The sequence below is a fragment of the Chiloscyllium punctatum genome, chromosome 13 (assembly GCF_047496795.1).
Source record: "Chiloscyllium punctatum isolate Juve2018m chromosome 13, sChiPun1.3, whole genome shotgun sequence".
NCBI classification, from domain to species: domain Eukaryota; kingdom Metazoa; phylum Chordata; class Chondrichthyes; order Orectolobiformes; family Hemiscylliidae; genus Chiloscyllium; species Chiloscyllium punctatum.
Window position 1 is genome coordinate 103,489,314 of NC_092751.1, and position 144,179 is coordinate 103,633,492.

Sequence of the window (144,179 nt, forward strand, 5' to 3'; positions counted from 1 at the left end):
ATACATGGAAACACCACCACCTGCAAGCCACTCCTCATTCTGACTTGGAAATATACCACTGTTCCTTAAGTGTCGCTGGATCAAAATCCTGGAAATACCTCCCTAATAACACAGTTGGTGCCCCTACAACCCATTGACTGTATACTCTCAGTTGAAATGGAAGGGTGGGAATTATGGTTCTGGTAATTTTACACTGTTTATACGGTGCTCTCCATGTGATAAAACATCTTATGGAACTTCACTGGAGTGTTATGAAGAAATATGATACCAAAGCACATAAGGCAATAAGGCATCTTGCTATTACCTTCTCAAGAGACACTTATGGCTGAGAAATAAATATAGAGACACCCACATTCTGTGAAGTAATAAATAAAAGTCCAGCACTCCCTCAGAACTGCACTGGAGCATTGCAAAGTAATGAAAGTGCACAAGAAAAGCTATGCAATACCATTGATATTTTGCTGTGTCAGTTTCAATCGTTGTCCCATCTCCTGAGAGCATTTATTTAAATTAGTCTATGTTGGACATACACCAGCTATGTCTCTTTAAAATGACCGTTCGCCCTGAGTGGGCATAGAGTCGGAAGGTTACTTGGCTGTGGAAGGGATTCCAGCCGAGTCCATCCTGTCTCAGATCCTAGTTTACAGACAGGCAATCATTGGAATAGCAGCCTCTGCTCGGAAACCGGAACCTATTCTGAATAATTCTCTTGTTGAAATGTATCTGCCTTATTTTACACTCTTCTGTTCTTGAAGCCTGACAGAAGCCCAACATACACTTGACAATCACCACATTGCCTGTGGTCATTCCTCAGCTAGCTATGTATAGCTGTTCATCTTCACTGTGAAAGGATTCAGAGAATAGCAACAAGGTGCTTCCATGATTCAGGGATTAGCTTAGAATGATAGACTAAGTAAAAACAAGGACTGCAGATGCTGGAAACCAGAGTCTAGATTAGAGTGGTGTTTGGAAAAGCACAACAGGTCAGGCAGCATCCGAGGAGCAGGAAAATCGACGTTTCAGGCAAAAACCCTTCCTCAGGAATAGAGGCAGGGTGCCTGCAGAGTGGAGAGATAAATGAGAGGGTTTGGGGGTGGGGAGAAAGTAGCATAGAGTACAATAGGTGAATTGGGGGTGGGGGGGGTGGGGGAAGGAGGTGATAGGTCAGAGAGGAGGGTGGGGGAAGGTAGCAAAGAGTACAATGGGTGAATGGGGGTGGGGATAAAGATGGTAGGTCAGAGAGGAGGGTGGAGTGGATAGGTGGGAAGGAAGATAGGCAGGTAGGACAGATCATGAGGGCGGTGCTGAGCTGGAAGGTTAGAGCTGGGGTGAGGTGGGGGAAATGAGGAAACTGGTGGTCTATATTGATGCCCTGGGGTTGAAGTGTTCCAAGGCGGAAGATGAAGCGTTCTTCCTCTAGGCGTCAGGTGGTGAGGGAGCAGTGGTAGAGGAGGCCCAGGACCTCCATATCCTCAGCAGAGTGGGAGGGGGAGTTGCATAGGGCGGTGGGGTTGATTGGTGCAGGTGTCCCAGAGAGATGTTCCTAAAGCGCTATGCTAGGAGCAACAGCCCTTAACTTTGATGAAAAGGAGTGAAATACAGACAAAATGATTGTTTAGTTTAAAAGTAAGGACAGAAGTGGATACAATCAAAATTGGGCAGAGTTAGAGATTAGGACTTCTTTTCCCAATGAAAGCTAAGGAATAGAGTCCTGGGGGAAGTAGCTAATTGCATGGGACTAAATTATTTGAACTGTTGAGAAAGTCAGATGAGGATTCTTGAGATATTAATCCGTCTGTTTTACTCTGATAGGGTCAGGAAAAGAATCTGCAGCTCTCAGTTGAGATGGAAGGGTGGGATTTATGATTCTGGTAATTTTACACTGTTTTATACGGTGCTCTCCATGTGATAAAACATCTTATGGAACTTCACTGGAGTGTTATGAAGAAATATGATACCAAAGCACATAAGGCAATATTAGGGCTGATGACTAAATGCTTGGAAAAAGAGGTAGCTTTTTAAGGAGTGTTTTGAAAGGAGGGTAGAGGGCAGAGGTGAAAGGGTTTAGGAAGAGTATTCCAGAGTAAAGGACCTAAACAGCTTTAGGCAAAGGTGCCAGTAGAGTGATTACATTCAGGGGTACTCAAGGTGAAAATGTCACTGGATTTAGTAATGCAGAACTCCCAGTCATGCTATGGAATTGGATTCAAATCCCATCCTGGTGGATGGTGAAATTTCAACTCAATAAGAAAGAAAATATGGAATTAAAAAGTTACCTGATGGGGACTAGGGAGGTCATGTTGTGGCTGTATAGGACATTGGTTAGGCCACTGTTGGAATATCGCGTGCAATTCTGGTCTCCTTCCTATCGGAAAGATGTTGTGAAACTTGAAAGGGTTCAGAAAAGATTTACAAGGATGTTGCCAGGGTTGGAGGATTTGAGCTACAGGGAGAGGCTAAACAGGCTGGGGCTGTTTTCCCTGGAGCGTCGGAGGCTGAGGGGTGACCTTATAGAGGTTTATAAAATTATGAGGGGCATGGATAGGATAACTAGACAAGGTCTTTTCCCTGGGGTTGGGGAGTCCAGAACTAGAGGGCATAGGTTTAGGGTGAGAGGGGAAAGATATAAAAGAGACCTAAGGGGCAACCTTTTCACACAGAGGGTGGTACGTGTATGGAATGAGCTGCCAGAGGAAGTGGTGGAGGCTGGTACAATTGCAACATTTAAGATGCATTTGGATGGATATATGAATAGTAAGGGTTTGGAGGGATATGGGCTGGGTGCTGGCAGGTGGGAGTAGATTGGGTTGGGATATCTGGTCGGCATGGACAGGTTGGACTGAAGGGTCTGTTTCCATGCTGTACATCTCTATGACTCTATGACTATATAACCACTGTCAATTATTGTTAAAAAAAATCTCATCAAATTCACTAGGAAAGGAAACTTGCCATCCTAACTGGTCTGGTGATGGGTCTGCCTTCCTTACCTGGTCTGATGATGGTGATGGGTCACCCTACATGTGACTCCAGACCCACAGCAATCTGGTTGACTCTTAACTGCCCTCTGGGCAATTAGGGACGGGCAATAAATGCTGGCCCAGCCAGTGACACCCACATCCCATGAACAAATATTTTAAAAATAACTAGCTGACTTCAGAGGGTCCTGGGGACTGGAGGTGACAGGGAAATACGAAATCAGGAAGGCACACAAGGATGTGTTGCTTGTTGAGAGCCAGTGTCAGTCAGTGATATACCATAAACACTGTACAGTTTGGCTTTGGACCAGTAAGGAATTGGCTAGAAAAATTCTTGCTCCAACAATGTCAGACCAAGTTGGTTGATATCTAAATATCTCAGATCATAATTGTTATAGAAAGTGGACATTAGTCATTCCTGACTAAACAGAGATTAGGATGTATATGTGTACGTGATTGTAATCACTAAAGAGAAGAAAAAAACCATGGAAGATGACTTGTATTTCTGTAGCGCTTTTAAGAATTCAGAACATCCCAGGGGGCTTTTTAAGTCAAGAAAATTGCAATGGTGGAAACATAGCAGTCAAATTTAGCACAGTAAGCTCCCATAAGCAGCACAGTGATAATGAGATTAGTGTTTTTGTGATGTTGGCTGAGGGATAACCTTTAGTCAGGACACCAGGGAGAAATGATAGAGTCACAGAGATGTACAGCACGGAATCAGACCGTTCAGTCCAACTCGTCCATGCTGACCAGGTATCCTAAATTAATCCAGTCCCATTTGCCAGCATTTGGCCCATATCCCTCTAAAGGAGAAAGTGAGGACTGCAGATGCTGGAGATCAGAGCTGAAAATGTGTTGCTGGAAAAGCGCAGCAGGTCAGGCAGCATCCAAGGAGCAGGTGAATCGACGTTTCGGGCATGAGCCCTTCTTCAGGAGTGAGGAAAGTGTGCCCAGCAGGCTAAGATAAAAGGTAGGGAGGAGGGACTTGAGGGAGGGGCGTTGGAAATGCGATAGGTGGAAGGAGGTTAAGGTGAGGGTGATAGGCCGGAGTGGGGGTGGGGGCGGAGAGGTCAGGAAGAAGATTGCAGGTTAGGAAGGCGGTGCTGAGTTCGAGGGATTTGACTGAGACAAGGTGGGGGGAGGGGAAATGAGGAAACTGAAGACATCTAAGTTCATCCCTTGTGGTTGGAGGGTTCCTAGGTGGAAGATGAGGCGTTCTTCCTCCAACCGTCATGTTGCTATGGTCTGGCGATGGAGGAATCCAAGGACTTGCATGTCCTTGGTGGAGTGGGAGGGGGAGTTGAAGTGTTGAGCCACAGGGTGGTTGGGTTGGTTGGTCCAGGTGTCCCAGAGGTGTTCTCTGAAACGGTCCGCAAGTAGGCAGCCTGTCTCCCCAATATAGAGGAGGCCACATCGGGTGCAGCGGATGCAATACATGATGTGTGTGGAGGTGCAGGTGAATTTGTGATGGATATGGAAGGATCCCTTGGGTCCTTGGAGGGAAGAAGGGGGGAGGTGTGGGCGCAAGTTTTGCATTTCTTGTGGTTGCAGGGTAAGGAGCCGGGAGTGGAGGTTGGTTTGGTGGGGGGTGTGGACCTGACGCGGGAGTCACGGAGGGAGTGGTCTTTTCGGAACGCTGATAGGGCAGGGGAGGGGAATATATCCCTGGTGGTGGGGTCCATTTGGAGGTGGCGGAAATGACGACGGATGATACGCTGTATATGGAGGTTGGTGGGGTGGTAGGTGAGGTCCAGTGGGGTTCTGAGCTGATGGTGGTTGGAGGGGCAGGGCTCAAGGGTGGAGGAGCGGGAAGTGGAGGAGATGCAGTGGAGGGCATCGTCGATCACGTCTGGGGAGATAATGTGTGCTAATTGGCAATCAATATTGCAAATAGGAAGGAGCAATTACTTATATTTTTGACATACTTGTACAATTTTACAGATTCCGTTTGACATCTTTGTATTATTTTCCTCTCTGGTCTGACCATACTGTTTCAGTCTGTAAATGTAATTCATGTGTATGTTTGTATATCTAGTGTGTTTGTGCGTCACACAGTGTGTACCTAGAGTTTGCGTATGCAGGCATGTGCCTGTGTATTGAGAGGGCTTGTGCACATAAATATGTGTGGCTATGTAGCTAGGGTGTCTGGGTGCATACATCTTTGTAGTTGTGTACCCACAGGGTTTTTATATATAGGTGCCCGTATCTACAGTGTTTGTGTGGGTGTGGGTGTGTGTATGGGTTTGTGGGTCTGTGTATCTGCGGTGTTTGTGTGTCTAAGTAACTGAGTATTTGTAAGGGTGGCTCTATCTGGAGTATTTGCATTTTCAGTGTGTGGCTGTTCACCTACAATGGTTGTTTGTAATTGTATATTTCTGTGTACCAACAGTATTTGTGTGTACAGTTACACCATTTGTGTGTGTGTACTTACAGTATTTGTGTGTACCTACAGCATTTGTGTATGTACCTACAGCATTTGTGTGTATACCTACAGTTTTTGTGTGTACCTACAGTTTTTGTGTGTCTTTATACCTACAGTATTGTTTGCATACCTACAGTATTGTGTGTGTACCTACAGTATTTGTGTGTCTCTGTACCTACAGTATTGTGTGTGTACCTACAGTATTTGTGTGTCTCTGTACCTACAGTATTGTGTGTGTACCTACAGTGTTTGTGTGTCTCTGTATCTACAGTTTTGTGTATGCACTTACAGTATGTACAGTGTTTGTGTGTGTACCTACAGTATTTGTTTGTCTCTGTACCTGCAGTATTGTGTGCGTGCCTACAGTGTTTGTGTGTCTCTGTATCTACAGTTTTGTGTATGCACTTACAGTATTTGTTTGTCTCTGTACCCACAATATTGTGTGTGTACCTACAGTATTTGTGTTTCTCTATTTCTACAGTATTGCGTGCGTAACTACAGTTTTTGTGTGTCTCTGTACCTACAGTATTGTGTGTGTACCTACAGTATTTGTGTGTGTACCTACAGTATTTGTGTGTCTGCACCTACAGTATTGTGTGTACCTACAATATTTGTGTGTTTCATGTATGTACAGTATTTGTGTATGAACCTACAGTATTGTGTGCGTACCTACAGTGTTTATGTGTCTCTACATCTACAATATTGTGTGTTTACCTACAGTATTTGTGTTTCTTTGTATCTACAGTGTTTGTGTGTATACCTACAGTGTTTGTGTTTCGCTGTACCTACAGTCTTGTGTGTACCTACAGTGTTTGTGTGTCTCTGTACCTACAGTCTTGTGTGTACCTACAGTGTTTGTGTGTCTCTGTACCTACAGTATTGTGTGTGTACCTACAGTATTTGTGTGAACCTACAGTATTGTGTGTACCTACAGCATTTATGTGTCTCTATATCTACAATATTGTGTGTGTACCTACGGTGTTTGTGTGTCTCTGTACCTACAGTATTGTGGGTACCTACAGTATTTCTGTGTTTCTGTACCTACAGTATTGTGTGTACCTGCAGTATTTGTGTGCCTCTGTACCTAGTCTTGTGTGTGTATCTACAGTGTTTATGTGTCTCTGTACCTATAGTATTGTGTGTGTACCTGCAGTATTTGTGTGTCTCTATTTCTACAGTGTTGTGTGTACATACACTATTTGTGTGTCTCTGTACCTATAGTATTGTGTGTGTACCTACAGTGTTTGTGTCTCTCTGTACCTATAGTGTTTGTGTCGCTGTACCTACAGTCTTGTGTGTGTGTGTACCTACAGTGTTTATGTGTGTACCTACAGTATTTGTGTGTCTCTGAACCTAGTCTTGTGTGTGTACCTACAGTCTTGTGTGTGTACCTACAGTGTTTGTATGTGTACTTGCAGTATTTGTGTGTCTCTGTACCTACAGTATTGTATGTGTACCTACAGTATTTGTGTGTCTCTGTACCTACAGTATTGTGTGTGTACCTAGTTTTTGTGTGTCTCTATACCTGCATTATTGTGTGTACCTACAGTGTTTGTGTGTGTACCTACAGTATTTGTGTGTCTCTGTACCTACAGTATTGTTTGTATACCTACAGTCTTGTGTGTGTATCTACAGTGTTTGTGTGTCTCTGTACCTACAGTATTGTATGTGTACCTACAGTATTTGTGTGTCTCTGTACCTACAGTATTGTGTGTGTACCTATGGTGTTTGTGTGTCTCTGTTCCTACAGTATTGTATGTGTACCTACAGTGTTTGTGTGTCTCTGTACCTACAGTGTTTGTGTGTATGTGTATTTGTGTTGGGGGGAAGGAATGGGTGTTGTATATACTGAGGCGCAGGCTCGCACAGTCTCAGATTAGAGAGAGAGAGAGAAGGGGAGGGGGGTTGGGGAGAGTCGCGGATTTAATCAGCTCGCATTTCACAGCGACCAACCTGCGGGAGCAGTCGCATCCCTGTGGCCTGGGAGAATGCTGAAGCCGCTGAACTTCCTGCTGATCCCCTTGCTGCTGGCCGGAGCAGCGGACAAGGACAATCCTGAGAAAGGGGGCAGCAAGGGGAATTACCTGGAGGATGAGCAATGGCCGTCCGGGGTCTCCCAGTACAGCCAGCAGATCAAAGACTGGAACCGCTTCAGAGACGTGAGTGTTTCATTCGGAATTTCAACCAACCCCATTGATAGGGACCCAGGAAGCTGACCCGCTGCTATTCCCATTTGAAATACCGAAGAGAAATTAAATTTATACATTAAAACAAATGCTCAGAAAATAATTGCAAATGACAATGATTTGAAGATCGGATGAATTTAGCTGGGGGGGGGGCGGGAATCTCATTAGGAAAAGGCTAAATGGTGGGATTGTAATTATTTCGGACTGGCAACAATATTCCTAGCGTGGTGTATGCATTCACCTGCCGTGGTAGGGGGCAAGATTGCATATTGCACCATTAAATACAGGGCATCTGGTTAGGGGAGGGGGGGAATTGGGGTAAATTATGAGGGGACCCACATCGAACTGGCTATGGATTTGTCAGCTGCCAATAACAGTGTTAAGGCTTGGGATGGAACCTCTCAGTCAGTTCATTGTATCTGTTCTGGCGAGTTCTGTTTTTTTTTTGCCTCTGGGTGAAATCTGCAATGATACCCCCCTCCCCCAAAGAAAACGCAGGGGGAAAGGGTTAATAAGCCCAGCCATACCAGCTAGCAGGTAACTTCAGTTCGTAAAGATGTTATCCCAGCCACACTGCGTCTCCCAAATGTGTTTAATAAACACCGTTATTTATGTATTTATTTATTCTTTGAAACATTAGGAAGGGTAAACCTTGAATGAGGGTGTCTGAGGAGATTGGAGTCTTTTAAATAGGCCATCAGTGGGCATTGTCTTGTTGGGAGTAGCAGTTCTGGATGATGAGGTAGATGGTTCAAGAATGGAGGTTGGTGACATATCTGACACGCACTACTGGTCTTTTCTTGCTCCGATTGTCAGCTCCCTCTTGTACCGTCTTGTGGAATATTTTAGTCAGCCTCGGTTCTAGTCTCGGCTGAGAAGCTGGTCTGAATATCCCTTTGGAGGGAAGACGGACTGTGTGTTTCACATCGCCTCTGCGGTGCAGATCTGAGCTGAGATGTTGCCCCTTTTCTGTAGCTATGGCGACTGAGCCTGTCTAAGGTGGTATAGTGCCGCTGAGCTAGAAGCCCCGGACTGATGGCTGGGGAAGAGCAACATAAGGAGCTAAACACACACCACAGTGGCAAGTGATGAGAGTCCGAGGGATTCCTGGTCAGGCGGGTGATGGTTTGAAACAGAAACAGGAACAGGAATAGTCCATTCAGCCCTTTGATCCTGTTCCACCATTCCATATGATCATGGGTTCATATATGATCCTCTATCTCAATTGCAACTCCTGCTTTCTCCCATTCCACCTTAATGCCTCCACCAGAGCAGAGATGTACAAGCTGAGGCTGTAAAGACTCAGACAGCATGTGGAACATTGCAGGTAGTTTTGACCCCGCGTCTAAGGAAGGATTTGCTGACATTGGAGGAGATCGAGAGAAACGTTACAAGGATGATCCCGGAGTGAATGACTTTTCATGGGAGGAGTGGTTGAGGACTCTGGGTCTGTAGCCAATGGAGTTTAGAAGGCTCAGAGGGATTCACTTGAAACTTACAGAATACCGAGGCCTGGATAGAGTGGACTTGGAGAAGATTGTTCCAAAAGGAGAGACTAGGACCCTAGGGCACAGCCTCAGAGTGAAGGGTCAACTGTTTTGAACTGAGGTAGGAGGAATTTCTTCATCCAGAGGGTGGTGGCTGTCCAGAACTCATTGGCACAGAGGGCTGTGGAGGCCAAGTCATTGAGTGTATAAGACAGAGATATATAAGTTCTTGATTAGTAAGGGGATCAAGGGTTACAGGAAGAAGGCAGGAGAATGGGGTTGAGAAACATATCAGCCATGGTATGTTTCTCAATGGTGGAGCAGACTCGAAGGGCCAAATGGCCTAATTCTGCTCCTATATCTTATGGTCTTAAAATCTAAAATAAAATCTAATATAATCAATGACTTGACCTCCACTGCCTTCTGTGGTAGAGAATGGAAGTTGGAGCCTGTACCATCACTATCCATAGTTCCAAAACGAGCATGTTGCCATAGCAACACTGACCCTGAATGAACTGTAATGCACTGTCTCATCTCATTAAACAGGTTGGATCCTCTCACCATCTGGAAAAGGTCAAGCGGGTGATTTTCCAAAAAAAAACTTCTGAATTTATATAGCACCTTTCAACGCTTCAGGTTGCCACTTTGCAGACAATGTAGTACTTTAGATTAGATTACTTACAGTGTGGAAACTGGCCCTTCGGCCCAACAAGTCCACACCGCCCCGCCGAAGCGCAACCCACCCAGACCCATTCCCCTACATTATTTTTTGAACTGTAGTCGCTGCTGTAGGGAAACAAATTAATGACTTATGCACAGCAAGCTTCCACAAACGACCATGTGATAACAACTAAACAGAGCACCTTTGTGATGTTCGGTTGCAAGTTTAATAACAGTGACAACATTGGCAAGATCTCCTCAGTGATCCTGTGCATTGAGTCTGCTCCACCATTCGATTGTGGTTGATATGTTTCTCAAGCATACAACCTTGTTACCCTTGATCCCCGAACCAATCGAGAACCTTTTTATCTCTGTCTTAAATGTACTCAAGGACTTGGCCTCCACAGACGTCTAGGTGAGGGAAGGGAGAGAGTACATGTGGAGGAAACAAACAGAAAAGGCTTATTAATTCTGAGTCATTTGGCACCTTGGTAAGGGAACTGGGTCAATAGTCCATTTAGAAAAGGGGTTTAATAGTTATGTAGATGTCAATCGATCTGTTTAAATCACTTGGTAATTAGGAAGACAGTTTTTCAGTCTGTTGGTTGGGGAAGGGATTGAGTCAGTTATGCACACAGTCTAAACGACGGTACTTCTCTGGAGTGAATGGCTTTTTCTCCAGTCAAATTTTATGTTCTCACTTAGATCCTCGGTTGCCAACTTGGAGGTGCAGCTCTGCTTTCCAGACCCATGCTGAAATTGTTTGCTGCATTCAGGGATCAAAGATTCACACCGTGCAGTGACAGATATTGCTGGGGTGCAGCTGAAAACATTCATCCTCTCTTTGCATGCAGACACCACTGCACAGCACCACAAATCCTCACCCCTAACGGTCACTAATGCCCAGCCAGAATGTTTTGGCACACTGTAAGACTGTGCAACATGTTCCTATCCGAGTGCATATAAACTACTTTGACGCACAATCACACTGAAAATATTGCAGAGACTGGGAAACGTCTGGCTTCTGAAAGGATATGAGTGAATAGTGATCATCTGCCCAATTATTGATCAGATACGTTGGTGTTGGACTGAGGTGGACAAAGTCAGAAGTCACATGACACCAGGTTATAGTCCCAACAGGTTTATTTGAAACCACAAGCTCCTGCACCTGATGAAGGGGCAGCACTCAGAAAGCTTGTGATTTCAAATAAACCCTGTTGACTGTAACCTGGTGTTGTGTGATCTCTGACCAATCATTGATGCTTTAACTTTCAGCCCAGTTCATCGACCCTTCCTCTTCTTAAAAAGGGTGACATTGCAAAATGGACTAGGGTGGGTAGCCTTTGAGCATTTGCCCAGAGCAGAATTCTTGTCTTAAGAAGTCACCACATCTGCAAAACATCCACTTCCGCCCGTGGTCTGAAACTTGCTCACACATCAAGTGTCATTGAGTTAGAATGATTGTTTTTTAGAAGTCAAATCACCATGGCTTACAAACCTATGACTGTGAAACTGTTACAGAAACATTAAATAAAGTAAGAAACAAATTAAGTTATTCTTAATTTAATCATTCATGATACTCATCACCTCAGGACCTGAAAACACTTTGCAGCCAATTAGGAATGTTTGAAATGTGGGCTCTGTAATAATGTTTGAGTGACTGCGATGGTGGAGTATTGCATGATGAGCACAAGGGGCAACTTTCTCCCTCCTGTAGCCAGTCCCCTCCCTGCAGGCCCCCTTTCCAGCTATGACCTTCACAAGCAGAGCTGCACCTTCTTGGCTGCAATTAGGTGCGCATCAGAAGTGATGCTGAATGAGCGTAGATTGGCTTCAAAGCACTTAACTTACAAATCCTTTTGACAGTGTTGTTCCCAGAGCTGCCAAGATCAGTGATAATGACATAAGCTTAGAAATTACAGGAGCAGATATTGGTGGAGGAACACTTAACTCATTTGTGTGAAATTTTCCCACTCACTATTTTAGCAGACATCACGTCTAATGCATTTGTGGTTCCATTAGCTATCGGCAAAGGCAAGAGCACTCTCACATCATGACAGAAGGTTTAAGTCCCATTCCACATACTTAAACCACAGAATCGAGGTTGACACTCCTAGTTAGTTTTGATGAAGGGCTTTTGCCTTAAACCTCGACACTCCTGCTCCTCAGATGCTGCCTGACCTGCTGTGCTTTTCCAGCACCACTCTGATCTTGATCTCCAGCATCTGCCGTCCTCACTTGGTCCTAGTTAGTACAGAGGGATTGCTGCGTTGTTGGAGGTACTGCCTTTCCAGTGATACATCAGACCAAAGCCTTCTTTGACCTCACAGACAGATGCAAAAGATTGCACAGCCTCTACTTGAGGAAGAATGGGGGGGGCTATCTTCCCAGTGTCCCTGCAACTAATTATTCTTCAACCAGTATTGACGAAGGTGAAACCTGAATATGCCACAGATCTGAAATAATAACAGAAATTGCTGGAGAAACTTGGCAAGTCTGTACAGGGAGAAACAGAGTTAACATTTCGAGTGCAGTATGACTCTTCACCAGAACCCAAGCAAATAATCTGATCATTATCCCATTGCTTTTTGAGAAATTGGTCTGTGTCTGTATTAGCTAATTGCATTTTCAATATTGCAAGAGGCTATATTTTAGGTATTATTGGCTATGCTTTGGGACATCCTGGGATCATGAAAGGAATTATATAAGTCTTCTTTGATTAAAGGAGTGAATGGAAAAATGTAACACTCCTGGTATATAAATATTACTGACTCATTTCAACTCTGAAGAAATGGTGTAGTTAAAAATGCTGAGATCGGCTTGGCTGGCTCTGAGGAAACTTTGCTTCTGTTAAGTATACTGAGCAACCTGGTTGCAACAAGGCCTTTCAAAGAATTGTTTGGGATCCCCGAAGGCCGGCAGACCATAAAGTGTAGGAACAGATATAGGCCATTCAGCCCATTGAATCTGCTCTGCCATTCTATGACATCTCAGCCAACATGATAATCCTCAATTCCACTTTCCTGCCTTTCCCTTGAATCCCTTGTTGATTAAAAATCTACCTCAGCTTTGGACATAATTATGACCCAACATTGCAGCCCTCCATGGTAAAGAATCCTACAGATTCCCTTTCATCTCAGAGAAGAAATTCCTTCTCATCTTCATCTTAAATGGGTATTGCCTTTATTCTGAGATGATGCCCTCTGGTCCTAGACTCTCTCACAAAGAAAAACAACCTCACTGCATCAACCCTGTCAAGACCTCTAACAATCTTTCATGTTTCAGTAAGATTGCTTCTCATTCTTCTGAAGTCCGATTAATATTGTTCCAACCTACTCAACCTCTCGCCACAAGACAATCCCTCCACACCTGCGATCAAAGTAGTGAACCTTAGACTCATAGAGTCATAGAGATGTACAGCATGGTAACAGATCCTTCGGTCCAACCTGTCCACGCCGACCAGATATCTCAACCCAATCTAGTCCCACCTACCAGCACCCGACCAATGCCAGTTTCTCAGATAAGAGACCAAAACTGTTCATTGTATTCTAGAATTCCTGTACAAGCTTTAATGCCTTCAGTAGGAAGGGAAAATGTTCAGCCGCACATTATACAGTTTTTGTTGGATGGACTTTAACCAGGCATATGTCATAATGGGCAGCTGAGATATAATGTCTGAAATACAATATTCTCCAAGGTGAAAATGGTAATCATTGTAGTTGTAATAAGAATGGAAAGTGCTAGAGAATCTCAGGAGGCCTGGCAGCATCTGTGGCGAGGGAAGGAGTTCACATATCGAGTTCAATATGACCTTTCTTTGGATTGGTTTTCATAATGTCAAAGTGATTGTGTTACACTGAGATAAAGCTGTATTTATATAGCAGCCTTTCCTGTCTTTAACATCCCATGGGATAGGTTACTTTGAAGTTCCTCATTCGTGATGAAGGGCTTATGCCCGAAACGTCAACTCTCCTGCTCTTCGGATGCTGCCTGACCTGCTGTGCTTTTCCAGCACCACACTCTCAACTCTAATCTCCAGCATCTGCAGCCCTCACTTTCTCCTCCTTTGAAGTTCAGTCATTGTTGTCCAGTAAGCAAATGAGGCTCTTGCTTCGCGCACAGCAAGATCCCACTAAGAGCCAGGAGGTGAATGACTGATTAATCAGTTTCGGGTGGTGTCAGTTGAGGATGGAACATCCGACTGAGAGAATTCCCAAACTTTGCTTTAATGCTGCTGTTCCACACCAACCAGAGTTTTGTTGAATATCTCACATCCTGACGCAATCTAATGGGTAAACGTTTATTCACTGAAAATGAGTGAAAGACCAGGAGGGGAGATAGAGTGAATTTCTTTCACATACACTGCCGTTATGATCTGGAATACAACATTTGAAATAATCATAAAGTTTTACAGCAAAGAGGCCCTTCAGCCCATTGTGTCTGCATCGGATATTCAGCACCTAGCTATTCTAGTCCCATTTCTCAGCACTTGGTCTATCATAGCCTTGCGTTCTGTATTGTCTCAAGGGTTCATCTAAAATATAGTGATGGTTACCACCTCCACCACTCTACAAGGTAATGCGTTCCAGACTCCTATCACTCTCTGGTGTAAAAAAAACCTTTCTTACATCTCCAGTAAACCTGCTGCCCAGCAAGAGAAATCTATATTCTCCAGGTTATCGACCCCACATCTAAGGGAAAGCCTTCTTCCCCCAGTGCCCCTCATAGTTTTGTTCATCTCAATCAGGTCCCCTATCAGCCATCTCTGCTCTAAGGAAAACAACCCCAGCCTAATGAGTCTCTCTTCAAAGGTGAATCACTCCAGCCCAGACAGCATCCTGGTGAACTTCCTCTGCACCCTCTCCAGTACAGTCCCATCCTTCCTACAGTATGGTGACCAGAGCTACACACAGTACTCCAGCTGTTGTCTGGGTAATGTAATATAATAAGAGCAAATATCCCATATGCCTTTTTAACCAATGTAGCCACTTATCCTGTTGCCTTCCAGAATCTGTGGACATTCACACCAAGGTCACCCTGTTCCTCTATACTTCCTACCATTCATTGTATGCTCTTGGGACTTGTCAGCCATCCCAGAATATATCATTTCATTTCATTCAGGATTAAATCCCATTTGCCATTGTTCTACCCATCTAACCAGCCCGGTTTGTATTTTCCTGCAGTCTAAGACCTTCCTCCTCACTATTTAACATGCCATTAATTTTCAAGTTGCCTGTGAACGTATTAATCATTCTTACTACATTTTTGTCAGGATCGTTTAGATTAGATTAGATTAGATTACTTACAGTGTGGAAACAGGCCCTTCGGCCCAACAAGTCCAACACCGCCCCGCCGAAGCGCAACCCACCCATACCCCTACATCTACATTCACCCCCTACCTAACACTACGGGCAATTTAGCATGGCCGATTCACCTGACCTGCACATCTTTGGACTGTGGGAGGAAACCGGAGCACCCGGAGGAAACCCACGCAGACACGGGGAGAACGTGCAAACTCCACACAGTCAGTCGCCTGAGGCGGGAATTGAACCCGGGTCTCAGGCGCTGTGAGGCAGCAGTGCTAACCACTGTGCCACCCACAGAAAACAGCAAGGGACCCCATCACTGAACCCTGCAGTACCCTGTTGGTCACAGACTTCCAGTCACAAAAGCAACCTTTGACCATCACTCTCTGCCTTCTGCCACTAAGTCAATTTTGGATGCAGTTTGCCAAATTGCCTTGGATGCCATGACCCCTTCTTGATCAGTCTCCCATGCAATATCCTATCTACAGCCTTATTGAAGTCCATGTAGAATGCATCCACTGCACTACCTCCTCAAAAAAACTCAATAAAACCTACCAGAGATGATCTACCCTTCACAAAGCCATGTTGATTATCCTTACCTCTCCAAGTGGTGACTGATTGTGTCCTCAGAATTGTTTCCAAAAGTTTTCCAACCGCTAATCTTAGGGTGGTAGTAGCAGAATCGTCTGTAACTTCCAAAAGCTAAGCACTTGAAAGGGAGACTCTGCGGGACAATGAGGAAAAAGCAGCGAGAGTGGAAGTAACCGGATATATTTATCCAGGAGCTGGAGTAGGCATGATGAATTGAATGGGTGAAAGTGAGGACTGCAGATTCGAGAGATTAGAGTCGAGAGGGTGGTGCTGGAATAGTTGACATTTTGGGCAAAAGCTCTTCATCACAATGAGTTGAATGGCCTCCTTACGTGCCCTCGGGTTCTCTGATCTCAGGATGGAAGAGGGTTAGGTACTTCTTTCTGTCCTAGGCTGTAAGGATTATTACCTTATTGAAAAAAAAATCCAAGAAATTATGTTGGTTAGTAAAATCTCAGTAACCCATTTCCCCCTCTCTGCTTGGCATTTCCTGACACATGACTGAGCAATTTTTAAAAATTTGGTTTCTTCATTGTATTCTTTCTGATTTCACCTCTGACCTTTACCCTTGCTTTTAGTTGCTGACCTTCTCTATTTTATTGATATTACTTTTATACATTGCTCTTGTGAAAATGCTACTCTCTTGATTTTTCCAAACTCCAAAAGGTGCTGTCCATCTGCCTCCTCCTTCTGATCTGTTTATCATAATCTCGTGGTGAAACACATTCACACAGGACTGCTTGTGTTGTTTGATTTTTAATATTTTGTCCTCCTTATATATAAATGCAGATAAACGTGTGAAAAGATTGGCTCCAGTTATTTTAATGTTAGTGGTAGTTGTCCACTCACTCATCAGGGCTAGTCAACTCCATGGGCTAGTTTATTTAAAACATTAAAACACAGCATAAGTTATGAATCAGACAGGACAGCAAACAAACAGAATTCGCTGTGTCCAGCTTGGAGACTCATAGCAGACCAACTGTCAGGCAGAGTCATAACATTGTACACATAGTCATTGAGTTCTTAAAGGTGACCTCTCTTAAAGGCAAAGTACACAAACAAGTTTTATCCTTTACCAGGATGCTATCTGCAATATAACAACAACGAGTTGACGTCTAAGATTTTTTTAAAATCCAAACTTGCAGCCAACTAATGACTAATCGTTTGATTTGTGGTTTATTAGGATTTGTGTTTGACTGAGGCTCTACCTGCCCTTTCATTACTGATGTAAATTATCCCACAGCCCCATTTCACAGAAGCACTGAGAAATATTTCCCTGGTCCAGGTGTACCCCTCAGTCAGCATTGTCAAAAGCAAGGTTCAGGTTAGAATGAAGCCATTATCGCTTTATCATATGTAGCAGCTTGCTGTATGCAGATTGGCTACCGCAGTCTCTACGTTGACAGCACTTCAGAAGTATGCCACTGTCTGTGAACTGGTTGGGACGTTCTGAAGTGGTGAAAGTCACTTTCTAAATGCAAAAGGTTTCCTAACTCAGAGCTAAATGGTTTTCATTCTGCTTTTCTCACAGGGAAATGCCCCAAAACCCTTTCTAGTAAGAGTTTATCAGTTTGAAGCAGCAACAGAGATCTTGTTTAGAATCATTTAATTTGAATTGATTTGATTTATCTTTGACACATGTACCTAAGCACTGTGAAAAGTTTTATTTTGTGTGCAGTACAGGCAGGTCATAACATTTAAGGACTTGCAGATCAAAGGATGCTGAGACAGAGCGAGTCATACGGGGTTACGCCTGTACAAAATCAAAATCAGCATTAGATTTGAAATGAGAGGATTCATAGAATCCCTGCAGTGTGGAAAGAGGCCATTCAGCCCATTATGCACTGGCCCTCTGAAGGGCATCGCACCCAAACCCAAGCCTGCATTTATCACAGCTAACCCACCTAACCTGTACACTAGCTCCCAGCCCTGCCGAGTTTTCACCATCCCCCCAGACCTCCCCCTCACTGAGGATGAACGATCAGTCCTCAGCAAAGGACTCACCTTCATCCCCCTCCGTCCACGCATCAATGAATTTAATACACGCCGTGACGTCGAACAATTCTTCCACCACCTCCACCTCCGAGCTTACTTTCACAATCAGGACTCCCGCCCACCTTCTGAGGACCCCTTCGCCCACCTCCAACACACTGCATCCACCTGGACACCTCGCGCTGGCCTATTACCTGCCCTCGACCTCTTCATTTCCAACTGCCGCCGGGACATTAACCGCCTCAACCTGTCGACTCCCCTCCCCCACTCCAACCTCTCACCCTCACAACGCACAGCCCTCCAATCCCTCTACTCCAATCCCAACCTCACCATCAAGGCAGCGGATAAAGGGGGCGCAGTGGTAGTCTGGCGCACTGACCTCTACACTGCTGAAGTCAAACGTCAACTCGAGGACACCTCTTCCTACTGCCCCCTCGACCATGACCCCACCCCCCATCACCAAATCATCATCTCACAGACCATACAGAACCTCATCACCTCAGGAGATCTCCCACCCACAGCTTCCAACCTCATAGTCCGGGATCCCCGCACTGCCCGGTTCTGCCTCCTTCCCAAGATCCACAAGCCTGACCACCCTGGCCGACCCATTGTCTCAGCATGCTCCTGCCCCACTGAACTCATCTCTACCTACCTCGACACTGTCCTATCCTCCCAGTCCAGAAACTCCCCACATACGTTCGAGACACGACCCACGCCCTCTACCTCCTCCAATACTTCCGTTTCCCCGGTCCCCAACGCCTCATCTTCACCATGGATATCCAATCCCTCTACACCTCCATTCGCCATGACCAGGGCCTCCAAGCCCTCCGTTTTTTCCTCTCCAGACGTCCCCAACAGTACCCTTCCACCGACACTCTCATTCGTTTGGCCGAACTGGTCCTCACCCTTAACAATTTCTCCTTTGAATCCTCCCACTTCCTCCAGACCAAAGGGGTAGCCATGGGCACACGTATGGGCTCCAGCTATGCCTGTCTCTTTGTTGGCTACGTAGAGCAGTTGATCTTCCGTAATTACACCGGCACCATTCCCCACCTCTTCCTCCGCTACATTGATGACTGCATTGGCGTCACCTCGTGCTCCCGCGAGGAGGTTGAGCAATTCATCAACTTCACCAACACATTCCACCCTGACCTTAAATTTACCTTGACCATCTCTGACACCTCCCTCCCCTTCCTGGACCTCTCCATCTCCATTAATGACGACCGACTTGACACTGACATTTTTACAAACCCACCGACTCCCATAGCTACCTGGATTACACCTCTTCCCACCCTACCTCTTGCAAAAATGCCATCCCGTATTCCCAATTCCTCCGCCTCTGCCGGATCTGCTCCCAGGAGGACCAGTTCCACCACAGAACACACCAGATGGCCTCCTTCTTTAGAGACCGCAACTTCCCTTCCCACGTGGTTAAAGATGCCCTCGAACACATTTTGTTTACATACCGCACCTCCGCCCTTAGACCCCACCCCTCCAACCGTAACAAGGACAGAACGCCCCTGGTGCACACCTTCCACCCTACCAACCTTCGCATAAACCAAATCATCCGCCGACATTTCTGCCACCTCCAAACAGACCCAACCACCAGGGATATATTTCCCTCCCCACCCTTTTCCGCCTTCCGCAAAGACCGTTCCCTCCATGACTACCTGGTCAGGTCCACGCCCCCCCCCCCTACAACCCACCCTCCCATCCTGGCACTTTCCCCTGCCACCGCAGGAACTGTAAAACCTGCGCCCACACCTCCTCCCTCACCTCTATCCAAGGCCCTAAAGGAGCCTTCCACATCCATCAAAGTTTTACCTACACATCCACTAATATCATTTATTGTATCCGTTGCTCCCGATGCGGTCTCCTCTACATTGGGGAGACTGGGCGCCTCCTCGCAGAGCGCTTTAGGGAACATCTCCGGGACACCTGCACCAATCAAGCACACCGCCCTGTGGCCCAACATTTCAACTCCCCCTCCCACTCTGCCGAGGACATGGAGGTCCTGGGCCTCCTTCACCGCCGCTCCCTCACCACCAGACGCCTGGAGGAAGAACGCCTCATCTTCCGCCTCGGAACATTTCAACCCCAGGGCATCAATGTGGACTTCAACAGTTTCCTCATTTCCCCTTCCCCCACCTCACCCTAGTTCTAAACTTCCAGCTCAGTAACTGTCTCCTTGACTTGTCCAGACTTGTCCTACCTGCCTATCTTCTTTTCCACCTATCCACTCCACCCTCTCCTCCCTGACCTATCACCTTCATCCCCTCCCCCACTCACCCATTGTACTCTATGGTACTTTCTCCCCACCCCCACCCTCCTCTAGCTTATCTCTCCACGCTTCAGGCTCACTGCCTTTATTCCTGATGAAGGGCTTTTGCCTGAAATGTCGATTTCGAAGCTCCTTGGATGCTACTTGAACTGCTGTGCTCTTCCAGCACCACTAATCCAGAATTTTTCAAGACCAGTCTACCTAACCTGCACATCTCTGGACTGTGGAAGGAAACTGGAGCACCCAGAGGGAACCCACGCAGACACAGGGAGAATGTGCAAACACTACACAGGCAGACACCCGAGGGTGGAATCGAACCCAGGTCCCTGGTGTTGTGAGGCAGCAGTGCTAACCACTGAGCCACCGTGCCACCTGTTTACCTTCCATTCCCTGTCCTCACCCCCACACCCCCCTACTTTATTGCATTATTCCCACCTTGGCTGAGATGAGTCAGCTGACTACTTAAGACTGAACTCAGCACCTTTCTGGTCCCAAAAGATATTTTCTGATCGACCTGGTCAGGGAAGTCATTACACAACTATGGAGTACGTGGGACCTGAACCCAGACTTTCTTGTCCGGAGGTAGACGCCTGCCACTGTGCCATGAGAGCCCCTTATAAACCAGGCGCAATCAACCAGGCCATCAATCCGAGTCCCCGGTAAACTAATGAGCATCGCCTTTGTGCCATTTCCCTGCACTGTGAGATGACAACATTGACAGCTCCTCCTCGGAGTGTTTGAGGTGTTGAATGGAGCCTCCCCCAACCTCTGCGTTGCTTTAGCCTGGAGGAGCGAACCCGTCAAGGTCACATTGTCAATGGGCAACACAGCAGTCCGTCTGGTGACTGAGTGCACTCAATCCTTTTGGAATTCTTAAAATAAAACCACGGAATACAGGGCGAGAGCTAGCTCTGACGTCTAGGAACTGAGCTGCAGGCAGCTCCGGCTATTGTTTCCGCCCCCTTGGGCTAACTCCATTTCCATGGTAGCAGGCTCTGTACAATAGTAACGAGAGCTGCTCCCTGCACCAGGCTGAACACAGAAACCGATGGTGCTTTTTGGACAGTAAGCTTCCTTGTGTACTGAGAATAAATCACCCAGAACATTACCTGGGGATGTGAAGGTGTTAAAAATAACAGACTGTAGCCCTGCATCATCGCACACACACACACACACACACACACACAGAGCACTCTTCAGATGTAGTGATTTGCTTTTGCAACCTATTGGTGCAACAGCTGCCAGGCGCACAGCAGGGCCCCACCCTCAACCATCAGCTAAACCTATGGCTCTGAGTCAGGAAGGAACAGTAATATTGTGCAAGGTGATTGATGGTACACGAAGTGCACAATGTGGTGCCTTTGTCCCCATTGCAAGAGAACTCACGGGGAGTTGTTGTTGGCCATAGCTGCTCTCTATTAGACAGAGAGAGATGACTGGTGATGGTTTAACGTGAGGGTCGCCACATCTCTGGCGAAGTGAGAGTTTCCTAAGAAGAGCCCTTCATGGTAACCTCAGCTGGTGCTGAAATGGAACCCACGCTGTTGGTGTCACTCTTTGGATGAGTTGAGATCATAGTTATTCTAATGGTTTGGATGGAAGAGACCGGAAGCAATAGGAACAGGAGTAGACCATTCAGCCCCTCAAGCCTCCTCTACCGTCCAGTGGTGTAGTGACCAAAATGAGGTCAGCCAAGTAGATCTCCTGGAATATGAGTTCCCTGGCTGGGCTGTTAATCTGGTCTAATCAGGGAGCCCTGGCTGACAGATATAGACAGGAGTGTCAGGGTCTCTGTTCACTCTAGGAGGTGGCTCTGAGGGAGCTGGATCAGTATATTGTATTATGAATGTGTAAACAAAGGGTGACTTGGTGACAGGATACCAGCCTTCGTGGAGTTATTTCAAGTAAGATTATAGCTGATTTGATATTCCTCATGCCCTTTTAACTGTGTTTTCTCTATAATTCATGATCCCTGTTCTGGCAGAAGATCTATCTATCTCAGCCTTAAATATACGAAAGGAGTCCACCCCCACAGCTCTCAAGGACAGGGTTCCAAACAAGGGTCTGTAATTCCTAATCCGTTTGAAAAGGTTCCTTTCAATTGAAAAATGTTTCAGAACTTCTGATGACAAGGTACATTTGTTGTTGAGTTTCACAGGGGTAATGTTCACCAGCGCACTGTGCAGGTGGTTAGATTGGTTATTGTTCAGAGTGCGGCTTTGGTCTCCTTATTTGAAAAAAAAGGATCAAGGTACTTTGGAGCACAATCTTCTGGTGCATTGGTAATGTCCCTATCTCTGGGTTGGAAAGTCCTGATTCAAGTCTGAGCTTACTCCAGAGATGTGTCATGACATCTGAGGAAGGGTCACTGGACCTGAAAGGTTAACTCTGATTTCTATCCAAAGATGTTGCCAGACCTCCTGAGATTTTCCAGCAATTCCTGTTTCTGTGTGTCATGACATGTCTGAACAGGCTGACAAAGATACCTAAAGTTGCTCTGGAATAGTTTGGAGAAGGTCCAATCGACTCGATCCTGGGACGGGGGGGAAAGTTTGCTTTGAGGAAAGGTTGGGCCTATGCCTATTGAAGAATGATCATTGATCTTATTGAAACAAAGTAGATCCTAAGTGGAGACTAGGATGATGTTTCTCACTATGTTAGAGACTGGAATGAAGGGTAACGTTTTAAGAGTAAGAGATTTCCTTTAAAAGACAGAGATGGGGAGATGTTTCCTGTCAGAGGGTCTGTGGAATTCTGTTTTCCAGAAGGCACTGGTGGTTGAGGCATTGAATGAATTCAAAGCTGAAAATGATGATTTTTTTTGTGAGACAGGGAGGTCATGGGTCATGGGAGGCAGAGAGGAAGGTAAGGTGGGGCCTGCAACCAGTTCAGCCAAGAATACATTGAATGATGGAGCAGGTTCAATGGGCCAAATGGCCTACTCCTACACCCATCATACAATGCAAGCCAGACTTCCTACTCTATGTTTGTGTGCGATCAGTTTCCAGGATTGTGATCTTCAAAAATTTAGAAGAGTCTTTTTTTAGTGGAAACATCTTGCTAAACAATGAACTGGGAGCAGCAGGTTACTGACCTGAGAGTTCAGTGCAAGGCATTGACAGAAACGCACATTACAGTTGCTTTTCGGTAGAACAGACTTTCTTTATTTGAATAAAATAAAGAACTGCAGACAGTAGAAATTTGAAACGAAAACAGAAATTGCTGGAGAAACTCAGCAAGTCGGGAAGCATCTGTGTAGAGAGAAACAAAGTTAACATCTTGACTCAGTAACCCTTTCTTCAGGACTAATAGCATCTGGGAAACAGTGGTCTTTATATTGACGAAAAGGGGTGGGATACCAGTCGGAGGGAGTTCCAGGATTTTGACACTGACTGGATGGTGAAATATTTACAAATCAGGATGGTGTCTGGTGGTGCTCCCATGTATTTGCTGTCCTTGTCTTTCTAGATTCTAGATCAGAGTGGTGCTGGAAAAGCACAGCAGTTCAGGCAGCATCCAAGGAGCAGGAAAATCGACGTTTCGGGCAAAAACCCTTCATCAGGAATAGAGGCAGAATCCCTGCAGGGTGGAGAGATAAATGTGAGGAGGGTAGGAGTGGGGAGAAAGTAGCATAGAGTACAATAGGCGAGTGGGGGTGGGGATGGAGGTGATAGGTCAGGGAGGAGGGTGGAGTGGATAGGTGGAAGGAAGATAGGCAGGTAGGACAGGTCATGGGGACAGTGCTGAGCTGGAAGTTTGGAGCTGGAGTGAGGTGGGGGAAGGGGAAATGAGGAAACTGTTGAAGTCCATATTGATGCCCTGGGGTTGAAGTGTTCCGAGGCGGAAGATGAGGCATTCTTCCTCCAGGCGTCTGGTGGTGAGGGAGCGGCGGTGAAGGAGGCCCAGGACCTCCATGTCCTCGGCAGAGTGGGAGGGGGAGTTGAAATGTTGGGCCACGGGGCGGTGTGGTTGATTGGTGTGGGTGTCCCAGGCATGTTCCCTAAAGCGCTCTGCTAGGAGGCATCCAGTCTCCCCAGTGTAGAGGAGACCACATCGGGAGCAACGGATACAATAAATGATATTAGTGGATGTGCAGGTAAAACTTTGATGGATGTGGAAGGCTCCTTTAGGGCTTTGGATAGAGGTGAGGGAGGAGGTATGGGCGCAGGTTTTACAGTTCCTGCGGTGGCAGGGGAAGGTGCCAGGATAGGAGGGTGGGTTGTAGAGGGGGGAGCGTGGACCTGACCAGGTAGTCACAGAGGGAACGGTCTTTGCGGAAAGCGGATGGGGGTGGGGAGGGAAATATGTTCCTGGTGGTGGGGTCCGTTTGGAGGTGGCGGAAATATCGTCGGATGATTTGGTAGGGTGGAAGGTGAGCACCAGGGGGGTTCTGTCCTTGTTGCGGTTGGAGCGGTGGGGTCTGAGGGTGGAGGGGCGGGATGTCTTTCTAGATGGTAATGGTGGTTGCTTTGGAAGATGCTGGCTACAGAGCCTAATGCAGTGCCAAAACCCAATATCATTAGGGACGGAATTCTCCCCTCCTGATCCGGTCTGACTTGTTACGTGACTGCAGATCCATATCCATCCTTAATTGCCCTCTGAAAAGACTTAGTGAGCCACACACTTCAAGGGCAGTTAGGGATGGACAATAAATGCTGGCATGGCCAACAATGCCCTCAACTCATATAAGAAGAAAGAAAAGAATGTTTGCCACCATAGTTATCCTTTGGTGATGGGATCATTGAATTGGAACCTTTCGGTTGACTGCTGTTGCTATTTCAGAATGATTAAGAAGCTTGACTTAGGAGAACATTGCAAATTAAAGTTTGCATAGTATGCTGAATGATTTGATGTGTTGATAAAACATAACAAAATTATAATGTATCACAGCAATCTCAGAACACAAGAGGCAAAATCCTATTGTTACCACAAGGCCACTGGAGATTGTTCACTATCTTGTAGATGTTAACAGCTTTTAAATGACCATAATACAATTGATTAGATGTAGCCAAACCTTGAGAGGAGGTTTGACAGAAATAAAGAGGGGTGTGCATAAAGGGTATAAGAAGATTTTAGCATTAGTAGAAAAGATTCAGAAATCAATTACTTGAAGACAAATATTAATCAAGACTACTAGAAAGTAGCCATACTATGCACTAATGAGTTCTTGCTAAGGACCAGTACAACACGCCAGAGCGTTACAGAGAAGAACAGCTTAGAAAACAGCCCTTTGGTCCATTAAGTCAGTGCCAGACAAAAACAGGCACCTAGCTATTCCCCCACTTAGCCAATAGCCTTGTGTGTCTTAGCATCACAAGTGGACATCTGAATATTTCTGAAACATTTCGAGGATTTCTGTCTGTACCACCTTTACAGACAGTGAGTTCCAAATACCCACCATCCTCTGGGTGAAAAAGTCTTCTTTACCTCCCCTCTAACACCTTACTTTAAATCACTGCCCCTTGGTCATTGATCCCTCCACCAAGACAATAAATTCTTTCCTGTTTACCCTGTCATAGAGTCATAGAGATGTACAGCACGGAAACAGATCTTTCGGTCCAACTCGTCCATGCTGATCAGATATCCCAACCCAATGTAGTCCCACCTGCCAGCCCATATCCCTCCAAACCCTTCCTATTCACACATTCATCCAGATGCCTTTTAAATGTACCCCAGTCTCCACCACTTCCTTTGGCAGCCCATTCCATACACGTACCACCCTCTGCGTGAAAATGTTGCCCCTTAGCTCGCTTTTATATCTTTCCCCTCTCACCCTAAACTTATGCCCTCTAGTTCTGGACTCCATCTATGCAACTCATAATTTTGATTGACCTGTTTCTGTGCTAGAATTATATTCTATAATTCTAAGACTGAATACAATATAAAACTGAAGGATATACACTCCATTAATACTCTTTATGAATGAACATGGGTCGGTGGACAAGAGTTTGTGGTTTTAGTTATGTTTATTGGTCAATGCATTGAGTGTAGAAGTTGGGAGGTCATGTTGCAGCCGTACAGGACATTGGGTTAGGCCACTTTTGGTATACTGCGTCTAATTCTGGTCTCCCTGCTATAGAGAAGATGTTGTGAAACTTGCCCAGAAAAGATTTCCAAGGATGTTGCCAGTTTTGGAGGGTTTGAGCAATAGCGAAAGGTTGAATAGGTTGGGGCTATTTTCCCTGGAGTGTTGAAGGCTAAGGGGTGACCTTATAGAGATTTATAAAATCATGAGGGGCAAGTTATGGTGAATAGCCAAGGTCTTTTCCCCAGTGTCAGGGAGTCCAAAACAAAAGGGCATGGATTTAAGGTGAGTGGGGAAAGATTTAAAAAGATCGTAAGGGGCAACTTTTTCATGCAGAGGGTGGTGTGTGTGTGGAACGAGCTGCCAAAGGAAGTGGTGGAGGCTGGAAGAATTACAACATTCAAAAGGCATGAATGGAAGGGTTTAGAGGGATATGAGCCATGTACTGGCAGATGGGACTAGATTTATTTAGAATATCTGATCGGCATGGACAAGTTGGACTGAAAGATTTGTTACTGTGTTGTACATCTCTATGACTGGAGCATAAGGCTTGTCATAGGAGAAATTGGACAGTCCTGCTAAGAAGTGGATTGTTCAACATTTGTGCTTCTGTGGTAGTAGTTGAATTTTCCAAACTTCTTCCCTTACCTAGAATAAAAACCTACAGATGAACTGGTCATTCATATCACTGCAGTTTAATCATAGAATCTCTACAGTGTGGGAACAGGCCCTTCTGCCCAACATGCTGAAGGGTAACCCACCCAGACCCATTCTCCTACATTTACCCCTAACTAATGTATCTAGCCTACACATCCCTGAACACTACGGGCAATTTAGCATGGCCAATTCACCTAACCTGCACATCTTCTGACTGTGGGTGGAAACACCCATAGACACAGGGAGAATGTGCAAATTTCACATAGATAGTTACCCGAGGCTGAAATCAAACCCAGGGCCCTGGTACTGTGAGGTAGCAGTGCTCATCACTAAGCCACTGTGCCACCCTAAGTTTGGGTGATTTTGCTCCAACACTTTAAAACGCTTCACTGGCTGTAAAACATTTTAAGGCATCTGACATTGTATAAATACAAAGTCACTTTATGCATTTCCTGATTGTAGCATTAAGAACGGAATCTTGCAAACAAAATGGATGCTTCAATTTATTAATATTTGCAGAAAGCAAACCAATGAAATATTAAACATTTTCACAGACAATTTGTTATCAGTTTTATTTTGCTTCCACGGTGGTCATTCTGCAGAATCAAAACCAGAAATGGCTGGAAAACCTCAGCAGGTCTGGCAATATCTGCGGAGAGAAAACCAGTAAAACGTCTGATTTTTGAGGAAGGGTGACTGGACTCGGAATGCTAACTCTGTTGCTGAGTGCACACACACATTACCAGACCTGATGAGCTTATCCAGCACTTTCTGCTTTAGTTTCAGATCCTCAGCATCTTTGCTTTATTCTGCAGGATGATGTGTCCTCTTCCAAATCAGTTCCCTCTTGTTCCAGAGGCTGATTTCTTTTTTATTATTAGCTCATAGGACATAAGTGCTGCTGCCTAACCCCACAATTATTGCCCATCCCAAATTGCACAGTGATCAGTTGATAGTCAACTGTATTGCAGTGGGACTGGAGTCACATGTAGACGAGATAAGGAAGGATATAGTGGAATGCTGAATTTTGCTGACATTTGACCATGGTTACATGACCAAGAGTAAGCTGCAGCCTTTTATGCTTGACTTTTATTGCATTAAAATTTTACCATCGGCCATAGGATTTGAACCCATTCCCCCCCACCCCACCCCACCCCCCCCCCCCCCCCCAGGACGTTAGCCTTGGGGTTCAGGATTACTCATCCAGAAACAACCCCCACCTCCCTGCTGTTAAACTGCAGTGTAACAGAAATCTGTCGTTGAGTTAGGCTCCTGTGACCTTAGTTCGTATTCAGCAAAAACATTTCACACAGTCATTAATTGCTTTAGCTGAACTACATTAATATCTGAACCTAATTGTATGTGCTGTAGTGCTGCTGCAGGAAATTTAATTAAATGGTGTTTCACCTGCATAAATTTGCAATTTTCTGTATCATGGAGACAAATTATTTTGCACAACCTACTATCCCATAGGCCAGAAGTGTCTAATCATTTGCTTTCAAGTGTCATCTGACATCAAAAATCCTCAGGGACGCATTTGATGACTAAATGCATGCTCCCATTAATTTCCAGATATCCCAAATTGCTTACACTATCAAACCTTAATGTTCTCATTTATGTTGGCAAAAAGAAAAGCTTGCGTTTATAAAGCGCCTTTCACAGCCTTACAATGGCCTGAAGCACTCTGTAGCCAGCTAAGTATTTTTTGTTTTGAAAGTGTAAGGTCTGAGTAGGAAATGGGTGAGATCATTCACGCAATTCAGGACCCCCCCCCCCCCCACCTCACAAGGAGCAAATGAGATAATCTGTTGTGATATTCCTTCCAGAACAAATATTGCAAGAACTGCCCTGCATTTAAAATCAGACCGTTGGGTTCTTTACATTCTACTGAACTACATTAATATCAGAACCTAATTGTTCAGATGAGAAAGATATTGGAAAATCTCACGTGAAAGGCAGTACCTCTGACAATGCAGCCCTCCTGCAGTATTGTGGTAAAAATGTTGACCTGAATTATAATCTCAAATCTCTGGAGTCAGACTTGGGTCCACAAACCTGTAACTCAAAAGTTCATAGAATTCAGAAGATTAGTGACCCTGTGCAAGAAGAAACTCCTCTTCATCTGAATTGATCGGATTGAAACTTAGAGCATACTGAGAGGTCTGGGATGTGGAGATGTTGCCTCCCGTAGGAGAGACTAGGACCCAAGGGCATAGCCTCAGGGTGACGGGATGACTCTTTAGAACTGAGATGATGAGGAGCATCACTCTGAAAGATTGTGATTTCAGGTAAACCTGTGGGACTATTACTTGGTGTCACGTGACCTCTGACCTTGTCCACCCTATCATAAAAATTAATCAAATGGAGCCTTGAATAAATTAAAAGACCCAGCCCTCCCTACCTTTTGCAAAAGAGAATTACTCAAAACGAGAGAAGGAATTTCTCCTCACCTCTGTCTTAAAAAGGGAGAAGTCTTATTCTTAAACTATGGAAACGCCCTCAGTTTTAGTTCTCCGCCCCCATCCCATACATTCATTCCAGGAGGAAACATTTTCTAAGATTCCAATTTCCAAGCTAGAAGTGCTTTGGCAAATAAAGCCAGTTGTTCTGGTTAAAACTCACACCTTGAATTGTTTCCAACCCTCCATGGTCTAATCTGCTTCCTGATGAGAGGCCATTTTGCTCTCACACAATCATTGGAAGAAATTAGAGTCTCTTGTGGTGCAGTGGTAGTGTCCCTCCCTCTGAGTTAGGAGAGCCAGGTGCAAGTCTCACCTGCTGCAGAGTTATGCAATAACATCTCTGAACAAGTTGATTAAAGTAACTCGAGGGACAAAATTAAGGACTCTTGTGGGGTGGTAGTGTCCCTCCTCTGAGACAGGGCACCATGTTCAAATCCCACCAGCTCCAATATGTAATGACCTCTCTGGACTGGTTACTCAGAAATGATTCAAAGGCAGAAATTAAAGCCATGGTTCTAAAATCCAGAGATCCCAATAAGGGGGAAATGGCTGAGAGAGCTCTCTTGTCCTCCGTAAATCTGACTCTTTCTAATGTACCAAAGTAATTGGTGAAACATTCTGTTAATTTAAATGAAAAATGTTGTTTGAGACCTGAGGAATATAGTACTAAGCCCCTATGGGCAATTGAAGAGGAGTAATTTTCACTGATTTGCAAATTCTATTGAATTAAGAAAACTTTTATTGAACACTGTCATCAATGTTCACTCAAGCCACATCACATCAAATGAGCTACATGGAGGTACAGTGAACGCTGTTAAATGTGAACACAGCAGCCATTTTGAGCACAACAAGATCTCATTATTAGTGATGGAACAAATTCTCATTTAACTTACATCCAGTGAAAGTAGAAATATGGGTAGATATGAGGAAAACGTCAGCTCTTGAACATTGTCTTCCAAACTCAGATAGAATAATAATTTGTAATAGTAATAATTAACATGCCCAGGAACAGATCAGATGTACGACTATCATTCTTAGGTGTGCACCATTTAAGCATTAATTTAGTAGTCTACAATCCAGTTGAGATTTCACAAGCATTTCTTTTTTAATGATATAAAATTCAGAATGACCTTGGAGGTTCTCCTGAGGAATGCTCTGCATGAAAGCATAGCTCTTCACTGACGGTGAGAACAACACGATTTTAAAACCCAGTCTGAGACTTGGCTCCTTCATTGGACATCATTTATTTAATTTGAACAGTCGGACTCAGTGTTTGCCACATGGACCCTTGATGACGCAAAGGGAAGTGTGGAAGTGAGAAGATAATAAAAGCAGAATGGTTTGGCCATGAGCAGACTCAATGGACTGAGTGGCCTCTATCTGCTGCTGTGTTCAGTAGTAAAGGGATCATAGGGATATTGAACCACAAAGTATAGGGTCAACCAGGGAAGCACAAACTTAAAGATGAAGTGTTCTGGAGTGACAGCAGGAAGTACGTTATCACACAGAGTGCAATCATATGAGCTCCTTTCCCATCCCCCCCGATGAACTTCCAGAGGAAGTGGTGGATGCGGGTCCAGTTACAATGTTTAAAAGACATTGAGAAAACTCATGAATAGAAAAGATTTGGAGGGATATGAGTCAAATACAGGCAAAAGGGACTAGTTCAGTTCAGGATACCTGGGTTGGCATGATTTGGAGATGCCGGTGTTGGACTGGGGTGTACAAAGTTAAAAATCACACAATACCAGGTTCTACTCCATGGGTTGGCATGGATGAGTTGGACCAAAGGGTCTGTTTCCATGTTGTATGACCTTATGACTCTGTGCCTGAAAGAACTTCCACTGCTTCTGTGTTGCAGCAGAGATATCACACAAAGCTGATTCATTGCAGCAAGCATAATGCTCCTATGAAATCTGATCATGAGACTGGTATCAGTTTGGTAGTTTTTTAATAGTTATGATCCCAGCAGATGTTAATACTGGACTGAAATCCCACACTGAAATCTAGCTTGATCTTTATTTTCTTTAAAGGTGGGGGGGGGGGGGTCTTTCACTGAAACACAAATGCCACACAATGCTGATGATTTGGTTTTAACAAAAGCTTATTACGCAGAAGAAAAGAAGATAGAATAAACCAAGCTATTTACATATAATGCACATTGAACATTTTCAAAACATACACTAAAAATACAGCAGAGAGAATTCAGTTTGCTTTCACATTGATATGTTTAACTTCACTTTCAATGTTTCAATGTTTCTTTCAATTCCCAGTTTTGACAGTTTGATTACCTCTTCTTTGAGAAGTCACATAACCGAACTTAGACTTCTTCAGCTTCAAATAACCTCTTCAGATTCTGCATAACACTGCTGGTATGAAGGTCTCAACTGAAACCCTTACGATGAGATAATGTATTTCCTATTTGACTCCTCTCTCTAGGGGAAACTCTCTAAGAGTATGTATATGTTTAACCAGAATTACAGAATTGAATCCAAAAGCTTTCCAAGCTATTAATTAAAAAAAAGTCCTGATTCTTCTAAACTGAAAACAAAACAAGCTGATGCTCTTCAGTGTTTACTCTGTCACGTATTGTACACACCTAACCACAGAAGATGTATGTGTGATCTTTTTTTAGCTGTTACAAGTTATTATTCAATTGGAGCTTGAAAAAGGATGTTGAGTTTGCACGACTCGCAAACTGCATGAATAATACCCATTATCTCTCCACAGGATCCTTGTCTCAGACTGGTTTATAATCAAACATGGCTTCATAAATACTGACAAACTATTCATTAAATCCCCTCATACACAGAGTCCAACTCCATATGCCACTAGTTCAAAATCCAAACTCTTAAATGATATTAATCTCACATCTTGCATCAGACAATACCAAGTTACTGTTGTGGGTTGGTTACACAGGTGATGCGGTTTCTTCATTCCCTCGGTAATTAGCTACAGCACTGACTACATCATTTGGTTAATAAGGCAGTTAACCGGTTGACTTGAGGAATAGATGCAGCTCTTTCCCATCATTACCCCACCAATGCCTTTCGCTTTCCTCTATCCTTGGTGAAGATGGGTCTGCAATCTACCATCCATGACTCTGTGAGGCCACGTACCAAGGGCTAGCAAGTGGGTTATGCTGAATGGCTACTCATTGGAAGCAATGAACCAAATGGCCTCAATCCATACCACAACTTTCCATGGATCCGTGGCTCAGCAATGAGGGTGCCAGCCAGGGATGGTACCCAGGATGTGAGCCGCCTGTTACTGTAGATTGTTGGGGTACTTGGCTGGGGAAGCTAGAAGCAGTGCTTCTGGTTTCGCTACCAACTGTGTCAAGCCAATCTCAGCAGCTGGATCATTGGTGGGGTCTTGGTTTAACATCTCAACTGACTTTTGTGTCTCACTGCCTATTGATCATGTGCCTTTATTACAAGGACCTTGTGTGCAGTGGTACTCGCTGTACGATGGAGAAGAAGGTATCTCACTTGCCCTGAAGATGTGTCACAAAATACAAAATAGTTCCTTTGCATCTTTTATTAAATGGATGGTCTGGTCAAGCAATAGCTTGTTAAAGGAACTGGATACAGCTTGACAAATCTCCCAGTGAGCTGCGGATCCACTCATAATCTGTATTAATTTTGTTTAGACTTGGTTTTGACTTCCCTGAACTTACTGATTATTTTCATTTTTCTTCCTCTCACTTTCTCCCCATCTTATGCTGCCGGTCAGGAAGTGGAGGTTAGTGGTAGCTTTGTTCTGGTACATGGTTCACATTCTCTTGTATATGGTATAATTTTTGATTACTGTAAAAAAAACCTCATATTTTACATTACTGCAAATGCGCTATCTTACTTTGTCATAAATGCTGTTGCATTACAAAAGAATAGTGGATCCTGATTTACATGAACATTCTTAACAGTGATATTTGAATAAAGTAGAGAAAGTGAGGACCGCACATATTTGAATAAATTTAATTTAACTTTAATTGTTCCCAATAAATGTTGCCTCCTAAATTTCTGCTCACGTTTCTTCATCGGTTATGGTTAACTTTGACAGGTTAAAAATGTGATTTTGCTTCCCCTAACTGTTCGCCTGTCTTTGGGGAGTGCCCAATCTCTCTAACACTGGGTAGCAGCTGATGATCAGAAGGCAGTACTCTTGCCTCTTGTCAGGAAGCTGTGATTTCAATCTCCACTTTAGAGATTTAAATACAAATAGAAAGCGACTTGATGCAGTTATGAGGGAGTACAGATTTGCCAGAGATACCATCTTTTGTTTGAGATGTAAAGCCAAGACCCACTGACTTTTAATTAATTTGATTTTGATTTTATTGTCATATGTACTGAAATACAGTTGTTAAGCATCACATAACACCAGGTTATAGTCCAACAGGTTTATTTAGAAGCATTAACTTTCAGAGCGCCGCTCCTTCATCCTTTGAGTTACCTGATGAAGGACTAGCTAATGCTTCCAGACAAACCTGTTGGACTATAATCTGGTATTGTGTGATTTTTAACTTTGCACACCCCAGTCCAACACCAGCTCCTCCATATCACAAATACAGCAGTACAGTGAAAAGTGTATAATGTCACCACACAAGTACCTAGTATCTTAAGGACAAGGTAGAAAGAAAAAACAAAGTTAAAAGTTCTGGATGTAGGTTTGCTCACTGAGCTACAAGGTTCATTTTCAGACGTTTCATAACCATACTAGGTAACATCTTCAGTGAGCCTCCGAATGAAGCACTGTTGGTGTAGCCCGCTTTCTAGTTATATGTTTGAGTTTTCTAGGCTTGGTGATTTCATTTCCTGTGGTGACATCATTTCCTATGGTGATGTCATTTCCTGTACTTTTTCTCAGGGAGTGGTAAATGGGGTCCAAGTCAATGTTTTTATTGCTAGAGTTCCGGTTGGAATGCCATGTTTCTAGTAATTCTTATGCGTGTCTCTGTACTCTGAACGAACCTTCCACCTCAACAAGCAAGCCTACACCCAGAACTTCAACCTGAGCTCCAAATCTTCTCAAAACCTGCTAAAATTAAAAGTTAAACATTGCAGTAATTGTAGTATAGTGTAAAACATACCAACTAAGATTAAAAGTTACACATTACAGACCTTCTTAGTTTGAAGTAGAAAATAAAGTTCAAACGTTACAGTTTTTCTTAAGTGCTTAGCCACGGTGGGACCGCACAGCGAGGAATCACCTCGAGACTGGAAGTCCATGCTGAGGCCAGTTATAGTTGGCAGAAGAATTCCCATGATATAACGAAGAATAGAAGGGTTCTCATCAGTGTCCTGATCAATATTGAAAACTGAAAGAACTGTAGATGCTGGAAATCAGAAACAAAAATAGAAATTGCTGGAAAATCTCACCAGGCCTGACACCATTTGTGGAGAGCAGTCAGAGTTAATGTTTTGGGTCCCCTTCCTCACAACTGATGGCAGTTCAGATAATGTTGGTTTTTACGCTGAAGGGAGTAAGGAGTAAACGATAGGTGGATATAGACCCCGAAGAGAGAGAAGAATAGTTGGACAGACAAAGGCGTGGATAGTGGTCAGCTCTAGACAATAAATAGCTGTTAATAGCAGACCATGTGATAATGAGGCCTGGTGTTTGTCCCTCAATATTTATCCCTCAACCAGGAGTAGTAAAGGCAGATGATTTGATAACAACCGCACTGGTGCTGAGATGGCCACTTGCTGCCCTGTAGGGATTACTGGGATTCTATATAAGCTTGTACAAACTGGCAACCAGAAGCTTTAGCCTAAAAACTGAATTTTAAGGAAGGGTCTTAAAGTGGAGACCAGAAAGATCAGAGAGAGAGTTCCTGATCAACGGGGCCAACATTTAAAATTTTTAATGCTATGCTCCAGATCGTGATAATTTGGGTTTTGCAGCCGGGGGAATTAAAATGTACAATGCACAGAGCATTATTCTGCTTGTGTGAATCTCTTGAGGACACAACTGCTAAAACCTGTTTGTCAAAATCCAACCTGGCCATTTCTGCATTCTAGGAACAGCAGCTTAATCATTATGGTCATGAGGGAGTACTGCATTGCTCGAGGTGCTGTCATGTGGACTTCAATCCCTCTGAATGCCCCCTCTCTCCTTGCTAACTGTTTGGAGAGCTCTTAAAACCCTGCTCTGTTTCGAACATGTCTACTGGTCTGTTTTCTGCCTGCTCAGTTACTCTCCAGTGCTAACATACCCTAAACTGCCTCCCGCCTCTAAACCATTCGGATGTCTGTCCAGCAAATAGAATTTCAGTCTTGGTTTTACTTGGCAGAGAGATCTCTAGCCCTCTTATGCAAAATGCCCATCCTTTCCTGATCTGCAATTGTGTGTGTGTATATGTGTGTTTGTGTGTGTGTGTGTGTGTGTGTGTATGTGTGTTTGTGTGTGTGTATAGGTGGCTCTGTGAATGGATGTATCATTATAACATACATAAAGTTACCTCAAATATACACAAGGCCAAACAGAGAGTTCACTATCTGAAAGTGCAGCTCAAAAGTTTGTAAATGTTTATACCATCTACTCTATGGACCTGAGCAGCAGGAGTCAATATAATGCCCTGTATTGATTGATATTAACCCAGAGTGTAATGGTCTCTGGTCTAGTGTCAAGAACAGTACCAGGCAGTGCTGCACTGTCAGAGGTACTGTGTTTCAGATGGGGCTATTAATCAAGGGCCTGTCTGCTGTCTAAGGTGGATGTAAACCATCCCATGGCATTCCACGTATTTTGAAGAAAAACAAGATAGTTCTCCATGATCACCAACTTCACTAAAGCAGATTATTGTTGTCAGTGATTATAGACACCAAGAGGCAATCCCAAACTAAAAGCGCGAGACCCAGTCCAACCACATGGACAGCTATTGTGTGTGAAAAGGTTTACACAATGTAATGGGCTACAAAACAACAATACATCCCTACCCAACGAGCTCAATGCATTCTACACTTGCTTTGAACAGAAGGTCAGTGAAACCATGTCACCCATCCCACCAGCTTTGGATGAACCTATTCCCACGGTTACCGCCGGTAACATTGGATTAGCCTTCTCAAGGGTGACCCCATGGAAAACAATTGGTCCAGATCAAGTCTCCGGCCTTGCGCTCAGATCCAGCGAAGACCAGCTGGTGGGAGTATTCGCTGACATTTTAGTCTCTCTTTAACATGATCTGAAGTCCTCACCTGCTTCAAGAAGACCACCATCATCCTGGTACCAAAGACAAACCACTCAGCGTGCCTCAATGACTACCACCCAGTGGCTCTGACCTCTATAAATGCTCGGAGAGGTTGGTCATGGCTCACATCAACACCAGCCTCCCCACATTGCCTCAATCCTTTGCAATTCTCCTACCAGCATTACGGGTCCATGGTAGACAACCTCTCCCTGGACCTACACTCATCCTTGGAACATCTGGATAGCAAAGATACCTACGTCAGGCTCCTGCCTAACAACTATAGTTCCGTCTTCAACACCATAATTTCAAACAAACTCATCTCCAGACTCTAGGTCTTGGCTCCCCACTCTATAACTGGATTCTGAACTTCCTGACCCATATATTGAAATCAGTAAGAATGGGTGGCAACACCTCCACAAGAATCCTCAACATCGATGCCCCGCAAGGCTGCATACTCAACCCCCTACAATACTCCCGAAACGCTCACAACTGTGTGGCAAAATTCCACCTCAACTCCATTTACAAATTTGCCGATAGGTTGGATCTCCAACAACGAGACAGAATACAGGAGAGATATTGAGTACTTAGCAGCATGGTGTAAAGACAAGGACCTCTCCAGCAATGCCAGCAAAAAGAAGGAGCTGGTCAGTCTTTAGGAAGCTGAGTGGAGGGCACAGCCCGGTCTGTATCCACGGGGCTGAGGTGGAGATGGTCAAGCGCATCAAGATCGTGGGGGTGACTATTACCAGCAATCTGTCCCGGCACCCCCCCACCTCAATGAGATGGTTAAGAAAGCACAACAACATCTCTACTTCCTCAGGAGGCTAAGGAAATTCAGCATATCCATAAAGACTGTTAGCAATTTTTATGGATGCACCACAGAAAGCATCCTAACTGGATGCATCACAGCTTGGGATGGCAACTACTATTGCCAAGACCACAAGAAACTACAGAGAGTTGTGAACACAGCCCAGTCCATCACACAAACCACTGACTGTCTGTCTAAACTTCCCACTGCCTCGGGAAAGCAACCAACATCAAAGACCCCTCCCACCCTGTTATACACTCTTCGCCCTCTTCCGTTGGGCAGAAAATAATAAAAGATTTGGATACACATATGAACAGATTCAGGAGCTGCTTCTTTCCCGCTGTTATCAGACTTTTGAATGGCCCTCTCAAATGTTCATTCTGATCTCTGTCTCTGCACCTTCCCTGCGGCTGTAACACTATATTCTGCACTCTGTTCTGCTACCCTGATGCACTTTGTATGGAACAATGTGCCTGTACAGCATGCAAAAACAGCACTTTTCACTGTACCTTGGTACATGTGTCAACAATCAATCAATTAATTATTATTGCTGTTTGTGCTATTTTACTGTGTGCAAATTGGGTTCTGTATTTCCTGCATTACAACAGTACCCACACTTTACAAAGTGTCTGTTTGGCTGGAAAGTATATTATGGAGGTCTGAGGTTGCCACATAGAAGCAAGCCTTTTTCCATAATGGCCACAGGTACGAACATTTCTGATTGACTGTATAAAGTAATGCCGTTTGATGGATGTATTTGAGAAATGAAGTATGATGGCATATGGGCTCAAGAATGTGCATTTAGCCAATCTGAAGTGTTTCTTTAGGGTGTTCATTCCGGGTGCTTCTGCTGACTGAAGCAGTGCTATCTGAGCTGATGATGCTATCAGAAGGGTTCGATTGAGTTACTTCATTGTAAGTCGCTACTCCCCATCAATTATTCGCTCTGTGGTGTCTGGCACATTGTCTATAGACAGAAAGGGGATCAATACATTTTTTTTCGAAGAGTTGTCTTAGCCCAGAGGCCCATTAAAGAGAAGCTGCAGTACTCTAACCACTGACAGCTTGAAGCTTCCTGGTATCAACAATCGATAATTTCAGATAAAAATAGAAAATGTCCTAACCGGGGCCTAGAGATGGCATGGGGCAAAATTAGCCTCAATGTACAAAATGTCTTCACCTATAAGCATTAATTTCTAGGATGACTAAGGTTCTGATATCCCTTATTCTTTCATGGGATATGGGCTTCACTGGTAGAGCAGTATTGTTGCCAGGCAGTAATCGCCTTTGAACTAAGTGCTTTGCTCATGCATTTCAAAGGGCAGTTCAGAGCCAACCACATTGCTGTGGGTCTGAAGTCACATATTGGTCAGACCAGGTAAGATCGGCAGATTTCTAGAATTAAGTACACATACAGAAATTGCTGGAGAAACTCAGCAGGTCTGGCAGCACCCGTGGAGAGAAAGCAGAGTCTGGTGACCCTTCCTCCAGAATCGATGGGAAAAGGCAGTATTGATGCTGAGGTAGGAAAGGAATGAGCGGGTGAGGAGAGATGATGGCAGTGGGAAGGTAAAGGGTTGGTTAAAAAAAACATGGTGGGAACCCCAATCAGGTGAAAATGGATTGGCTATACTGAAAGCATCCTGGTTGTGGGAATGGGTCCTGAATATGGGAAAAGATGTTTGTAGTGATTGTAATGAGTTCAGACAGCTGGACCTCATAGAATAGGAGTTCCCTGATTGGGGCTGTTAATCTGGTCTAATCAGGGAGTCCTGGCTGACAGATAAGAAAGGGGGCATGTACCAGCCTGTGTAGAGCTATTTCAGGGGACACCCACTCATCACTATTCACCAGTGTGAGAGGAGCTATTGGTTAACCCAGCTCTGTCTTCCTGTGGGAACCAAAGAGATGCAGGCCCAAATATTCCACGCATCTTTGCTGTCAAAGGAAGTCACCAGCCTGGTGAACAGGGAATTATGCACGCATGTTCTCCAAGTGGATTTCCAGAAGATATCTCATGAAGATTTGTACAAGAGCTTATTAACATTAAAGAACTAATACAGAATTTTTTAAAAAAAGGGGAGTGTCAGAGATGCTGAAACTCTGGTAGCTGACTCTGAATGATGCGATACTGAGGTCAAGGACTGTTCATGTGTAAATAAAGGGTGACTTTGCGACAGATACTGGCCTCTGTTGAGCTTTTTCATGTTCAGATTCTAAAATGATTGAAGTCCATATCGAGTCCTGAAGGCTGCAGAAGTGGAAACTGAGATCCTGTTCTTCCAGCATCACTGGAGCACTGCAGACAGAGATGTTGGCCAGGGAAACACAGTGGTGTGTGGAGGTGTCAGGCAGCTGCAATCTCAGTCATTTCTGTGGACAGAATTAAGGGCAGGACGAGAATATGGAGCAGGAAATGTTGGACTAAGATGAGGAGGAATATCTTCACTCAGAGGGTGAGGAGTCTTTGGAGTTGTGGAAAATCCATCACTCTGCTTGGCACAGAGGTCAATAGATATCAGTGACATCAATGGAATGTATGAATAGTGCAGAAAAGTAATGTTGAATTGCGTGATCAGCCAGAGCTCAAACAGATTCAAAAGACTGAATGGTCTGCTCCTACTTAAATGTCAAACTGATCTCATCAATGCAAGTTAACTTTCAAACGTTAATAAACCCATCTCAAAGTTTCTGCACTTATATCCTTATATCCAGACTAGTCCATGTTATCTCTAATATATGAAGAGATTGCATCTCTGAAATGAATATGTCATAACTGTTGACAACCTTATCTGTAAATGGTTTTCAAACACATTTTTCACAGGAGAAGGAAGCTCCAAATTGTCCCATTCTAAACCATCAAATTGAGTGTGTGTGTGTGTGTGGGGAGTTAGTGACATCATTTCCTTTGGTGGGACAACACATCCATCCTAGGACAAGCCAGAGACATGCACTAGAATTCCAAGAAGCATGGTATTCCAACTGGAACTCCATCAACAACCACATTGACTTGGATCCCAGTTACCACCCCCTGAGAAAAAGAACAGGAAATTACATCACCAGAATAAGTGACGTCCCCACAGGAAATGACATCACTAACTCAAGGAAACCCAAACATATAAATAGAAAGCAGAAAGCACCAGCAATGCTTCATTCAGAGGCTCACTGATGTTACCCAGTATGGTGATGAAACGTCTGAAAATGAACCTTGCAGCTCAGCAAGCAAACCTACATCCAGAACCTCAACCAGAGCCACAAACTCTCTCAAAACTTGCTAACTTCTAAGTGGTAGATATTTGGAACTTACTGGCAAATGACATTTGATGGTGGGTCAACTGTTAATTTAAAAACTGCCATTGATCAATTTTGTTATCTGAAAAAAAAGGATATAGGACAAAGACAGAGTCATAGAGATGTACAGCACAGAAACAGACCCTTCAGTCCAACTCGTCCATGCCGACCAGATATCCCAACCCAACCTAGTCCCACCTGCCAACACTAGTCCCATATCCCTCTAAACCCTTCCTATTCATCTACCCATCCAGATGCCTTTTAAATGCTGTAATTGTACCAGCCTCCACCACTTCCTCTGGCAGCTGATTCCATACACGTACCACCCTCTGTGTGAAAAAGATGTCCCTAAGGTCTCTTTTATGTCTTTTCCCTCTCACCCTAAACCTATGCCCTCTAGTTCTGGACTCCCCAACCCCAGGGAAGAGACTTTGTCTATTCATCCTTCCATGTCCCTCATGACTGTGTAAAGCTCTATAAGGTCACCCCTCAGCCTCTGACACTCCGGGGAAAACAGCCCAAGCCTGTTCAACCTCTCCCTATAGCTCAAATCCTCCAACCCTGGCAACATCCTTGTAAATCTTTTCTGAACCCTTTCAAGTTTCACAACATCTTTCCAATAGGAAGGAGAACCAGAATTGCATGCAATTTTCCAACAGTGGTCTAACCATTGTCCTGTACAGCCGCAATATGACCTCCCAACTCCTGTACTCAATACTCTGACCAATAAAGTAAAACATACCAAACACCTTCTTCACTATCCTATCTACCTGCAACTCCACTTTCAAGGAGCTATGAACCTGCACTCCAAGGTCTTTTTGTTCAGCAACACTCCCTAGGACCTTACCATTAAGTGTATAAGTCCTGCTAAGATTTGCTTTCCCAAAATGCAGCACCTCGCATTTATCTAAATTAAACTCCATCTGCCACTTTTCAGCCCATTGGCCCATCTGATCAAGATCCTGTTGTAATCTGAGGTAACCCTCTTCACTGTCCACTACACATCCAATTTTGGTTTCATCTGCAAACTTACTAACTGTACCTTTTTATGCTCGCATCCAAATCATTTATATAAATGATGAAATGTAGAGGACCCAGCATCGATCCTTATGACACTCCAGTGGTCACAGGCCTCCAGTCTGAAAAACAACCCTCCACCACCACCCTCTGTCTTCTATCTTTGAGCCAGTTCTGTATCCAAATGGCTAGTTCTCCCTGTATTGAACGAGATCTAATCTTGCTAACCAGCCTCCCATGGGGAACCTTGTCGAATGCCTTACAGTAGTCCATATAGATCACATCTACCACTCTGCCCTCATCAATCTTCTTTGTTACTTCTTCAAAAAACTCAATCAATTTTGTGAGACATGATTTCCCACGCACAAAGCCATGTTGACTATCCCTAATCAGTCCTTGCCTTTCCAAATACATGTACATCCTGTCCCTCAGGATTCCCTCCAACAACTTGCCCCATGATCCCAGCGAATGACAGAATAGATCCAAGGGGCCGAATGGCTTCCCCCGCTCCTGTGTTCCTACATGACAGAATACATATACTTAATAATCAGCCTTCCATTTCCTTGGTAATAAACCAAGCTGTTAACTGGATGTTATTTCTTCTTGAGGTGGCACCTCCCTTGTTTCTTGTAAAATAGAGCAATGGCACACCTCTGACATCACCCATTGCACTTAAAAATCAGCTACCTGTAGTCCAGAAATAATACAGTGTGAATATTCACAACGGAAAGCCTAGTCCATCATCCAACTCAAATTCCGCCCATTGACAAGTTCGATGGAGTGAGCCTGTTTAAGCCGATCAGTGCTCTGCTGAAACACAGTGATTATGTGCTAATGTTAACACAAGACAGAATCAGAAACTTAACATTGTGGTGTCAGGCCAACAGTATCGGGTCACTGTACATTTCAGGGGGTCACTGATGCGGTGATGTGGTTTAAATTTTCACGTTAATTTCTCTCATTGCTGGTGTCACCTGGTCTTTGGTCTGTGCTGACCTTTCGGATGATACCTCACCTTTAATTCGCTACTTTGCAGTGTGTGTCCTGAGTGCTACCCTTACATTCCATGACTGCAGCATTAGCCACCATGACCTCAGTCACCTCAGCTGTAAGATCTGAAATTCCCTCTTTACTGCGCTCCCTTGCCTTTTTTTACCTTGGACCCAGCTTTTTTGGTAACTTGTCCTAAAGTCTCCTCAATTTGTTCTCTCTTTAGACCCACTATGGGACATATAAAGGTGCTATATTAATGGAAAATGTCATTGCCTTTGCATGTGACCAGTCATGATATAAAACAGGAAGATCAGTTGGTAATGTCACCCCAGCAAAGGGACGCACACCAGATGGGGTTTGAAGTAACTCTCCCACAATTCTATAATGTCATGATGTCTATAATAATTCCCATCTGTTTTGAACCTCAACATTCGTGTTAAACTGGAAAACATAATCAATCTTATAAAGAAAGGAAAGAGTCACATTCATGAAGGTTTGCAGAACACCCCCAAAGTGTTTGATGCCAATTAATTGATTTTCAAAAGTTTACACACTGGTATGTTATGCCAAAGCTAGACTTTGGATTCATGTTTCACCTGAAGTGGCATCACCAACAATGGAGCACTCTTTCAGTGCTGCACTGAATTATCTGCCTCGAGTATACGGTCAGGTTCTGTACTGGGGCTTGAACTGATCATCTCCCAACCCAGAGGCCCAAGGGCTGTCAACTGAGCCAGTCTATCACATGGTCATCTAGTGTGTTGTACAACCAAGAGCAAAATCTAGCATCTCTGCAGTTAATCGCTTAAGTGTCAAGTTGATTAAAGCTTTGGGTGGTACATATGGCTTCACAGCATCCATTCACTACACACTGAGTTTCAGTGAAGGCAGGGAAAGACTCACACTTTGACTCAATGGCAATGTCCACTTCGTTCTTCTGGCTTTCCTGACAACAAGTAAAATTGTGAAACAGTGTCAAAGAGTGCTAGAGAAACTCAGCAGGTCTGGAAGTATCTGTGGAGAGAGAGACTGAGTTAACATTTTGAGCCTAATCTGACTGTCCTTCATGTGCGTTATGTCTGGGAGGTGAGGAGGAATACAATCTCTCTCTTACTGCCATCCTGCCACTGTTGTGGCTGCATTTTGATTCATCATTCACACGAAGGAAGGATTAAAATTTAATCTCATAATTCGAGTGCCACAGAATGATCAAGAGAGTGACTGGTATCCTGAGAGGATTTTGGAGGGAGAGGGGGATTGAGAGGGACAATCCAAAGAAAATTATTTATATGTTTTGAAATAATCAAAACTAAGGAACGCAACCACTCACAAAACTTAATTAACAGACACCAAATCCCAAGAATAGCTAAAAAGTTCCTAAGATTTGATAAAGCCTTATTTGAATGCAAATCTTTTGTAGTATCTCCATAAAGTAAGTACGCTGCTTTAAAAGGTAGGTGACTGATGATGTATAAATAATTAATTTTCTCTTTTCATTACATTATCCTTCTCCTCATTTTTTAGGATGACTACATCCGAAACTGGGATCAGAAGACTTTTGATGAAGGTGAGCTTTTCCATTTCACTCAGAGTCATAGAGATCTACAGACAACGGCCCTTCGGCTCATCATGTACACACCAGTTAAAAACTACTGTATAAGTATGAACTGTTAAGAGAGGCTGGGAAAGAATGAGCTGTAAGGAAAGGCTGGAAAAACTCGGATTGTTTTCTCTGGAGCGGCGGAAGCTGAGGGGAGACTTGATAGAAGTTTGTAAAATCATGAAATGCGTAGATAGGGTTGACGGTCAGAATATTTTTCCCAGAGTTGAAATGTCTCATACTAGGGGCAAGCATTTAAGGTGAGAGGGGGAAGGCTCAAAGCAGATGTAAGGGGCAAGTCTTTTACACAGCGGGTGGTAGGGTATCTGGAACCCCCTGCCAGGGGCGGTGGTGGAGTCAGATATGATAGGGGTGTTTAAGGGACTTTTAGATAAGCACATGAATATGCAAGGAGTGAAGGGATATGGAGCAAGAGCAGGCAGAAGGGATTCATTTAATTTGACATCATGTTTGGTACAACATCATATACTGTACAGTTCTATAAGTATTCTAAATCCATTTTCCAACACTTGGCGCATAGCCTTGTGTGCCTGGCATCAGAAGTGCACATCTAGATGCTTCTTATGAGGGTATCTGCTTCTCCCACCCTTACGGCTCCAGGTTCCTACCACCCTCTGGGTAAAAAAAAGTTTCCCCACATCTCCTGTAAACCTCCTGCCTATTTCAGCTTAAATCTATGTCCCCAGTCATTGAAGAAAGGAGGCAGAAAATCAAACGGTCACCAGACTGTTTCCTGGGATCCCAGGGCTGTCTTACATGTTGAATTTTTAATTCTCTGGGGTTTAAAACAACGAGAGGCAATCTCATTGAAACATAGAATGTTCTGAAGAAGCACAGGGGTAAATATTGAGAGGTACTGAAAGGATTGAGAGCCAGAGGACACTGTTTTAAAGTGTTTTGCAAAAAGAATCAAATGCAAGATGAGATAAAATTTCTTCTACGCAGGACTGGTTAGCATCTGGAGTGCACTGACTGGAAGTGTGGTGGAGACAAATTCAATTGAGGCATCCCAGAGGGTGACTATTTAAATAAGCAAAAACATGCAGGACTGCAGGGAAGAGCCAGGAGATCGGCACAAAGTTTAAAAAGCTCAGAGAGCCAGTATAGACACAGTGGGTCAAATGACAGTGTTCTGTACCACCATAGTTCTGTGATAGTTTCTGTTGACTGTGGAAATGTAGAACATGAAGACACAATCTCAGGACAAGAAGTCTATGACTTAGGACTGAAATGAGGAGACATGTCTTCACTCAGAGGGTTGTACAGCTTTAGAATTCTCTACCTCAGAGAATCGGAGAACATATTTAAGGCTGGGAGCAACAGAATTTTTGGTTTCCCAGGGAATTGGGAGTGTGAGAATTGGCGGGGAAAGTGGAGTTGAGGCAGAATATCAGGCATGAGGATCAAGGGGCTGAATAGTCTGGCCCTCTTCCTATCTCTTGTATCCTGTGTCCTGTAACATTGAAGAACCTTTTAGTGATTTTTTTTGGGACTAAGAACATGCCAGAATTTCAAGCTCACAGTCAACCCAATTTCCAGTTGTCCAGACTGATATGTTAGTACAAAGCATTTAACTTCTGTGCCTCTTACTCAGTTCCAAGTTGTAACTCTTCCTCTCTCCATCTCTCAGACTGACTCTATCTCATGGACTACCTCTTTCTCTCCCCTCTTGCTTCCACTCCCTCTCACTCCTTTCACAAAACCCTCACATTCTCTTGTTTGATCTTTCTGTCATCATCTTAGTCTTCAGGATTCCAACTGCAGTTTTAATTTTTCTCAACCATACGGTGGCTCAGTGGTTAGCACTGCTGTCTTGCAGCACCAGGGACGTGGGTTCCATTCCCACTTCGGGCGACTGTCTGTGTGGAGTTTGCACATTCTCCCTGTTTCTGTGTGGGTTTCCTCCGGGTGCTCCGGTTTCCTCCCACAGTCCAAATATGTGCAAGTCAGGTCAATTGGCCATGCTAAATTGCCCATAGTGAGAGGCGTGTTGGTCAGAGGAAAGTGTGTCTGGGTGGGTGATTCTTCAGATGGTTGGTGTGGACCTGCTGGACCAAAGGGCCTGTTTCCACGCTGTAGGGAATCTAATCTAATCTAAACCAGGTATGGGGAATGAGTTAGTGTTGAGAACAGGCTTTAATTTAAGGCTGGTTGGCTTTATAGAATTCCTACAGTGTGGAAGGAGGCATTTGGCCCATTAAGTCCATACCAATCCTCTGAAGAGCATCCCACCCAGCCCCACTCCCCCACCCCATAACCCTGGATTTCCCACAGCCAATCCACCTAGCCTGCACTTATTTGTACTGTGGGAGAAAACCGGGAGACAGGGAGAATGTGCAAACTCTACACAGATAGTCACCCGAGGCTGGAATCGAACCCAGGTTCCTGGTGTTGCAAGGCAGCAGTGCTAACCACTGAGCCACCATGGTGCTGGAGGACAACTGGCTGGCTGATCACTCTGGAAAGGCAGAAGGGGGTTGGTGCAGATTAGTCAATATGCTGCCAGCCAGCCTTCAGTCTTGACAAACACTGAGGATATGATAGATCAGCAGGGAGAATCTTTCCAACTGCATTGCCCCTGCAACGCTTTGGCTGTACATCTGGGTGTTTTTCTTTAATCACTCTGTGGGACATGGATGTCACTGACTGGGCCAGCATTTATTGGCCATCCCTAGTTGCTCTGGAGAAGGTGGTAGTGAGCTGCCTTCCTGAAATACCACAGTCCATGAGCTGTAGGTTGATCCACAATGCTCTTAGGGAGGGAATTCCAGGATTTTGACCCAGTGAAGCAACGGCGATATATTTCCAAATCAGGATGGTTTGGAGGGGAACTTACAGCTGTTCCAATATACCTGCTGCCCCTGTCCTTCTCGATGGTAGTTGTTATGGGTTTGGAAAGTACTGTTGGAGGAGCCTTGATGAATTTTTCTTGATCAATTTCTTGTAGATAGTACACAGTGAATGCCTGTGGTGTAGAGAGTGGATGTTTGTGGATGTGGTGCCAAAATAAGCAAGATGCTTTGTCCTGGATGGTGCCAAACATCTTGTGTTGTTGGAGCTGCACTCATCCAACACACTCCCGACTTGTGCCTTGTAGATGGTGGACAGGGCTTGAGGAGTCAGGAAACGATTGGTTCACTGCAATATTCGTAGCTTTTGTAGCCACTGTACTTATATAGCCAGTTCAGTTTCTAGTCAATTTTTATAATAGATTAGATTAGATTCCCTACGGTGTGAAAACAGACCCTTCGGCCCAACAAGTCCACACCAACCCATTTCCCTCTGACTAATGCACCTAACACTGCGGGCAATTTAGCGTGGCCAATTCACCTGGCCTGCACATCTTTGGACTGTGGGAGGAATCCGGAGCACCCAGAGGAAACCTACACAGACACAGGGAGAATATGCAAATTCCATAGTCAATGGTAAGCCCCAGGATGTTGCTAGTGGGAGATTCAGCTATTGAATGTCGGGGACAGTGGTAAGATTCACTGTTGTTGGATATGCTCAATGCCTGGTAATCATTGGGGAGTGAATGTTACTTGGAAAGATACTCATTAGGTGATTTCTGGGCAGATTTCAAAATATCATTGATCTACGTGCAGTCTGATTTCGCTCAGCTATCTCATTTAGGAAAGGGGCTGGCTTATAATTGAGCCATGGCCATGGGCTTGCCAGTCTGATCCATCACCCAACAGTGTGAGCTGTGGAGCTGGGACAAAGTGCACCAGTAACAGATGAACTCATCTTCAAAAAGAACTTATTGAACTGTTTCAGGGTGCTGTAAATCCTTTCATTGCCAACGGATGCCTTTGAAAGAACAGTCACTGCTGCAGTGAGACCCATTGACGCCCACAAACTGCAGTTAGGTAGCTGGCCAGATGGTAATACTACCTCTGAAACTGAGGTCACATTCTGAGGTCCTGGGTTCGAATCCAGCCACAGTGAAATTTGAATTCCATTTTAAAAATCAAGAATTAGGAGTCTCATGATGACCTTAAATCCACTGTTGATTGTTAGAAAACCCATCTGGTTCACTAATGTCCTTTAGGGAAGGAAACTGCCATCCTTACCTGGTCTGGCCTACGTGTGACTCCAGACCCAAAGCAGTGTGGTTCAGTCTTAAATGTCCTCTCTGAAAGGCAATACGTGCTGACAAAGCCAGCCATGCCCTCACCCCATCAATGATTTTTCTCTTAAATTGAGGGATAAATATTGATCCAGGACAGAACCAATGGTCCCAGCCACACACAGCAAAGGAATGAAATGGTCCCTGTGAATGGTAGTGCTAAGTGAAGAGTTGGTCTGGTGTTTTCAGAGAGCAGCTCTCATACTGTGTGACGGTGTCAGGTTAGTGTCAAAAAGTGTGGTGCTGGAAAAGCACAGCTGGTCAGGCAGCATCCGAGGAGCAGGAGAGCTGACGTTTCGAGCATCAGGTCTTCATCCTGATGAATGGAGAGCTTATGCTTGAAATGTCGACTCTCCTGCTGCCTGATCTGCTGCGCTTTTCCAGTGCCACACTTTTCGACTGATCACCAGCATCTGCAGCCTTCACTTTCCCCTGGTGTCAGGTTAGTGCTTGCTCTGGGGAGTGTCACTAACTCTGGGGAGTCCCCACTAAGCCTGGGGGGGGGGGGGGGTTGGGGCTCAGTCGGGACTTGTGGTAGGAATGAAGAGGTGGGGTGTGGGCCCAATTCACAGCTCATCACTTGCCCCCTGCCCCCACACAGCCAGAAACTAACACCCAGCTGCCAGAGTGAAATGAATCAATGCCTCAGCTGGACAGCACAGTGTAGCTTGGTGTGGAGTCGGCTTGTTCTTCTCAGCTATCAGAAATCAATTGTATGTACGCAGAATATATCATCCGAGCTTAACAGCCCGAGGCTGAGTGATACAGGGCTCAATGAGCAGAGTGAAACATCTGAAACATGCATTGATTTTGCTGCGTGAGACATGAACAAGAGGCTCCCCAGTCGAGATGGAAGGGTTTTGAGGAGGAGGGGGGATTTTAATGTTTGGGGTTATTGGAGTATGGTTCCCAAAGTGGGGACCACTGGCAGGGATCTGACAGCACTCTCTCTTAGCCAGACCCTAGCCATTCTAGATAAAGCTCAGCAGGTCTGGCAGCGTCTGTGAAGCGAAATCAGAGTCAATGTTTCAGATCAGATGGGAACTGAGTTCTGAGGAAGGGTCGCCGGACCTGAAGCGATAACTCTGATTTCTCCTCACAGGTGCTGCCAGACCTGCTGAGCTTTTCCAGCAATTTCTGTGTTTGCTCCAACCACCCCCCACCCCCCACCCCATTTTGGGTTTGAGCTAGTTGGGCCTGATGGTCAGGAACTCAGCTATCACGGAATTGCAGAAGTGTTCCAGCGCAGAAGGAGGCCATTTGGCCCATCGCGAGTGCACCGGCTCCCCAAATGAACATTATCACTTTGTGCATTCTCCTGCCTTCCTCCCCTAACCTTGCACACTGGTTCTGTCCAGTCATTCACACAATGGCTTCTTGGCTGCCTCCGTTGAACCTGTTTTCCATCACGTCTTCAGGCAGCGTGTCCTACCTCACTACATGAAAATGCAATTTCTTATGTTCATACAGACGTGCAACTCCTGCGGGCTGCCTTTTGTATTTGACTTGAACTTGACAATAATACTCCTGTCAGCCAACACAAAGGTTGGTGCTGTCATGCTTACATGACCGCGGCAGTCGGAATTAATTGGTTAACTCTGTCAGACAGACCACTGGCGAGTGGCCGGCTGTATTATTCTGTGCAGCTCCTCCCACTCAACTGTGACTATCTGTGAGCCTCACTGAGTGGCATCTCCATTTATCGGACATGTCCTACACGAGCCGTGATGAAACCGGGAAGCCTGCTGCAGGCCCCTTGCTTTCACGGGGTTTGGAAGTTGAGCTGGGGCGTTTTAAAGTCTCGCTACACAAAATAACTCGCTGCAGATGAGCTGGACCGTGTGAGATAGGACACTGTCCGAGGCTCCAACTGCAAAGCTTTGAGAAAGGGTGTGATACGCTCACCTTTCGCCCTGGATGTGTTGTATCGTCAACACCCAGCACCCGTGACCCAGATAGTTGGACTGTTAATTTTTAGCCAGGGGCATTGGCGTAACCCCTGGATACGTGAATTCTTGTAGTGAAATCCAGTCACTGGAAGATATGGATAGTGCGCTACATTGGTACTGGTGTGAATTGTTGACAAAGCAGCTGACCCCACTACCTCCCTCCCATGAAGGGCCAGTTTACCAGCTGTGTACTGAACATCTACAGCCAGAGAAACAGTGACATGAAGCATGGAGACAGCAGGGAGCGATGTTTATCATTTAGCACTTTTCCCGTTTGGATTATACATGGCCAGCTGAATGAACACACACATGCATGACCTGGCACGGAACAGAATGCTTCATCACTTGTTGTAGGACCTGACAGTGAGCGAATTATTTGGCAGGATGTTGCCTGGGCTGGGGCGTTACAGTTTGGAAGAGCGATTAGGCAGACTGAGGTTGTTTTCCTTGGAGCAGAGTAGACTGAGACATGATTGCAATGTAGAAAACAATGAGGGCCATCAGTAGGGTAGACAGGAAGAAAGTTTGGTAGAAGATTTGTAGCTCGGGTGCTCATTGTTGTGGTTCTGTTCGTCGAGCTGGGAATTTGTCTTGCAAACGTTTCGTCTCCTGTCTAGGTAACATCCTCAGTGCTTGGGAGCCTCCTGTGAAGCGCTTCTGTGATGTTTCCTCCGGCATTTATAGTGGCCTGTCTCTGCCGCTTCCGGTTGTCAGTTCGAGCTGTCTGCTGTAGTGGCCGGTATATTGGGTCCAGGTCGATGTGTTTGTTGATAGAGTCTGTGGATGAGTGCCATGCCTCTAGGAATTCCCTGGCTGTTCTCTGTTTGGCTTGCCCGAGAATGGTAGTGTTGTCCCAGTCGAATTCATGTTGCTTGTCGTCTGTGTGTGTGGCTACTAAGGATAGCTGGTCGTGTCGTTTCGTGGCTAGTTGGTGTTCGTGCATACAGACCGTTAGCTGTCTTCCTGTTTGTCCGATGTAGTGTTTTGTGCAGTCCTTGCATGGGATTTTGTACACTACATTGGTTTTGCTCATGCTGGGTATCGGGTCCTTTGTTCTGGTGAGTTGTTGTCTGAGCGTGGCTGTTGGTTTGTGTGCTGTTATGAGTCCTAGTGGTCGCAGTAGTCTGGCTGTCAGTTCAGAAATGCTCCTGATGTATGGTAGTGTGGCTAGTCCTTTGGGTTGTCCTTAGCCACACACACAGACGACAAGCAACATGAATTCGACTGGGGCAACACTACCATTATAGGGCAAGCCAAACAGAGAACAGCCAGGGAATTCCTAGAGGCATGGCACTCATCCACAGACTCTATCAACAAACACATCGACCTGGACCCAATATACCGGCCACTACAGCGGACAGCTCGAACTGACAACCGGAAGTGGCAGAGACAGGCCACTATAAATGCCGGAGGAAACAGCACAGAAGCGCTTCACAGGAGGCTCCCAAGCACTGAGGATGTCACCTAGACAGGGGACGAAACGTTTGCAAGACAAATTCCCAGCTCGGCAAACAAAACCACAACAGACAGGAAGAAACTTTGCCCCTTGATTGACTGGGGTAGGGGGTCAGGCATAGATTTAAGGTAAGGGGCAAGAGTTTTCAAGGAGATGTGAGAAAAACTTTTTCCCCCAGAGGGTAGGAGTCTGGAACTCACTGCCTATAAGGGTCGTAGAGGTAGAAACCCTCATAAAAGTGAAGAATATTTAAATGTGCACTTGTGATACCAAGACATACATGGCTATGGGTCAAGTGCTGGAAAATGAGGTTAGAATAGTGAGATGCTTGTTTTCGTCCAACACAGACTCAGTGGGTCGAAGGGCCTCTTTTTGTGGTGTAGAACCCTTTGACTGTCATTCGCATGGGAGTTAGATGACAATTTTTATTGATGCTGAATGACATTAAGCCAGTTGGAGTCAACCGATTCAGCAGTAAATGTGCATTTTTACTTATTTATAATTGCTCTGTCTTTGCCATCCTGCCTTGTCCCCAACTTCATAAAGTTTCTGACATATCCGACATCCTGACCTTTATTACCCGGAGTTTCCCACTCTTCGGGCAGCACTTCTCTGTCGCAAAGAAAAATTGCAGGAAGATGTGGAAGATTGGGGAAATGGAACTAACTGTGAATGATCCTTCAAAAAGCCAGGGCAGATTCGATGGGCTGAATAGCCTTCTGTGGTCTACAATTCCATGAAATTATGTCAAGCTAATCAATGATTGGAGGACCAAGTGGCTAAGATTCCAATTGGTGAAGGGCACATTTCAGTCTGACATGAGTGTCTACGTATCCTGATGCCTGATGCTTTTGCCTGATACGTCAACTCTCCTGCTGGCTGACCTGCTGTGCTTTTCCAGCACCACACTCTCGACTGCATGTCTGGACCCAATATACCGGGTCTCTGTATATGGGGGTGCTCTCTGGTATGGGGGTGGATCCAGGGAACACAAAACTTATTGAATGAGAATGTAAAGAGGGAATGCAATGAGGGTGAAAGTAGGGTCTTTCTGGATGGCCATGTGGACCAACTGGTTTTCCTCAGACAATATAAAGGACAGTCCCTTTCTGATAGAACGTGGGAATGAATCATCCACCATCTCTAGCTGAGTCACCTAATTAACCACCACTTTGTCAGGCAAGGCATCTGAGAACACAGAAGTTGGGGCACCATCATCTGCACAGCAAGATCTCACAAAGAGCAATGTTTTGTTTCAGGTGATGGGCCAAATGGCCTGCTTCCATACTGTATGCTGCCTTTTCCATTTGGTCACAAGAAGCAAGAGGAGTAGGCCATTTGGCCCATTAAGCTTGCTGCACCATTATGGCTGATGGTCTTAACTCCACTTTTGTGCCAATTCCCTTAGTCAATCAGACATCAATCTAATACAGCCTGGAAGAGATTAATGAACCAGCCGCCCCTGCCCAATGGGGAAGAGAATTCCACAGATTAATGACCCCCTGAAAGAAAACAATTCCTCCTCATCTCCGTCTGAAATGGGAGATTATTTGGAAGTCTGCCTCTTTGTTCCACTCCCCTATGATAGGAAACATCCTTCCAGCACATTCTCTGTCACACCCCCTCACAATCTTTTATTTTTCATTATGATCGCCTCACTCTTCCAAACTTCAGTGAGTAAACTTTCTCAACCTTTTCTTACATATCCCAGGTATTAGCTGAGTGAACCTTCTCTGACCTGCTTCCAATCCAAGTATTGCCTTTTTAAAGAAAGGGACTAAAAGGACATTGTGTATAGAATCATAGAATCCCTAGAGTGTGGAAGCAGGCCATTTGGCCCATTGAGCCCACACTGACCCTCCGAAGAGCAGTCTGCCCAAATCCACCCCATCCCTGTAACCCTGCATTCCCCATGGCTAATCCACCCAGCTTGCATAACCCTGGACACTATGGGCGATTTAGCATGGCCAATCCCACCCTGACCTGCACTTCTTTAGACTTTGGGAGGAAAATGAAGCACCAGGCAGAAACCCAGCAGTGCTAACCACTGAGGCATCATTGCCACCTAGCCATAAGACCATAAGACATAGGAGCAGAAATTAGGCCATTCAGCCCATTGAGACTGCTCCGCCAATCAATTATGGCAGATAAGTTTCTCAACCCCATTCTCCTGCTTTCTCCCCGTAACCCTTAATCCCCTTGATACTCAAGAATCTATCTACCTCAGTCTTAAATACACTCAATGACCTGGCCCTCCACAGCCTTCTGTGGCAATGAATTCCATAGATTCACCACTCTCTGGCTAAAAAAGTTTCTCCTTATCTCTGTACTAAAAGATCTTCCCTTTATTCAAAGGCTGTGCCCTCACGTCCTAGTCTCTCCTACCAATGCAAGCACCTTCCCAACATCTACTCTGACCAGGCCATTCAGTGTTCTGTACGTTTCAATTCTTTCCCCCTGGACTCTTCTATGTCCATCGAATATAAACCCAGAGTCCTCAGATGTTCGTCATAATATAAGCTTTTCATTCCTGAGACCATTCTCATAAAACTCAGCACTTCAACAATGATACCAACAAAGCACTGTCTGTACAGCTGTAGTAATACTTTCCTATGTTCGTACTCCATCCCTCCTCTGATAAAGATCAATTTTGATTTGGGGCTAATTAGAATCTTTTACCTGAGAGAAACAATGTGACCTCATCCATTAGTAAAACAGCGCCTCCAACAGTGCAGCACTCTCTCATCTCTGCCTGTTGCTCAAGTCCTCCTGTGGGGCTTGAACCCACATCTTTTGATTCCGAGAGAAGAATTCTAACTTGAGGTTGGTTACCGCACAATAGGCACACCAAGGAAGGTGACCAGTCTCTGACTGTTGGTCATCCCTGGACACAGGGGTATGTGTTTTTAGGCAACACAGTGATATAAAAGAATCTGTATCCATTAACCTCTCAGCTGGGGAATATATTCCCAGTATCTCCTCAATTTAAATGGGATTTAATGATTATTTAATGAAGTCATTAAAATTTAAGGAGCCCTGCTTTTCTCTTTGGCTTTTAGTCAGCGCCTGCATTCAGATGTTTAGTGGCTTACGTTGCAACAATCCAACACAGCCCCTGTGGACATCACTAACTAATTTACCCTCGGTAGACCACTTACAGCAGCAGGCACATAACCTGCCTTCCTCAGGATGTTTAACGATAGCAATTTGCATTTATATAGCGTGCTTAATGCAGACTTAAATGGCCCAGGCTGTTTCACAGGAGTGTTACCAGGAATTGGATGCCAAATCAAGAAGGAGATGTTGGTCAGGTGACCGGGAGTCCGGTCTCATGGCTGGGTTGTACGGCACATCTTAAAGGAGGTGTGAGAGGCGATGGGGTTTACAGGATGGGATTTGAGAGCAAAGGGCCTGGATGACTGTAGTCTTGGCCACCCATATGGGATCGAGCGATGAAAGGGCAAGTCTGAATAACGGGAAGATGCGCCTGTTAGTCTGCAAAAGAACAGAAAGTGAGACTTTTGTCCTCAGCCCTCATTCTCCACCCCAGTCTTAACAATTATGACTCTCAAATGGACCATGTGGTGTATCACAGCGTAAGAAACCCCACAATGAAAGATAAATCCAGCTGGGACTTTAAGGGACATTGTTATCTGGAGAGTATTAGAAAGTAGATTTTGTGCTTCAGAGAGTATTGAGGTGAATAGTTTTGATAGGATTTAATGAGAGCATTGAGACACACATGAGGAAGAAAGGAATAGACAGATGTGTTGAAATCAAGATCAGAGTGGTGCTGGAAAAGCACAGCAGGTCAGGCAGCATCTGAGGAGCAGGAAAAATCAACGTCGATTTTCCTGCTCCTCGGATGTTCCTGACCTGCTGTGCTTTTCCAGCACCACTCTGATCTTGATTCTAATCTCCAGCATCTGCAGTACCCACTTTCACCTAGATGGGTTTGAAATGGTGAAATAAATGACTGAGGTTGGTGGTTCATGTGGAGTATGAGATCCAGCATGGAACGGACAGGAGGACTTGAACAACAGACTAAGCTGAGGGAGTGCTGCACTGCTGGAGACGCTGTTTTGTACTCTACCTCAAAGCAATTTTAGTAGCTGGTGTGTGGCAGCAACACATTTCAGGAACGTCACTGAGGGCTGCTTCCCCCTCCCCCCAAACCAAGTAATGAATCTTCTAATGGGGACAAAGCTCAAACAAAACTCCTCCTGATCATAGTCCTGTGGAAATTATCAGAACTCATCGGAAAGTAGCAGATACACTTACGGCAGCTGGCGATGTGTTCAGTCTCGGTGAGGCATGTGAAAAAATGTCTAGCCGATAAATTGCCCGTAGTGTTCAGGGAGGTGCAGGTTAGATGCATTGGTCACCCTAAATATAGGGTAAGGGGAATGGGTCTGGGTGGGTTACTCTTCAGAGAGTCTGTGTGGACTTGTTGGGCCGAAGGACTGGATGGATTCGATGAAGCTGCCACCATCTGAATGAACCTGCCGGCTGCCTTTTGGGTACCTAGCGTTACTTTGAGAGAATTGTTCCTTCCTCGGGGCAACGACGGGCTTCAAACTTTACAGTAGAGAATCTGAAAAGAACACAGGAATCGTGAAGAACACAGGTGATTCTGTGTATCTTGTGTTGGACATGTGCTGTTTTGCATTATCTGGTGATTCTGGACATAGTCATAGCGATGTACAGCACGGAAACAGACCCTTCAGTCCAATTAGTCCATGGCAACCAAGTATCCGAAGTTAATCTACTCCCATTTGGCAGCACTTGGCCCATATCCCTCTAAACTCTTCCTATTCATTTGCCCATCCAGATGCCAAAGAAATGTTGTTATTGTATCAGCCTCCACCCCTTCCTCTGGTAGCTCATTTCATACACGCACGATCCTCTGTGTGTAAAAGTTGTCCATTAGGTCCCTAAACCTATGCCCTCTAGTTTTGGATTCCCCTATCCTGGGTAAAAGACCTTGACTTTATCCATGCCCCCTCATGATTTTATAAACCTCTGTAAGGTCACCCCTCAGCCTCCAATGCTCCAGGGAAAACAGCCCCAGCCTATTCAACCTCTCCCGGTAGCTCAAACCCGGCAACATCATTGTAAATTTTTTCTGCACCCTTTCCAGTTTGACAGCATATTTCCTATGGCAGAGAGACCGCAATTGAATGCAGTATACTAAAAGTGGCCAAACCAATGTCCCGTACAGCCGCAACATGGCATCAGCTGTGCATCAGCTGACAAGCCTTCAGTTTGAGATCTCACAGACCCGTTCAGTCATCCCGTTCCAGTTCAAAACAACTTCAGTCCAGTGGGAACCCAGCACAACACAGCGTTAATGCCAACTGCAGAATTGGCTGCAATAATCAAACTCAGTCTGCAGTGCAGTGTTGAGTTTATCTGCAATTGCAATCAGAGAACCTTCCAGAATGAGGCCATTTGGGCCAGGCAACCCTGCTGGTTATTTGAAGGAGCGAGCCAATGAGTCTCAGAATCCACCCCCTTCCCCCAACCCCCACTCATATCTCCAAAACACTTTAGGTCTTTTTCCCTTTTTAAACATTCATTCCTCTTGAGACTGGCTATTCAGTCTGTGTCCTTTCTGGCGGTACGTGCATTGACATTAACAAAAGTGCAATGTGTTCTGAAAGAAAATGTTCTCCCCTTCTGTTTTTCTTTGCCAACATCAAGCACTTGTGACATCTAGTGTTGGCAGTTGGATTGTGACTTGGGTGTCATGTCTGAGATAGAGGGTTCTTATCTGTGTGTGACTTTGGAGGGCAATCTCAGAATTCTTAAATTTCTAGGCCAGACTGCAGTCATTGCACCCAACAGCTGATTAAACCTTGAACATTATTGTGGGTTGGCTCAGGTATTGATGCTAGACTTTACACTTAATATTCCTTCATTTACTGCCCTAATTCTGTCTTCAAAAGGCAAGGGATAGAATGACTGTTTCCCTTCGCAATCCAAGAACTGAGTCTCAACTTAAATGAGCCTTTGAAACTTGAGATTTCTCATGGTGTGGGATTGGTGACGCTCCTTTTTAAAGATAAAAAGCATTCTCCTTTTTATTCATCAAAGCAAGAATCCCATCCCCTAGAGGGAGCCAGAATTCTGGAGAACCACTGCAACCTCAGAATGTTTTCTCTCCAAATGAAGATTCCCGGCAGTGAGGGAACTGTTGTCACTTCTTGTGAAATTTCAAAAGCCTCCAAGTTATCAACAGATTCTGCCAACTGGACCCAGAGCGGTCATCAGTGGAGGGAGGGTGGGAAGGCTTGAGGGGATGGAGGGTGAGGAGACAGGGTGGGAGAGAGTGGGGAGGGGGAAGCAAGAAAGATCAAAATTTGAACTTGCTAAAAGAGAGATGTGATTTGATTTGACTTATTGTCACATGTACCGAGATATAGTACAAAGTATTGATTTGCATGCTATCCAGACAAATCATACCCTACATCAGAGTGAAGGAGCAGCACTCCAAAAGCTAGTGCTTCCAAATAAACCTGTTAGACTATATAACCTGGTGTTGTGATTTTTAACCATGTACACCCCAGTCCAACACTGGCACCTCCAAGTCATTATATTAGAATATCAGGGGAATAGAACAGAATGCAAAATATAGTGCTACAGCTACAGAGAAAGTGCAGAAAGCGGCAAACTTTACTATGCTATTTATAAGTCTGATAACAGTGGGGAACAACTTGATCTTGAATTTGGTGGTACATACCTTCAAACTTTTGTATGTTCTTCCTGATGGAAGAGGGTATAACCAGGGTGGGAGGGGTCTTTGATTATGTCGGCAGCTTTCCGGAGGCAGTTGGAAATATAGATGGCGCCAATGGATGGGAGGCTGGTTTGACTGATGGAGTGGGCTGTGTTCACAACTCTGTAATTCCTTGCGGTCTTGAGTAGAGTAGTTGCCCGACCAACCTGTGATGCTTCTGGATAGGACACTTTCTATGGTGCATCAAAAAAATTGGTAAGGATCACTGTGGACGTGCCATATTTCCTTAGCCTTCTGAGGAAATAGAGGCATTGGAGTGCTTTCTTGATGTAGCGTTGACATGGATGGACCAAGATGGGACAAAACTTCAGGACAGACTCTAAAGCCTGATTTCTAGTTGTGAGGGGAGTAGGTGAGATCAAATAAAAATTACACGTGGAATAAGTCATGTTAATATTGCTCGCACCTTGTTTGGAATAATGTCTGTAAAATACGGGCAATGGGCATAGACTGATAAAATGTAAATAATTTCATTGAGCGCCTGGAAGGCAGTTGGAGAGTGAGCTAGTGTACTCCAGGAGGAGTAAGAGAGATGCTAAAGTCATAGAGTCATACAGCACAGACCCTTCAGCCCAACTCGTCCATGCTGACCAGGTTTCCCTAACTGAACTAGTCCCATTTGTCTACATTTGGCTAATATCTCTCTAAACCTTTCCTATTCATGCACCTGTGCAAATGTCTTTTAAATGTTGTCATTGTACCCACCTCTACCACTTCCTCTTGCAGTTCATTCTACACACGACCCATCCTCCGTGTGAAAAGGTGGTCTCTTTTAAATTTAATTTTTTTTTAAAATGGTGTGCTTGCATTTTATTGGCCCCCTAACAAATAGGTTATTAGCAGGTAAAGAGGTCAGGAAGGTTATGACTTAGGAGTACCTTCAAAGAGCCAGCAAAGATGCAGTGGTCCAAATGGCCTCATTCTGGAATGTTCCCTGATTGTAGCTGCAGACATTTGGAAAGCCCAACTGTGTATTCTTGAGTATTCTCCTGTCCGTAAGTGACTATTGTGTGCTTTCTTCCCTCTGCAGCACTGGATCCCACCAAGGACCCCTGTCAAAAGGTGAAGTGCAGCCGACACAAAGTGTGTATCTCCCAGGGCCAGCTGAAGGCCATGTGCATCAGTCGCAAGAAACTACAGCACAGGTTAGATGCGCCGGGATGCCATTACGTTCTCTCACACATGCCAATGCCACTTGCTGCGAGATCTGCATAGACGTGTTTCTGGTTGTGCACATTCATACTCTGTACATGAGGGACGCTTTCCCTTCAGTAACATCACAGACAGACCCCACCCAATGAAGATGTACATCGCACCCTCCCCATTGATAAGGACATACGTGTAGATAAGTGAACGTGTGCTTCTGTTGTAGCATATGTGGAGACTTTGGGCATGGAGCTCATTTGTGTGCAATTCTTAGCATGGATGCTGTGTCACCCATGAGAATACTTGGCCCAATTACCTAGAGTGAAGGTGACCTTTGCCCTCTTGGACAACCTCCCAGCGACTGTCATGCCTCCTGCACTGTGTTGTCTAACCATCATGTGATTGTACCTGTTTGAATCCAAGCCCAACTCCCACCATCCTGCATGAGTTAATGATTTGGTTCAAAGTAAGGCAGCTTAGTCCGGCCTAGCTCACATTCCACATCGGATTGAAGGACATCTTTGTCCATTCACATCTGCGATCAATCCAATCCCACGGGTGGTGACATATCCCGAGTTAACCTTGGCACCAGGACGTGAGGGTACTGTGAGCAGCAATATGTTAATTGACTAAATTGATGAAAGAATTGTCACTTGAGTGATGACACGGCTTCTGAAGCTGGGCAGAACTTGTGTAAAAATGATCCCTGATAATGAAACCGAATCCTTTTAAAGTCAGACTCTATTGATTGTTCTGCATTATTAATGCTCTGGCTGTCTCTGCGGGAAATATAATTGTCCTCTGTATTCCAAATGTCTTGTTACGTTTGGGCAACATTGAAAATTGTTTTGGTGTGCACTTGGCAAAAGGAGAACAAATTTCCATAGACTGTTCGGGTGGTGGGCCATGAGTGGAGTCTTGGGGGGAGGTACTTGATCTCATCTTAGTTTTGGTGTCCTGAACAGGGAGCTGGTTGAGAAAGCAGATCATAGAATCCCTACAGTGTGGACATAGGCTATTTGGCCTATCAAGTCCTCACCTACCCTCCAAACAGCATCCTATCCAGACCCAGCCTCCCCTTACCCCGCCCCTATAACCTAACATCTCCCATGGCGAACCCACCTAGCCTGCATCTCCTTGGACACTGTGGGGCAATTGCCCATGACCAATCCACCCTAAATTGTGCAGCTTTGGACTGTAGGAGGAAACCAAGGCAGACATGGGGAGAATGTGGTAAATCTACACAGACAGTTGCCTAAAGTTGGGATCGAACCTGGATCCCTGGCGCTGTGAGGCAGCAGTGCTGACCACTGAGCCACCATGCTGGAGGATTGTAAACAAAATTACATAACTTTTGTTTAATGAGTGTAGGTGGAGGAAGGAACATAGATTTCTTAAAAACAGATACAGGCAATTGGTGTCCTGATAACATTAAGGTTTTAATTAACAGACTGGCATTTGGTCACTCTGTGAGAGAGAGAAAGCTCTTTGCTGGTTGGAGTTATACCAGGCACAAAGGAAGATGGTTGTGGTTGTTGGAGGTCAGTCATCTTCGCTCCAGGACATCTCTGCGGGAGTTCCCCAGGGTAGTGTCCTAGGCCCAACCACCTTCAGCTGTTTCATCAATGAAGCAAAAGTGAGGACTGCAGATGCTGGAAATCAGAGTCTAGATTAGAGTGGTGCTGGAAAAGCACAGCCAGTCAGGCAGCATCTGAGGAGCAGGAGAATCAGGACAGATGAAGGGCTTTTGCCCGAAACATCGATTTTCCTGCTCCTCGGATGCTGCCTGACTAGCTGTGCTTTTCCAGCACCACTCTAATCTAGACTCTACTTCATCAATGACTTGCCCTCCATCATGAGGTCAGAATTGGAGATGTTCGTAGGTGAGTGCATAATATTCAGTTTAAAGACTTCATTGGGATCTTTGAGGGTTTTACAGAGTGAGCAGAGAGAAGGTGTTTTTAATCATGTGAGTGTTCAAAAATGAGACACCATAAGTATAATTACCAATAAACCCAAAGAGGAATGCAGGAGAAAGTTGTTCACTCAGAGAGTGGTTAGAATGTAGAATGTCCACCACCAAAAGGAGTGGTTGTGGTGTTCAGACAAGCTCAATATATGTTGATTTGGGGAGAAGGAGGAAACAGAGTGGGAAAGTGCTCAAACACTAGCATAGACTGGAAGGGCTGAAAGGCCTGTTTCTGTACTACTATTTCTGGGTGATGATTAAGTCTGAAGCCACTGCGGCTGGAGAAATTAATTTGAACGGCTGTAACCTGTCAGAGTATTTAATGCCTATTGTAACATGTCCTATACAGGGGGTCCTCACTAGTTGTTAGAGATACATTTCAGAAAAATCTGATGGATTGCAAAAGAACAACATACAGCTATTTATTTCCCATAAGAACTGTATGAATTAATTCTGACAACACACCAAAATAATGACATAGACACAAAAGAGCTGAACCAGTAATGAAAATAGTTCCCTAATAAAATCGGGGTGGATATCAGAGCAACAGATAATGTGCACTCATTACATCAGTGTTCAATATTTCTGCTGAACTGACTTTAACTCAGACTCAACTTGTAACGGAACATTATTGGAAATTGAAATGAAGCAGAGTTGTCCTATCCAGGTGGCCTGCATTTCTATAAAGTAGCTGAACAGATCTAAAGCCATTGCTGATCAATCAATAATTGCTCTAGATAGGAACACAGAATTGTTAGATAAGAATAGACCAAGGTCCATCTAGTTCAGCTTCTACCATACTGATAAGTCGTTTGTTCCAATGATAATGGAATTCCAATGATAATGGAATTCTGGTCCAATAACAACAAACAATTATTAGCAGGGCGACACGGTGGCTCAGTGGTTAGCACTGCTGCCTCACAGCGCCAGGGACCCGTGTTCGATTCCCATCTCGGGCAACTGTCTGTGTGGAGTTTGCACATTCTCCCTGTGTCTGCGTGGGTTTCCTCCGGGTGCTCTGGTTTCCTCCCACAGTCCAAAGGTGTGCAGGTTAGGTGAACTGGCCATGTTAAATTGCCCGTAGTGTTAGGTGCATTAGTCAGGGGAGTGGATTGCTCTTTGGAGGGTCGGTGTGGACTTGTTGGGCCAAAGGGCCTGTTTCCACATTGTGGGGAATCTAATCTAATCAATGAGAAAATATTTCAAGATATGAGGTGAGACCAAGGCAATGATGGAGAACTTTGAAATCCATAATTCACCTGTTCCTTCCAAGTACACTATACTTACTTCATGTCATGACCGACATGTATTATTCCATGGTGTTAGTTTCTGAACCTGCGTGTCACTTGTGGTTAGAACCAGATAGAACTGATCAGTTTACCAACTGCCTGTTCCTTTGATTGGCCACTTGCTCACTGATGGGTTGACTGAGGTAATAGGTCAAGTTAATGGTTGCCAATACCACCCCCACTCGAAATTCCCTCTTGGTGCATCTCCTTGGGTAAGCGTCTTGTTGTTGTTCTGGTACAACATGTTGGAAGTGAATATCTTTAGCATCTTGAGGTGGCTGGAATGGGCACGCAGTTTGTCAGCATGTATTCTCAGTGAGAACAGCAGACGATACGGAAAATCTCAATAATTGTTTTATGATTTGTGTCCTTCACAAAAATAGTAATTCAATCTTTGAATCTGCATCACAGAAAGAGGCCATGTGGCCCTTTGTATGTTGCAACTTCTTCCATTAACTGTTCCATTATAATCCTTCTTCCCCGTATCATTTTTTTTGTCATTAATCCCACTAAAATAACTGCACAGAGTCCCTGTGTCATGTTATTCTTATCTTCGTATTTAAATTTTAAGTACCGTCAGTTCTGCTATAGCGCGCCTTTGATTAACGTGAATGGATTGGAACGTGATTGGGTGAGTAGGGAAGGCTGTTTCTAAAACGCAAACTGTTGAAGTGTGCACTGGCTGTAACATGAGTACATCGCTAACACCTCCAGTGTATTTGTATATCGTGGCTTCGCTCAGGAACACACTGCCACATTCTGGAAGAAATTACTGTACTCTAATCTCTGCTGCGTTTAGAATCCGAGACGATTACAATGCAGAAAAAAAGCCCTTCGGCCCATTGTGTCTGTGCCTGTCAAAGTCAACCACCTAGCTATTCTGATCCCATTTTTCCAGCAGTTGGTTTTGCAAGTGCACATAGAACATAGAACATCACAGCGCAGTACAGGCCCTTCGGCCCTCAATGTTGCACCAACCTGTGAAACCAATGTGAAGCCCATCTAACCTACACTATTCCATTATCATCCATATGTTAATTCAATGACCATTTAAATCTCAGTGTTCTGATAGTTTCTGCCTCCACCACCCATACAGGCAGTGAGTTCCAGATTCCCAGCATCCTCTGGGTGACAAATCATTTTCTTCACATCTCCTCGAAATCTTCTGACCTTTAAATCTGTGCCCCTTGGTCATAGAATTGTAGACTCCCTATAGTATGGAAGCAGGCCATTTGGCTCATCGAGTCCACACTGATGCTCTGAAGAGCATCCCACCCAGATCCACACCCCTACAATATCCCCATGACCCTTCATTTCCCATGGCTAATCCAAATGGCCTGTGTATCCCTAGACACTATGGGACAATTTAGCATGGCCAATCCACCTGTCCAGCACATTTTTGGACTGCAGGACGAAACCGGAGCACCCAGAGGAAATCCACACAGACACGGGGAGAATCTGCAAATGCCAACCAATAACTAATTCAGCAAACATAGTTGGCAGGAGGGTCATTGATCCCTTCATCAAGGGGAAAACATTCATTACTGTCTACCTTATCTATGCCCCTCATAATTTCAGTCATGTCACCCCCGCCCCAATCTCCTCTGCTCCAATGAAAACAACTCCAGTCTGTTCAATCTCTCCTCCATAATTAAAAAAAACTGTCCAGCCCAGACAATATCCTGGTAAATGTCCCTTTGCACCCTCTGCAGCGCTATCATATTCCTCGTAAAATGTGGATTCCAGAACTGCACACAATACTGTAGCTGTGGCTTAACCAGTGTTTTATTGTCATTGCCATTGCTACTAACCACAATAAAGCTTTTAAAAATATATTCCTGATTTTCCCTCTAATAATACTGAACTGGGTGACCTCACAATCTTCTCCATCTTGTACAGTTGAAAATCTTTGTAGTTAAAAACCACACAACATCAGGTTATAGTCCAACAGGTTGATTTGAAATCACCAAGCTTTTGGAGCACTGCTCCATCGTCAGGTAGCTAGTGGGGCAGGATCATAGGACACAGAATTTATAGTAAAAGATCAAGGTGTTAGACAATTGATGCGATGTATTGAATAAACCTAGATTACTGTCAATGTTTAGAATGGTTTTCATGGTTTTGAAAACCTGGACGAAAATATTCCCTATTTCCTGATTCTCTGGAAACAGAATTGAAGGTGCTCAGTTACATAGCAGAGTTATAAAGGGAAGGTTTTTAACCTTTTTTTTCAATAAGGGTGCACTGGTTTTTCTGCAGATATTCCTCACTGCTAATTTCTTTCGTTTCAGAATCAAGCAGTCTTCCCTGGGGCACGTGGACAACACTTGCAAGCCATGCCAAGCAGATCAGGTGGAACCTGTGTGTGGCTCAGATGGTCACACCTACTCATCGCAGGTAGGACTGGTATTCCGGAGCTCCCTGGATGGAGCGGAGCGGGTTTCCCTGGAATTCTGACAGAACGTTGTAACTTCCAAAGGGGACCAGGAGAAATGCTGGAAGGAGCCATGGGAAAGAGAGGCACATGGATAGCTATGTCAAAGAGTTGGCATGGGCTTGATGGACCCAGTGGCCATAACACCATATAACGCAGGAGTCAAAGCAGGCCATTCAGCCCATTAAGCTCTGCCATTCAGTGAGATCAAGCCTGATCTGATTATCTTCAACTCCACTTTCCTGCCTTTTCCCTATAACTCTCAATTCTCTCACTGATTAAAGATCTGTCTATCTTAATCCTTAATGACCAAGCCTACATAGCCCTCTCTGTTAAAGAATTCCACAAATTTTTCCTCACCTCTGTTTTACTCTGGGATAGAATTCATTGAATCCCCTACAGTGTAGAAACAGGCCATTAGACCCAACAAGTCCATACTGAGCCTCCGAAGAGTATCCAACTCAGATCCAGTCCCCTACTCTGACACTCCGTATTTGCCCCTAACCAACGCACTTAACCTCCACATCCCTGAACACTACGGCCAATTTCCCATGGCCAATCCACCCTAACCCACACATCTTTGGACTGTGGGAGGAAACCCACGCAGACACGGGGAGAATGTGCAAACTCCACACAGACAGTCGCCCGAGGATGGAATGGAACCCGGGTCCCTGGTATTGTGAGGTAACAGTGCTAACCATTCAGCCACCATGCTGCAGTATCCCTCTCCTGTTAGTTTTCTCTCAGATAAAGGCCCATCTCACAGAGGGAAGCCTCCTCTCTCCATCTACCTGTGAGACTCCCTATGAAGGCCCAATCTCCTCATAAGAAAATCTGTGCCTGGGATTAGCCGAGTGAACCTTTTCTGGACTGCCTTCAATGCCAGTATATTCTTACTTTAGATAATGGACCCAAACCTGTTCATAGTATTTTCCATGAGATCTGAATAGTGCCTTACATAGTTTTAGCAAGACCTTTTTTTATCCTCCATTCCCTGTTAAATAAAGGTCAAAGTTCTACTTGCCTTCCCTATTACCCACACTACAGGGGCATGGTAGTTGAGTGGTTAGCACTGCTGCCTCACAGCACAAGGGACCTGGGTTCAATTCCAGCCTCAGGTGACTGTCTGTTTGCACATTCTTCCCATGTCTACATGGGTTTCCTCCCACAGTCCAACAATGTGTAGGTTAGATGGATTGGCCATGTTAAATTGCCCGATAGTGTTCAGGGATATGCAGGCTAGGTAAATTAGCAGTCGAAAATGTGGAGTTACAGGGCTAGGATGGGGTGTGGATCTGGATGGAATGCTCTTCAGAGGGTCTGTGCAGCCTCAATGGGCCAAATGGCCTCTACCTGCAAGTAGGGATTCTATGCAGTACCACATGGTAGGCTATTGTGTCAGGGGTAGTATATTAACATGGTAACTAACAGAAGACGAGAAAGTTTGTGGTATTGTTCCATTTGTGACTGTTTGTCATGGATGCTCTGGGTTTACACCCAACATCAGTGCACTGACCCAGAATCAAAATAACCTTCTGTGAGAGAAAACTAACAGGAAAGAATTGAAAGGAATTCAAAACCATAATCGCGGTATTCCATTAATTAGCTGACAACTCTTTCCAAAGTGGGTGAATCCACAGAGTAGGTGCAGTTGAATTCATCCGTTGACTTGTTCTAACCCCTCTTCTTCCCTCCCTCTCTGTCTCTCTCTCTCCCTCTCAATTCTCTCTCTCCACAGTGTAAGCTGGAGCTACAGGTCTGTCTCACTGGGAAACAGCTCAACCAGCAGTGTGAAGGCAAATGTCCATGTCCAACAGAGCGCACTCCGACCTCTGACCCTGCAAGCAAGTCAGGTGAATATCAGCTGTGGGCATAGAGCTCCAATGATAGTGACGATGATCAGCTAGGCACAAGTATAAACCAACCATTGCTCCAAGCCTATTGCCAATAGACCCTCACTATTCAAGATGGCAATTGATAGATTTTGAGTGGTGTGGGGAAAGGGCAGAAAAATTGAACTGGTTTAAAACGTCAGCCATGATTGTATTGAATGATAGAATAGGGTAAGGGGTCACGTGGCCAACTCATGCTCCTATTTCTTACATTCTTAACTAATTCACCCAGGCAAATGCAGGTTAGTGACAAAAAATGTATTTGTTGATAACAAGCCAAGATTTCTTTTTCTGAAAATTATACCCATATTCATTAGATTTCTGAAAGTACTCTACAAAACATATTGAGTTATAAAGAACAGACAATAAAATTCAACATGTCCTCCTGCATCATTATATGCCTCAATCCAACTATAGTACTCATAATGTTTACAACATACGTTCTGTGTCAGGTGCAAGCCTTCGATAGTGTTGTTGATAAGAGAGACCTATGGGTTCAGGCACATAATTCTTTGAAGTTTGCATCAGATGTTGACAGGGTGGTGAGGAAAATGGTTGGCATGTTTGCCTTCATTGTTCAGGCCTTTGAGTGCAGGAGTCGGGGCATCATGTTGAGGTTGTACAAGACATTGGTGAGGCCTCTTCTGGAGCACTGTGTCCAGTTCTGGTCGCCCTGTTATAGGAAGGATATTATTAAGCTGGAGAGGATTCAGGAAAGAGTTGTTGCCGGGAATGGAAGGTTTGAGTTATAGGGACAGGCTAGATTGGCTGAGACTATTTTCACTGGAGCGGAGGAGGTTGAGGGGTAACCTTATAGAGGTTTTTCAAATCAAGAGAGGTTTGTACAAGGTAAATAGCAGATGTCTTCTCCCTAGAGTGGAGGATTTCAAGACAAGGGGCATATTTTTAATGTAAGAGGAGAAAGATTTGAAAAGGACATGAGGGGCAATTTCTTTACACTGAGGGTGGTTAGTGCGTAGAATAACTTCCAGAGGAAGTGGTAGATTTGGGTACAGTTAAAACATTTAAAAGATATTTGGATAAGTTCATGAATAAGAAATATTTGGAGGGATATGGGCCAGGAGCAGGTAGGTGGTGGGACTAGTTTAGTTTGGGATTATGGTTGGCATGGACTGGTTGGGCTGTTTTCATGCTGTACGTCTCTATGACTATGACCTGATGATAAATCATTTCAAATTGAAAATTACAGTAAGTGCAATAGAATTAAACTTTTCTCTATACAGCCTGTTTCATTCTGAGATCCTTCAACATAATTTTGATATTATCAGGTATAGGTTAATGGGGGTTAAATGAAAATTCAGGGCAAGCAGATCATCCATGATCTTGTGAATGTCAGCACTGGCCCAAGGGGCTAAATGGACTACTCCAGCTGCTAATTCCATTCTTTCAATGTTACAGGTTCAAGATGTTATTAGTTTGTGGTACCCTGTGGCTGAAAGGCTTGAGGTTGTGATCATTTCCAACTCTTTATTTCCCAAAAAGATGTTATCTTCATAATATTTGTCCAAACAATTTACAAAACCATTTCAACTTAAATCTCATTGAATTTGCAATAATATTCAACTTGTCCCCATCCAGTGTGTTTTTCTTTCCAAATAATTGATGTCATTCATAAAATTAGGAACAAATTTAGGAGAACACTTCAGCTTGAACCTTGTAGAATTTGCAGCAACATTCAACTAATCCCCGTAGTGTACAAGGGGCTGGACGCTGTAGAAATACTTGGGCTGCCTGCCTCACATTGTAAGTCAAGAGGATTGAAAATATATTCAGGCGAATCAATGTGGAGCATGAAAACAAAATACATCCGTTGCACTTTCTCTCGTTTAAATAGTGATTTGGTCGTACAGGACCCGAGTATTGCTGTAAAAGGACACATTTTCTTGACAATTACATTTGTGCACTCATCAGGACATTTTCCAAGAATACCAATTTGACGGGAGAACCAATATTCATACTACCTGAGGGGAGAGTGCTGATTTGTTGGCATGTGAACTCTGATTGGTAGAAGCCATGCCAAGGAAATTGTATTAATCAATGCTGACTGACAGCTAACTGCCAAACTTTGTTTAAATTTTAACCCAGTGAGGCTGACTTTAATCGGTCAGGGCATTGACCTGAAAATTGAGCTAACGAATGATTGTCATAAAATTTAAAAAGCAGAAATTGCTGGAAAAGCCCTCAGCAGCATGTGTGTCGAGAGAAATCAGGTTACCGGACTCAAAACGTTAACTCTGATTTCTCTGCACAGATGCTGCCAGATCCTGCTGAGCTTTTCCAGCAACTTATGTTTTTATTTCTGATTTACAGTATCTGCAGTTGTTTTGGTTTGTAATGGCTGCCATCTGTTTAGTTGAGTTGAAGCAGGTGGAGTATGTGTACATGTATTTTCTGTCTGTGTATTAATGTGTGTAACTTCCAAAATGCACAAGCTCAGCTGACAATCTTCATGAGTGCAAGATTAAACACTTCGACCATGTGTCCTTTTTTTAGCAATGTGCGATCTCTGATGTCTAATTTGGATTGTTGTCAGCTTCAGACTGTATATCTGACATGAAATGCATTTTGTAAACATTATGTCTATTGCAATCATATCAGGTGGAACACTGTACCTGGTGTACAAGCCAGCATTTAACCCTGTGACTATACCATCTCGCTGTTCCCAGCAGCATTCCCAGCATCAGGAGCCAAATTCCCGTTTAACTATCAACACACCATTTTTACTTCTCCTTTGCGCTTATCCGAGATCAACCTTTTGAAGAACGATGCTAGAGTCAGAAAAAAAAATTTACATCTTAGTGGGACCAGCAGGGTAGCTCTTTTGGGAGCCAGTACAAACACGATGGGTCAAATGGCTTTGTTCTGTACTGTAAAATTCTCTGATTCCATCTCGGCTACAGTTAGGCTACCATTTAAGTTCTGTCTCTATTTGTACACTTGTGTACATGGGTCTCAATGTTCCTTTATTTTTATCCAACTAAATAAACCCTAATTTTCACTTTGTTCATATCTAAAAATCATTTACCCTGAGAAATGGTTGTGAATGTTTAATTATATAACTTCAAATCTCACTCTAGACCCCAGGATTTGAGTACCCAATTGAGGCTAGGCTAGACACTTGAATTCTGCATTTGAATAGCCAATTGCATGAAATAATTATTCTGACCTCTAGTCTAGGCTTCCAGTGCTCTTCCTAATGTTGCATGAACATTGGAACAGGAGTAGGCCATTCAGCCCCTCAAGCCTGTTCCACCATTCAATGAGATCATGACTGATCTATGGCCTGTCTCTCTATAGCTTCCCTTGGCCCATATCCTTTAGTACATCTGCTGAACAAAAATGTATCTATCTCAGATGTAAAATTATTGACTGATCTTGCATCCAAAGAGCATGTGCAAGAGCATTCCAAGCATCTCCCACCCTTTGTTGTGTAGAAATGCTTCCTAACGTCTCTCCTGAACCATATGGCCCTAATTCTCAGACTATGCCCCCTAGTTCTATAATCTCCAACTAGTGGAAATAGTTTATCTTTACCCTGTCTTTTCCTGTTAATGTCTTGAAGATTTCAATCAGATCACCCCATCGCCTTCTAAATTCTTGAGAAAACAGACCTAATTTGTATAATCTCATAAAGTAACCCCTGAAATCCAGATATCATTGTCGCCACTTAGGTTGTACTGCCTTCTAGGCCAATATCTCCTTCCTAAAGTGTGGTGCCCAGATAAATTTAATATCCCTCGGTCATTAATTGTGTATTCCATAACTTTGGATTTGTCATTTGCCAATTGGTGCACCAAGAATTAGTGCAAATATTTTTTGAACTGTTCTTAAATACAGTATTAAAATGTGGACATGGAAATTGGTAACACTAAACAAGACTCACTCCATCTAATCTGTCTATCATCATCCTGGGATTTGTGCGATGTTGATGATTGGAGTGCCTAATCGCTATCCATGAGCCTGCAATAGATTTAGACATAGAATCATAGAATCTCTACAGTGTGGAAATAGGCCATTTGGCCCAACAAGTCCACACTGACCCTCCAAAGATTAACCCACCCAAACTCATTCACCTACCCTATTACTCTACATTTTGTGGGTGGCACGGTGGCACAGTGGTTAGCACTGCTGCCTCACAGTGCCAGAGATCTGGGTTCAATTCCCACCTTGGGCGACTGTCTGTGTGGAATTTGCACATTCTCTCCATGTCTGCATGGGTTTCCTCTGGGTACTTCGTTTTCCTCCCACAGTCCAAAAGATGTGCAGGCTAGGTGAATTGGCCATGCTAAATTGCCCGTAGTGTTAGGTGTAGGGGAATGGGTCTGAGTGGGTTGCTTTTTGGAGGGTCGATGTGGACTTGTTGGGCCGAAGGGCCTGTTTCCACACTGTAAGTAATCTAATCTTACCCCTGACTAGTGTACCTAACCTACACATCCCTGAACACGGCCAACTCACCTAATCTGCACATGAGATGGGAGGGACAGAGAGCAAGGGAGCTCGAGATAGCGCAGAGGTGAAGCCGTGTTTTTGCCCATTTTAAAAGATGCTCATTTTCATTGACTTTGGTTGAGTTCAGATCTGTTGTATAGCAGATGATCCAAGGGCTTGTTTCCCCTTGTTCCCACACTCATCCAAATGTTTAATTTTGACTCTCACAGGTGTATTGTTCTTCTTGAGCATACTTCACTGACAGCGCATCATCTCTTTCACTGACAGTGTAAGAGTTCAGATTTCGCATCCCCATGTCTCAGAGTATCGATGATGCGACACACTCCACAAGTAATTGCATCATTGGCTCTCTCCTTTCCTCTCCAGCTGACTGCACCGGCCAGGATCTGGCAGATCTCGGCGATCGACTCCGGGACTGGTTCCAGTTGCTGCGTGAAAATGCGAAACAGAACAGTTCAGGGAGACCTGGGAGCAGTGCATCCAGTGGTAAGCTTCAGAGAGATTCTCCCAGCAGCTAGAACAGGCTGCACTCAGAGCAAGACATTGATTGGTACAAATTGCACATACTATCATAGGCAATGTGTTATGGACCAGACCCCGCCTCAAAATATTTTAAGAAGATAGCCTAGAGCCTGACATTATCTTATTTTAAAGGCAATTGTACTGTTCCCGATGCAATCTGGATGGTCAAACTATTTGACGTAAAGAAAAACAATTTATTTAAACACTGCGGTTATAAAGAAAGAGGAATTTAGAATAACAACTCTTTCGGAACACTTAACAGAATAATAGATACAGTAACAATTACTAATTCATTGTTCCAATATTGTAACATCCCATAACCACACCCTTTGGCAAAAAGGAAAAATCGGAGGGAGTGACAGCCAAGAGACATTCACTGAAGCTTCCGATTCTGTCGAGATGCCAACTGCTCCTGTCTAAAGCTGAACCGAAAACTAAAAACAAACTAGAGAGCCTGGTCTGTGAGAGCTGGCCATGCCCACCCAGGCTGCTTCTATTGTTCCAACCTTTTTAAAAAAAACCCAAGGACTCACCAGCTGTTTACTCAAGTGATCTTCAGTAACTGGCTCTGCTCCTCTGCCTAAAAAATGTGTTGCTGGAAAAGCGCAGCAGGTCAGGCAGCATCAAAGGAGCAGGAGAATCAACGTTTCGGTACAAATCACACAACACCAGGTTATAGTCCAACTGGTTTAATTGGAAGCACTAGCTTTCGGAGCGTCGCGCCTTCATCAGGTGGTTCATCACAGCTAACTGATGAAGGAGCAGTGCTCCGAAAGCTAGTGTGCTTCCAATTAAACTTGTTGGACTATAACCTGGTGTTGTGTGATTTGTAACTTTGTACACCCCAGTCCAACACCGGCATCCCCGAATCAAACAAAGCAGTTAGTCCCATCGCTCCTCCTGTAACCACTATCACTGCCCTGCTTATCTCTCCTTTAACCATTAATGCAATTCCTTTTTAGGGGTTATTATTGAATCGCTATCCACCACATCCTCAGGAAGAGCAGTCTAATTCCTAAACACTCTGTATTCTCCAAATGTCACACTAGTTAAAAATCACCTTAGACCTACCCTGTCAAACAACCATGTAAAAGGAAGGAAAACACTGTTGGGTAGTTGTGTGTTTTCCACAACAGTATAAGTACAATTCAAGCTTAGGTACAATGCATTCTAGCCTGATACCAGCACCAGTACAGCTACTGTGTGTTGTAACCATGCAGTAACATTAATATGTTTCTTGTTGGTTTTCTTCTATTCTTTCATGGGACGTGAGGCCAGCATTTGTTGTCCACCTCGAATTGTTCCTGAACCAAGAGGCTTCCCAGGTCACTTCAGAGGGCAAACTTGTTTGACAAAGTTAAAAATCACATAACACCAGGTTATAGTCCAACAGGTTTTTTTGGAAGCACTAGCTTACAGATTGCTGCTCCTTCATCAGGTAGCTCCTTCATTCAGCTACCTGATGAAGGAGCAGTGCTCTGAAAGCTAGTACTTCCAAATAAACCTGTTGGACTATAATTAGGTGTGTGATTTTTATCTTTGTTCATCCCAGTCCAACACCGGCACCTCCATATTTTGTTTGACAGAGCCAGTGAAGAATATAAGACTATTCTATGATGTCTTCTATGATTCTAGGATGTCACCTGGACAGGGGTCGAAACGTCTGCAACACAAATTCCCAGCTCGGTGAACAGAACCACAACTATTCCATGATTCCATGAACTCGTATATTTCACTAAGATCTTTATCCATGATGTGGAGGTGCTGGTGTTGGACTGGGGTGGACAAAGTCAGAAGTCACATGGCACCAGGTTATAGTCCAACAGAGTTATTTGCAATCACGGGCTTTCGGCGCGCTGCCCCTTCATCAGGGTGAAGTGGTGACAAAGGGACAGCGCTCTGAAAGCTTGGGATTGCAAATAAACCTGTTGGACTAGAACCTGGTGTCATGTGACTTCTGACTCTGTCCACCCCAGTCCAACACCAGCACCTCCACCTGGTGTGGTGCAACCTAAGATCTTTAGAGTAAGGGGGGGGGGAGAGGATTGTAACATGGAATTCAAGAACATTTCACCAATTACATTCCAAATTTTGGACTGGGTTTGACTTGGTCTGTCTCCACATTGCAGTACCATTTCTCATGCCCGTCCACGGAAATGCAGCCCTCAATCCAAAGGAACCCTTAAAAAGACCATCCGGCCATTCATCCAATTGTGGGAACTTATTATGCACAGCATGACTACTATATTCACTAACGTGTGCATCTTGCACCTCCATATTAGATAGGATTTGGTTTTGGCACAGTAAAATCCCCACAATAGGCTGAAGTCTAGCCAATTGAGAGAGTCCAAGTCAACCTAGAAATTTCAGTGTATTCTCTCAGAGAATGTTTCTGCTGGGAAATGGCCGAATGGTATTACCGCTGGGCTGTTCATCCAAAGAGCCAGGGAATGTTCCATGGATCCGGGTTTGAATCCTGCCTCAGCAGATGGTGGAACTTGGATTCCAGTGAAATTCTGGAAGTAAGAGTCTAATGGTGACCATGAATCATTTGTCAGGAAAATCCCTTCTGGTTCATGAATATCCCTTGGGGAAAGATACTGCTGTCCTCCCCGGTGTGGCTTCTGTGTGACTCCAGACCCACAGCAATGGGGTTGGCTCTTAACTACCATCTTGGCAATTAGGCAATAAATGTTGGCATTGCCAGTGGCACCCTCATCCCATGAATGAATAAAGTAAAATAGTGTCTTGGTTTACCTTAGGATTTGCTTTATTTCTTAGTCATAACTAGCTTCTCTCTTTTTTTTTCTCTCTGGTGAAGTGTTGGATAAGAATATGGTGGCCAGCTGCAGGGATTCAGTTGGTTGGATGTTTTCCAAGCTGGATACGGATGTGGACCTGTTCCTGGATGAGGCAGAGCTTGCAGCCATCAATCTGGACAAATATGAAGTCTGTGTGAGACCCTTCTTCAACTCCTGCGACACCTACAGAGACGGGCATGTTTCCATGGCTGAATGGTGCTTCTGCTTCTGGAGGGAAAGTAGGTGTTGCCGTGATACTAATGTCAGTGTTGGTAGGTGGACCCTTCCTTCACCAGTCAACGTCCACCCAATGTTTTATGAAATGTGCCCAAATTCAACTGGATGGGTTGACTTCCAACAAGGCAAACCCTGTTTCAGCAATAACACAGTTTCAGTTTTCATTGTATTGAACTGAATCATTTCCTCTTGCTGCCTCTCCCCCTCTCCTTTCGTAACCGCCCCCACACATTTGTGCCAGTCTCTCCGCTGATTTCTTCCAGTTGATGTTTTAGAATCATAGAATCCCTGTAGTCTGGAGGCAGGCCTTTCAGCCCATCAAGTTCACACCAACCCTCCAAAGTGCATCACCACACAAGCCCCACCCCCTGTATTTCCCATGGCTGACCCATCTAGTCTGTATATTCCTGGACACTATGGGCAATTTAGCATGGCCAAACCACCCTAATGTGCACATCTATGGGCTGTGGGAGGACACTGGAATACCTAGAGGGTACCCACTGTTGTGGACCAGGCCAGACCCCTCAAAACTTTCAGGAGAGTAGCCCAGGCCCTAACTTTGCTAATTTTTTTAAGCAGGCGTAAAGTGGATATTCCAGGAGTGATGCAGCTGGTCAAACCACTTAGTTTTAAACAAATCAGAATTTATTTACAAGATTACCAAATGAAACACAAACAAAGGAGAACATAATATAGAATAACTTAACCTAGCTGAAAACCCAACAAATTTTCCCAACTTAGTGATGCTGTTCCAAATGCTTGCAACCTTCCCCATAAACACCCCTATGCACAAAAGGTAAAATCAAACACAGGGTCTTACAAGAGAGATGTCAGAGAGAGAGAGAATCGACCTGCATGGACCTGCTTGGGTCCAGCAGCTTCACAACTGCCTGCTTGTTAAAACCAAACCAAACCAGAGAAAAGCTGACCAGGCAGAACTGGCCACTCCCCTTCCATTGTACCTGTGTTTTTTTTTGTCAAAACTCGAAAGCCCTTTTCCTGAGGCAGTATCTGTTAACTATAATCAAATGGCCCTAAAACTCTTCAAAACCTAGACTTTTCGGAATCACTGCTTTTCCGACCTCTCTGAAAAAGAAGCCAAGGACAGTATATCCTTGTTAAAGGGGCAGCGCTGTCACACCACCCAGACACAGGGAGAATGAGCAAACTTCCCCCGAGGCTATAATCAAACCTGGGTCCCTGGCACTGTGAGGCAGCACTGAGTCACTGTGCCAGTCTTTTCTGAATTTTCAATCTTGTGGCTATTTTTCCAGTTCTGGCCCCTTGTCCATCTCCAGTTTTAGTCATTCCATCATTGTTCAGATCATTGGACTCTAAGCTGTGGAATGCCTGTCTGAACCTTCCTGACTCACTTAGAAACATCGAAAATAGAGAAAGGTGTAGGCCATTCGGCCATTTGTGCCTGGTCAGCTCTCCCTCCCTCCCTCCCTCCTGAAAACCAACCTCCCCATCTCTCCTGCTGTCTCCTCACAAGCTGTGATTCGCAGAGTGCTCCTGTGAAGGGTGTGCTGGTGTTTTCACTGGATGTGGAATAATGCTGTTGGTTTATCAATTAATGTTCTCTTTGTGTTGACACAGAGCCCCCCTGCCTGGCTGAGCTTGAGAAGATCCAACTGCAAGAGGCGGTGCGGAAAGTGCCTGGTGAGTCTCGGCTGGAGACTGTCATCTTTTTTCATTAGCTCACAGCCTCCAGATTGCAAATCGCAGCTAAGTGAACTTTTCTGTGCAATTAACTGCCAAGGAACCTCAGCTCTGCAGTGCACACAGAAAGATGGAAATGCATCAAAACTGCATGCTTCTGAAAAGTCTTTGAATTCCCACAGTGCAGATAGAGGCCATTCAGCCCATCAAGTCTGCACCAACCTTCTGAAGGGCATCTGTCCCAGACCCCTATCCCCACCTTTCCCAGGCCTAACCCATCTAATCCTGCACATTTCTGGACACTATGTGCAATTTCCCATGGCCAATCCTGTGCATCTCTGGAATATGGGAGGAAACCCGAGCACCTGGAAAAAACCCCCAAAGACACAGGGAGAATGTGCAAGCTCCACACGGATAGTTAGCTGAAGGTAGAATTGAACCCAGGACCCTGGCGCCGTGAGGTAGTAGTGTTAACCACTGAGCCACTGTATTGCAGAAGGCTGAGAAGAGATCTGATTTCAAAATCATGTGCAATCTAGATAGAATAGACAGGGAAAAGCTGTTTCCACTCGTACAAGAGAAGAGAAAGGGAAGCCATATTTAAATATGATGTGCAAATAAAAGAAGGGTGATGTGAGGAAAATATTTTTCACACAGCAAGTAGTTAAGGTCTGGAATGCACTGGCTGGAACTGTGGTGGAGGCAGGTTCAATTGAGACATTCCAGAGGGGCATTGGATGGTTATTTGGATAGAAATAGTGCCCAGGGGTGTGGGGAAAGGCAGGAGATTGGCACTCGGGGATAGAACCGGTGCAGGAACAATGGGCTGAATGGCCTCTGCACTGTAACAATTCTGTGATAAATAATAATTGCAAATGTTGTAAAATGCAAGGTGTCTTTAATTTACAGAATGGAAATGAAAGGTATTTCCAATCATTAACTTGCTATTTATAAGTTTTATAAAGCAGGAGATTGGACTGTCTTGTCATCTGAATGTTCTGTATCTTATTCTATGCCTTTTGCTACAAAACACACAATTTAGTAAAGTCCGTCCTGTCACATAGTGGTATCAAAGTCAGTAAGTCTGATAGTTACTGAGCTTGTACTAGGAACATCAGAAGTTGAAAGCTGTTAGATTGTTGAAAAACAAATAGTTCATTAAATGTTCTTCTGGGGAAGTGATATTGCCTCAGAAGAATAATCCACGTTAAAAAAAAGGTGGCAGGAGAGTAGTGTCTTTCTGGTCTCCCTCCTATAGGAAGGATGTTGTGAAACTTGAAAGGGTTCAGAAAAGATTTATAAGGATGTTGCCAGGGTTGGCTTTGAGGAGGATTTGAGCTATAGCGAGAGGCTGAATAGGCTGGGGCTGTTTTCCCTGGAGCGTCAGAGGCTGAGGGGTGACCTTTTAGAGATTAATGAAATCATGAGGGGCATGGATCGGGTAAATAGATAAGGTATTTTTCCCAGAGTGGGGGAGTCCAGAACTAGAGGGTTTGGGGTGAGAGGGGAAAGATTTAAAAGGGACCTAAGGGCAACTTTTTCACGCAGAGGGTGGTGTGTGTATGGAATGAGCTGCCAGAGGAGGCTGGTACAATTACAACATTTAAAAGGCATCTGGATGGGTATATGAATAGGAAGAGTTTAGAGGGAAATGGGCCAAATGCTGAAAAATGAGACTGGATTAGGTTAAGATATCTGGTCAGCATGGAGGAGTTGGACGAAAGGGTCTGTTTCCGTGCTGTACATCTCTATGACTCTTATGATTCAGGTGTCGATCTTGGAACTGGTCCTAAGTTGGAAGCTTCTCAAATGAGTTTTTTCTTTGTCTGTTGGGGCAGAGAACAGAATGTTTTCATTTAACATAACTTTTGGAAATTTTATAGTACAAAAAAATTAGAACGTGAGGAAGGAGACAGGGAGACACAGAGTTTGGGAGAGGCTGACAGTTCCACAAAGGGAACTTCTTAGTAGTGGACTGAGCTTGGGAGATTTACCTGTTTCACACAGTTGTTGAGGGTTCTGTAACAGTGTTAGTAGCAGTGGACTAACAACAGGCAGCAGGCTCTCTGGATCTGTTATTTTGGAAGGCTAGATCCAGGAGTTAGAAGGATCAGAGACAGAGAGGGCTGAGCATTTGACCAGAATCCTCGCCTGTTAGGGGATCTGAGGAGGGGGCTGTTCAGTTGCTGGGAGCTGAAGGCAGTAAATGAGTGGCTGAGGAGATGGAGCAGGGTACAAGGATTTCTGATTATTTTTTTTGGATCGTTGGGATCTCTTCTGGGGCAGAAGAGACCTGTTCAAAAGGGACGGGTTTCACCTGAACTGGAGGGAGACCAATATCCTGGCAGGGAGCTTTGCTAGTGCTACTCAAGAGCGTTTAAACGACTGGGGAAGGGGGAGGGGGTTATCCTAAGCAGTAGTGAGAATAGAGAGAAAGCTGAGGATGCTTCAGAAGTTAAAGAAAGTAAGTTAATTGGAGAAGACAGGCAAGAGCATGTCAGAGAACGAGGTGCAACTGATGAATTAAACTGCATTTATTTCAGTGCAAGGCGTCTGACAGGTGGTGGATGAACTCAGGGCATGGTTAGGAGCATGGGACTGAGACATTATGGCTGTTACAGAGACATGGCTGAGGGAAGGACAGGACTGGCAGCTCAATGTTCTGTGCTAGAGATGCTATGGGAAGGATAGAAAGGGAGGCTGAGAGGAGAGGAGTCGTTTTTGATTAGGGAAAACATTACTGCTGTTCTTAGAGTGGATATTCCTGTGGGATTATGCAGTGAAGCTATATGGGTGGAACTCAGGAATGAGAAGGGGGTGATCACCTTGATGGGATTGTACCATAGGCCTCCCAATAGTCAGCAGAAACTGAGGCGCAGAGATGTCGGGAGATCTCCGATATGTGTAAGAATAATAGGGTTGTATTGGGTAGGTTTCTGCGTGCTCCCACAAATAGCCCGGATATCCAGTCAAGCCTACCTTCACTGGCCTGAGCTCTGTGACTCATGTTTTGCATTGCTAAGGCAGGTAATTGTTTGCAATCGTGGCTTCTTCCCCGAATGAGGCACACCTCAAGAGCAGCTGACCAGTTGGAGGGCCAACAGCTCCTCTAGTCCCAGCAGCGCCACTCAGGTGTATGGCCATTGCTGGAATTGCAGGTCAGTCCTGACCTGAGCAACCTGAAGGAAAGTCGGGGTTGGGGCTTGTTGGAGCCAAGTAGACAGCTCCCTGCTGAGGAGGTAGGGGTCTTCCTACACAGATGCCCAGAGCACAACTGTGTTTCACTGAGCAGCCTCCCTGGGATGGGGGTAGGGGTGGTGAAGCATTCTAACCCCTCCCCCCTCAACTGATAACAAAATATCAGCAAGAAGCCGTTAAATGGTCATTAATGGTCAATTATGTATCTCAGTTGGCCTAAAGGCAAGCAGGCCATCAACGCCTTTATAAAATCCCTGCAAGCTCACTCCACCAGCCAGCCCCTGGATACAGTGTAACATCCCGAATCTGAATTGTGTGTGTGAATATGTGTGAATGTGTGTGCATGTATATAATGGATGTTTGTGCATATGTGGGTGTGTTTGAGCATGTGTGTACATGTGTGATCAGTACTTGTGCACCTGTGTGTTTGCATGTATGTGTGTGTTTGCATGAGTGTGTGTGTGATTGTATGTTTATGTGTTTCTGTTCTGCATTTCCCTACGTGTTTGAGTGTTTTTGTGCGAATGTGTGCATTTGCGTGTATCTGTGTTTAGTGTGTACATATGGTTGTACATGTGTGATGAGTGCTTCTGCATCTCTGTGTGTGACTGAGTGGAAACCTGTATCCAATCTCCACTGAAGTACAACACAGATCCTATCCTTAAAAGGCGATCCACAGGCAGAGTATGTAGCCTATGCATTTTCCCTGACATCTTGTGAAACGGCATTTGTGTCAGGGCTTCAGTTTTGGAAAGTGCTTCAATGTTTGCAAAAGCAAATCAGATCGTGAGTTGTTCAGCAGATAAATTGCTGGTTAATGATTGGGGTCATCAATTCAGGGAGCTGGTTGGTTGTGGTTTGAAATGGTTTAAGCTACAGTAAGCCAAACAGTAGATTAGATTAGGAGGAGATTGTGTAGTTTATCTCCAAAGCACGTATGCAAACATCAAAAAACACGTAAGTCTGGCTTGTTTAGTCGAATAGCCTGTAAACTAGGAGAGCCTTTCAGCAGAAAGCAAAAAGGAATTGGTGAGCAGAATGGCTGACAAAATCTAGTTTGATTTTTATTGTAAGTAGGATATTTAGTGAGATATTAGTCAACACATCCTTTTGATCAATCTATTTATAGAACATAGAACATAGAACAATACAGCGCAGTACAGGCCCTTCGGCCCTCGATGTTGCGCCGATCAAAGCCCACCTAACCTACACTAACCCACTATCCTCCATATACCTATCCAATGCCCGCTTAAATACCCATAAAGAGGGAGAGTCCACTACTGCTACTGGCAGGGCATTCCATGATCTTACGACTCGCTGAGTGAAGAACCTACCCCTAACATCAGTCCTATATCTACCCCCCCTTAATTTAAAGCTATGCCCCCTTGTAATAGCTGACTCCATACGCGGAAAAAGGTTCTCACTGTCAACCCTATCTAACCCCCTAATCATCTTGTACACCTCTATCAAATCACCCCTAAACCTTCTTTTCTCCAAAGAAAACAACCCCAAGTGCCTCAGCCTTTCCTCATAGGATCTTCCTACCATACCAGGCAACATCCTGGTAAACCTCCTCTGCACCCGTTCCAGTGCCTCCACATCCTTCCTATAGTATGGCGACCAAAACTGCACACAATATTCCAGAAGCGGCCGCACCAGAGTCTTATACAACTGCAGCATGACCTCAGGACTCCGGAACTCAATTCCTCTACCAATAAAAGCCAGTACGCCATATGCCTTCTTCACTGCACTATTTACCTGGGTGGCAACTTTCAGAGATCTGTGTACATGGACACCAAGATCCCTCTGCTCTTCCACACTACCAAGTAGTCTACCATTAGCCCAGTAATCCATCTTTTTATTACTCTTACCAAAGTGAATCACTTCACACTTAGCTACATTGAACTCCATTTGCCACCTTTCTGCCCAGCTCTGCAGCTTCTCTATATCCCGCTGTAACCTGCCATATCCTTCCTCACTGTCTACAACTCCTCCGACTTTCGTATCATCCGCAAACTTGCTCACCCAACCTTCTAACCCTTCCTCCAGGTCATTTATAAAAATGACAAACAGCAATGGTCCCAAAACAGATCCTTGCGGAACACCACTAGTGACGGCACTCCAAGATGAATCTTTGCCATCAACTACTACCCTCTGTCTTCTTCCAGAGAGCCAATTCCTAATCCAAACCTCCAACTCACCCTCAATGCCATATCTCTGTATTTTCTGCAGTAGCCTACCATGGGGGACCTTATCAAACGCCTTACTAAAATCCATATATACTACATCTACCGCTTTCCCCTCATCTACCTCCTTCGTCACCTTCTCAAAGAATTCAATAAGGTTTGTGAGGCACGACCTGCCCTTCACAAAACCATGCTGACTATCCTTGATCACATCATTCTTATCCAGATGTGCATAAATCCTATCCCTTATAATTCTCTCTAAGACTTTGCCCACAACAGAAGTGAGACTCACTGGCCTATAGTTACTAGGATTATCCCTACTCCCCTTCTTGAACAAGGGAACCACGTTTGCTAGCCTCCAGTCCTCTGGCACTACTCCTGTAGACGTCCCTGAAAACCAGAGAACTAATCTGTTGTTCGTTCAATTTAATGTATGGTGTTCAGAATTAGTTTAAGACAGCAGAGATTTCAACAAATCCAACCAGAACCTGAACTAGACCAACCACAAGGACTAGAAGTTAGGCTGGGACCTTTTTCACTAGAGCGTAGGATGTTGAGGGGTGACCTTATAGAACCATAGAATCCCTACAGTATGGAAGCAGGCCCTTCAGCCCAACAAGTCCACACCAACCCTCCGAAGAGTAACCCACCCAGACCCATTGCACTACCCTATTACTCTAAATTTACCCCTGACTAAAGCACCTAACCAACACATCCCTGGACACTATGGGGCAATTTAGCACGGCCAATTCACCATAACCTGCACATTTTTAGACTGTGAGAGGAAACCCATGCAGACAGTGGGAGAATGTCCACACAGACAGTCGCCTGAGGCTGGAATCAAACCCGGGTTCCTGGCGCAGTGAGGCAGCAGTGCTAACCACTGAGCCACCGTGCTGTAAAGATTTTTTTTAAATCAAGAGAGGTATAGATTAGGTGAATAGCAGGTGTCTTCTCCCGAGGGTGGGGGATTTCTAGACTAGGGGCCATATTTTTATGGAGAAAGATTTAAAAAGGACATGAGGGGCAATTTTCTTAGAGAGTGGTTTGTGTGTGAAATGAACTTCGAGAGGAACTGGTGGATGCAGGTACAGTTACAACGTTTAAAAGACATTTGGATGGATACATGAATAAGAAATGTTTGAAGGGATATGGGTGGAGCACAGGAATGGGGCTAGTTTCATTTGGAATTATAGTCAGCATGGATTGGTTGGACCATAAGGGTCTGTTCCCGTGCTGTTTGACTCTCTGACTCTAAGTGAAGGTCAGAGACTAGGAATGCTCCAGTGAGTATTGCACTTCCTGACTTCCCAAAGCCTTTCAACCACCAAGAAGGCACAAGTCATGAGTGTGATGGAATACTCCCCATTTGCCTGGATGTGTGCAGATCCAACAATTCTCAAGAACCACATCCACAAACATCCACTTCCTCCAGCACCGTCATTTAGCAGCAGTATGTGTACTGTCTACAAGACACACTGTAGAAATTCACCAAGGCTCCTTAGACAGCACCTTCCAAACCTATGACCACTTCCATCTAAAAGCCCAAGGCCAGCAGGTGCATGGAAACACCACCATCTGCAAGTTCCCTTCCAGGCTGGGAAATATATCGCAGTTCCTTCACTGTCACTGAGTCAAAATCCCGGAACTCCCTCCCTCAGGGCATTGTGGGTGAACCTACAACACAAGGACTCCACCAATTCAAATGGACAGCTCACCATCACCTTCTGAAGGGCAACTAGAGACTGGCTAGAAATGCTGGCCCAGCCAGTGATGCCCACATCCCTTGGATGCGTTAAAACAGATTGATTTTGATGACCATTGCACTTGTTGTTTGTGGTTGTGCCTCTGTGGCAGTTGTGAATGTCGTTTAAAAGTGATTTTTTTTTGGAATAAATACATTGGACTTAGGGATCTTAGAGGTTGTACCAAACACCGGGGGGGTCAGTCAGTCACTCCTCTGCCTTCCTACAGTTCTCTCGCATGTCCACTAGGGCTTTTGCCCGAAACGTCGATTTCGAAGTTACTTGGATGCTGCCTGAACTGCTGTGCTCTTCCAGCACCACTAATCCAGAATCTGGTTTCTAGCATCTGCAGTCATTGTTTTTACCTCACGACTAAACCCAGTGCACTCGTGATGAGAAACTGAATCAAGGCCCGCGTGTCCTTTTTAAATCTTTCTAGTTTGGGATTACGTTCAGCACGGACTGCTTGGACTGAAAGGTCTGTGTGACTCTATGGCTCTGACTCTCAAACTCTTGGGTGGATTTGAGGATCCCTTTGGTCTAATTTGTTGATGAGCTGGGAAATTGTTCCCAGCCAACATTCTATCCCTCAACCCACACCTCCAATCTGCTTTAAAAGCTAATCCTTATTGTTTGTGGGAGCTTGCTGTGTACGAATTGGCTGCCATGTTTCCTGCATTGCAACAGTGAGTTCCAAAGCATTTAGTGGTTCAGGACAACATGAGGTCACAAAAGGCGCTATAGAAATGTACGTTTTTAGACTCTACTTTGTAAAGAGCTGATGTTCAGAATTATGACGACAGTGTGAGTAACTCTGTTCTCTGTCTTACAGGTACCTTCATTCCTAGTTGTGATGAGGATGGTTACTACAGGAAGCTGCAATGTGATACTTACTCTGGCGAGTGTTGGTGTGTTGACCAGCAAGGCAGTGAGGTGACAGGAACCCGGGTTAAAGGGAACCCTGACTGTGGTAAGAGCCTCATCTGGCTAGCTGCTGTTCTGTATTGCCCTTTCTCACAGACAGTAATCTCCCACCTAAATGGAGAGATGTTGGCAACGTTATTGGACTAGTAATCCAGAGGTATGGGCTAATCCTATGGGATCAGGGCTACAAATCCCACCCATGGCAGTTAATGGATTTAAAGTCTGGAATTGAAATCTAGTCTCTAGTATTCTTCAGTGTCATCCTAACCCATCTGGTTCATTAAGACGCTTAGAGGAAGGAAATCTGCCCTGTTTCTTCAGTCTGGCCTATATGTGACTACAGAGTGGTTGACTCTTATAGTAAAAGACTGGGGATGTGGTGAATCTGAAATCAAAGCAGAAAATACTGAAGAAACTCAGCAGGTCTGGCAGCATCTGTGGAGGGAAAAACAGATATTGTTTCGATTCCGATCTTATCCTTTGTCAGAACTGGAAGGGGTTGGAAAATGGAGTTGTTTCTGTTATTGATGGAGGAGGAGGAGGAGCAAGTGGAGCAGGTGGTGAGGGCGCCCAGAGCAAATAGGAGTGATAATGGTGGTAAAGGAGCAATGGAGATGTAAAATAGGTGTAAATAGTAGGTATGGAGTGGAGAAAATGGTTCCACTCTGCTGAGAACAAATCTAACAAGACACAAACAAGTCATGGTGGGGGAGGGGAGGGATGTAAATAAAATGTGGGGACAAAAGTCTTGCCCTGAAGTTGTTGAACTCAATGAGTTTAAACTGTTGTTCCTGCAGCTTCCGTCTTGCATTGGCTCCGAACAGCCCCCTGAAAAGGCTAAGCAAGCCTCTCAGTTCGAGGGTGATGAGGGAGGGCCAACAGATGTTGGTCCAGCCACTGACAGGAAAGAGTGAACAAAAAATAACTAAAGCTTTGAATCAGAAACACCCTCGGTGAATTTGGTGCAGCATTAAGAGACCCAGGCTGGTCCTTTGTATTTAGAATATTTGAAGGATAAACTGGCCATGGCTTTTCAAAATTTTAAAAATTCCAGTCAGGTTGATAGAGGGGGAACTGTGTCCTTTGGTGGGAGAACGAACAAAAGGATAAAAACGTAAATTCAGAGCCAGGCTATTCAGGAAGCACTCGCTCATCCAAAAGCTAGTAGTTTGGGATTACGTTGGACCTGGACTGGTTGGGCCAAATGGCCTGTTTGCATGCTGTATGGCTCCATGACTCTCTAACTCTGGACTTTATGGCAGAAAGGCCTGGGGTTACTGGCGGTGAACTGGAGCTTTCAGAAGGATCAATGGAGTTGTGTTAGATAAGAGTATCAAAGGCTGAGTGGAATAAAGATGGAGATGGGTACAGAGCAGCAAGGTTTAATTGAATGGTGGAGGAGGTTGAAGGGGCCAAATGACCTCCTGTGTCCCTCATGTTTCTCTGGGGTTGGGTGTCCCAGGTGGGGACAGTGAGCTTTACAATTGTAGTTGTTGCTTGCACAAATTGGCCTGCCTTGGGATTCCACCTTTCCTGCAAATGTTTGGGGTGCTTCAGAAATCAAACCAGGTGAATAACCATCATCGGATCGCAAACGTAGATCATTCAAACCCATCATATCAGCATGGGCTGTATTATCCAGTCTGGCTGTATAATCCAGTGCCAATCTCCTGCCTTTTCCTCAATGCCTGATCACCACTTCTATCCAAATAACTATCCAATGTCTCTCTTGAATGTTTGAATTGAACCTGCCTCTGCCTGAATTCCAGGCAGTGCATTCCACACTCTTAACTATTCACTGACTGAAACAGATTTTTCTCACACCACCCTTGCTTTATCTGCACATTACTTTGCACCCCTCTCATTCTTGTTCTGTTTCTGACCAGAAACAGCTTCACCTTTAATCGTGAATCTGTTAATTCTAAAAATGTAGAAAGAAAGGTTTTCGATGGGTAGTCATGTATCATCCAATTGGTTAATGAAGGCTGGCTATGCTTTCCCAATTGGTGGGGCTCTGTGAAGATTGACATGTCAGAAACCAATGGGAACAAGAGTGGGGCCATTGCGAAGGAACTTCCAAACATGGTCCCAAAGCGCCCACCTCCCTCTGTCTGCTCTTTGTCCAGCTAATTGCATTCCCTGTGAGTGACCCTGGTTTTCTGTCATTTCTGCAGAGGATGTGATCAGTTTCTCCGGTGATTTTGGCAGCGGAGTCGGCTGGGAGGATGAGGAAGAGAAAGAGACTGAAGAGACTGCGGAAGAAACAGAGGAGGAAGAGGGTGAAGCTGGGGAGACGGATGATGGAGGCTACATTTGGTAACACCGCAACAGCTGTCTGATAAACACTGCTAACCATTTGGCACATGTTTTCCACCCTTCATGAACAACTTTCACTCCTTCTGATTAACTCATCCTCTGTCCTACAGTGTACACTACCAGTTCCTGATGACCACCTTGGCACCAGTGAGTGACACTGCTCGCTGCTTCATTGCATATTATTTTATCACGCTTGACACTAAGGGGCACAGAATATTACCACCAATGAATGGCTAGACTCCCCAGTGATAGTGCTGACCAGGACAAATGTACAATTTACAATTTTAAAAATCCAGATTGTATCACAAACAACCCAGAAAGGGGGAGGGGTGTGAGGGACTCATTACTGTAGGCAAAGGTTGAATATCAATATCATGAAATAGAGAGGGATGTGACAGCTGCTTCATTTTAAAGTAATGTTTGTGAAAGGTATCGTGTACAACGTCAGCATCTCTCACCCATTGCCCCGTCACCCACTGACCCTTCACTCACTGCCTGCTCACCTACTGCCTCCTCACTTACTGCCTGCTCACCTACTGCCCCCCATGCACCTCACACTCACCCACCACTATTCCCCCACTTATCACACACCTTCACCCACTGCCCCGTCACCCATTGACCCCTCACCCATTGTACCATCACTCACTATGCCCTTGCCCATCATTCACTGCACATTGCTCCTTCACTCACCACACCTGGCCCTCCCACTGTCACATCCTGCATGGTCTTACAATGTCAACCCCTCAGCCAGTGCCCTTTAGATAGTGCCCACCAGGATGTGCCAGTAATGTTTCTGCAAGTTTGCTTCATTTGAAACTCAGAAAGCTCATTCCAAAGTGGGAGATAAATCAGTGTGTGTGTGCGTGTGTGTGTTCATATGGTAGAGGGTACAGGAGCAGGAGACGAAGAATATTTCTGAATGTGTTTCTCCAGCACCTCCACTGACTCAGATACCAGATCGGGGAGAGAATCAGCAATCCTGAGACTGTGTAAAATGTAGGTCTGTTTCCTGCCGGCAGAGATGTTCCCTTAAGTGCTCAGAAAGTTTAACATCACTCAGGTCTGAGAATTATACACTGGGTGTAAAAGTACCCATGGCTTTAGGTTAATTCAAAGTCAGAGAATTCTCAAACAAGGCTATTCAATATTTCAGTTTCAGAAAGAGATCATGTTCCTCTCTGGGAGCTCTTTGCAGGTTCAGCAATATTCCTGAAAAGGTGTCACTGGGAAATAAACTCCTGAGTGAAACATTATCGTTAGCAGAAGATTTGCCCTGTAGCTGATCACCCTGTTATTTAGTCATCTGTGTTACTGTCAGTGTCTGAAGGACTGAGGGATTTATTACTGTGAAGCTAGTGAAGTGTGAATTTTTTATTCCTGCTTGTACTCAAAGTTAAAGCTACCTCCATAATCCTTCCCAATATCTGACTAGCAGCTGTTTGACAGGATGCCTGTGAATTTGAGATTATTTACTCACCAGCGATTGGGCTACTGTTTTTCAGTTGCTACAGGAAAAGTATACACACCCATGAAACACACATCATGTCTACATACACGTGCAATATATACACAGAAACGCGCACACACACAATATGACACACAGACACACATGCACACACAACAATATACACACAGACACAGACAAACCCACCCACAGACATATACACACGCACACATAACATATACATGCACATCTCTATGACTCTATGCACATATATCCAGAAACACATGTACAGACACACACACACACACACACAAACATTTTCCAAAAAATACACTTTGTTCAAGCATGACAAAAGTATGTTTGTAACCGTTCAAATATAAAATGGAGTGAAATGTAACACTCATCCTGCTTGATTTAATATAATGTGGTGATCTGAGGAATCTCACTATACTTACAATCTTCAATGGGCATTCCACTTTCAGCAGATTACACTCAAAGCAACCAGAGGTCTTGGATTTCTGAGGAGGAACCTTTAGTATTGTAACAAAAATATCAGACTTACAGGTTACCAAACATTGGTTTCTCCAATTCCAGAGCGTGTCCACTGGGTGTGGGATCCTTACACAGCAGGAGATAGAATTAAGATTAAAGTTCCCCAAAGGCATGTTGCTTGATTCTGCACCAATCCCACACTAGAATCACATCCTTGATCAAAGATTCAAAACAACAGCAAAGAGGGGACTGAGCACATTCTATGAAATATGGGATGGACAGAGTGTTGGGGAGAATTGACAGAAACAGGTACCTGGTACCTTCCAGCAATTACACTACACAAGATAGCTGTCCACGCTAACTGCAAAGATTGTATGTTTCCAAGACAATACATTATTAGTCTTCTTCCCAAGGATAATCCTAAATGGAAAAAGCTGCCAAACAATGTAATTACAGCCCCATCAATCAAAATCTTCAAGGTCCACCTTCAGATTATTTCCTTTTATTCTCAGGATTTATCATTTCAGCAGCTCACATCTGGTTGAGCTAAATGTTGGCACAGCAGAATATCCGTCCCTGATGCCAATGTAACTGAAGCAGCAGCAGAATTACGGCTTATGATTGCAATTTTGAATTGCTGTTAAGCAGACAGCCCAAGGGGTTTTACAATGCTGAAGCCCCTCACTGTACTGTGCTGGGAGGCTTCTAGATAGTGACCTTTTCCCATCGCGCCAGCTGCCCCAGGCCTTGGATTGTGCCAGTCTGTAACACTCAAACCAACAGCTCTTTACACTGGAAGACCAGGAGCTTTCAGGCTAACTGAGTTTCACAAACACTCACTCACACACACACACACACACACACACACACACACACACACACACTCTCTCACACACACACACTCACTCACTCACTCACTCACTCACTCACACTCACACACACACTCAGTCACACGCACATACACACACTCACTCACACACACATACCTCCGTGCATGTGCGCACACACGCACACACACACACACACCTCTGTGTATGTGCGCACGCACACACACACACACACACACACACACACCTCCGTGCATGTGCGCACGCACACACACACACCTCCATGCATGTGCGTGCACACACGCACTCTCACACACACACACTCACTCATGCAGACACATACTCTCACACACATACACCCATGCATGTGCAAGCGCGCGCGCACACACACACTCTCACACACATAGTTCCGTGTATGTGTGCGCATGCGTACACACACAAAAACACACACACACTCATGCAGACACGTACTCTCACACACATCCCCCCTGCACATAAACATACCTCTGTGCATGTGCACACACACACACACACTTAGACACGTGTGTGCACACACACATGCTTAGACACACACATGCTTACACCGTCAAAAATGTGCCTGATGAAGAGCTCATGCTCGAAACGTTGACTCTCCTGCTCCTCGAATGCTGCCTGACCTGCTGTACTTTTCCAGCGCCACACCTTTTGACTCTGATGTCCAACATCTGCAGTCCTCACTTTCTCTCACATACTCACACACACGTAGACACACCCACACTCAGCCATGCACACACACTCAGATATGTACGTACACCCACACTCTCAGACACACAAGCATTCCCACACCCACCAGAGACACACCAACCAAATACTAATTGCTGTGGCTGTAACTTCCATTACTCAGCTCACACTGACCAAAGTAGCAGATTAGATGGAAATCTCACATAGGTAAAACTCTGATGTTTTAAGTGATTCCAAGTAACTCTGTGCTTTTGCTGATGAAAATTTCTTCACTGGCTATTCCTAGTGAAGCTCCAAACAGGCCTTTATCCTGATAGTGAGCACTGGCCGGAGAAAATTCTGATAAGCAGCTTCTGAATTGCCCAGCACTTGGTGGTTACACTGGGCAGACTGGAAGCAGCTTTGTTGTAAGGATCTCTTCCCCGTACCTGACACACAGTGAGGTACAAGTTTCAGGTAATGGGCAGGCACCTCTCAGAATGAGCAATGTTCGTCATTTCAGCACAGGAGCCAGCCGAAAAGAATTTCAGCAGTGCGATGGGCGAAACAGCACATTGCCTTCAAAAAGGCTGAGCTGGACTGCGACCTGCAAATGGGATAAGCGTGCAGAATTAGCCAAACAGTATTCCTCCTCTGTACCCTGTCAGTATCTTCCAGAAAGTCATTCATAAACTAAAGGAGTTACTGAGACTGAGCTGTACATCAGTGAGGGTCACAGAACCTCACACTGACCCTTGCACTCTGGCCCTCACAAAATGACCCACACACGCTGACCCTCGCACTCTGACCCTTGCACAGACCTTCACACTCTGACCTTTACTCCCTGACACACACTCTGACCCTTACACATTGACACACACTGACCCTCGCACTCTGACCCTTGCACAGACCTTCACACTCTGATCTTTGCACAATGATACACACTCTGACCCTTGCACTCTGACCTTTACACACTCATATAGCTAACCCCATACCAAAGCATGTCCAGCTCTTTTGTTTAATTTTAACTTGTTTTCAACTTTGATAGCAGATCCTCCGTGAGGGACAATGTCGCACACATGTTAATAACTGTCTGTTACCTATTACTTACTACTTAGTTTACCTCAGTGGGAAGAAGAGTCAGGAGGGGTATTTAACTGTTGCGTCCATTTCACACAGGCCCCCAAAACAGTTTGCTAAGTACACTGTGATTATGATCCAGTGGAAAGGTCAAAAATAACATCAGACTGCACAGAATCAAAAACTGACTTGTAAAAGCATCTGTCGTGAAATGATTCATGTCCAGTACCTACCCCAGCCTATACTCAGGGCACTACAAAGAACACTAGGTGAGTGGTACAGGGCTCCGGTATAAACATCAGACCTGGCTTGAAAAGTCACAGGCTCTCTTAAATCAGACAACTGCTGCAGGGTCTTGAACCCATTACTCAGGCTGACCGTCCAGTGCGTTACTGAGGGAGCATTGCACTGTCAGAGACATCCTCTTTCAGGGAAAATGTTATTGGGAGGCTCTAACTGTCCTGTTCGGGAGAGGGGAATGGGAAAGATCCAGTTACATTGTGTGAAGAAGAGCAGGGTGAGTTCACCCCAATGTCCTGCTCCTGCTTGTGATTCTCCCCTCAACCAACACCTCAACTTGGGGCCTTGGACATTGCAGCACAGCTGTGGGCCTTTGACTTGTGCAAGCTGGTAGTACATCACTGGGATAGAGGATCAGAAAACAAAATCTTGAAATGCTTTTAAACACTGCACAGGAATTCCCGGCTGGTCAAACATCTAACTCTTACAACTTGTATTACCTAAGCACTCTTCTGAGCTCCCCCAGTCGAGAGAAGAGTGTTTGAAGGAGCTTCCGATATTAGATCTGACCAGCTTGAAATGACCTTGTACCTATTCAAATCTCCACAACTTCCAGCTACTCTCTCTCTAATTAGATAATGTTTGTAGCATAAAGCACTTGAGAGTACCAAGCAATTGGCCTAAAAACCATTTTTTAAAATTGTAACGGTCATTGCTTTTCCCAATTAATTACTCCAAATGCTCTCGGTTATGCACTCTATTTCTCTGGTCAGAGTCATCACTTATTTGGATGTGACAGCTTTCATTTGTCTGTAAGTTATGTAGTCACAGTCCTGTAGCCATGTGATTTGGATTTTAATTTCCTAAGTGCAAATTGTTTTGCAAAGATTGAGTATTACTTAAGAAATATGAATCCACCTTGATGTTATTCACCTCTGAGGTGTTATTGAAGTTTGAGATGTGAGTAAAAAGTGCTGGTAAAGTATCTAAAAAATTGTAAGTTTCAAGCGATTAGTACTGCTGATGGAAGGATTTTAAATTTGTTAAAATGAGTAGGGAGGGTGGTCAACCAGCAGGAATGGGTGGGGAAAAGTTTGTGATAAGAATAATCATGGGGGAAGGGGTTGGCAAATATTTCTCCTCATGCTCTGTATTTTATTTTAAGATGGCAAAGGGACCGATGGGTGATGAGATGTGGCTGGACCATTTGGGTTTAGTGCTTCAATTGTAAAAGCAGACTCCTCTTTAAGATTAACGAACCACACAAGGCAAGCCAAGCAACGGAGTCCCCATCTTAATATGAGTTTCACCGCTTTGATAAACGGTTTACAGGAAAACTTTGAGGAAGGGTTCAGAGTAAAGTTGTGTTTGCATGCCCGTCTTTCATAGGAGCAAAGGTGCAATCCATGTCCGCTTAAATTGTATCAACAGCGTGCAGCGTAATGTAGCGAATTTAGAGGGTGCATTGTAAAACGACAGGGTAACTCCAAATAGACAGCAGTCCCATTCTTGCACAGTGCTAGAAATATGTAGAGAAAGTGGGTAGGATTGGGGGGAGGGGTTGTGGGTCGGAAGGACCCCCTCCATTTATGTCACACGGTAGTAGTGAGGCATTTTGTCTTGATTCCTTTCTGTGGCAATGGATTTGTCTGCAATGCTCTAATAATCTGTATATGGATCAATCTCAATCCTATTCTTCACTCACTGGATAGATTAATGTATGCCTTCAGATACATGGGACTTACCAGAATGTATAAATCTTGTTGTACTGAATGTTAACTGCTTGGAGATGTCTTATTCTCAATATTTACATTGTATTTGATAATAAAAAGAACCCATTTATCCGAGCACTTGTTGTACTTTGTCCCTAGCTGCGCTTCACAATAGAATTTTCCCACCTATCACCTCAGCATCACAGTTAATTCTTACTAATTGCTATCCTTCCATATGCATGAATTTTCCAACTATTCTAGTTGTGCGCTATATGTTTTCAATTTTTATAAACTGATATAAGTAAATTTGTTTCAGTCTTTATATTCGTTCATAGGTCAAGGGTGTCACTGACTGGGCCAGCACTGATTACCCATCCCTAGTTGCCCTGGAAAAGTTGGTGGCGAATTCAAAGATTAACTCCAGTCAAGTCAATAAACTGAAATGCAAATTTACCAAATCTGATTTGTATTTAAAAATGAATTAGCCAACAGCCAACCAGGTGAAAGTGAGGACTGCAGATGCTGGAGGTTCGAGTCTAGATTAGAGTGTTGCTGGAAAAGCACAGCAGGCCAGGCAGCATCTGAGGAGCAGGAAAAATCAACGTTTCAGGCAGGCGCCCTTCATCAGGATACTGTCTGACCTACTGTACTTTTCCAGCGCCACACTTTTTGACTCTGATCTCCAGTGACTCTGATCTCCAGCATCTGCAGTCCTCGCTTTCTCCTCAGGAGAAATGGGGCCCCTATGCACCCACCCTCCATCACTGGAGTCTCTGTACAAACCCTTCCACACGAATGGACAGAGAATGTTGTGCATTAGTGATGTGTGTCCCCTCTTTCACGGAGTTAGATGGTGAACTGTAAGTGCTCTTGAAAGGCTATTTGTTAACTCTGGGGGCTTGGATTTGTGCAATAAATTAAAAAAAATTTCTTTCCTTGGCCCTGATGAAGGGCTTTTGCCCGAAACGTTGATTTCGCTGCTCGTTGGATGCTGCCTGAACTGCTGTGCTCTTCCAGCACCACTAATCCAGTATTTGATTTTCAGCATCTGCAGTCATTGTTTTAACCCCCTTCATAGTGAATCTAGTGAACATTTAAATGCAATGATGATAATTGCCTCAATCATTCCAAGGGATATTGAGGCCCACATTCTCACCACTCGCTAGATGTGGGTGACGCAGTGGTTAGCACTGCTGCCTCACTGCACCAAGGACCTGGATTTGATTCCAGCCTCGGGCGACTGTCTGTGTGGAGTTTGCACATTCTCACTATTTATATGTAGGTTTCTACCGAGTGTTCTGGTTTCCTCCCAGAGTCCAAAGATTAGATTAGATTACTTACAGTGTGGAAACAGGCCCTTCGGCCCAACAAGTCCACACCGACCCGCTAAAGCGTAACCCACCCATTCCCCTACATTTACCCCTTTACCTAACACTACGGGCAATTTAGCATGGCCAATTCACCTGACGTGCACATATTTGGACTGTGGGAGGAAGCCAGAGCACCTGGAGGAAACCCACACAGACACGGGGAGAATGTGCAAACTCCACACAGTCAGTCGCCTGAGGCGGGAATTGAACCCGGGTCTCTGGCGCTGTGAGGCAGCAGTGCTAACCACTGTGCCACTGTGCCACCCCATGATGATGTGCAGGTTGGAGTGGATTGGCCATGGGAATGCAGGGTGGGATGTGCTGGGTCTAGTTAGGATGCTCTTCTGAGAGGTGGTATGGTCTCGATGGGTTGAATGACCTCTTTCTACACTGTCGAGATTCTATGTGGAGATTTCTTCCAAATTCCGAAACAGATTTATCAGTGACTAGTTTACATTGATGGATACCTGGTTTTGAACAGTCCCACAAGTAAAATTTATTTTTCCACCTCAGCCACCTGGCAACCATCTTTCTAAGTTGCAAACATCAAAGTAAGAAAATGAAATGAAGAAGTGCAGATTCTGGAGATCAGATTCTGACAGGAACAGAAATTGCTGGAGGAACTCAGCAAGTCTGGCAGCAGGTGTGGAGAGAGACAGCAGAGTTAATGTTTCGAGTTCAGTTCCCCTTCTTCAGAACTATCAAAGCAAGGAATCCACTTTTGACAATGCTATCATCACCTTTCCTCTGCCCTCCCTGTCAAGTGCCCACGTTAGGGCTTTTAATTAAAAGCCTCAGGCTTTCCCAGGTCTGGCAGGTAATTGTTTCTCCCCCACCCGCTCTCAGTGTTTGTGTTTCTGTGGTCAATGGGATCTCAGCCTGCTGGAGTGAATCTCACCCTGTGCAACACAAAACCTCTCTTTATTCATGATTTGGAGATGCCGGTGTTGGACTGGGGTGTACAAAGTTAAAAATCACACAACACCAGGTTATAGTCCAACAGGTTCAATTGGAAGCACACTAGCTTTCGGAGCGACGCTCCTTCATCAGGTGATAGTGGAGGGCTCGATCGTAACACAGAATTTATAGCAAAAATTTACAGTGTGATGTAACTGAAATTATACATTGAAAAATTGATTGTTTGTTAAGCCTTTCATCTGTTAGAATACAGTGATTGCTTCACTTTTTTCACGTGTAAATCATAAAATCCTTTTTTGTAAAGTTGCATTCTCAGGTTAGCTGTTAACAATGGTGATAGCTAGACAATATGTTGAAGGTGTTAGCCCCCTGTGTTCTCTGTCTATGACCTGATGTTTAGATTGATTCTAATCTAAAAAGTGAGATAACCAAGTTTTACATAAATTCATGCAGTTTTTGAGCTCAGAGTTCTACATGAATGTATGCAGTGTTTGAGCAAAATGCAATGTAACTCTGCAAGTACAAATTCACCACACAAAATATATGTGTGTCTGTGGGTCTTTGTCTGTGTGTGTGTGTGTGTAGTGAGTGCAGAGTGTCTTAAGTCTGTGAGGGGGTGCATGTGTGGGAGTGTGAGTGACTATAAGGTTGTGTGTGGGTGTGTCCGTGTGTATGTGAGAGTGTGGGTGTAGGAGTATCTGTGTGTGTGTGTGTGTGGGTGTGTAGTGCAATGATGATCACCTGTAATGTGACATGAACCCAAGGTCCCGGTTGAGGCCCTCCCTATGGGTACCGAACTTAGCTATCAGCCTCTGCTCGGCCACTTTGGCTGAGTCACATGAGTACCTGCCATGTACAAGGTGGGAGGTGTTCCCACGCGTAATAGTGGTATCTATGTCCACAATCTGACACGTCTTGCAGCGTCCACCGTGACAGGGTTGTATGGAGTTGTCCTGAGAGCCGGGCAGTTTGCTATGAACAATGATCTGTTTGAGGTTTGGCGGTTGTTTAAAGACAAGTAGTGGCAACCGCCAAACCTCAAACAGATCATTGTTCGTAGCAAACTGCCCGGCTCTCAGGACAACTCCATTCAACCCTGTCACGGTGGACGCTGCAAGACGTGTCAGATTGTGGACATAGATACCACTATTACACGTGGGAACACCTCCCACCTTGTACATGGCAGGTATTCATGTGACTCAGCCAACGTTGTCTATCTTATACGTTGCAGGCAAGGATGCCCGGAGGCATGGTACATTGGGGAAACCGAGCAAAGGCTACGACAACGGATGAATGGGCACCACACAACAATCAACAGACAGGAGGGTTCCCTCCCAGTTGGGGAACACTTCAGTGGTCCAGGACATTTAGCCTCGGATCTTCGGGTGACCATTCTCCAAGGTGGACTTCGGGAGAGGCAGCAGAGGAAAGTGGCCAAGCAGAGGCTGATAGCTAAGTTCGGTACCCATAGGGAGGGCCTCAACCGGGACCTTGGGTTCATGTCACATTACAGGTGATCACTATTGCACTACACACACACACACACACACACACACAGATATTCCTACACACACACACTCTCACATACACACGGACACAGGTACACACAGACACGCACATAGACACCCACACACACCCTTATAGACACACACACTCCCACACATGCACCCCCTCACAGACTTAAGGCACTCTGCACTCACTACACACACACACACGCGAAACACACACGCGCGCGCACACACACACACACACACACACACTTTCTCACACTCACAACCCCCACCCCAGACAGACACACACACGCATAGACAGACAAAGACCCACATGCACACATATATTTTGTGTGGTGAATTTGTACTTGTAGAGTTACATTGCATTTTGCTCAAAAACTGCATACATTCATGTAGAACTCTGAGCTCAAAAACTGCATGAATTTATGTAAAACTTGGTTATCTCACTTTTTAGATTAGAATCAATCTAAACATCAGGTCATAGACAGAGAACACAGGGGGCTAACACCTTCAACATATTGTCTCGCTATCACCATTGTTAACAGCTAACCTGAGAATGCAACTTTAAAAAAAAGGGTTTTGTGATTTACACATGAAAGAAGTGAAGTAATCACTGTATTCTTACAGATGAAAGGCTTAACAAACAATCAATTTTTCAATGTATAATTTCAGTTACATCACACTGTAAATTTTTGCTATAAATTTCTGTGTTACGATTGAGCCCTCCACTATCACCTGATGAAGGAGCGACGCTCCGAAAACTAGTGTGCTTCCAATTAAACCTGTTGGACTATAACCTGGTGTTGTGTGATTTATATCTCTTTATTCACACTGTAACGAGATTTCAAAGCCTATTTACTTTTCCAACGCTGCTGCATGATTTTCTTTCGCTGCTCCCTTCAGGTAAAAATTTGCCTCCAAGTTGCATTGTAATTGAAAGAGTCTCATTATTAGGATGCCATGTGGACTCACATTATGGGGAATTTGTGGTGTAATTTGGTTCAAACTGCAAAAGGACCATCTCCCACCCACTTCATCTTGTCCAATCGACACATCGTTCTGTAATTTTCCAGTTCATATATTTATCCAGCTCCCCTTTCATTTATCCATGCTATTTACCTTGGCTACACTAGTGAATTGGATTTGATTTGATTTATTGTAGTCACATACCTAAGTACAGTGAAATGTGAAATGTTTTGAGATCATAACAAATAAGGACATACAGATCTTAGAGGTGTGGCATACACAGTTACAACTGCACAGGAGGTGCATAAAGCAAGGTCAACATTATTTGAAGTTAGGTCCATTCATCAGTCTAATAACAGCAGGGAAGAAGCTGTTCTTGAACCTATTGGTACATGTGTTCAAGCTTCTATATCTTTTGCCCAATGGAAGAGGTTAGAAGAGAGTATTAACAGGATGGGAGGGGTCTTTGATGATGTTGGCACCCTTTGCATGGCAATGAGAAGTCTAGATGGAGTCCATCGATGGGAGGTTGGTTTTCGTGATGGTTCATGTTGTTAGCATTCTCTAGAAGTTTTCTTTGAAACTCTTGTGGGATTTATTGGTGATAATTTCCATTCTTAGGTCTCCTCATCCCATCCCACTCAACGACAATGGAGACACCTTTAGGTCTACCCTAACCCTGTTGTAGTCTTGACTAGGTCCCCTTCATGTTCTGAGGAAGGGTCACTGGACCCGAAAAGCTAACTCTGATTTCCGTCCACAAATGCTGCCAGACCTGCTGGACTTTTCCAGCCATTTCTGTTTTTTTGTGTCACCTCCCAATTCTCTGTTTTCTAGAAAAAAGACCTCAGGCTTTTTGAGAAAAGTTAGTTCTGGTAAAGTAAGTGAAAAGTCAACTTGTTCATTGTCCTGCTGTTTTGTTAAGGAGAGGTAACTGGTGGTGGTTTAACTTGAGGGTCACCGCACCTTAGGTGAGGGGCAAGGTTGAGACTGACTCAGCCAAGGTCAGAGCTATCAAAGCAAAGAATCCATGCATTTAAAGGTTCATCAGATAAACACAGAGGTGGAAAGGAAAGGAAGATAAATGTTATTTAATGAATGCAAGTACCCCGTGCGAAGCAATAGCCTCCTCACTTATTGAGCTTAAAGTTCATTTCTACATTATGGCATTGGTTAGCACTGCTGCCTCAAAGTACTGGGGTGAAAATGTGTTGCTGGAAAAGCGTAGCAGGTCAGGCAGCATCCAAGGAACAGGAGAATCGATGTTTCGGGCATAAGCCCTTCTTCAGGAATGATAGCTGGAGAGGGGCTTATGCCCGAAACGTCGATTCTCCTGTTCCTTGGATGCTGCCTGACCTGCTGCGCTTTTCCAGCAACACATTTTCAGCTCTGATCTCCAGCATCTGCAGTCCTCACTTTCTCCTCACAGTACTGGGGACCTGGGTTTGATTCTAGCCTCAGGCGACCGTCTGTGTGGAGTTTGCGTATTCTCCCGTGTCTGCGTGGGTTTCCTCCCGCAATTTAGCCACGGTAAATTGCCCATAGTTTTCAGGGATGTGTAGGTTACGTGCATCAGTCAGGGGTAAAATTCGATAATATGGTAGGGGAATGGGTCTGGGTGGGTTACTCTTTGGAGGGTCGATGTGGACTTGTTGGGCCAAAGAGCCTGTTTTCACATTGTAGGAATTCTATGATAAATCAAGGATTTAGTTTTTTGCTGTAAAGTGGATCGTACACGTGCAGGCCAACTGTGCAAGTGTTTAACATTACAACACTGTTTCCTGAGTCTATTACTCAAGAAGTAAACCCAATGGTTTGTTTGCATAAGAATCAGCTCATGAACATTTTGTAAATTTGAGAGAAATGTGCTTGTGCCAGTTCCTGCAATAAAATGGGAATGCATCTAGTCAATTCCACGTTTTAAGGTATTTAAAGACAATACTTAGAAAGACAAACATGAGTTTCCCACTATTTCTCCCTTACTTCTGTCATCTCCATTGGAAGAAGGTCATGTGACTCAACGATTACCAGCCCTGATTCTGACCCAGAAGGTCTGGGTTCAAGCCCATGTCAGAAGGGAAGTGTGTTCCTCCCTAAACAGGTTTATTCCCAGGCACCTGATGGATGGTAGGTAAGAGCGGGAGAGTTTTCTGGTCAGGCATCCAACAGAGCATGATGACAAACCACTGCAGTGTTTAGGTCAAGAGTGTGGACCAATGGAACCTCCAGAAGCGAGATGGGAAGATGGCATTCTTGAGGGTGACACTGCAGCTCGGTGGTCAGCATTGCAGCTTCACTGTGCCGGGGACCCAAGTTCCGTTCCCGCCTCGGACGACCGTGTAGAGTTTGCACATTCTCCCTGTGTCTGCGTGGGTTTCCTCCAGTTTCCTCCCACAGTTCAAACACATGCAGGTTAGGTGGATCAGCCATGCTAATTTGCTCTGTATTGTGCAGGCTATGTGGATTAGCCATGGTGCATAGATCCCTCAAAATTGCCACCCAAGTGGATAGGGTTGTTAAGAAAGCATATGGTGTTTTGGCTTTCATTAACAGGGGGAATTGAGTTTAAGAGCCACAAGGTTTTGCTGCAGCTCTATAAGACCCTGGTGAGACCACACTTGGAATATTGTGTCCAGTTCTGGTCACCCTACTATAGGAAAGATACAGAGGCTTTGGAGAGGGTGCAAAGAAGGTTTACCAGGATGCTGCCTGGACTGGAGGCTTGTCTTACGGAGAGAAGTTGACTAAGCTCGGACTTTTCTCTCTGGAGAGAAGGAGGAAGAGAGGTGACCTGATCGAGGTATACAAGGTAATGAGAGGCATGGATAGAGCCAATAACCAGAGGCTTTTCCCCAGGGCAGGATTGACTGGCACAAGGGGTCATAGTTTTAAGATATTAGGCAGAAGGTATAGAGGAGACATCAGAGGTAGGTTCTTTAAGCAGAGAGTTGTGAATGCATGGAATGCGTTGCCAGCGGTGGTGGTGGAAGCATAGTTATTGGGGACATTTAAGTGATTGCTGGACATGTACATGGACAGCAGTGAATTGAGTTGTGCGTAGGTTAGATTATTTTATTTTAGATTAGGAATAATCCTCAGCACAACATCGTGGGCCGAAGGGCCTGTTCTGTGCTGTACTTTTCTATGTTCTATGGTAATTATGGGTTTAGAGGAGTTTTGGGCAGCACGGTGGCATAGTGGTTAGCACTGCTGCCTCACAGTGCCAGAGACCCGGGTTCAATCCCCGCCTCGGGCAACTGTCTGTGCGGAGTTTGCACATTCTCCCTGTGTCTGCGTGGGTTTCCTCCCACAGTAACAAAGATGTACAGGTTAGGTGAATTGGCCATGCTAAATTGCCCGTAGTGTTAGGTGAAGGGGTAAATGTAGGGGAATGGATCAGGGTGGGTTGCTCTTCGGAGGGTCAGTGTGGACTTATTGGGCCGAAGAGCCTCTTTCCACACTGCAAGTAATCTAATCTAATCTCAATGGGGAGCTGGGTTTGTGTGGGTTGCTCTTCGGAGGGTCAGTGCAGTCTCAATGGGCCAAATGGTCTCTTCCTGCTTTGTAGGGATTCTATCAGAACCGGCATTTGAGCAGTAATCACCTCTAGCCCCACAACCCTCTAAAATCTCTGCACCTGCTGATTCTGGCCTCTTGCACCCCATCTCTGATTTGCACCATCCCAGCATTCGCAGATATGCCCTAATCCCTGAATTTCCCTCTCTGCTCAAATCCATCCCTCTGCTCCTAGCTACTTCCCTTGCTGGTCTGCTCCAATTTTGTGGCTCAGTGTCAATACACAGTTGTAAAACATCTACCTTGGGATGTTTTAATACACAAAAAGTGCATTAACAAGACAATTAGTCATACCTTGACCTTGTACCAATGGGATTTACATGGTGCTGTCCATGTACAGACATTTCCTCTCAGAGTGACTCCTCTGTTTGGGTGAGATTACAGGAAGAATCATATGAAATGTTCCTAATGAGACAGCGTGATTAAACAGAACATTTTAACAAACAACTATCGTTGCTCCAAATACTGAACTGCTTGTAAACAATGGCACAGAAGGTGCTATTAAAATTCTATTAGTTAAATCTGTTAATCTCTCCCGGCCAAAATTCAATCCACTCCCAACACACTGTTTGCAGTTTGTGGAAACATGCTGTGCGCAAATTGGCTTCCAATTTCTTACACTGCTACAGTGAATACATTTCAAACAGAACTACGTCGGTTGTAAATGTTTTGGAACAACCTGAGCTTGTGAAAGGTGCTATGTAAATGCAACTGTTGCTTGTGAGGCCTAACGTGAAGCTGAGAGTCCGTGTAAAAGGCCAGCCCCTTTCAGTCACTGTAGGAATTTCTTTGCCATATATCCCCTGCACCAGCATGAGCTAGAGGGAATATCGCAAGGCTGGAAAATGGGAAGCCTACAAAAATGGGATCATGAGAGGCCAAAGGAGTACCTTACATCAAAGACATATCAGAAATGACTTCCAGGCTACTCAGACTCCTTGGCATCATGGTAGCCCACAAGCCTACCAGTACACTTATTTGGGATAGTCAACATGGCTTTGTGCATGGGAAATCATGTCTCACAAATTTAACTGAGTTTTTTGAAAAGGTAACAAAGAGGATTGATGAGGACAAAGTGGTGGATGTGATCTATATGGACTTTGGTAAGGCATTTGACAAGGTTCCCCATGGGAGACTGGTTAGCAAGGTTAGATCTCATGGAATACAGGGAGAACTAGCCATTTGGATACAGAACTGGCTCAAAGGTAGAAGACAGAGGGTGGTGGTGGAGGGTTGTTTTTCAGATTGGAGGCCTATGACCAGTGGAGTGCCACAAGGATCGGTGCTGGGTCCTCTACTTTTCATCATTTATATAAACAATTTGGATGTGAGCAGAAGAGGTAAGTTAGTAAGTTTGCAGATGACACCAAAAGTGGAGGTGTAGTGGACGGCGAAGAAGGTTACTTGAGAGTATAATGGAATCTTGATCAGATGGGCCAATGGGCTGAGGAATGGTAGATGGAGTCTAATTTAGATAAATGCGAGGTTCTGCATTTTGGAAAACCAAATCTTAGCAGGACTTATACACTTAAGGTCCTAGGGAGTGTTGCTGAACAAAGAGACCTTGGAGTGCAGGTTTATAGTTCCTTGAAAGTGGAGTCGCAGGTAGATAGGATAGTGAAGAAGGTGTTTGGTATGCTTTCTTTTATTGGTCAGAGTATTGAGTACAGGAGTTGGGAGGTCATGTTGTGGTTGTACAGGACATGGGTTAGGCCACTGTTGGAATATTGCGTGCAATTCCAGTTTCCTTCATATCGGAAGGATGTTGTGAAACTTGAAAAGGTTCAGGAAAGATTTACAAGGATGCTGCCAGGGTTTGAGGGTTTGAGCTACAGGGTGATGTTGAGTAAACTGGGGCTGTTTTTCCTGGAGCATCGGAGGCTGAGGGGTGACCTTATAGAGGTTCATAAAATCATGAGGGGCATGGATAGGATAAATAGACAAGGTCTTTTCCCTGGGGTCGGGGAGTCCAGAACTAGAGGGTATGGTATGGTGCGTGTATGGAATGAGCTGTCAGATGCAGTAGTGGAGGCTGGTACAATTACAGCATTTAAAAGACACCTGGATGGGTATATGAATAGGACCGTTTGGAGGGAAATGCACAAAGTGCTGGCAAATGGGACTAGATGAAGGAGAGGCGCTCCAAAAGCTAGTGCTTCCAAATAAACCTGTTGGACTATAACCTGGTGTTGTGTGATTTTTAACTTTGTACACCCCAATCCAACACTGGCATCTCCAAATCGGGACTAGATTGGGTTGGGATATCTGGTCGGCATGAAAGAGTTGGACCGAAGAGTCTGTTTTGCGCTGTACATCTCTATTACTGTAGTCAGGGCACTCAGGGTCAGATAAGGATTTGCTTCACAGCAGCAAGGCACAGAGGCTTTTCTGAGCCAGATAAAGTGCACATGCACACACTCTCTCTCACACACATAACACACACACTCTCTCTCACACACACACTCATACTCTCTCTCTCTCTCTCTCACACACACATAACACACACTCTCACACACACACACTCATGCTTTCTCTCACATACACTCATACTCTCACACACACACACTCTCTCACACGCACACACACTCACACACACACTCTCTCTCACACACTTACACACATACACACACACACGCTCACACACAAGCACTCACACTCTCATGCTCACACACGCACTCACACAAACACACACACACTATCACTCGCACAAACACACTCACACCTCTACTCATTCATGCACACACACGTACACACACACATGCATACACACTCACTCACACACACACGCACACACTCACACACACTCTCACACACACACATGCTCACACACAAGCACTCACACTCTCATGCTCACACACACACTCACACAAACACACACACACTATCACTCGCACAAACACATACATTCACACCTCCACTCATTCGTGCACACACACAGACACACTCACATACACACTTACACACACACACACACACACACACACACACACACTCACCTACCAGTTTCCATAGCTAGTGTTTCCCTACATGGGCCACTAGCCTGTCACCAGAGGATACAGTTATACAGGGGGTTAACTGCATTGACACGGCTGCCCAGGAGACTATCCCAATCTTTCTGCCTGTCTGAGGTGTACATCAAAAGGATTTACAGATTGACGATCTCGGGGGCTGGGTTACATTGTAACTCTCCTAAACTGTGGGGTGGGACCTGAATCCAAAGCCTCTTGATGTATACGGTAATGGTTCTGAAAGAGTTAATATCTGTGTAATTCTGACCTCTGTGCAGACACACAACCTCTGAGTGAGGAATTGATTAGAGTCTGGAACAGTCTCTTAATGTACTTTTTCTATCTCCTGTTAGTAACATTTCTTGGACCAAAGAGCGAATGTAACCTGGATGCAGTTACTGTGAGCTGATAGACCAGAAGACAGCGGAGCAAAAGGAGGCCATTCTGCCCATCGAGACTGCTCTGTCATTCAATAAGGTCATGGTTGATCTAATAATCCTTAACATTTTACTGCCCTTACCCTATAATCCTTACTGCTTAATAATCTGTCTCTTTAATATACTTAACAACACAGCTTTGATAGCCCTCTGTGGTAAAGAATTCCACAGATTCACCACACTCTGAGAGAAGAAGTTCCTTCTCAACTCTGTCTGAAATGTGTGACCCCCTTACTCTGAAATTATACCTGAGACTCTCCCACAAGGGGAAACAATCTCTCCACATCTCCCCGGTCCAATTCCCTAAGAATCTTGTGGTTGCAATAAGGCTGCCTCTTGTTCTTCAGAATTCCCATAACTACATGCCTAAACTACTCAACCTCTCCCCACAAGACCAGCTTGCTGTACCTGATAGACCAGTCGAGTGAACCTTCTCTGGACTACTCCCAATGCCAGTCCACGCTTCCTTCGATAATGGGACCAAATCTGTTCACTGTATGTGGTCTGACCAGCGCCTTGATCAAACTGCATCTTGTTATGAAAGTCAAGACCCTGTTTTGCTGAGACTTATATGGTTCATCCTCCACCACAGACTGTGCAGACCCCTTAGACGACAAACAGCACACTGTAACCTGACCACAAGCCACCAGGGTTTGGGATTGAAACATCACATTATGTCACGTCGTGACATTGGTTCGGCCACTTTTAGAATAATGCATTCAGTTCTGGTCTCCCTGCTATAGGAATTATATTGTGAAGGATTGAAAAGCTTCAGAAATGATTTACAAAGATGTTCCCAGGATTGGAGGGTTTGAGGAGAGGATGAATAGGCTGGGGCTGTTTTCCCTGGAGCATTGGAGACTGAGGGATGATCTTAAAGAAGTTTATAATATAATAAGGGGTATGGTTAGAGTGCATAGGCAAGACCTTTTCCCCAGGATGGGGGAGTCAAAATCTAGAGGGCATAGGTTTAGGGTGAGAGGAGAAAGATTTAAAAAGAGACCTAAGGGGCAACGTTTTCACAGAGAGGGTGGTACGTGTATGGAATGAGCTGCCAGAGGAAGCGATAGAGGCTGGTACAATTACACATTTAAAAAGCATCTGGGGGTTGGGTATAGAGGGATATGGGTCAAATGCTGGCAAATGGGACTAGGTTAATGTAGACTATCCAGTCGGTATGGACAAGTTGGACCAAAGGGTCTTTTTCTGTGCTGTACATTTCTGTGAATCTATGACGGTTCTGGCTCAGAGGTGGGGTCAATACCCCCGCATCACAAGACCTCCTCCGAGCAACAACGTGTTGTATTATAGAGCAAATCGAAGAGGGAGGGTAATCTCTGTGCACGGGGGAGAATCAGACAAAGCACGAGCCACAGTGCCTGAAGTTGACAAAGACAGTGAGAATTCTAAAATGTTACTCTCCCTTAGCAGAGCTAGGACTCAGTGAGGTTCAGTTCAGCTGATGCTGCCCTTGATAGAGGTGACTGTCTGAGCTATACCTTCAGGCATTGGACAGGAGTGGGGAGAGGGAAACAGGAAAAACAAGACATATGGATCAATTCACTCCTGTAAAAATACAGAGCTTTTACACTCCGTGTGAAGGAGACTGCAAAGAGGCATTTATTAATTAACTTCTTATCACCAAAATACTCAGTGCACCTTTCATTACAATAAAATTCAGAGAGAAGTTCCTTTCTCCAGGGGTCTTATCAAACTGAACTTATTGAAGACGGAGTCTGTGGTATTTTCACCCTATTTGCAAACAAAATATGTTTATATAGCACCTTTCACAACCTCAGGACATCTAAAATGGGTTAAAATGAATTAAGTACTTCTGAAGGGTAGTCAATGTGGCAAAATTTGCACACAGGCAGGTTCCAAAACACAAATACAGCCAATAATCTGCTTTTGTATTGTTGAATGAGTTTCAGTTGGTCCCTGGGATGAGAGGGCTGCCTCAAGAGGCTGACAAGAATGGGGTTAAATGCAAAAATTGCTGGAGAAACTCAGCAGGTCTGGCAGCATTTGTAGAGAGAAAGCAGAGTTAACGTTTCAAATCTGATGACTCTTCACCTGAACGGAAACTTGGATCTGTGTTTTCTGGAGCTGAGAGGAATGAGGAGCTATCAGTGAAAGGTTCAAAATACTGAAGGCACTTGATGGGGTACACAGTCAGCGGTGGTTCTTGCTGGTTGGCGAATCTAAAGTACAGGTTATTGCTCAGAATGAGAGGGTCATCCTGGAATAATTTAGAACGCATTTCAGAATGAGAGAGGAATTATTACTTCACTAAAAACAAGACATATTCACTCCTGTAAAAATACAGAGCTTTTACACTCCGTGTGAAGGAGACTGCAAAGAGGCATTTATTAATTAACCTTTTATCACTAAAATACTCAGTGCACCTTTCATTACAATAAAATTCAGAAAGAATTTTTGGAATTCTCCAGAATCATAGAATTCCTACTGTGTGATAGCAGGCTATTCAGCCCATCGAATCCACACCAACTCTCTGAAGAGCATCCCACCCAGACTTACCCCGCTACCCTATTCCGCTAACCCTGTATTTCGCATGGCCAATCCATCCAGCCATCTACTCCAGAATTTTGTGAATGTTCCATCATTGAAAATACTTTTAAGGCTGAACTTTCATTCAATGGGAAATGGAGGCATATGAGGAATGGGCAAGAGAAAGAAGTTGAAGCCCAGCTCAACCATGGCACGGTGACTCAGTAGTTAGAACAGCTACCTCACAGCACGAGGGATCTGGGTTCAATTCCTGTCTCGGGCAACTGTCTGTATGGAGTTTGCACATTCTCCCCGTGTCTGCGTGGGTTTCCTCCGGGTGCTCTGGTTTCCTCCCACAGTCTAAAGATGTGCAGGTTAGGTGGATAAGCCATGGGAAATTGCCCCATAATGTGCAGGCTAAATGGGTTAGCTGCAGGGCATGAGGGTTATAAGGCAGAGGGGTGAGACTCGGTGGGATGCCCGTTGGATGGTTGGTCACTTCAACAATTTGGATTGTAGGATGGAATGTTTGTTCCTGTAGCTCCAAGCTATGGGATCACTAATTCGGTCAGCTGGTAACACTCCAGTCACGAAATCAGCAATTTACTGACTAAACCTCACTCCTGAGACTGCAGTGCATACTCTCAGCTGATGCCTCAGTGCAGTACGGAGGGAGCACTGCACTTCCTGCAGTGCTGTCTTTTGTAGGAGTTTGGAGGTGATATGTTTCAAGTGTGGGCAGATGTTAAAGACCCCATGGAGAAGTCGAGGTCAAAACATGGCATGATTTCGGGAAAGAGTTGGATGAAGCACTTGGGGCTAAAGGCTAATGGGAAAAGCAATTACAGATTCTTGTTGTAAAACACTCCCCACCTCCCCACCACCACCCCCCCCCCCCCCACCCCACCAAAGACAGTACCTCCGACAGTGCCATGTTCCCTCAAAATGCACTGGAGTGTAGTCCTTGATTTCATGTTTTATTCTATCCAGGCACCTCAATCATATCTTCCCTCGGTAGCGGTGCTCTTAGAAAACACAAGCCTAGACTGTGCATCCTTGCAAGTAATGACAAGCTGAAGCAAACTTGGGCCACTTTGAAATCAAGAAGCCAATGGGAACCAACAGATCACTGATCTAAAAGGAAGGGGAAGTCATTGAGGTTGCAACACACACCCACACGCAATTATCTAGAAACTTTGCTGAGAGGTTGGTTTGAGTTCAGTTGCACACATTGTCAGCTGTAGCATCCTGACATGCAATAAAACAATGATGTGGTTGCTATCCCGTATACATAGCCTTTTATAAATCTGATCTAGGAATCAGAATGGTACGGCTTCTTGCTTTCTTTCTCAATTCACATCCAGGCGCCCAGTTAACATGCTGCAGTATCTCCAAATCAAAATCCTTTGCATACTTTCACATCGTTATCAGCATGAGTGATATTATTAAGCTGGAGAGGGTTCAGAAATGTTTTGCCAGGATGTTGCCAGGAATGAAAGGTTTAAGATATGAAAATAGACTGGAAAGTCTGGGACATTTTTCGCTGGAGCATAGGAGGTTGAGGGGTGACCTTATCTAGAGGTTTATAAAATAATGAGTGGAATAGAGAAGGTGAATAGCAAGTGTCTTTTCCCTAGGGTGGGAGGTGTCAGGACGAGGGAGCATATTTTTAAGGTGAGAGGGGAAAGATTTGATAAGGACAATTTTTTAACGCAGAAAAATGATTTTTGTATGCAAGAGGGAGTGTTGGGTATGGGTACAGTTCCAACATTTAAAAGATATTTGGATAAGTACGTGAATAAGAAATGTTTGGAGGGATATGGGCCAGGAGCAGATAGGTGGGACGAGTTTAGTTTGGGATTATGGCTAGCGTGGACTAGTTGGACCGAAGGGTGTGTTTCTGTGCTGTATGATTCAATATGATGCAGAGAAATAGAAACAGCTTTTTAGAGAAGGTGCCCTCACTGTCGGTTGTGAAAAAACTAACAGCGGTCACTTCAACAATTTGGATCGTAGGATGGAATGTTCGTTCCCGAAGCTCCAAGCTATAAGATCACTAATTCGGTCAGTTGGTAACACTCCAGTCACTGAGTCAGCAGTTTACTGACTAAACCTCACTCCTGAGACTTCGGTGCATACTCTCAGCTGATGCCTCAGTGCAGTATTGAGGGAGCATTGCACTTCCTGAAGTGCTGTCTTTTGAAGGAATTTGGAGGTACTATGTTTCAAATGTGGGCAGATGTTAAAACAGTCGAGGTCAATACATGGCATGATTTTGGGAAGGAGTTGGATGTAGCACTTGGGGCTAAAGGCTAATGGGAAAAGTAATTACAGACTATTGGGAAATTTGATTTGACTTGATTTGTTATTGTCACATGTACTGAGATGTATTGTTTTGTGTGCTAACCAGGCAGGAGGGGAGAGAATGGCCTAGTGGTATTAATGCTGGACCGGTAATGTTCTGAGATGGTGGGATATGAACTCAATAAGTATCTGGAGTTAAGAGTCTAGTGATGACCATGAGTTGATTGTCAGAAAAAAAACACATTTGATTCATTAATGTTCTTTAGGGAGAGAATCTGCCATCCTTTCCTGGTCTGGCCTACATCTGGCTCCAGACCCACAGCAATGTAATTGACTCTTAACTGCCCTCTGGGCAATAAATGCAACCTCATCCCATGAGCGAATAAAGAATAAATCATACCTTACTTCAGGGTAATAGAACAGAATGCAGAACATAGTGTTACAGCTACAGAGAAGGTGCAGAGAAAGATCAACTCTAATATGTGTGAGTCAAGATTAGAGTGGTGCTGGAAAAGCACAGCAGGCCAGGCAGCGTCTGAGGAGCAGGAAAAATCAACGTTTTGGGCAAGAGCCCTTCATCAGGAATCATTCCTGATGAAGGGCTTTTGCCAGAAACATCGATTTTTCCTGCTCCTCAGATGCTGCCTGACCTGCTGTGCTTTTCCAGCACCACTCTAATCTTGAATCTGATCTCCAGAATTTGTGGTACCCACTTCCATCTAATATGTGAGAGATCCATTCAAAATTCTGATGACAGAAGGGGAAAAAGCATGGGGAGTGGCAGAACAGGCTGGAAGGCCAAGAGGCCTCCTCCTGCTCCTATTTTCTGTGCTTCCTTTGGCTATTTTGAAAGGGGGGGGGGGGTTTATTCCCCTTACCGTTACCAGTATCGATCGCTTGATCAACGTCATGTAAAACAGATTATCTGTTTGTTTCTAAACATATTGATCAAAAACGTAGTTGCAGTTTGTGGTTGTTGGTGTGTGATGCTGACACAGCTAAAGTAGAAGATGAGGAAAGGAGATAATGTGAATAGGGATTACCATTGTCCTTAGCAGAGAGGTCAATAACCAAGGGTCTTCGAGTTAATAATAAGTAAGATGGGAGTTGTAAGGATTTCACCCAAAGAGTGGTAAGATCTGGAAATTATTGCATCAACATTTCACTGTACTCATTTGAGTATGTGACAATAAAGCTAATTCAATTAGTAAAGGTCATCTCATTTAAAAAATCCTTGGATTACACGCTGGATGTGATGTAACTTATACAAGGTCAAGGACCGACGTGGTAAAGTTCTTTCTCAGTTGGCACTGACAAGATGGACCAAATGACCTCCTCTGGGCCGTAACATTTCTTATTGTTGGGCAGGAATTGCAACAGCTTCACTCAACAAAGAGCAGGAAGAGGTGGGCCTAATTGGAGAGGTCTTCTCAAGGTTCAAAGAGTTAGGTGGCCTGAACCTACACTGTGTAATGGTATTAATATCCAGTTCATGCAAAATTGAACTTCTTTCCCATCTGCTCTTTTCTCAATGACCATGTTACTTGCACTGATGCAATGAAAATCTACTTTCTTCTGAATCATCAGATTGTGGGTTCAAACCCCACCCAAGGACATAAACTCACTCACAGAAAGTATGGTATTGCTTGAGATGCTGTCTTTTAGATAATGTATTAAGCTGAGGTTCCTTGGAAAAAGTGAGGATTGCAGTTGCTGGAAAGTCAGAGTTGATAAAATGTGGCGTGACACATTTTATTAACTGAGGTTCCCTTCCATATGATCCCAGTCACAGTTTTGATGAAACAGCAGAGGATTTCCCAGTATTCTCACCAGCCCTTGTCACAAGTCAACACTTATCCATTTGCCATTTGAGGAACCTTGCTGTGTTGGTGACTATGTTTGCCAACAAGACAACCCTTAAAATATTGTCTGTAAGCAGGCAAGGCAAGATTTCTCCAACTTCTTCGTCACTGCTGTTCTCACATAATATTTCATCCGCTACTGGGTTTCCACTGAAGATTCACTGAAGTGGGCGGCACGGTGGCACAGTGGTTAGCAGTGCTGCCTCACAGCGCCAGAGACCCGGGTTCAACTCCCGCCTCAGGCGACTGACTGTGTGGAGTTTGCACATTCTCCCCGTGTCTGCGTGGGTTTCCTCCGGGTGTTGCGGTTTCCTCCCACAGTCCAAAGATGTGCAGGTCAGGTGAATTGGCCATGCTAAATTGCCCGTAGTGTTAGGTAAGGGGTAAATGTAGGGGTATGGGTGGGTTGCCGCTTCGGCGGGGCGGTGTGGACTTGTTGGGCCGAAGGGCCTGTTTCCACACTGTAAGCAATCTAATCTGTAAGCAATCTAATTCATCAGGTCAATGAGCCACTATTAAGACAAATAGAGTAAGAGTTCTATTTGAACTAATCTCAGTCCCTGGTCTTGAGAGATGATGCTATAGGGCCACAAGGTACATTTGGACATGGATGGTTTCAATACCTGAGGAGTCATAAACAGTGCTGAACATTGCGCAATCATAGTGCAATATGTGATGGACATTGAGCAGGCCAATGTGACGCACTCTACACTGCTTCTTCATAAAGGTGCTACAGCATCTGAGAATACAGATTGCCCTTTACGTTTTGGGAGACCGTACCGGTGATAGTGCAGTGAAATGCTGAGGGAGTAAAAACGTAGAAAATCGATGCAGACCATTTGACCCTTAAAGCCTGCCCTGCCATTCAGTATGGTCATGGCTGATCATCCAACTCAGTCCCCTGTTCCTGCATCCTCCTCATGTCCTTTGATCCCTTTAGCCCTCAGATGTGCATCTAACTCTTGAAAAAGTTCAGTGTTTTGGGCTCAACCCCTTTCTGTGGCAGAGAGTTCCACAGGCTCCCCACTCTCCGCCTGGAATCTCCGTTCATGTCCCTAGAATGGGCCTTAATACCTCAGACTCAATGGGAGCTTCACGTACTGAGCTCCAGCTGATAACAGATCATGGTGCACCAGTGCCCAAAGCTATGTAAAAGCTCCTATTGATCCAACAATGCACAAAGTAAAATCGAGACCCCCTTCCTATCTCCGCATCCAAAGGGTTAAAGAATTACTCTAACCAGTTCCAACTGCCTCTGCATGCTGAGCAGTACATTCTGTATTTACAGAGGGAGGGTTCAAGTCAAGTTTCCTGTCATCTGGATGCCAATTGAATGTGTACACTCAGCGTTTTTCACTCACCTCCCCTGACCCCACTTCAGGGCCCTGGGTCGGGTCGAATTACCTGCTGGTTTGCACATGCTACGATTCTGAAAGAGGTGAGGGAGCTGCTCAGTACACTCTGCATTTGTTCATCAAAGCAAACATATCAGGTTTCAGACTGTGGGCTGAGTACAGCAGTTGTCAACAAATACAGAAATTGCTGGAATTGAATAGAACTGAAGAAGGGTTGCTGGACCCTGAAACATTAACTCTGATTTCTCTCTCCACCAACACTGCCAACCAGCTGAGTATCTCTAACAATTTCTGCTTTTATTTCTGATTTTCAGCATCCACAGTTCTTTCTGATTTTTTTGTCAACAAACAGGTCTTGGCTTTGACTGAAACACTCTCGCTTTGTAATTTGATGGATCGTGGATATCTGCCCGATTGAATGGACCATTCTGAGCGAATACTCCTCTGTGGAGTATTGAAGGAGTGCTACACTGCTGTTTTTCCAATAAGACTCCAACAGAACACACTTTGTGCGTGGGAAATTATGTCTTACGGACTTGATTGAGTTTTTTGAAGAAGTAACAAAGAGGATTGATGAGGGCAGAGTGGTGGACATGACCTATATAGACTTCAGTAAGGCGTTTGACAAGGTTCCCCATGGGAGACTGGTTAGCAAGGTTAGATCTCATGGAATACAGGTAGAATTTAGCCATTTGGATACAAAACTGGCTTGAAGGTAGAGGGTTGTTTTCAGACAGGAGGCCTGTGACCAGTGGTGTGTCACAAGGATCGGTGCTGGGTCCACTGCTTTTCATCATTTATATAAATGATTTGGATGTGAACATAGGAGGTATAGTTTAGTAAGGTGACACCAAAATTGGAGGTGTAGTGGATAGCGAAGAAGATTACCTCAGATTACAATGGGATCTTGAACAGATGGGCCAATGGGCTGAGGAGTGGCAGATGGAGTTTAATTTAGATAAATGTGATGTGCTGCATTTTGGGAAAGCAAATCTTATCAGGACTTATACACTTAATAGTAAAGTCCGAGGGAGTGTTGCTGAACAAAGATCTTGGAGTGCAGGTTCATAGCTCCTTGAAAGTGGAGTTGCAGGTCAATAGGATAGTGAAGAAGGTATTTATAGAGTCATAGAATCATAGAGATGTACAGCATGGAAACAGACCCTTCGGTCCAACCCGTTAATGCAGACCAGATATCCCAACCCAATCTAGTGCCACCTGCCAGCACCCGGCCCATATCCCTCCAAACCCTTCCTATTCATATACACATCCAAATGCCTCTTAAGTGTTGCAATTGCACCAGCCTCCACCACATCCTCTGGCAGCTCATTCCATACACGTACCACCCTCTGCATGAAAATGTTGCCCCTTAGGTCTCTTTTATATCTTTCCCCTCTCACCCTAAACCTATGCTTTCTAGTTCTGGACTCCCCAACCCCAGGGGACTTTGCCTACTTATCCTATTCATGCCCCTCATAATTTTGTAAACCTCTAAAGGTCACCCCTCAGCCTCCGACGCTCCGGGGAAAACAGCCCCAGCCTGTTCAGCCTCTCCCTGTAGCTCAAATCCTCCAACCCTGGCAACATCCTTGTAAATCTTTTCTGAACTCTTTCAAGTTTCACAACCTCACCTGTGACTATCGATGTTACAAATATCTCAGCAAGAGGAGCAGCAATCACTTCTCTAGCTTCCTACAGAGTTCTCGAGTACACCTGATCAGGTCCTGGGGATTTATCCACCTTTAACTGTTTCAAGGCAACCAGCACTTCCTCCTCTGTAATCTGGACATTTTGCAAGATGTCACCATCTATTTCCCTACAGTTTATATCTTCCATGTCCTTTTCCACAGTAAATACTGATGCAAAGTATTCATTTAGTATCTCCCCTATTTTCTGTGGTTGCACAAAAAGGCCGCCTTGCTGATCTTTGAGGGGCCCTATTCTCTCCCTAGTTACCCTTTTGTCCTTAATATATTTGTAAAAACCCTTTAGATTCTCCTTAATTCTATTTGCCAAAGCTATCTTATGTCCCCATTTTGCCCTCCTGATTCCCCTCTTAAGTATACTTCTACTTTCTTTATACTCTTCTAAGGATTCACTCAATCTATCCTGTCTAAACCTGACATATGCTTCCTTCTTTTTCTTAACCAAACCCTCAATTTCTTTAGTCATCCAGCATTCCCTATACCTACTAGCCTTTCCTTTCACCCTGACAGGAATATACTTTCTCTGGATTCTTGTTATCTCATTTCTGAAGGCTTCCCATTTTCCAGCCATGCTTTTACCTGCAAACATCTGCCTCCAATCAGCTTTCGAAAGTTCTTGCCTAATACCGTCAAAATTGGCCTTTCTCCAATTTAGAACTTCAACTTTTAGATCTGGTCTATCCTTTTCCATCACTATTTTAAAATTAATAGAATTATGGTTGCTGGCCCCAAAGTGCTCTCCCACTGACACCTCAGTCACCTGCCCTGCCTTATTTCCCAAGAGTAGGTCAAGTTTTGCACCTTCTCTAGTAGGTACATCGACATACTGAATCAGAAAATTGTCTTGTACAAACTTAAGCAATTCCTCTCCATCTAAACCTTTAACACTATGGCAGTCCCAGTCGATGTTTGGAAAGTTAAAATCCCCTACCATAACTACCCTATTATTCTTACAGATAGCTGAGATCTCCTTACAAGTTTGTTTCTCAATTTCCCTCTGACTATTGGGGGATCTATAATACAATCCCAATAAGGTGATCATCCCTTTCTTATTTCTCAGTTCCACCCAAATAACTTCCCTGGATGTATTTCTGGGAATATCCTCCCTCAGCACAGCTGTAATGCTATTCCTTATCAAAAATGCTACTCCCCCTCCTCTCTTGCCCCTCTTTTTATCCTTCCTGTAGCATTTGTATCCTGGAACAAATCGGAAAGATGTTGTGAAACTTGAATGGGTTCAGAAGGATGTTGCCAGGGTTGGAGGACTTGAACCATGGAGATAGGTTAAATAGGCTGAGGCTGTTTTCCCCGGAGCATCAGAGGTTGATGGGTGACCATAGAGAGGTAAGATCATGGGGGGCATGAATAGGATAAATAGACAGGGTGGAGGAGTCCAGAACTAGATGGCATAGGGTTAGAGTGAGAAAGATATAAAAGAGACCTATGAATAGGAAGGGTTTGGAGGGATATGGGCGGGTGCTGGCAGGTGGGACTAGATTGGGTTGGGATACCTGGTCGGCATGGATGGGTTGGACCGAAGGGTCTGTTTCCGTGCTGTACATCTCTATGGCTCTATGACTTCATGTGTGTGTGTGTGTGTGTGTGTTTGTGTGTGTGTGTGTGTGTGTGTGTGTGTGTGTGTGGTGGGGGGTTGTTGGATGGAGATGATGATTAGAATAGGATTAAAGTCCATGCTGTCAATCATAATCAACCGAGCAATTAAACAGAATCAAACAATCAAAGAATGGTTACAATACAAAAGGAGGCCATTAAACCCATCTATCCTTGATATTTATCTGCAAGAGTATTATAATTTTGAACATGACACATCATCTTTCCTCTCGGATGGATGTACAAGGTCCGCTATTTCAATGAACAGGGTAGATAGCCCCAGAGTCCAAGCCAATATTAGGATTCTTACCCAATAACTTTAACAGAAATAATCTCACAGTTATCTACCAACTTGAGCTGGGACCTGTCTGTGCACTGTTTGAGCTCAGTGGCCATCGGTCAGGGAAAATTCTCATCCCTGTCTCCAAATCTGTGGAGCCTCACCCACTCCTGATGCTAGTAATGTGCCTAAATCTTGGGGAATGTATTAAGGAACACTTACGAAGGACACTTTGTGAGGGACATGAGTGTTGGTGGGCAGTAATTGTAGAGGTGGTGATTCTGTCCATCAGTAAAGCCAACATTTAGAAATGTAATCAACCCAACAATAACCCAGAATCAGCAATTCATAGTTACAGCACCTAGGGAGGCCATTCTGCCCTCTCTCAGCAAGAGCAGTGTAGTTAGACCCACACACTCCTCGATCCCTTCCTTAGCTGTAGCTCAGCTATTGAAAATGCCTCCACCTTTTTTCGTCGGCAACCATTCACTGTGTAACAAAGATTTTCCTCATGTTGCTATAGCTCTTTTTGACAATCATCTTCCCTTTCCCTTTTACACCACTCATGCAGTACCCATGGGGAAACAAGAGGCAGTATGTCCTGATATCTAAAGAGTAGTGTTGCAAACCCTCCAGGATTGTCCTGAAGAATTGTGTGAAAGAATGGGATTTAGCTCCCAGACACTGTTTCCAGGGAGAAATCATGGTGTGGGGTTGGGATATGAACAATAAATGTGTGTTTTGTTCACTTGCTTGAATACAAAGGCAAGTAGAGAATTGCAGAGGGTGGTTCAATGTGAGGGTCATGAAACATGCAGCAAGATTTCCATCAGGTTTGATGACCTTGTTCAATATGGACTGACGATGGGTCTTTAAATCTGAAACATTGACTCACAGATGTTGTCTGATGTGACAAACTTGCAGCTTCTTCTGTTTCTGTTTACTTTCTGCCAGCATCTGCAATTTTTTTAAAATCTAAGATAAATCTGTCACAGAGCTGGTTTGTCACATGCTAAGGAGCAGGAGCAGAATCGTCTGGGCGTCTTCCACAAACTGAGATATTACACCAACTGAGGCATTTAGTGGCACTGAGGCATTCCCCTTTCAGGTATCTGTGAAAGATCGCATGGTACAATTTCAGACAAAAGCAGGAGGTTTATTCCTGTTATTTTAAGCTGGTGCACCTCCCCAAAGCAAGACCATTGAAAACAAGCAATCATTATCACATAATTTTGGGAATGTTGCTGCGTGAAGAGTGGCTGCGAATTTTCTTCTCTGAATATGTGGAAGTCTCTTCACAAATCTTTCTTTATGTTGGGTGACATCAATTTCTATGAAGATCTGACCTAGTTAGCTGGAATTGAGCAGCTTCGTTACAAGCTGATAGTAATAGCAGACCAAAATCAACAATCTTTTCAGCTCCTTTTTGGAGTGGCCTGGTGGCTCAGTGGTGAGCACTGCTGCCTCTCAGCACCAGGGCTCCATGTTCTATCCCAGCTTTGGGTGACTGTCTGTGTGGGGTTTGCAATATTTACCCTGTGTCTGTCCTCTGGGCGTTCTGGTTTCCAAACGTGTGCAGAGTAGATGGATTGGCCGTGCTAATTTGCCCCATGGTGTCCATGGGTGTGTAGGCTAGGTGGATAAGCCATGGGAAATGCAGGGTTACAAGGATGGGAGGGGGGTGCTCTTTGGAGGGTTGATGTGGACTTGGTAGGCCAAATGGCTTGCTTCCACACTGTGGGGGGCTATATGATTGTTTAACTACTATAATGGCTACTTTGAACTACAGCCTCCAGGGGTGTGTACTAAAATGTCTGGACACTGGATTTAAAATATTCAAACACTGTTGGGACCTGCTAAATCTAGTAGCTGAGTAAACCTACATCTGGCTGGGTTTGGCATGTGTTCTTCTTGAAGAAGATTCGTACAACAATGAGTGCTTTTATATAGCTCTGTTAGTCACACTCGGTAAATGAACTGAGTCACGTAGAACTTCTTAAACCCATAACTGATGTACCATTGCGCTATGAATCACACCGGGCATTCCCAAAATACACACATCTTGTATGAACAGGCTCAGCTCGTTGGCATAGGCATATGGTCGTTAGGGGCATACTTAGAGATATGTGATGGAACACTCCTGGATTTGAATTTTTAAAATTCATTCATGTAATGTAAGTGGCGCTGGCTGGGCCAGCATTTATTGCCAACACTTATTTCAGTTCATGATGTGGAGGTGCCAGTGTTGGACTGGGTGGACAAAGTCAGAAGTCACACAACACTAGGTTATATTCCAACAGGTTTAATTGAAAGCACTAGCTTTCAGAGCAGTGCTCCTTCATCAAGTACTCCACAACCACCTGAGCTCCAAAAGCTAGTGCTTCCAATTAAACCTGTTAGACTATAACCTGGTGTTGTGTGATTTTTAACTTTGTACACCCCAGGCATCTCCAAATCACAGTCCAACAGGTTTATTTGAAATTACAAGCTTTTTCAGAACATCTGGATAATAAGAATGGAGAAAGTGAGGACTGCAGATGCTGGAGATCAGAGCTGAAAAATGTGTGGCTGGAAAAGCGCAGCAGGTCAGGCAGCATCCAAGGAGCAGGAGAATCGACGTTTTGGGCATAAGCCTGAAGAAGGGCTTATGCCCAAAACATCAATTCTCCTGGATAATAAGGATACCTTTATCAGGCTTCTACGTATTGATTACAGCTCTACCTTCAACATTATAATCCCAATCAAACTAATCCCCAAACTCCGAGATCTCTTCTATGACAATTCTCAACACTGGTGCCCCGCAAGGCTGTGTATTCAGCACCTTACAATGCTCCCTGAACACTGATGACTGTGTGGCCAAATTTCATCTGAACTCCACCTACAAGCATCGCTGATGACACCATCATTGTAGGCCACATTTCAAGCAATGATGAGACAGAATGCAGGAAATTGATAGAGTGTTTGGTGGTGTGGTGTAAAGATAATAATCTCATCCTCAACGTCAGCAAAATGAAAGAGCTGCTCATTGGCTTCAGTAAGCAAGGAGGAGGATACTCCCCGCCTGTATCAATGGAGCTGAAATGGAGAGGTTCGAGAGCATCAAATTCCTAGGAGTGATGATCACCAATAAGCCGTCCTGAATCACCCACATTGTTGCAATGGTCAAGAAGGCACAACAATACCTCTTCTTTCTCAGGAAGCGAAGGAAATTCAGCATGCCTATAACGACTCCCACCAGCTTTTATAGATACAGCATAGAAAGCACTCTATCTGGATGAGTTCTGAATGGACTTCTGAAAGCTCAAATGTACCGTTGATCTTATTTTTTGTGCACCTCCTCTGCAGCTGTAACATTGTATTCCTCGCTCTGTTCTATTGACCTTCTGCATTTTGTCTGGTATGATCTACCTGTACTGCACGTAAAACAAAATTTTCACTGCCCCTAGGTACATAGAGCCATAGAGTCATAGAGAGATACAGCACGTAAATAGACCCTTCGGTCCAACTCATCCATGCCGACCAGCTATCCTAACCTAATCCAGTCCCATTTGCCAGCACTTGGCCCATATCCTGCTAAACCCTCCACATTCATATACCCATCCAGATGCCTTTTAAATGCTGCAATTGCACCAGCCTCCACCACTTCTTCTGGCAGCTCATTCCATACATGTGCATATGACAATAGTAAATCAAATCAAATTAAATCAACACTTAAGAAGCTTGACACCATCTAGAGCAAAGCAGTCCACTTGATTGACATCACATCTTCAAACATTCACTCCCTCCACCACCAACACACAGGAGCAGAGTGTGTACCATCTACAAGATGCACTTCAGAAATCCACCAAGGTTCATCTGATACGCTCATTTACATGTACAAAGACAAGGGCAGCAGATACATGGGAACACCACTACTTGCAAGTTCCTCTCCAAATCACACACTGTCCTGGCTTAGAAGGATTTCTCTGTTCCTTCGAATTGCTGGGTCAAAATCCTGGAAGGCCTTTATGAACAACACTGTGGGAATCACTTCACTCCGAGGACTTCAGTGGCTCATGGCTGGAGCTTATTACCCACCTTCTCTCAGCACAATTAGGGACAGGCAATGAGTGCTGGCCCAGTTAGCGATGCCCACAACCTATGAATGAGTAAGAAGAAATATAGTAGTAAGTGTTCAAACAAAGCCAGGTGCTGAGATTCATGGAACACATTTTTGTTTTCCACAGAACTTCAACAGGGAGAAAGTGAGGACGGCAGATGCTGGAGATTAGAGTCGATAGTGTGGTGCTGGAAAAGCACAGCAGGTCAGGCAGTATCCGAGGAGCAGGAGGATTGATGTTTCAGGCATAAGCTCTTCATCAGGAAACATCGACTCTCCTGCTCCTCGGATACTGCCTGACCTGCTGTGCTTTTCCAGCACCACACTCTTCAACACAGAATTCCTACAGTGTGGAAGCAGGCCATTTGAACCAAGTCCACAACAGCCTTCCAAAGAGCATCCCACCCAGATCCACCATTTCCCATGGTTAATCCACCTTACCTGCACATCCCTGGACAATACGGGCAATTTATCCTGGCCAATCCACCCTAACCTGCACATGTTTGGACTGTGGGTAGAAACCAAAGCACCCAGAGGAAACCCACGCAGACACAGGGAAAAGGTGGAGAAAGTGAGGACTGCAGATGCTGAAGAGGTCAGAATTGAAAACGGTGGCACTGGGAAAGCACAGCAAGTCAGGCAGCATCCAAGGAGAAGGAGAGTCTACGTTTCTGGCATAAGCCCCACATGGCAAATGTACAAACTCTACACAGACAGTTGCCCGAGGGTGGAATCGAAACTGGGTCCCTGGTGCTGTGAGGCAGCAGTGCTAACCACTGAGCCACTGTGCCACCCTAATACTGGAAAGTTCTCTTGTATTCTGTCACGGAATGAATATGTCACTGGCTGTGTCTGCATTTATTCCCATCCCTAAGTGTCTTTAAGGAGATGGGGGTGAGCTGTCTTCTCCAGTGCATGTGACAGTCCTGAGATGTTCATTAAAGCCAGGGTGCTGAGATTCATATAATACATTTTGTTCTTGATTGGACAAGCTGTTTACTATTTTCCTTCCTATATTGGAACAAGGGAAAGATTCGAAAAGTATTTTCTGTAAATCATTAAAAAGTATTGTATAATAACTTGCCTTTGTATGGCACATGCAATGTAACAAAAGGTCCCAAATCAAATAAATGTCTAATAAGCAAAATTGAACAAAATGACACTTTAAGAAACAGATTGTTAGGTTTTAAGCAGGTCTTAAAGGAGGGAAAGGGAGGAGATTCTGGAGCTCGGGATCCATACAGCTGAATTTTTGATTTAATTTATTGTAGTCATGTGTACCTAAGTACAGTGAAAAGTTTTGTTTTGTGAGCAGTACAGGCGGATCATAACATACAAGAGCATACACATCATAGGGTGCTTCGACAGAGCGAGGTATACAGGTTAAGGTTGCACACAAGGTGGGCAAAGCAAATTCAACATTGGATTTGAAATTTGAGAAGTTCATTTAGCAGTCTAGTAACAATGGGGAAGAAGTTGTTCTTGAACCTGCTGATACGTGTGTTTGAGCTTCTGTACCTTTTGCCTTAAGGAAGAGGTTGGAAAAGAGTATAACCTGGGTGGGAGAGGTCTTTGATGATGGTCATTGCCCTTCCACGACATTGAGAAGTGCGATGGAATGAATGAATGGGAGGTTGGCTTGCATGATAGTGTGGGCTGTGTTCACAGCTTTCAGTAGTTTCTGGGCAGGTTGTACCAAGCCGTGATGGATCTGGATAGAATGCTCTCTATAGTGCGTCTGTAAGGGTCCTTATGGACATGCCGAATTTCTTAAGCTTCCTGAGGAAGAAGAGGTGTTGTGTCTTCTTGACCATTGCATCTATGCAGGAGGGCTAGGGCCGATTGTTGGTTATCATTACTCCTAGGAACCAGGCTGCTCATGATAAAGTGATGAAAAACAGGAATTGAAGGATTGTGGAGCCAGAGGAGACAGAGATAGAGAGGGGTGACCCCCCCATGGGGTCTGTAGATCACAGGAATGGAAATGTCAAGATGGAAATATTCTAGGTTCAGGAACCGGTGTGAGAACCCAGTGGGCACAAGGGTGATGGGTGTGTCACAACAGAGATAAAGAGATAAAAGTTCTCATAGTCAGGGCTCAATTCAGTAAATCTTGTGAAATCCACACAATTTAATTGAATATCTTAACCGCTTAGTCTGCACAGGAAGTGATGTCTCACAGCCTCACCTGATTCTGGTAAGACTGACAACATGATACATCAGAATGACGTGACAACATGTTGTAGACAAACCAGAAACCACAATGTACATTACATTGATTACTGTAAAAAGGCAACAGCAGAACCAAACATGCCACAATCAGACTGGTGACTCATCATGAGTTACAGATAGGAGGCTCTTGTTTAATCTATAGTATTATAGTGTTATTTTGTGACTTGAAAATGTGTTGCTGGAAAAGCACAGCAGGTCAGGCAGCATCCAAGGAACAGGAGAATCGACGTTTTGGGCATCAGCCCGACTTGTCCAATTCAGCATTAACACTGTCCTTATATTTCACTCAAGTTGCTGCTCCACATCAGGAGTTCCTGTACAGTCAGTAACAACTGTTGAATTCGATCATGCAAATCTAACAAAGCGTCAGGGAAGACATCAATAAAAGCAAAGTGTTGCAGATACAGGAGATCTGAAATAAAAAGCACAAAGTGCTGGAAAAACTCAGCAGGTCTGGCAGCATCTGTGGAGAGAGAAACAGAGTTCATGTTTCAAGTCCAAAGGCTCTTCTTTGGAAATGAAAGGCTCTGGACAGTGAGGAATTTTGTGCTGTAAATAAACTAGAGTAGCAGAGATGCAAGTAAACTTCTGCTTCAGCTGGAAGGTACTTGGGGCCTTAACCAATGAGGGAGGAAGTAAAAGGGCAAGTGTTACACTGTCTGTAATTGCATTCTTTCCTCAATTAAAGGAAATGCTTCCTTTGTCAAAAGAAAAAAAACCCACGTTTTTCCACTTCCCTTCAGGGCGGCATGGTGGCTCAGTGGTTAGCACTGCTGCCTCACTATGCCAGAGATCCGGGTCCTATCCCAATCTTGGGTGACTGTGTGGACTTTGCACATTCTCCTCACATCTGCGTGGTTTTCCCCTGAGTGCTCCAGTTTTCTCCCACAATCCAAAGAGGTACAGTTTGGGTGGATTGGCCATGAATTGCCCATAGTGTCCAGGGATATGAAGGCTAGGTAGATTAGCCATGGGAAATGCAGGGATAAGGTGGGTGGGGTGGGAGGGGTGCAAGAGTTCTGGATGGGATGCCCTGCAGAGGGTTGTTGTTGACTCAATGGGCTGAATGGCCTGCTTCACACTGCAAGGATTCTTTGATTCAGTTCTGAAGCACACTCAAGCTGGACTGGAAACATTAACCCGGTTTCTCTCTCCAGGTGCTGCCAGAGCTGTTGAGTTTCTCCAGCAATTTCTAAATTTCATATCAGGAAAGTCTTTAAGAGCCTGTCGAGAGTGCAGTAAGCCTGAAGTTTGCTTCCGTTCAGATTTGCACTTTCATTTCATCATTACCAGTGAGTGCATCAACCTCTGCAACATCAGTCATTTCTCGGCTTATCTCAACAGATCTGGAGCTGAAACCCACACCATACTATTATTAACCTCTAGCGAGACTCATTGATAGAAATAGTCTCCAAAGTCTCTCTTTGCGTGTGCTAATCTAAACTTTGACTGGCCATACCCTAACTCTTCCTCAGATTGTTCACTCATCAACCATGTGTTAGCTGATAGGCTTCTGGTCAGGTAACACTACAGTGTTCAATCTGTTGTCCAAATTCCTTCATAGTCTCACCTCTTTCTACTCATAACATTTTTCCAGCTCTAACACCCTCCTGTGTTCCTCCAGTGCCAGTCTACTGTGTATGTTCCATTTCCTTAGACTGCAAATGGCGAACTTGCCATCAACTGGTTAGGCCCTAGACTCTGGAATTTCCCCCAAAACCTTTATTGCCTCTCCATATCATTGACCAAGTTATTAGTCGATTGTCCCTTATGTGGCTCAGTGTCAAGTTTTATTGCACTTTTCTCCAGCAAAACAACCTGGGAAGTTTTATGTCAAATGCATGAGGTAAATGCGAGTTACTTTTGCTGCTGATGTCAGTAGATCTAAAATTCCGGCAGGCATCTAACTTTTCAGTGACTTTACATTATTGCACCATGTCGTTAATTATCCCAATCAGTCATTTGGTAGAACAGGACTTGAACCTTGCTGGAAAAAGAGACAGAGTAATAGAGTCACACAACACAGACACGGACCCTTTGGTCCAAGCAGTCCTTGCCGAATATGTTCCCAAACTAAACTAATCCCACCCACCTGTGCTTGGCTGATACCTTTCCTTTATTAAACTGGAGAGGGTTCAGAAGAAATTTACCAGGATGTTACCAGGTATGGAAGATTTGAGTGATAACAAAAGGGTGGATAGGCTGGGACTTTTTTCACTGGAGTCTAGGAGGTTGAGAGGTGACCTTATAGAGTTTTATAAAATCATGAAGGGTATAGATAGGGTTAATGGTTGGTGCATTTTCCATAGTTTGGGGGATTTCATGACTAGGGAACACATTTTTAAGGGGAGAGGAGAGAGATTTACAAAAGGCAATGAGTGGCAACTTTTTTTACATTAAGGGTGGTTCGTGTGTGGATTTAACTTCCTGAGAAAGTGGTGAATGTGGGTACAATTATAACATTTAAAAGACATTTGGATGAGTGCATGAATAGGAAAGGGTTGGAGGGATAATGGGCTGGGGCAGGTAGGTGGGACTAGATTATTTTGGATTGTGTTCAGCATGGGCTGGTTGGGCAAGAGCCAACAACCTGTTCTGGACCTCCCACGTAGATGCAATGGTCAAGAAGGCACGGCATCTCTTCCTCCTCAGGCACCTCAGGAAATTTGGCATGTCCAAAAGGATCCTCACCACTTCGACAGATGTACTGTTGAAAATATATTACCCAGGTGCATAACCGCCTGGTATGGCAACTGCTCTGCCCAGGACGGTAAGAAACTACAAAAGGTTATGTGCATAGCCCAGCCCATCAAGGAAGCCAACCTTTCATCCATGGATTCCATTTACACAGTTCGTTGCGACAGTAAGGCTGCTAATATCATCATGGACCATCGCACCCTGGCAACGATCTCCTACAACATCTGTCAGGCAGAAGGTACAGAACCTTAAACACAAACACCAGCAGGTTCAGGAACAGCTTTTTCCCAGCCGTTATTATACTGATGAAAGGACTCTCTAACTTCAAAGAATGCTGTTCTTGCTAACGTTGATCTTACCCTGTGCACATGCCCTGTGCAACGTACCCAAATGCCTCTGTCTAAGTTTGTTTACTTTGTCATCCTATGATCATATGTCCTTGCTTACTATGATCTGCCTGTACTGTTCATAAACAAGGTTTTTCACAGTACTTACGTGACAATCAAACAAACAATCAATCAATCAAAGGGTCTGTTTCTGTGCTGTATGACTCTATGACTATTTATGTACTTATCCAAATGACTTTCAAACGTTGTAACTATACCACCACTTCCTCTGACTGTTATTTCCACACACGAACCACCCCTATGTAATAAAATTACACCTCATGTCTTTTTTAAAACTTTCTCTTCTCACCTTAAAAGTATGCCCCCTAGTTTTGAACTCCCCTTACTTTGGAAAAAACCTTTGCTGTTCACCTTCTCTATGCCCCTCATATTGCTGAGGTTTTTCATCCAGCACTCATCAGGACAAACACCAGAATGCCAAATTCTAATACTTTATACGACAGAAGGAAAGAATGCTGATTGGTTGGTAAGTTGACTCTGATTGGCTGAGCTGTTGCCATGAGGAGAGTAACAAGGATTGGCTCTCTATGTTTTCAGAGCTGAAAATGTGTTGCTGGAAAAGCGCAGCAGGACAGGCAGCATCCAAGGAACAGGAGAATCGACGTTTCGGGCATAAGCCCTTCTTCAGGAATTTAACGTCGATTCTCCTGTTCCTTGGATGCTGCCTGACCTGCTGCGCTTTTCCAGCAACACATTTTCAGCTCTGATCTCCAGCATCTGCAGTCCTCACTTTCTCCTCTCTATGTTTTCACATGATTTCAAAAAGGTACAAGGCTTAAACATATAAATTTTGTTTGTAGAGAATGACTCTTGTGCATGTTGCTTTTAATAATTATGAATAAGCTACACGGCTCATATAAAAGCAAAACACTGCAAATGCTGAAAATCTGAAACAAAATCAGAAATTGCTCAAAAACTGAATTCTTCGGGAACTCAGAGGTTTGGAAGAAGGGTCACTGGACCCGAATTATTAACTCTTGTCTCTCTCCACAGATGCTGCCAGACCTGCTGAGATTTTCCAGAAGTTTCTTTTTTTTTGTGATTTCCAGCATTTGTAGTTCTTTGGGGTTTTTTTTGGAGAAACCCAGCAGGCCTGGCAGCTTCTAGGGAGAAAGAAACAGAGTTAACAATTCAACTCCAGTACAACTCTTCATTAGAACACTCAGATCTGTTCTCAAAACCAAGACGAATATGTTTAAACCTTGAGCCTTTTTTGAGTTACTCAAGAGCTTTCGGAACCAATAGCTTCTCACCATTTAATCCATGGCAACGTTTCAGCAGGTCAGAATTGACTTGCTAATCAATCCGCACCCTCGTATCCATGAATCAAACCAAAGTCTAGTGTAAATATTATCTGGTCTGAAGAGTGTACCAAGTCACATTATACGGTCTTGATTTGGTTTATATAGTGTCTCAGTGGGTATCACTCGTATCTCTGAGTCACAAAGTCAGAGATTCAAGAAACTTGACCCCATAATCTAGTTGACAGTTAGGGGCTGAATGGCCTCCTAGTGCACTGCAATGACTCTGTAACACACTCAGCATTACTGAGGGGGTGCTGCCTTTTTCAATTAATGTTGTCTAAGGCCCTAAGGTACTATTTGAAGGGTATGGATGTTTTCCCTTCCCTACGGTGGCACAGTGGTTAGCATTGCTGCCTCACAGCGCCAGAGACCCGGGTTCAATTCCCGCCTCAGGCGACCGACTGTGTGGAGTTTGCACATTCTCCCCGTGTCTGCGTGGGTTTCCTCCGGGTGCTCCGGTTTCCTCCCACAGACCAAAGATGTGCAGGTCAGGTGAATTGGCCATGCTAAATTGCCCGTAGTGTTAGGTAAGGGGTAAATGTAGGGGTATAGGTGGGTTGCGCTTCGGCGGGGCGGTGTGGACTTGTTGGGCCAAAGGGCCTGTTTCCACACTGTAAGTAATCTAATCTAATCTATGTCCTGACTAATATTTAACCCTTAATCAAAATCACCTCAGCAGATTATCTTGTCATTCAAACTTTGCTGTTTCTGGGACTTTGTTTTGGGTATTTGGTTTGTTAGGTTTTCTGACAAAACAATATTTAAAAAGAATGTGTTGACTGTAAAACACATTGTTAAACCCCGAGAGCTTGAAAGGAGCTAGAGAAATGATTTGATTGGTCAGAGTACTGAGTACAGGAGTTGGGACATCATGGTGCAGCTGTACAAGACATTGATGAGGCCACCTTTAGAATGCAGCATACAGAGCCCTGCTATAGGAAGGAAGTTATTAAACTGGAAAGGGTGTATAAAAGATTTACATGGATGCTGCCATGGTTGGAGAGTTTGAGTTATAAGGAGATTCTGGGTAGGCTGGGGCTTTTCTCCCTGGTGTGTAGGAAGTTGAGGGGTGACCTTATAGAGGTTTATAAAATTATGTGAGGTGTAGATAAGTTGAATAGCCGAGGACTTTTTTTGCCAGGGTAGTGGAGTCCAAAACGAGAAGGCATAGGCTTAAGGTGAGAGGGGAAAGGGTTAAAAAGGAATTGGAGAGGGTTCAGAAAAGGTTTACCTGGATATTGCTAGGATTGAGGGTTTGAGCAATAAGGAGAGGCTTGATAGGCTGGGACTTCTTTCACTGGAGCACAGGAGGCTCAAGGGGTCGAGGTTTATGCAATCGTGAGGGGCATGGATAAGGTGAATAGCAAAAGGTCTTTTCCCCAGGGTGGGGGAGTTCAAAATTAGAGGGTGTAATTTTAAGGTGAGAGGAGAAAGGGACCTGAGGTACAACTTTTTTCACATGGAGGGTAGTTTGAATATGGAATGAACTGCCAGAGGAAGTGGTAGATGCAGGTACAGTTACAACATTTAAAAGACATTTGGACAGATACAAGAATAGGAGGGGTTTAGGAGGATATGGACCAAACATAGACAAGTGGGACTGGTTTAGTTTGGGGAAAACCTGATCAGCAATGGAATGAAGGGCCTGCTTCCACACTGTGTGACTCTATAATTCTATCTTTTAAAATTCTCAATTCAAGATAGCTGTGTGAGAGGATAGAGTGCATCCAATTCCAGGGATTTTTCCAGTGACATTTTAGGAAGAAAATATCATATCTGTATTCCATTGAGGAATTACTTTTTAAAATGTAGCAACCATTGTTGGGGAAAGACATGAGAATTGATTTATGGGACGAGTTTATGGAATGAGCTGACAGTTAATTGGACTTTTTCTTAATATTTGTTGATGCAGGAATAGGTTATAGAATGCACTGCTCTCAGGAAACTTACCATTAGATAGTCACATCTGCAATCCTGTCAGCAGCCAGGACACTGCCTTTCAGAAGAAGCATTAGAAATAACTCCCCATTGCCCACTTGGCAGACCGCGAACTATGTAAAGGAAGAAAATGAAAGTCCTCCTGGCAATATTTATCTGCCAGCCAATGTCAATAGAACAGCTTATCTACTATCTTCTATTATGAGACGGTTTGAACACTGTAGTGAGAATGCTTTGTTTAAGTTATATTACACATTGTTCAGAACGCATCTTGAAAACTGTGTGCAGTTTTGGTCTCCTTATCTCTGGAGGAATGTAAATACCTTGCAGTCGGTTCAGAAGAGGGCTACCTCTTGTTGGCGGCACGGTGGCTCAGTGGTTAGCACTGCTGCCTCACAGCACAAGAGACCTGGGTTCAATTCCCGCCTCAGGCGACTGTGTCGTGTTTGCACGTTCTTCCTCTGTCTGTGTGGGTTTCCTCCCACTGTCCAAAGACGTGCAGGTTAGGTGGATTGGACATGCTAAATTGCCTTATATCAGGAAGGGCTTTTGCCTGAAACGTTGATTTGGCTGCTTGTTGGATGCTGCCTGAACTGCTGTGCTCTTCCAGCACCACTAATCCAGTATATGATACATGTGGGCCTACAGAGATAGGGTTGGTATGGGTTGAATGGCCACCATCTGTCCTGTAGAGATTCTATGACCAGGTTGATAGCTGGAATGAGTGGATTGTCTTCTGAGGAAAGATTGGATGTGTGGGGTTCCACTGGAGTTTAGAGAAGTGATCTGATTGAAGTCTATAAAATCAAGATGGACTTGGAAATTTTATTTCTCTTGTGTTTGAATCCACCCGTTAGGGTCTTTGTTTACAAATTAGCAATCCCCTTTTAGGACAGAGATAATGACATTGCGAGAATAAAACAGAATCTGCAACCTTGGAACATTCCATTGCAGAGGAATCAAATGTTGTCAGGGATAGACGGGAAGGTGGAATTTGAAATACAAGCAGCTGAGCCATGAATTTATTGAATAATTGGAGTTGAATAACCCCCCTGCTGCTCCACATTCATATATTTACTAATATGAGCAGCAGTGCAATCATATTGAGGCACCCAAGAAAGAACAGTATGCTGTATGGAGACCCAAGTTGAATTTTATTGCACTTTCTGCAAATTTCAAGTTGAAAAATGTGAGGTTTACATAAGTTTAAAATCACAAGTTGGGATGTTTTAATTTACTTCTACAAATTTTACAAATAGCATATATTTTTGGTGGAAAACATGCGAAAAGCGATGAAGCTTTGCATTTACGCACCATCACATCTCTCAGCAACAAATTCAAGCTTTTTACGGTGAATTGTTTTGAACAGCAGCAATGTCTTCATGGGCAAGTACAGCAGCAAATGTAGAACAAACAGATCTGTGATAACTGCTGTGAAATGCCTTAAGGGACATTTCACTGTATTAAAGGTTCTAAAATGAAAGGTATTTCTGCATAGATAAGAAACTGCTCAGAACTTAAACCACAGGTGGAAACTTTTTTGTTCAATTAAATCAGCTAATGATGAAAAGCTTTGAACATAACCACCTTTTATCCTGTTTATATACACTTGTTTTAAAAAACAGCTTCATTTTATAAAAATTAACCCAACTCCTCGGGAGTGTTTTGTTAACGCTTTGTATGCAATGGGATGTTGGACCTGCCACGATAGTTAGAATTTTGGTCAGTAGGTTAGATCATGCAGCAGCAACGCTATTAAATGTGCGTCTTAAAGACTTTGCATATCAAAGGACAACCAAACCGAGCAAAACAAGTTACTCGTTTTTCCTCCTAGGAGCGCCTGGCCCCAAAGGATGTGGTTTTAAATTGCAAAATATTGTACAAACAGCTCAAATTACAAAACCCAATGCACCTGGGTCCTAGTGCCATCAAGCTGAAAATTAATTCAATCATGACACATGATTTTCTTCTGAATGTTATGTTTACGTCACTGTCCCAAGTGCACTTTTTCTCCCAATGTTTTTCTGCCACCTTTCCTGACGCCTCTTGCACTGTGTAATCACAGGAGATATACTTATTATTAAGTATGACACAATACTTCCAGTATAGGAATGGTCCCAGAGGACTGATGCAAGTGCATATGTTCAAATATCCTCCTGTCATCATTCGTCATTTAAAGAGCTGGTGACGGAGTAAACAAGAACCCCAGGTTGGTTTTGGGGATGTGGGTTCAAAGTTTCACCTTGGTAGATGGTGAGATTTGAATCCAGTACAAATTAAAGCGAGCCTAATGACCACCATGTAGCCTTTGTTGGTTGTTGTAAAAGCTCACTGATGTCCATAAGGGAAGGAAATCTACTGTCCTTTCCTGACCCTACCTATATGTGACTCCAGGCCCATAGCACTGTGGTTGACTTGCAGTAGAAATGGCTTTGCACGGCAATTTGGCAATAGGCCTCTAACACACGTGATCAAATTTTTAAAATGTGCTTACAAAATATTTTCCCATTGTGACCACATTTTGACACTCGAAAATTGTTATGATCGCTTAATGAGAGCTGTGAAAGTGGCTGATGGAAAGACCTGTGAGAGCATCCAGGGGATGAAGCTTGTTAGAGGGTGAGCAGGGCTGCTCTAACGTGGCTGAACATCCACACTGGCAATTACTGTCTCAGGCCTCATGACCCCAAAACCTGACATTAAAATCCAACCACAGGCCCTGAGGCCTTGATCTAACTCCATCAACACATCATTCTATTTCTGTCTCACTTATCGATATTTTTCTCAAGTATGTCAACATGATACAATTTGTGACAATAAAGCTAAAAAAAATTATTTATGTGGAGATCAGAAATGTTCAAAGTACTCCAAGTGTATTCTAAACAAGCTTCTATATAATTTTTTTTAAAAATGTCTTTTCTTTCCAATCCTACCCTCTTAGAAGTAAGCCCAGTGGTCATTTGTCTTTTGTTTAAGTCACCTTAGATAGGAGCAGAAATAAGGCCCTTCAGCCTATCGAGTCTCCTCCTCCATTCAATCATGGCTGGTAAGTTTCTCAACCTCATTTTCCCACTTTCTCCCAGTAACCCTTGATCCTCAAGAACCTATCTATCTCAGTCTTAAATATACTCAATGACCTGGCCTCCACAGCCTTCTGTGACAGTGAATTCCATAGATTCATCACTCACTGGCTGAAAACATTTCTCCTTATCTCCATTCTAAAAGATCATCTCTTTACTCTAAGGCTACGCCCTCCAGTCCTAGTCTCTCTTCCCAATGGAAACATCTTCCCAACATCTACTCTGTCCAGGCCGTTCGGAATTAGAGTCATAGCACGGAAGCAGACCCTTCAGTCCGACTCATCCATGCCAACCAGATATCCCAACCTAATCTAGTCCCACTTCCCACACTTGGCCCATACCCCTCTAAACCCTTCCTATTCATATACCCATCCAGATGCCTTTTAAATGTTGCAATTTTACCAGCCTTCACCACTTCCTCTGGCAGCTCATTTCATACACGTACCACCCTCTGCGTGAAAAGATTGCCCCTTAGGTCCCTTTTATATCTTTCCCCTCTCACCCTAAACCTGTCCCTTCTAGTTCCAGACTCCCCTATCCCAGGGAAAAGACCTTTACTATTCATCCTATGCCTCTCATGATTTATAAACATCTCTTAGGTCACCACTCAGTCTCCCACGCTCCAGGGAAAACAGCCCCAGCCTATTCAGCCTCTCCCTATAGCTTAAATCCTCCAACACTGGCAACATCCTTCTAATTCTTTTCTGAACCCTTTCAAGCTTCACAACATACTTCTGAAAGGAAGGAGACCAGCATTGCACGCAATACACCTCTCCCAAACAGGTTCCTCCAAGATCAGTTGTGAATTTTGCTGTCTGTTAAATTTTCCTAGATGCACTCCAATGTCCAGCGATACAGATATTCTGTATGCCTCAGATAGATCCCCCCTCATCATTCTAATTGAGGGTAAACCCAGAGTCCTCAAACGTTCCTCATATGTGAAGCTTTTCATTCCTGGGACCATTCTCGTGAACCCCCTCTGAACACGCTCCAGGGCCAGTCCATCCTTCCTGAGATATGGGGCCCAAGAGTGCACACAATACTCCGAATGTGGTCTGACTAGAGCCTTACAGAGCCTCAGAAGTACATCACTGCTTTTATATTCAAGCCTTCTGGAAATCCAAATAGATCACCAAATCCAAATGGATGCTTCTGTGGACAACCAGTTCAGATTGCTGAGCATTCTGACTCTGAGGCAGGTGTGTATGTACAATATCAGTTTTGGTCTCTGTCTCCCTTTCTACTTTCAAAATCCACTTAAGAAAACCGTTGTTTCGTCCTGGCTTTAGACCATTACCCTCACCTTTGGTTTGCCACTTCTGTTGCGTAAATGTAAAAAGATGAAGTCACCATAGTCCTGATCTCCCTTTACAGGGGGAGATGACTGGTGATTATTTAACCTCAGGGTCACCACACCTCAGCTAAGGGGAAAGAAGAGCCCTTCACGGAATTGAACCCACGCTGTTGGCTCCACTCTATATACTTGAGCCAGCTGTCCAGCCAAATGAGCTAACCAACCTCTGTGAAATTCAGAACTTGTGATGGTCAAGAACTGAACTTGGTCAACTTGCTTGAAAGGGAGCTACGCTCCCCACCACAGCGCCATCCTATCGTTACCCCCAGCCCATCGACATATACATGAGGGTTGTATTAGAAATGCACATTATTCAACTAAATGAAACTTTAGCAGTTTTAGACCCGTGGAGGAAAAAAAGCCAAGCTTGACTGCGATCCAATTCAATTTAAAAAAAATAATAATTGACTCCGAGGAACCTGCTGAAAAGGCTTAGTGTAGATTCAGGTCTGTGTTTATTTAGTCATCGGTCACACCCAGCACTGGAACCTGACAGTCAGCTTTATTTTTAAACTGAATTGGACTTGTTTGATGTGATTTGTATGTTCTGGGCCGGCGGTGGTCTCAAAGCCCTCCACCAACACCCCACCCTCCTCCAACACTATTTATCTTTCGATAGAGCACCTTTGAACTTATTCAAATCAACTTCTCAGGGACAAAGGACAATTCAAACACTGCCAGGCTCATAAACAATTGAAGATCACTTTTAAGAGACAATAGTAAATATGACTTGTGAAATAAATCACCATGGAAACCATTAGCAAATATAGAATAGTCCAAATGCAGAGAATATGCTGCATTTAATGCTACAAAGTATTACATCCACTGTTCATATTTAGCATACATAAATGCTTGAATGTCCACTGCTTAGTCTCTGCTATCAATGGAAACTGCTCCCGTCCTTTTGAAATCTCTCCACTCCTCAATTCTGTACTTCCAAATAAACCTGCTGGACTATAACCTGGTGTTGTGTGATTTTTAACTTGGTATATCTTCAGCAGTCTGAGAAACCCAAGAATCTCACCCAAAGCCTCTTTCTTCTCCATTATGATTTAAAGTCTATATCTTTGAACAAACTTTAGATCACCTGGCAACTATCTGTTTATCTGGCTCATTATTGGGTTTTGTTCAATAACATTTCTATGAATTATGTCTTGGAATATCAAAAGTACTGTTTGCAAGCAAGTTTTTCTTAATTTACACATATTACTGTGACAGTGGCCTCACTATTTTCCCAGGTAGGAGTTAGAAATAAAGACCTGAGCTGATATTGCAACAAGGAACAGTAAGGTAACGAAAACTCACTTCACTTTGGAAACAACTTTATGCAAATTTCTAGCATGAATTCTTTATCAGAAACATCTCATCCGCAATACATTAGATGTCTACTGTTGCTTGGTGGTATCTCCTCTCAATCAGAAGGTTATATGTTCGTCTTTCACTCCACAGAATTGAGTAGATAAAACATCATTAACACTCCAGTTTGTCCTGTGCTAGAGAGTTAGTGATATCGTCTTTCAGATTTAATGTCAAACCGAGTTTGTCCTCTCTGCTGGTTTTAAACAACCTGATCCATTTGAAAAGACAGGAATTTCATCCCTGCTCTCCTGCTCAATAGTTCTCCCTTAACCAATATCCTAGCATTGTCATTTGTCATATTACCATGTGTCCATTGCAGTTGCAACTTCCTTACAAAAATTAAGGAAGTTAATTTTAATTCACCGTAAAATTCATTGACATTTTTTCTCTTCATTCTTGTGTAGGATGTGGGCTTTGCTAGCAAATCACATATTTGTCCTCCATCCTTAGTTGCCCTCAAACTGACTTGCTTTCTAAGCCACTTCAGAGTCACAGAGATGTACAGCACAGAAACAGATCCTTCCTTTAACTGGTTCATACCGACCAGATATCCTAAATTAATCTAGTCCCATTTGCCAGCATTTGGCCAGTATCCCTCTAAATCCTTCCTATTCATATACCCTTCCAGATACCTTCTAGATTAGATTAGATTCCCTATAGTGTGGAAACAGGCCCTTCGGCCCAACAAGTCCACACCAACCCTCTGAAGAGTAACCCACCCAGACCCTTCACCTAACACTACAGGCAATTTAGCATGGCCAATTCACCTAACCTGCACATTTTTGGACTGTGGGAGGAAACCGGAGCACCCTGAGGAAACCCACGCAGACACGGGGAGAATGTGCAAACTCCACACAGACAGTTACCTGAGGCGGGAATTGAACCCGGGTCTCTGGCGCTGTGAGGCAGCAATGCTAACCACTGAGCCACCATGCCACCTGCACAGTGTTGTAATTGTACCTACCTCCACCACTTCCACTGGCAGCTCATTCCATACACCCTGTGTGTGAAAATGTTGCCCTTTAGGTCCCTTTTAAATCTTTCCCCTCTCACCCTAAGACCTACGCCATCTAGTTTTGGACTCTCGTACCCCGGGAAAAAGACCTTAGCTATTCACCATATCCGTGCCCCTCATGATTTTTATAAACATCTAGTGACCACATTGCTGTTGGTCTGGAGTCACGTGTGGCCCTGACCAGTTAAGAATGAAAGTTTTCATAGAATCATAGAATCTCTAGTGTGGAAACAGGCCATTTGGCCCAACAAGTCCACACCATCCCTCTGAAGAGTATCCCACTCCCCTACCCTATTACTCTACATTTCCCCTGATTAACGCACCTAATCTACACATCCCTGAACACTATGGGCAATTTAGCTTAGCTAATTCACCTGACCTGCACATCTTTGGACATTGGGAGGAAACCGGAGCACCCGGTGGAAACCCACGCAGACACGGGGAGAATGTGCAAACTCCACCCAGACAGTCGTCTGAGGCTGGAATCGAACCCGGGTCCCTAGTGCTGTGAGGCAGCAGTGCCGCCCTTCTCTGAAGGACATTAGTGAACTAGATGGAACATTGCAACTAGCAGTAATGGTTACATTGTCACCATTAAACTAGTTTTGTTTAAATTCCAGTTTTTTTATTGGATTACAATTTCAGCATCATGGTGGCATTTAAACTCCTGTCCCCAGTAAGTTCTAGATTACTGTGAAATTGCTATAACAGGACTACCTCCCTGTGATATCTTGAGAGGCTATAAAAATGTAATTCTTGCTTTAACTGCATCAGATTGAGTAACGTTAGTTTATATGTTCAAATCCTGCAACTGGGCTTCAAAACACAATCTCTGCTCCATAGACTACAAACTGGGACAGGGTTTAAAATTTCTTTCCATCATCTGTGACCTCCCCTCCTCAAGAGTTGAAGATACTGAAGATATATTATATATATATATATATATATATATATATATACTGATGCAATTGCATATGGGCTGGCCTGGTAAAATAGATGAGACCAGTTGATGGGAGTCATTGACCACAAAATTATTGCATCAGTACTTTATCCTGTTGTCACTTGAAGTGCACAATTGCAGCTATACGTTGGAAAATGTCCATTCCTATCAATCACCTCAATAATTCCAGTGAGTTTGTTACAAAGGTTCATCCATGGTACGTGGGTGTCATTGGCTGGGCCATTCCTAGTTGCCCTGGAGACGGTGGTGGTGAGCTGCCTTCTTGAACCACTGCAGTCCATTTGCTGTAGGTTGACCCATAATGCTGGTAAAGAGGGAGATCCAAGACTTTGACCCAGCAATGCTGAAGGAATGGTAGTATAATTCCAAATCAGGATGGTGAATGGTGTGGAGGGAAACTTGCAAGTGGTGGTGTTCCCATGTATCTACATCCTTTGACTTTCTAGATGAAAGTGGTTATGGGTTTGAAGGGTGATGTCTAAGGAGATTTGGTGAATTTCTGAAGAGTATCTTGCAGATGGTACACACTGCTCTGACTGAATGCAGTGTTTGGTGGAGGAGAGAGTGAATAAAACAGTTAATTAATCAAAACCAGAGCCAGTGTCACTAAGACGGCCCCTATCCCAATATAAATGCAGTTTCATACATCATATGTGGGCAACATGGTGGCTCATGGTTAGCATTGCTGCCTCACAACGACAGGGACTCAGGTTCGATTCCAGCCTCGGGCGACTGTCTGTGTGGAGTTTGCACATTCTCCCCATGTCTGCGTAGATTTCCCCTGGGTGCTCTGGTTTCTTTCCACAGTCCAAAGATGTGCAGGCTAGGTGGATTAGCCATGCTAAATTGCCAAAAGTGTCCAGGGATAGGTAGGTTAGGTGGTTAGCCATGGGAAAATACCAGGTTGCAGGGGTAAAAGTTAGGGGTTTTGGGGGTGGGGGTGGGGGGGAATGCTCTTTGGAATGGGCCAAATGGTCTGCTTCCACACTGTTGGGATTCTGTGGTATAATTAATATCCTACATATACATGTAGATTAATTCTATACTGTTTAATGTATTACTTTGTAAATGGGACATAGTATTCCATACAGTTTATAAATATATAAAAATATTTTAGAGTGATGTTGAAGTGTATTTGGTAGGGTCCCTTTTTCTGGGGCAGAAGCTGATGATCATTCATAAGGCAACCAAAGAAGTTGGGTATAAATCGAACAAATCCTGCCAGCACACACAAGAGACGGACAGATTCCTGGTTACCCACGTTAAAGAATAGAGCCTCTGGCATCACCATCCAGAGCTCCATATTACCACAGTACTCAGACTCCCTGAGTGAACTGTAAAACACCGTCACTGTCAAATTATTTCATTACAAAGTCACCATTGTACCAGAGTGTAGGGCTACTCTCTCATTAAAGAGAGATGTCTGATGATAGTTTAACCTGAGGGCCACCACACCGCAGGTGAGGGGAGAGGTTGTGAAGGAGATCCTTTGTAGTAACCTCAGCCGGTATGGGAATCGAACCCACCAGAGTGTTAACTCTGTATCGCAAACAAGCCGTGCAAGCTAACAGAACCCCTCCATAAATATAGATGACTTACAAACTGTGATTTCTCTATAACAAAGCAAAAAAAGCAATCAGAATTCACATCTTCTCTCAGTCTGAAACTAAATAGCAATGAGTCATCACCCTTGTTTGACTTTGATTAAAATCTGTGAATAATGATATCTTTGCTTCATCGACAATTTCATTGTATCCAGAACCAGAATGGTTCCCGCATCCAGATTGATGGTTTCACATGGATACTCACAATTCTACTGTGTAGGCTAAAACTAAATTGCAAATAAATCCCAATTTATCCTCTGTATAAGTACTTCTAAAAGCATCAATTTCATGTAAAGTATTTCCCTAACGTTGGAGGAATTGTGTCAACTATGTTTGTACAAATAATACTGCAATGCCTCTAATCTGGATTTGATACAAACGTTGCTCTCAGGCAGAACATCTAATGTGTATCTGTTTCCTGGAGCACATCCTATAGCCCATGAATGATTTTTAAGCTTGTTCAATGTTGTCATTTTCTCAAGTTTGTTGCCATGTGTTGCGATGGATGGATTTGCTGCAAATATTTAGATGTTTTCTAATTTCAAGCATCCATATTAAGCCTCTTTTTAAAGTTTCATGTCAGTTAATATATTATGAAGCTTCCCTCAACTCAAATAGTTTGCTACTTATCTACTTGTTTTACATGTATTTACTTTGGAAACATTTAAAGCATGTCTTTTATCCTGTATTTTCTGACAGAAGATATATTTGTTGGACATTTACAAGCAACCGGATACAGTCCAAACTTAATCTGAACAATAACATCTCTTTACTGCTCTTACAAGGTCAGGCTTGCTTGCAAAGAACTTGGAATAACTTTAAGAAATAGCCTTCCAGGCTGAATTAATATAGAAGTAAATATATATGAAGCAATGTAAACTGCAACGTTTGAGAAGGCAACTCACCAGCGTCTTTTCACAGGCATTCAGGGAAGGGCAATAAATACAGGCTAGCCAACACAGTCATAGAAATTGACAGCAGACGAAAAGCCCTTCCACCCACCATGTCTGTGCTGATAGGAAGCACACCGTCAAAAACAACCATCTAACTATTCTAATCCCATTTTCCAGCACTTGGCCTATAGCCTTGTATGTCTTGGCATCACAAGTGCACACCCAAATACTTCATCAATGTTATGAGGGCTTCTGTCTCTCCCACGCTTTCACGCAGTGAGTTTCAGTTTCCCAGCATCCTCTGGCGAAAGAGATTTTTTTTCTTTTAAGGTTTTGTCCTGACTATCCTATCTTTGTTCCTCACAAAGTTATACATCTCAATCCCATTCCCTCTCAATCTCCTATGTTCTCCTTCCATGAAAAACAGATTAATAATCCAGAGAGTTTGCATTAGTTGAAGGCATTTAGCAAGAGATGTAAAGAGATTTAAGAACAAAATCAGAAATCGCTGGAAAAACTTAGCAGGTTTGGCAGAATTTGTGGAGAGAAAGCAATGATTTGCTTCCAGTGCCTCTTCTTCAGAATTGCTTTAATGCAATAATATTTAGGGTTGGCAGCAGGAGAAACCTTTTCACACAGAGCACTTGAGTCTATCGGAGCTAATTTTTAACAATTAAAAAGCATTTGATGTGGGTGTCACTGGCTGGACCAGTATTTATTGCCCAGGGTGCTGTTTGGAGTCAACCACATTGGGGTTTGCCCAGAGTCACATGGAGGCCAAACCTAATAAGCATCATATTACCTCCACTAAAGAGATACTGGTGGTTGACGATATCATTCCCATGAAAAGGGAAGGGGGTGGGAATAAAAGAGCAAAGAAAAGGGGGTCATGGAGACTGCCCATCTCTGCTGCATTCCCATTGGTAAAAACAATGACTGCAGGTGCTGGAAACCAGATTCTGGATTAGAGTGGTGCTGGAAACACACAGCAGTTCAGGCAGCATCCGAGGAGCAGGAAAATCAACGTTTCGGGCAAAAGCCCTTCATCAGGAATAGACGCAGTTCCTGATGAAGGGCTTTTGTCTATTCCTGATGAAGGGCTTTTGCCCAAAACATCGATTTTTCAGCTCCTTGGATGCTGCCTGAACTGCTGTACTTTTCCAGCACCACTCTAATCCAGATGCTGCATTCCCATGGCAACCCCTTGACCAATGAGAACCTGCCTGCTTCATCTGAGAACTAAGACTGACGGTTAGTTGTTCTTGCTGCATCTCCATGCCAGGGATGACCCTGTGAATCAACACCCTCTTGTTGTACAAAGTAGTATCTCTTTCTGTTTCTTGACCCCACGCCTGATGAGTGCAAAACGAAACTTTGACTTTGAGTCTCCTTTCAGCAATGTTTACAATGTAAGAACTGCTGAGACGTTAAGGCATATGGAGACGAATGACATCATGCAGGTAAAAAAGCTCTGAAAATGAAATGCAAGATGTTGCATTTTGGTAAAACAACAAGAGCAGGATAGAGTTGTAGAAGAAGTGCTGGATGTCTTGAAACATGTAAAAGGGGATAAATCCCCAGGACCAGATCAGATGTACCTTAGAGCTCTGTGGGAAGCTAGGGAAGTGATTGCTGGGCCCATTGCTGAGATATTTGTATCATCGATAGTCACAGGTGAGGTGCCAGAAGACTGGAGGTTGGCTCACGTGGTGACACTGTTTAAGAAGGGTGGTAAGGACAAGCCAGGGATCTATAGACGGGTGAGCCTGATGCCGGTGGTGGGCAAGTTTTTGGAGGGAATCCTGAGGGACAGGATGTACATGTATTTGGAAAGGCAAGGACTGATTAGGGATAGTCAACATGGCTTTGTGTGTGGGAAATCATATCTCACAAACTTGATTGAGTTTTTTGAAGAAGTAACAAGGAGGATTGATAAGGGCAGAGCATTGGATGTGACCTATATGGACTTCAGTAAGGCTTTCAACAAGGTTCCCCATAGGAGATTGATGAGTAAGGTTAGATCTCATGGAATACAGGGAGAACTAGCCATTTGGATACAGAACTGACACAAAGGTAGAAGATGGAGGATGGTGGTGAAGGGTTCTTTTACAGACTGGAGGCCTGTGACCAGTGGAGTGCCACAAGGATCGGTGCTGGGTCCTCTACTTTTCGTCATTTATATAAATGATTTGGAAATGAACGTAGGAGGTTTAGTTAGCAAACTTGCAGATGACACCAAAATTGGAGGTGTAGTGGACAGTGAAGAGGGTTACCTCAGAATACAACGGGCTCTTGATCAGATGGGGCAATGGGCTGAGACGTAGCAGATGGAGTTTAATTTAGATAAATGTGAGGTGCTGCATTTTGGAAAAGCAAATCTTAGCAGGACTTAAACACTGAAAAATGTGTTGCTGGAAAAGCGCAGCAGGTCAGACAGCATCCAAGGAGCAGGAAAATCGAAGTTTTGGGCATAAGCCTGAAGAAGAGCTTATGCCCGAAACGTCGATTCTCCTGCTCCTTGGATGCTGCCTGACCTGCTGCACTTTTCCAGCAACACATTTTTCAGCTCTGATCTCCAGCATCTGCAGTCCTCACTTTCTCCTAGGACTTATACGCTTAATGGTAAGGTCCTAAGGAGTGTTGCTGAACAAAGAGACCTTGGAGTGCAGGTTCATAGCTCCTTGAAAGGGGAGTCGCAGGTAGAGAGAATAGTGAAGAAAGTGTTTGGTATGCTTTCCTTTATTGGTTAGAGTTTTGAGTACAGGAGTTGGGAAGTCATGTTGCGGCTCAATTCCACTTTTCTGCCTTTTCCTCCACCCCCTTGATCCCCTTACTGATTACTTTGTCATGCTTGTGTGCATGTACACATACACACTCTCAATGCACACACGCATGCACACAAACCCACACACACTCTCTTTCTCCCTTGCGCATACACACACAAATACAAGTCTATGGCGTGAATTTGCAGTTGCAGAAACATTCTATTTTATTCAAAAAGCACACAATCTGTAGGCAGTCAGTCCTTGTGACATTTTATAAATTCCTGCTTGGGAAACAGATCCAGTCTGATTCGAGATTGGGATACAGACACAAACCTCACACCTTCAATGCATTGTCTGAGCTGTCACCTTTTTTATATAAAACCTTAAGTTATCTCTGTGACTGTGACTCTGGGATTATGACTTGAAAGAAATTCTGGGATTTACATATAAATGAATCGAAACTTGCATCCCTGTTATAAGTGTCACAATACTGATTCTTTTTAGAAGATTACGATACCCTTGAGTTTTTTTCAGAGAAGTTCTATTGACCCAAGGTTTCATCATATCTGAAGTTTGACTGGTTTATTGGGGCCCTTTGTTTACCCTAACAGATAATACCTCTAGCCTAAGGCTTTCATGTCTTAAAAAAAACACTTTAATCAAAATGGAGAGGCCAGCTGGCTGAGTAGCTAACCTTCGTTTAGATTAGAATTTTTTTATATTTCAGTTCAGAACTTTAGTGAGTTCAGTTGCAGCAGGGGATGTGTGAAACAGGCGGCTGAGTTCTCTCTCTCTGACTGCAAACTGTAAGCTGTCTGTGTCACTTTTACTCTTTGTGCTCAGGGATGTGTGTATTGGGACTGTTGGGCAAGTAGTTTTGGAACAACACCATTAAGTTGGATTTGGATAGGATACGTTCGACTATAAAACATAAGACCATAAGGTATAGGAGTGGAAGTAAGGCCATTCGGCTTATCCAGTCCACTCCGCCATTTAATCATGGCTGATCGGCTTTTCAATTTCACTTACCCGCACTCTCCCCATAGCCCTTAATTCCTTGCGAGATCAAGAATTTATCAATCTCTGGCATGAAGACACCCAATATCCCGGCCTCCACTGCACTCCGTGGCAATGAATTCCACAGGCCCACCACTCTCTGGCTGAAGAAATGTCTCCTCATTTCCGTTCTAAATTGATCCCCTCTAATTTTAAGGCTGTGCCCATGGGTCTTAATCTCCCTGCCTAACGGAAACAACATTCCAGTGTCCACCCTTTCTAAGCCATACATTATCTTGTAAGTTTCTAATAGACCTCCCCTCAACCTTCTAAACTCTAATGAATACAATCCCAGGATCCTCAGCGGATCATCATATGTTAGGCCTACCATTCCAGGGATCATCCGTGTGATCTGGTATTTGGTTTTCTGTTCTTCGTGTTTCATTCCATAATTTTGTATATAAATTTTGTCTGTTTAA

At 44.3% G+C, this 144,179-nt stretch overlaps 1 protein-coding gene across 1 annotated transcript; it reads left to right on the forward strand.

The window, feature by feature from the left end:
- The first annotated feature begins 7,293 nt into the window (after window positions 1-7,293).
- On the forward strand, window positions 7,294-93,719 carry spock2 (SPARC (osteonectin), cwcv and kazal like domains proteoglycan 2). The gene is made up of 10 exons (XM_072583529.1): window positions 7,294-7,559; window positions 43,870-43,912; window positions 59,330-59,444; window positions 64,995-65,100; window positions 66,876-66,990; window positions 71,866-71,985; window positions 74,843-75,061; window positions 76,659-76,721; window positions 84,683-84,820; window positions 86,949-93,719. Exons 1-10 carry the CDS (start codon window positions 7,389-7,391, stop codon window positions 87,092-87,094), a joined length of 1,236 nt encoding a protein of 411 aa, XP_072439630.1. The 5' UTR covers window positions 7,294-7,388; the 3' UTR covers window positions 87,095-93,719.
- The last annotated feature ends 50,460 nt before the right edge of the window (window positions 93,720-144,179 follow it).

Excerpts from the sequence above, each read along its gene's own strand:
- spock2 (XM_072583529.1), top strand. The coding sequence starts at position 7,389 with ATGCTGAAGCCGCTGAACTTCCTGCTGATCCCCTTGCTGCTGGCCGGA. Across the intron at positions 7,560-43,869 it reads ACTGGAACCGCTTCAGAGAC|GATGACTACATCCGAAACTG; the intron begins GTGAGTGTTTCA and ends CTCATTTTTTAG. Across the intron at positions 84,821-86,948 it reads TAAAGGGAACCCTGACTGTG|AGGATGTGATCAGTTTCTCC; the intron begins GTAAGAGCCTCA and ends TCATTTCTGCAG.